Source organism: Pleurodeles waltl, chromosome 9 (assembly GCF_031143425.1).
Source record: "Pleurodeles waltl isolate 20211129_DDA chromosome 9, aPleWal1.hap1.20221129, whole genome shotgun sequence".
In the NCBI taxonomy this organism is placed as follows: Eukaryota; Metazoa; Chordata; class Amphibia; order Caudata; family Salamandridae; genus Pleurodeles; species Pleurodeles waltl.
In genome coordinates, this window is record NC_090448.1 from 1,095,419,870 (window position 1) to 1,095,564,048 (window position 144,179).

Sequence of the window (144,179 nt, forward strand, 5' to 3'; positions counted from 1 at the left end):
TGGACTGATGCCTCTGGTTTTGTGACTGAGAATGCACAAGGCCTGCTAACCAAACCTCAGTGCCAGTGCTCTGACACTTAAAAGTATATGTCTGATTGGCTTATACCCAATTGTTACAAACTTACTTACTTCTAAGTCTCTAATAGGTGGTACCACGGTGTAACCAGGGCCGTAAGTTAAGGTGTCCGCACAAGGCTGCAACATTTATTGTGCCATCTTGAATGTGCAACGTGAAAACATGTGTCCCAGCCTGCCACTGGAAACTGGTAGGGCAGTTTTAAACTGATAACTCAACTTTTCCATTTAAAGTAATGAGAAAGTCCAAACCTCTTTTCTAGGTCAAGCATAGCAGAACGCAACCACTGCTTTTCCGACGTGTTGGTATGTATCTGGGCTTTTAACCATGCCCACCGCACGCCCATCACGAACACTCGTTCTTGGACTTGCCTTTCAAAAATCCTTTGTTCTCATTGGTAACTGCTTTACGTATGTCCCTCCTTAGGGTGGTTTTGTTACCGCCTTGGCCATTGACCCTGTTACATGGATAACTGCACTTTTGCTGATAACACTGACTGCAAGCAAACTTCTTTTTCCTTTTGTCTCTCTTTTCGTGCTCAAGGCGGCACTTTCAATCGTCTCGCTCATGCCAACTGTTTTGCTATTTATTTTCAGTTTGTATGGCAAGGAAGTTCCATTTAGAAATTTACAACACTAAAAGCTCTAACTAAAGCAAACGTGAGACCCATTGCATTGCGAATGCTTGTTTAATGTGCCACCCCTAAAGCAGGCTTATTGAGTACCAAGGGTGCTGTATATTAGAATGTAGGACATATTATTTATGTGCCCTAAAAGTAAAAACCCCAATTTGTTGACTTTAATATGGAAAGGCTAGTAGCAAGTACAGGGTTACATGCTGACAACTCAGTTGTGTTAACCTCTGAACTAAAGTTGAAACTTCTGGATATCAAAATAATCATTACATTAAGCCTGACTTGATGCCCAGCTCTGTTACCCAAGTTTTCCAGTGGCCATTTGCAGATGCTGGTCACAAGTTAGACTTTTACCCTCCTAGGGAGAGGTGTAGACATCTCCCAGGAGAAGAAACAAATGAGGGCTGACATTGGAAGATGTGTTACCTCTCGCTGACAGGAATCCATATGGGGTGTGAGGACAAAAGGGGAGTCTTAAAGGGAAAACTGCTTTTGAAGGCCATATGGTGAACACACACAAGAAGAGCTGCTATTTTGTTCAGGTAGACGGGTTGGCATCGGGGACACAGACCAATTGCTAAACCGTTTTTTCTGTGATTGTGCAGCACTCAAGTAGCCACATCTCTAGGGTAGGCTACCAGTCTCCACACACCAAGAAAAGGGTTCTGCCTTCCTGGGAAAGCTAGATGGCTCATATTATAGGAAGTCATCATCAAGCAAGAAAGGTCATACTAGCCCATTAGCTACTAACCACTGGATCCCTGAGGGTACTTTCTAGGCATAATATGTACTCCTGGAACCAAGACCTCATATTACATCTGGACTGGAGAGAGGACAAAAGAAGGACTGACCTGCTGTTCCCTGGACCTTGCAAGAGAAGCTGCACCAACTGCTGTACTTCACCTGCTGATCCTTGGGCTAGCAAAGATAGTGCTGTGGTGGCTAGCTTGTGGATAATTCACCCTCAATCCCCCAGAGAGGAGGTGAACTCCAAGAGCCAGTTATCTGACTTTGTGTTACAGCACCAGGCACCACAAAAGCCGAAGAAGCCCATCTTGGCTAGTCAGTAGCCACATTTGTCTGATCCCCACTGACCACTGGCGTTCAGCCAGGAAGAACAAGTCCTGATGCTCAAATTTTGCACTGAAGCCTGCTAGACCTTGGAGAGTTACTGGAGCACAGTTTGGTCTCCCAAGACAACCATTAGCCTTCACCAAAAGGAATCGCTGGTTTTGCTGTGACCAGAGACCAGTATTCCAGTGGCAACAGAAATTTGATGTACCAAAGAGGACTTTGAGGAACACATTCCTGTGTGGCCAAAGTCATTCCACCTGGACCATGGACTGAGGAGTAGCCACAGTAAGACCCCATTGTCTGTGCAGCATCCTCCACAGCTTACAGCATCTTTAGCATCTTTAGCATCCTCTGCCCCTTTCATCAGGATCACTCTGTTAAGGCCTATGGTGCTTCGCACATAGAGCCTGGAACTCATCTTGAGAGTGCTTTGGTGGCAAGGTATCTGTCCTACAATTCCATAATGGCCCCTTGACCTCCTCCCTGCTGGAGTGGTCACCCAAAGTGGATTAGAATACCAAAATACAACTTTATAAAAGTTTTATAAAGTTTCCAAACTTTCCAATTACCAATCCTTCTTTGAATTTTACGTTCAAAGCAGTGATTTATTATTTACTTAAAAATCTATGGCCCTCATTATGAACTGGGCGGTCTGGGCCGCCATGCCGTCGGTGGCGGGAAATCCCGCCATCCGGCATGGCGGCCCAGACCGCCACATAATGAATCCAGGGAGGGCCGCCTATGGCGGTGGACGGCATCATTATCCGACAGGGCAGCGCTACTGCCCCTCAGATAATGATCCCATTTCCCCGAGCCAAAACCCGCCAGGGAAAGGCTGGCAGAAGGGGTGCTCCGGGGCCCACCTGGGGGCCTCTGCACTGCGCATGCACTTGGCATGGGCAGTGCAGGGGCCCCTGTGCAGTGCCCCATCGCGCAGGTCACTGCCTGATTTACAGGCAGTGATCTGCGCGACAGGTGCAGCTGCACCCACTGCACAGAGGCATTGACGGCGGCTCCATGTGGAGCCGCTGGCAATGTCCAGAACAGGCATTCTGCTGGGCTGGCGGGAAGAAACAATGTTTCCGCCCGTCGGCCCAGCAGAATGGTTATTATACGGCCGGTAGGGTTCCAGGGGGGCTGGCGGTTTATAGAAAGACCGGCAGCATGAACACGGCGGTGGAAACCACCGTGTTCATAATAAGGGCCTATATCTTCAAAACCCTCACGTTGATTTTGTTTGTTTTGGTTCCTAAAAAGTTGTAAAAATTAGATCTATTTTTTATAATTTGTTGTTGGCTTTATTTTGTGTTGCATTACTTTCTTATTTCCTTGTTTTGGTGCTTCTGAATGCTTTGCACTCCTTTGTTTAAACCTGTTATGGATTGAGCTAAAGCAACAAATGAGCCAGACTGGACCCGAGTCAGTATCGCAAGTGTATTACATGATAAAGTCGCACAACCACACCATGTAATACACCACATTTCTCACAAATCCTGTTTTGGTGCCTTTTTGGTTTTGTCTTAGGCATCCAGTGACCCAAACACCCACTGTAATCGCAGCCACAGAAGTCTTTGGACTCGGGTAGCTCCCTAAAAAACCCCAAAAGAATTATTAATCCGGTCAGTTGTTATGCTCCCTTACTGCTAGACAAAACAACCAAACAATACTAGTAAACAACGTTTTCAATTATTTAGCTCGAACAATAGCTGAAAAGCTCTGAAATATATCTGAGAATCGTGTTCATCTTGTGAGGCAGCAGTGAACAAGAACTGCACAATTAGTCTTGGTGCAGAAACCAAGGCATTGGGACAGAATAACAATATAGAGCTTGTCTAGTGAATAATTGATGCAAGCAACCAAGAAACCAGAGAAGGCATCCAGTGAGTGACCAGGGCCTGAGGACAGACCTGTGACAGAATCATATTTGAGCATCAATATCTAAGCACTAGCAGGTCTCCTAGCTATCGATCCCTAAAGTTAAAAACATTTGCAAAGTCTAGACTGTTCACATGTATTAAATCAGCCTACCTTTAATTCACAAAGGATATCCACACCTTGGTTCCACAAGCAGTTCAGAACACTGGCCACCACAGAGGGATCCTGCGTTGCACTCACCTCACCTCTCTCTCTCTCTCTCTCTCTAACTTTCTTCATCTAACTGGGCAACCTCTCTCCATCGCTCAACGTTCTCTAATTCACCCTCTGTCCCTCTCTTTCAACCTCTGTATAAAACTCACTTCTCGTTCCCTACCTCACTTTTGTCTTTCAACTTCATCTTGATTCTATCATCAAATTATCTCTCTTTCAGTCCTGCACTCCTCTCTCATAATTTTTTGTTTTCCTCAGTACTCTCTTGACCTGACCTGTCTTTCTCTACCACTTCTCATTTTGCCCCTCTCTCTAACTCGCTCACATCTCCCTACCTCGCATCTTTTTATATATATCTCACTACCTTACTACCTATTTACCTTTACCACTCTCAGTCTTCACCTATCTGTAGCTCACCACTCTACTTTACCAAACCCCTTTCTTTCACTACATTTCTTGTCCCTACATATGACACTGTCTTTTCCATAGTGACACCTTACTTAACTATTTTTCTCTCTTTCCCCTACCTGCCTCTTCCTCTTTCTACCTCTATGAATCTTTTCTTCTGGTTGGCACACATTTCTTTCTTGACCTTATATCTCCTCCTACCTCACATGTCTGTCTAGCTCTGCTTGTCAATATCCTGTCTTTTTCCCTTTCTATCGATCCCCTATCTCCCATTCACCTTCCTCTTACTCAGCAGAGTTGGTGGACCCTCTTTAGCCAGAAAAACATACACAGAGGAGAGGAGAGGAGAGGCAAGGTACAGGAAGGAAATTAAGGAAAAATTGCCTGTTTTTACTCTGCGGAAAGGTGAAAAGCCTCTTAGCAGTGCTTTGATTTTGAGCTTTCAGCAGTTTTTGTGCAACCCCGTTTCTGAAGGTTTGAGCAGGGGCAGCTGGGCCGCTAGGGCAGAGGAGTGTCACCCTCCCACTAGCAGCAGAAGCTGTAAAACCTTTAACAAACATAACGATAATAAACCATGTTTATTATTGTTTTGTTGGTTAAAGGGTTAGGGTCTGGGGGGTGGCGAGCAGTGAGGGGGAGTGCACAGCACTCCCTCTCAGAGCACATGTGTGTTTGGCCGGCTATCTCAGGCCGGCCAAACACACATGGGCAGTAGGCTCTCTCCAGCCCAGCAACACAGTTGCCGGGCTGGAGAGAGCCTGAATAGACTCCCAATCTGCCTGGGAGTGCCCTGGCTAGGCGCTCCCATCCAATCCTAACGCTGCTTTGAGCAGCATCAGGATTGGCCACAGGGCAGGCTGGGAGCCTGTGCCTGCAGCCTGGAGCAGCGAGCAAAGAGGGGCGATGGAGGAGGTACGTTTTCAATTAATTATATATTTATTTTTTAAGTAAATGTACCCCCCCCACACACTCCCTCCTGGTGCACCCACCCGCCCCTTCAGCGGGCAGCAAGCTACGACTGGCTTTGAGGTACAGTTTAGTATTGTTTGGCATCACAATTGGTTGAAAAAGAGCAATACATTCAAAGTTCAGGGCAAGGGGGCCAAAAATATGTCTTGCCCTGCACCCCAGAGCTCCTTAAGATGACCCTGTCTCTCTAATCTACCTTGCCCATGTCGAGGTACTGGCTGCACTCCACTTCCTGACCACTGGATCTTTCCAGACAACCAGTGGTATTACAGCTGGCATCTCACGGGTAACAACTGTGACCCACATGACATCATGGTGTTTTAGAAGCAACTTTGCCATCCTAATGTCACTCTTCAGATGTTTTGATCGTACAGGGAGGTGGGTTTGTGAACTCCCATGAAGTAATGTGCAAAACCATTACTGCCTTTCGCTCAATGTTGTTTTGCAATAGAACCTACACACAGACTAACGAATAGCACTTTGACCAATCCAGGTCCCCTAGTTGGCCCACTGACACCAGTTCCCTGGAACTAGTTAAAGCCTTTAGGCCTGGAAAAGCATGGTACTGAACAGACTCACTACAATATTGTGGGTATTACAGATACCTCAGAGGCTGCCAAAACCCTCATCCGCAGCAATGTTTCTTTCACTCCCTTTTTTACCCCCGGCCTCTCCCTACATACTCTTGTTACATTCCAGATCAGAATATACCATTAGGAATGATTGGGACGTACAATGAATTGAATAATTTATCCCCTAGTAGTGCAGTTCTATGCAGCCAGTAGCGAACAATGTGTAAGTACAGAATCAACCATTCTCGAGCCATCCAAAGGAGAGAACAACTTCTACCTGCATCTTGCTTCCGCTCCATCCTGGAATGTCCCCAAACTGAGTAGATGGGTTGAGAAGGCCCTCAACGGCATTAGGAGAAAGAGAAAATATTTGGGCAGTGGGTCCTCAACATGTGTTTTCAGTTGTATGCACAGCCTGAGACCCATATGAGCTGGAGTGCAAGCCTTGCAGTCTGGATGTTCATTGTCAGGAAATGCACTGCAGTGTGGAGGTAGTAAACTCAGCACGCACTGGGAGGATCTCTGCTACTGGTCCAGGATTGAGACCCTGGGAGGAATCACACATGGTACAATGCATGTGGGGAAAAGCACATCAGTGCCAGCTTACTCCTCTTCAAAGGAGGGTTCTGGCAAAAGCGTGTCAAAAGATTGTCATCCAAAAAAATCCTGGACAGCACCACATGCCAGGGAGATCTTCTGGACAGGAGATAAAATGGGGTCCAAGGATCAGGCATCTCAACACCACAGACTGTGCCCATGCTTCCCTCCCTCCACCTACAAGCAGTGCCCACCTATCTTCAGACCAGCAGCCACGCCCAGACACCCCCTGAAACTTCCTGTGTTCTAACTTCATACCAGCAACCACACCCAGACACCCCTGAAACATCCTGTGCTCGCGCTACACATCCCAAAACTACTTGGAGCCAGTCCATGTTGTTGATGCAGATGGTGGAAATAGCAATGGAAAATTGCATCATTCAGGTAGCTGAAAAAGGTTTTCTGTCCTACAGAATGCGATTTCAAGAAAAACTAGAGACCTCAGATGGAACTGAACTCAGTATTTTTAAAAGTGCCACACCCTGCCTGCAGTGCCACAAGTGCCTGTTTGTGGAAGCACCCCATGACCTCAACTGTTCTCCTGTGGGATGAGCTGCACCTACAGTTATGAGGAGGCACTCTAACTCCAAAATGGCATGCAGTACCAAAGGAAGAGGACCTTCCATTGAAGGGCTCTACATTGTCATTGCTACCCGGTCTGTGTGATTGTGGTCAGGCAGTGCAGGCTCTATGGTGGTGTGACCGGTGCCTCCGCACTGGGTGCTGACTCTGTGTGGGGGCACAGTGTTTGCCTCCACCAGTTTTTAGGCAACAATAAATATGTCAAGATAACTCTGTGATTAAAGATCTGCCTGCAGAAAGATCAGCATTTTCTCTAATGCACGTTTTAAGATAGCTGTTGGAAATGGGGTCTCTAGTTGGCAGTCAGTTTATACCCTGTCCAAGTAGGGATCCTCACTCTAGTCAGGATAAGGGAGATACACAGTTCAGATAACCCCTGCTCACCCCCTTGGTAGCTTGACACAAGCAGTCAAGGATTATCTCAGGGGCAATGTGTAAAGTATTTGTGCAAACACACACAGTAACACAGCGAAAACACCACAAAAGGACTCCATACCAGTTTAGAAAAATAGCCAATATTTATCTAAATCAAAAAGACAAAAACCCAAACATACACCAGCAAAGGTACGAATTTTTAAAGAAATACATAGAAATCAATGGATGCGTTGTCTTAGCACAAAGTACCAGGTATGCATCAAAAATAAAGCCGCATGGGCGAGCATGCATTGAAAAAGCAATCAATGTGTTGATTCCTCACTCACAAGTGAGGCTGTGCGTCCATTCTTTCTCTCCAGGGTAAGAGATGCATCGGCTTCCGGACAAGCAGCCTCAGGTCCGTGAGGTGATGTTGAAGATTTTGACACCCAGGTACGATGATTGGAAAATCTGGATGCACAGCAGCAATGAATCCGCCCTGAACTGGTGATGCATCGATTTCATCAGCGCTGCGTCAATTTTTCAGCTGCGGTACAAACGTTGCATCAGTTTTTCTGCCGCTCGGCTCAGGTGAGTGGATTTTCAGTTTGGGTTCACCAGCTTCTCCTTTCAAGGGCTAGGGTCTGGATGTGGCAACACTTGGCAGGGTATGGGTCTCAGCAAGAGAGTCCAGGTGCTGGCAGATTAATTCTTTGATGGCCCTGAGACTTCAGAACAGGGGGCATGCTCAGTCCAAGCCCTTGGAGAAACTTCACAAGCAGGATTTTAGTCCTTTCCTTCTTAAGGCAGAAGCAGCAGGCCAGCACAGCAAAGCAACAGGCAGAGTGGCAGGTCCTCCTCAAGCATCAAGCTCTTCTCCTTGGCAGAGGCTCCTCTTGATCCAGAAGTCATCTAAAGTTGTGGGGTCAGCAGTCCAATACTTATACTCATTTCTGCCTTTGAAGTAGGCAAACTTCAAAGGAAAGTCTTTGTGCACAACACCCTGCCTCTTCCTTGTCCTGCCCCAGACACATTCAAAGGGGTTGGAAACTGTATTGTGTGAGAGCAGGCACAGCCCTTTCAAGTGCAGGCGTGACCTCCTCCCTCTCACTCTAGCCCAGGAAGACTTATCAGGCTATGAAGGACACACCTCAGCTCCCTTTGTACCACTGTCTTGAGTGAATTCACAAACAGCCCAACTGTCGGTCTGACCCAGACGTGCATTCCACAGCCAGACAGAGGCACAGAATCGTTAAGCAATAAAATGCCCACTTCTAAAACACAACTTCATTAAAAGATGTATTTTTCAATTGTGAGTTCAGTGACCCCAAAGTTCATATTTCTATCTGATCCCAATGGGAAACTACACTTAAAAACGATTTAAAGGGAATCCCCTTGCTAACCTATGGGAGAAATAGGCCTTGGTATAGTGAAAAACTAATTTGGCAGTATTTCACTATCAGGACATGTAAACCACACCAACACATGTCCTACCTTTTGAATACACAGCACCCCTCCATGGGGCTACATAGGGCCTACTTTGGGGTGACTTACATATAGTAAAAGGGAAGGTTTGGGCCTGGCAAGTGAGTACACATGCCAGGTCGAACTGGCATTTTAAAACTGCTCACACAGACATTGCAGTGGCAAGTCTGAGACATGTTTACATGGCTATTCGTGGGTGGCACAATCAGTGCTGCAGGACTGCCCACTAGAAGCATGTGATTTACGGGCCCTGGGCACCTCTGGTAAATCAAATGTGCCAATCATGGATAAACCAATCACCAATACAATTTAGACAAGGAGTGTGTGCACTTTAGCACTGGTTAGCAGTGGTAAATTGCCTAGAGTCCTAAGGACAACAAAATCAGGTCAGAAAAAATAGAAGGAAGGAAGTAAAACATTTGGGGATGACCCCGCTAAAAAAGGCCAGGTCCAACAGTAGTGCAGAGGGTTAATATGCCTGCTGTAAAGAATAGCTACCATGCAGGTCACAAAGTGCATATATTGCAAATAGGTCAGTGAGTTACTACTTTTGTAAGAGAGAACCTTTTGCTAGTTGCAGTTTGTAAATTAAAATCCTAATATATGACAGTAAGATATTAACTGTCATCTAAGAGCTTCATGCAAACTGCACAGCATAGATTAGAGTGTTATTTTTCCCCCCAGTCTTTCATTATCCTAATGTTGCAAAGAGGATTCATTTGGGTAGCAAGCAAGTCTTATCATCAAAGAGAACCCCCAACCATGGTGTTACATTTTAAATTCTGAGTTTGTGCTTCTTCAGACCAAGCACTCTAAAACTATACAGCCTACCAGTATGAATGATTTGACTCCTAGATCTTGTAGTCGTCTGTCCTATGTAAAATGTCTTATACACTGATTTACACACTTATGATGTATTGTCTCACTATGTGTGTGGTATGAAAAGTGTTCTAATACCTTACACTGGTATGAGTGAAGCTAGAAAACTAATTAAATGTATTTGAGAGAGTGGTTATGGATAGCTGAGGAGTGCTTTTAAAGGGTGGTAGTGAGGGAATCCGTGGAAAGGTGGTCTTTGTGGGGCGCCAACAATCATTGTCGCACAGGGCGCAGCCAGCCCTAACCCTGGCCCAGTGGTCAGGATTTACTATGACACCAATTGGAATGATGCATAGCGTATGTATGTACTGCATACCATTAAGCCTACAAGATATACATGATGGTATGCAAAATCTAAACACTTAGGGCCAGATTTAAAAGGTCCTAGCACCACCGGAGCGTCACACATAGAAAGAGCAAAAGGCCATGAATGATTGTTCATGTGCAGGAAGGCGTCCCTTCCTGCACATCAATCATTCAAAAAAGTACTTCCTGCAGCAAACATAGAAGTGCCAAATCGCTATTGTAGATTGTTTATGTGCAGTCCTCAACGCAGACACCCTTGAATTATGGTGCAAGGATGCCTGTGTTGGCGCTGGCAGGTAAATATAGCGCCAGTGCAGGGGGAAACACAGTGCAGTATTTTTGTAAATACGAGCCACCCTTGCATTTCAAAAGTGGTGCAGCGCTGCTCTGCAAATTTTGTTGCAGCGCTGCACTGCGCCACTTTTTTTTGTAAATCTGGGCCTTGAATCTGTATGTAGTAGAATTATGTTCGTAGTTTCATACGTACGTCTACACTTGATTTGCAAAGCTACAAGTGAACATTTTGTGGGTTTTCAAATAGATGCACCTCCAGTTTATCAATGTGCTGTGAAAAGAACTCGCTATTTTGTATTTCATATTCCTAAGTGTGAGTACTGTTCCGACCTTCGATTTACCTTTATGAATTTGGCACATTCTGTGAGTCATGTTGTCTTAGTCAACTGTGGTTTATATTACACCATTAAAATGTCACAGAGAACATGTGGTCCTGCTAAAAATGTTCGAACCACGTCCCATTATAGTCTAAGGCTCGTATCAGGTAACATGTTGAATTCTGTGGTTACATAAATACATGTCTCACGTATCAGTCATGGAGCAGTTCCGCCGAACAATAACCAGGTTGTGATGAACGAGTGAGCTGTGAATGAAGTGGCTGCCCACAAGGCAACAAACATTGAAAAGGAGTAATGTGAACTGTTCCAACGCCAAATGCAAACAAAACCTACTGAATTTTTACAATTGTATGTGCACAACAGAAAAAGAAAAAGTCATGTCCAATAAGGTTAAAATAAGTGTGAATAAAATCAATTGAAATACAGGCATTGGTAAAGCCAATAGGGATAGCTGTTTGATAACTGTTTAATAACTTTTAATAGGGTCTGTTTCAATGCTGCCACAGCTGTTCTAGAACGAAAATCCTACAATGAAACAATATATTGGGCTATAATAATATGGCAGCTTGGGATGGAGGCACTTTGCTGAACAGACTGCATCAGCAGCGGTAAGCTGTAACTCTAGGGAAACGTGTTATGAAATGGAATGAGAAATTAGTTTTTTTTATAAATTGTGGATTTACAAGGTAGAGATGGCAACATATCTCACTGGAAACACTTGTTTCAACTGGCACACAATACATCCCCACCTGACATAATGTGTACCAGCTGTGGAAGGAATTGTAAATTGTTGATTTAAAACTGTATGTTGAATATAAGATACCCCAAACAGTAACTAATATAGTGAGGTAGTTAAATGGCATGAGCATAAGGCCCTGTCTCTCTGCTTCTGACATAATGTATGCCCACAGTGGAAGGAATAATGTTTTGTTGATGTTACAATGAATGGTGAATATTTTGTACACAGTGACCAAAAGGTGAGGTAATTAAATGGTATGATCAGGATGGGATGTGCTCTCTGCCTCTGTTACTGATGCTAGGGCAAGAAGGCATTTTAATGCTATGTGCAAGGCTGTGTGTTTAAGGTTTTATTTCTTTTTATTTCAAGACGTTTGCATAGAAAGTGAACTTGCAGGACGCACTAAGGTAGCTTAACAGGAAATGGCTGTGCAGGTTACAGGTGGCAACTGGAATAAAATGTAATTAAACTCCAGTGCAGGTGAAAGCAAACAAAATAGGGATAGGTGAGGAGCAAGGTCACCACCCCTGATTTTCCGCTGTATGATGAGGATAAGAGTAAATCTGGCAAGATTGCAGACTTGCAGTAAAAAGGTTGATGTAGAAGAGTGTGTCACAAACAAATTTATTTCACAGAATTCTACAAGGTTATGTAAATATGTTAAGCAATATTGAGAATCACAAGTGCGTGAACAAAGGTGCTGTTATTTTGTAGACATCTATTAAAGTGGCCAGGTAGCAAAGCAATGTACAGTTCTTATCAGCCAAGGCTAAAGAGTATTTTAGTAGATTGAGCAGTAAACATCGTACCATGTCCGATCATAACCCTAGCGGAAATGGCATGACTGAACAGTTCAATAGAGTACTTGAAGGGGCCACACAGATGGCAGGAATGGAGAATGGTGAGTGGGAGTTGCAAGTTTACAAGGTAGTGTGGATGTAGGGAACCACTCTATGATATTCTCTCACCCTTCTGTTGACTTCTGCTATAAAACTGCACCCAAACTTTTAGAACTGGTGTTTGTAGTAATCACATTATTAAGTTCTGGATCAAAACTACTCAAAGCAGTAGCTTTAGAGATTGCTCTTTTTTCATCTCTGGATTCACTCTCACAATCTTTACACCAGAAAAATGTACTTTTGCTTTTTAATAGTTGTCTAATGTGAAACATCCTGCATGAGAAATGTTTTAATATACTTGACATAGAACTCTGTGAGACCTTAAAAAGACCTTACATCATCCTTATTTTGTGGTGCAGGAGCTAACTGTATTGCTTCCAATAGATCAGGTTTTTGTCTCATACCATTCCCATTTAACACATGTCCCAAATATGGCTTTGATTTTACTGCAAACTTGCACTTAGAATGTTTCACAGTCAGACCCCTTGCTTTCAAAATATCTAATTCATTCTCCAATGTAGGATCATGTTCTTCTTTATCCTTTCCATAAATAAGGATGTCATCCTGAAAACACTGGACATTAGAAACTTTCCCAAACAATTCAGGCATAACACACTGAAACATGGCCGCAGCTGATGCAAACCCAAAAGGCATTCTCTTAAAATGGTAACACCCTTCTGGTGTTATAGAGGCAGTGTAACTTTTACAATTATCATGCAGAACAATCTGGTGATAAGCTGCAGATAGGTCGATAGTAGAAAAAAATATGGCTTTCTTTACCAGAGCCAACATCTCTGAGATTCTAGGCTATGGAAATTGATCAATTATGATGTTGTTATTAAGATGACGAAGATCAATGCATAGTCTGATATTTCCATTCGCATTTCTGGCTACAACAATTGGAGAAACTCATTCTGATGACTACATTTTTCAATTATGTCATCTTCTACTAGTTTATTCAGTTCTTTCTTTACCTTATCATGGACCATGATGGGAATGTTCCCAGCTTTATGCATCTTGGACACACATCTTTTTAAAGAACAATCTCATGTTTGAAACCAGTTAATTTGCAATTTCCTCATTAAATACTTTAAACTAGGATTTTTCAATATAGCATTACTTGTGCCATATTTTTCATCCACAATCATTACTGGTTCAGGACTATTAGGATTAAGCATCATGCCTAGCTTACCTTGATCATACCACCCCAAAACCGAGGGTCTTTTTTTGCCACATAAAGTTTACCACTACATTCACAATATTTAACCTAAAAATCAATGTGCTGTAACCCAACATGTCTATCCTTTCACCTGGATTCCTTTCCGAATTAATGTCAGGCTCTTCTAATGTGCTACCCAACTTGTCTGCAAATTTGAATTTCCATACTTTTTGTTTATAATGGAATAAGGTGAACCTGAATCCACATACATTTGTATTTCAATACCTCCAATTGCCATATTGCAAGAAGGTATTTTCTTAACATCTACACTGTCCATATTAAGTATCTTACTGTCTTTTATATGCATCACAAATTTGTTTTCCCTCTGTGCCTCAAATGCTGAAATTTCCTCCTCACTACCATCACCTTCATCTATGCATTTGATTTTTTGTTTTCTATTCCTGCTGCAGACCTTAGAAAAATGTCCAATTACTCCACAATTGGAACATTTTTGTTTGTGAGCCGGACATGTCTTGCTATATGCAAGATGTGATTTACTATTGTATTGAGAACACCTTAAAATTTCTCTGTTCCCTTCACATTGTTTCTCCTTGCTCCTGTAAGAATATTTTTAACAGTTTTTTTAGATTCTCCTTTTTTGTTTGGAACCTGGTATTGACTTTGTTAACACTCTCACCACATTTTGTATACACGTCTGCTTGCAAAATTGTAGCACTCCTATTAGACAATTCAACCTTCCTGACAGTTGCTAAAATTTGTTGCAAATCCGCACCCCCATTAACCCACAACCTTTCTTGTATTAGAGGATCTGTTACATGCATCACCATTTGCTCCCTAATTAAATATTCATGCAGGGCCCCAAACCTGCAATCTAATGGTAACGTTCTAATGGCCACAACATAATCATCTATGGATTCATCAGTCTCTTGCTTTCTTTGGAAGAATGTATACCTTACTATACCTATACATATTTCAGGTGAAAAATAACAACCACAATCTGCATTAGCACAATCAAACTCAATTCTATGATCCTCGCTCATGCTCCCTAGTCATTTGTTCGAATGCTTTCAAACCTCCTGGGCCTCCAAAATTTAAAAAATACTATTTTTCTGTTTAGCAGACATCTTCACTTGTTCATCAACTGTAGCTCTGTAATTTAATAAATATGCTTTCCACTCTGTCCATTTCCATCAAGGTGCACACCCCGCAGGCCATATAGGTTGTGGGGCAGACAATGACAAATTTTGTTCAAAGAAAGTAGAAGCAAAACATGGAGCTGAGAACAGATTAGGGACCAGTTAACTGTTCATGTTCCTGGATATGACAGTGTCCTTTCTCCACCCTAAGAAAATCTAAAGACAATAGCAAAAAAAAAAAAAGAGAGACTAGTGCACTGAACAGCACACCTAACGTTTGTTCTTCACCCCTGTGTAAATTTTAATCCAATATAATAAATTATTTCAAAATCTACCTTGGAAAAGAAAAAAAAAACACCTTGAACAGAACAGTAATCCAATTTGTTATTATGAACATAGGGCTGAATAAAGATAACACTGCCACTGGACAGATGCATTCAGTAATCACTTCAGAAATTGCTCATTCAGTTGCACAATACAGAATGATGCAAGCGCTACTTCTAAGATGGTTGCACCTCTCACTGAAGTATTTCATGTGGCGTAGTGGCAAATGCTCATGCTCTAGATACCAGCCCTCCTCACACACTGACGTGGTGACAAATACCACGTAGCACAAGCTCACCACATGCCCTGTCCTCTGGAAAGTTTGCTCACGCTGTAGGAATGGTACACGTGTAGCCACTGTGATGAATGCTCACACTCCAGATGCTGCCTCTCCTCACGCGCTGCTACCAGCTTGCACTCCTTGGATCTTCAAATGCACGGTAAGCTTAGCAAAGTAGCAATGAAAGCATCTTAATATAGCGCTTACGAGGACATCAGACCCAATTCTGATGGCCAATATCAAAAAGTAGCTATAATCTGCCAAAAGCCTGGTCACTCTTCACTTGGATTTCGATGTGGAAGGATCACTCTCTTTGTCTCCTGGAAATTTCTTTGGGTTTAATGACTTTGTTTTTGTGAAATTGCTCAAGTTCCAAAACTATTCAATAAGTGTTGTGCCTTTGCTTGGGCTTTAACAGTATTTCTTTGTACTATAATTTGATTTAAAAAATGTATAGGGGTGGGTGGCCCGTAGTTTAAGTCTGGGCCTAGCTATTTATTTTGCATTTCATTCGTTTTTCATCTTTTGTAAAGGACAATTGTTGCACAGCTCAGTACTTTTTCTTTTCTACATGTTTGTAACATTTGCAAAATTATTTTACTACGTGGTCTAGGTTTCCAAAGGGCCATCTAACCAGTAGGTCCACTACTAGTAGTCATCAGTGCATGAAATAAATAGTTCAGTGGTATATGTTTTGAAAACTTTAGTTAGGGCAGGAATGGAATTGGATTAAATTAAAAATGTTGGCTATTGTTTTCATTATGTTGTGTGGTAATATTTGATGGCAAAGGAGGATGTGTAATATTGTTGTGGAATTGTTATAGCTCATTTAATTTCCGTGTTTTACATTGCTGATTTAATGTTAATGTTTTTTTCAGTGTTACTACCATGCCACCTTATGGCCAGTATTTGTGTGTGTATGTGTGTGGTTGTCATCGTCCACCATGTCTCTTTGCTCTCCATGCCGTGTGGCCAGGGGTAATTTTGTGTCCATGGGCTTGCATGTGTTCTTTGTTCTCCATGCCTCCTTGTTCACAATTGTTGTTTGATCAGGTGGCTGGTGGCCATTTTCTGCATCCAGCCAGTGTCCCTTTGTTATAAGCTTGCATGTGTTCTTTGTGTGCCATGTCCCCCTTGCTCCTTGTTGTTGTTTTACCATGTTCTTGACATCCATTTTGAGCATTCAGCCAGTGTGTCTTTTCCATGCCTCCTTGGTTCTTGTTGTTGATGTTTGACCATATGGCTGGCGGCCATTTTGTCCATCCAGCCAGTGTCCCTTTGCCATAGGCTAGCATGTGTTCTTTGTTTGCCAGGCCTCCTTGCTGTTTTTTTACCTTGTGGCTGGCAGCCATGTAGTGCATCCAACCAGTGTGACTTTGCCATCGGCTTGCATGGGTTCTTCTTTGTTCTCCATTCCTCCATGCGCCTTGATATTGGTGTTTGACCATGAGGCTGGAGGCTATTTTGTCCATCCAGCCAGTGTCCCTTTTCCATAAGATTGCATGTGTTCTTTGTTTGCCATGCCTCATTGTTTTTTTCCTGATGTTTTACTATCTGTCTGGCAGCCATTTTGTGCATCAAGTCAGTGTGTCTTTGCCATAGGCTTGCATGGGTTCTTCTTTGTTCCCCATGCTTCCATGCTCTTTGATATTGGTGTTTGACCATGTGGCTGGAGGCCATTTTGTCCATTCAGCCAGTGTCCCTTTTCCATGAGATTGCATGTGTTCTTTGTTTGCCATGCCTCCTTGCTCCTTGTTGTTGCTTTACCATGTGACTGGTAGTCATTTTGTGCACCCAGCCAGGGTGTCTTTGCCATAGACGTTCATAGGTTCTTCTTTGTTCCCCATGCCTCCTTGCTCCTTGTTGATGTTGTTTGAATATGTGGCTGGTGACCATTTTATCCATTCAACCAGTGTCCCTTTGCCATAGGCTTGCGTGTCTTCTTTGTTTGTCAAACTTCCTTCCTATTGTTTTACCATGTGGCTGACAGCCATTTTGTGCATCCAGCCAGTGTATGTTTGCCATAGGCTTACAAACAAACATAGTTAATTATCGATTATTTGTTTATTTTAAGTTTATTTTGTATTTTTTATTTTCATTTTCTATTTTAATGTTTTATTTTATTTTTATTCTAATTTGTAATTACATTTTTTTAATGTAATTTTTTATTTTAAGTTTTTTATTTGGTTTTTTTTAAACTTGTTTTTTTTTATTATTTGTTTACTTCAATTTATTTAATTTAGCATTTTGCCTTGATCCATCCATCCATCCACATCCATTCCTGCATCCATCCACCAAAGGCGCACAGCTGCACTACAGCATTCGGTTTCTTTAGGTGTAAAATAACTCCATTTCCTTCAGGACACCTTGGCTTGATGCACTGCATACAAATCAGCACCATAACTCCTTTGTTAATTATTACTCTATTTCCCCTGGTCCACCTTGCCACCATAGTTTTTTTTTACCACAGATGTCTCCTTTAAAACATCGGCATGTTGTGCTGCCTGATTTGAAATGAAATGTTATCGTGTGATCATGTGGTTCGACTTTAGAATGTTTGAAAAAAATCGTATTTATTAAATATGTAACCAACTGCACTAAAATTGCATTTTTCCTGTACTATTTCAACCTGCAACAGTAGTATGTTTTTCTTGCTTTGTTGTTTTTAAATGCACAAAAGAAGAGACATCACATACCCGTATTACTGCCAAAGAGAAGGACTGAACAGTTAAGTCCTCAAATCTCTTCCACTTGTGTAGCTTAGTGCCACTGCGAACTGAGTGCTTAAGTTGACCCCAAAGACAGTTGCTCTCAAGAAAGTGGTCCGTGAGAAGCCGCAGCTTTCCACCAGTCGTGTGCCGACCGCAACCTTTTTTGAGAGGCTCCGAGGAGGAACCTGGGAGCAGTGCTTCCGTATCTACAACACCACCCCAACCTAAGCCCAAGACCATGACTGTCAGTGAGGCAGCGATTGCAATCATGGCAACACCAACAAGCAGCGATGTTGAATTGGAATTGTCCCTTTAGCAAAGTAGTACCCAATTGTTTCAGGTAACAGAGCAAAGTGGAATGCAGCCTCAGCCAAATCCCAGATCTCCAGCAAGAAAAAGGAAGGGTATTAATCCAATATATTCTACAAGCACCACTTCTGATGACAATAATAGGAACATGGAGTGGACTCCTGCACAGTCTAGGAAAGGCAAGGGAAAAGAAAAGTTCCAGAAAGCCTTAGAATCATGGAAGGGGATGATGATGAGGAAGATGATGATGATGATGATGATGAGTCAATCATTATGGAAGCTGGCACAGAGAAGTCTGACAATACCATCCAACCAGATTGGAATTGGACCATTGTGTAGTGAAGAAGTCTCCACATTCCCTTCAGGTCATTGGAGGCAATGCTGCCTCACTCACATGCCATATGCCTAACCCTTTTTTTACATCACCTACCAGGGCTGCCCCAGAAGGTCATTGTTTGAAAGTCTGCCAGTGTCAATGCCAATGCCAAATTCCAATGTGTTTCCACCATCAAGGAGGAGACAATAGTTTGTATCAACCACTGTGCTTGGACTGGAAGAAGTAAGTACGAACTATTGCACTAATGAGTGGCGAAACATTTAGTGATTGTGAGTGATGATTTCATGATGTATATGGTGGCTGACAGTGAGGGAAGGAGTTCAACTAATTTGTAAACTTGATTTCAATGATTTGAAATGTTTGGGGGCGAATGAGTGATCATTTGTTCCCAAAAGTGATCAGCCTTTCAAACTTAGTGAATTTACCTGCAGGGTCCACTTCTTTTTTCTGGTTCATCAGAGACCAGACCAGTCACTGTAGTTACCAAACACAAATCTATACAAAATAATGCAATTCTCTTTCTCTATTTGTTCTTCAAAAGCAGTGCACTACACAGGTCTACCTCACTCTGTTTGGGACTGGGACGGAGTTACTCTGAATCAGGAGGTGGAGGAGGAGGATAAAAGGACTCAGGCAGGACTATCTCAGCAGCTAGAAGGAGAAAGTTATCGACTTCAAAGAGAAGCTCCATGGACTAGAGAGAGGTGCATTGATTTAGGAAATACTGGTGATTGCGTGTTTACTGCATTGCTGATGCAAATGTGAAAATTCTCTTTATGTTCTTGCTCTGCCTCTGAGTCTTCTTGGTACAGTCCAGACTCCTTAAGAAGCTTACCTTGCTTCCTTTGACCTTCTTCTGTATTCTATAATATTTACTGTTTTTCAATATGCAGACCTTCTCCTAACCCTCTCCTGCACAAACAAAACTGTGTTAAAGCTCAACACTCCAGCTTACCTACTGGACAGGTTCACCAGGCCCCAAAGAGTGTCAGACATTCAAAGAAGAATCAGATACACAGCCCAATTTAGCAATACAGTACCATTTTCCTTTTAACAATCACACTAGGTGCGTTAACTTCAAACCTCTACAATTTGTATTTCTCAAACCTAGAAACCATAACATTTAGAGGTATACTAACTTGGATCTCTCTGGGGTAGAAGGACTGTTTGCAATGCATTTAACTGAACTGTGTCATACTTATCCCTTCATCATTTCCTTCCACAACAAATTGATGATGGTGTGCTGTTCAACCTTGAGATGAATATTCTCATGGTTTTGTTTGTGTAGTGTTTGTCTTTATCACACCTTTCCCAAAATCCCCTTTCCTATATATTCATCGAGCCCCTCACCTTCTTCCCTCGGGCTCTTTGATTTATTGAGGTGTGACTTAATCTTACACCATAAGTGGATCACACTTGCTGGGGCGGATGTGGTGAAAGCGACACCAACTCACTGCATGACCTTCTCTCAGCTGAGTAATATTCCACACCGGTCACATCAACTTCATTATAAAGGCCTTGTGTTGTGTGTTGCGTAAATGCCTGGCCTTGTTCAAGCACTCCTGACTCTGAACCCACTTCTCCTGGCACAAGGATTTCATTTAGTTATTAAATACTAGCTCTCCATTGCTCAGAAGAAGTTGATATTGCTAGATTTTATTAACATATCTCTTCATCTTTGTCGTTTATTAAATACTGTCATTGTGGTAGTCTGGTCTTCCTAAAGTTATGATATAATATATGACCCACTAGCTCTCTGTTTTCTTTCAGTCTAATTGACAGTGATGGATAACCCTTTAATTACTCGTGCAGTTGCAGTCTGCGTAGGTGGGAGTGGCACCTTGGGGGTCATTCCGACCCCGGCGGGCGGCGGGTGCCGCCCGCCGGGCGGAAACCGCCCAAACACCGCACCGCGGTCAAATGACTGCGGCGGTGATCACAACTTTCCCACTGGGCCGGCGGGCGATCTCAAGCAGATCGCCCGCCGGCCCAGCGGGAAAGCCCCAGCAAAGATGAAGCCAGCTCCGAATGGAGCCGCCGGATTTGCTGGGGTGCGACGGGTGCAGTGGCACCCGTCGCGATTTTCAGTGTCTGCTTTGCAGACACTGAAAATGTTAATGGGGCCCTGTTAGGGGGCCCCTGCAGTGCCCATGCCAGTGGCATGGGCACTGCAGGGGCCCCCAGGGGCCCCACGACACCCGTTCCCGCCAGCCTCTTCCTGGCGGTGTAAACCGCCAGGAACAGGCTGGCGGGAAGGGGGTCGGAATCCCCATGGTGGCGCTGCATGCAGCGCCGCCATGGAGGATTCCCTGGGGCAGGGGAAAACCGGCGGGAAAGCACCGGTTCCCCTTTTCTGACCGCGGCTTTACCGCCGCGGTCAGAATTGCCCTGGAAGCACCGCTAGCCTGTTGGCGGTGCTTCCTCTGCCCTCTGCCCTGGCGGTTACAAACCGCCAGGGTCAGAATGAGGGCCCTTGTGTCTTCCCTATTAGCATGCTAACTTGCTACTACTACTTCCACCCTCAACCCCTTAAAATGCCACCTTGGGAAATGGCCTGCAGTAAAAAGACTGAGGTATAAGCAAATGCCTAATCTATTCAGGTAAGAGAAGAACAATGGATTGAAGTGAACTTGTTTAGTTTGTGATTAACCTCTACTGAAGAAGATGTTGTTTGTGTGTATCTGGCAATCATCCCCTAGTGGTCAATAGAGTTACGGAGGGCCTTAGAGCAAGGGTATAAGTAACTGACATACACTTTTTTAGCAGATTTAAAACACAGGCTACACTAAAAGACAGCAGTGCAAACTAAAACACCAAAATAAACATTTGAGGCATACATGAAGTAAAATGACACCTTTTATTTTTAACATATAGAAAACCCACCCTTTCCAACCACAGCAGGCCCACTCCTCTCCCCAAACAAATAGCCCCCTCCCCAAATAGTCCAACAAACATCCAAAGTGAAACCCGGCCCCAAATCCCTCCTCCACCCTCTCCACCCACAAGTCCCGCCCACCAAAACAAAAAAAATAAAAAAGAGCTTAGAAGAGGGCATTGTCTATGTTGGTCTGGAGCTGGTCTAAGCTCTGCTCGATCCTAGCAAGCCAGCTCTTCATATGGGCCATCCGAATTGAAAAATTATAGAAAGATTAAAAAAAACAGGCCAGCACCATGAACAGACCGCAAATCAGGATGTCCGCGCCATGCAAACCTCATGGTGCTGTTTCTGCAAGATTTTGAACGTAAAATGCAATGTGAACGAGCATGAAGGGAAACTCCGCCCACCCACGGAACTCTGCAAAGCACGACAGAGTTTTTTTTGCCCACCTAAGTCCTTGATAGTATGAGAGCATATACTGTTGATCTTAGAAGGGGACAAGATAAGAGTTCTTTCATCTTCTTTGACACATAGAGGTAGAAGTTATCTGCTTTGACCTTTTTGTTGACACGGGGCATCATGGTTAGTTTTGTGTCTCCAGGTATTCCCAGAGAAGAGACACACCAGTGGGGTGGGCTGGAGTGCTGCAGGCAAAATTTAGATGTATTTAGATTATTGATTAAGTGTGTTGTGGAAGATTTCTTCAAAGATGGAGAGAAAAGTATGAATTTGTTTTTTCAGATTTAATGTGAGGTAGTTCTTAAACATTTAAGATTGCATCATCAGTAAGGCGGTTCAATGTTGGTAAATACCCCTAACGAAACAGTTTTTAAGGTAGATTTGACTGTCATCTGCATATTGGTGGATAAACACACTGGTGTCATTTCATGTCTCAGACAAAGGTTCCACGTACAAGATACGGAGAGTGGGAGCTGCGACAAAACCTCGGAGAACCCCACATACAACAGGGGAGGGTTGAGCTATTTTGTTATTATACTTCCCTATTTGTAAGTGTTTCAGACCATACTCCTGATACTAAAGGGTTGGTCAAGTTGAGCGATCAATCAAACATGTTCGATGGTGTTGAAGGCTTCAGGAAGATCAAAAGGAGGGAGACACCATCTAGAATAGAGTGGATATTATCCAGCAGTTTGAATGAGGCTCTTTCAGTACTATGGCCAGCTCTGAATCCTGACTGGAAACTGTAAGTAGGTCAACTTTGTTGTAGTAATTAAGTAGTCATATAAGTACAAAATGTATCTTTTTACAGTTTAAAAGTGGTACAATATGTTTGCATGTTGGTTGCAGTAGGATGAAAATACACTTTTGTAATAGTGTTTATGCAAAAGGCAATATCGTGTGGCTTGTACTAACTGTTATTTAATCATTTTTATTAGCAAGATTTTAATAACAATGTGGCAGTCGAACTTGAACAAAAGTATCAATTTTAAGAATGTATTATGTGGAGTCAGCTCCTTACTATGTTAAATGGTAATAACAGTGGAAAATGCACAAAAGGCCAGTATATTGGCAGCATCTTTAAGGAAGCCTCCGTACATGCATGTCATAACTTTGTGAACAAAAAAAACAAAATTCCAACAAAATGTTATCATGACAAGTAAAACAAATGAATGCATAAGGGTGATTACTTCTTAATTGTGAAAAAAACATAGTTCCAACAAAATATTATCATGACAAGTAAAACAAATGAATCCATAAGGGTGATTACTTCTTAATTGTGAGAAAGTAATTCGTTTAGCCCTGTTCACCCCCATTTTGTGGACTGGTACTGGTGGTAACTGACTCTGACTGTGCCCTGGGCTCTACTAACCAGGCCCAGGCCAGTGCTCTGAATAAAAAGGTATATGGTTATTAGGTATAATTAAAATTGGCAGTGACAGACCCCTGTAAGCCCCTGGTATATAATAAGGCAAGGGGAGTTGAACTACCTATAAGTCCCTAGTACATAACAGGGCAGGGAGGTTTAGATGCCCATTAGATTTCCTGCACTGGAATGTGCACTGCATGTTGCCTGCTGTCATCTTTAAAGGCAGTCCTGCTCTTCAGGCTGTCTTTAAAAGCAAAATATTTGCAAACTCAACTTTGGACTTAAAGGCACTTCCAAAGTGGTGATTTACTTCCATTTTACACATAAATCACCTCTGAGGTCTCCCCTAGATATCTCAGTGGTGAGGCGCCTTGAATGTATAAGCAGGGATGTTATAAAAGATGTTTTATGTGTCCTGGTGAGGGAGAAGCTGCCCATTTTGTTTTTCCACATTGTAGATACCTAGTTCCATACGCTAACTTTAGAATATTTTATTTAAGTATAAATGTTGATAGAAAGTAGCTAGAAAGTTCATTCAAAGACTCAGAAGAGTGGTTATGATAAATTCAACAACTTGCCACTGTTGAATTTATCATAACTAATACTGAAGATGAGTTATAAGACTTTCTTTTCTGTGAGTCAAAGCCCAGCCTTCTAGCAGCCTCTCCTGATTGGTCAGCCTCAACAGGCTTAGCCAAGCTGCTTTGGTGAGGTGATAAGTGGACTGCATAGAGCAGAGGTTGTCTGGTGGGGTAGATCAGCAGATGCAGATCACAGGCCAGCTAGGGGGCTGGGTAAATAAATTTGGGCTTCAAAAAGGACAGGACAGTAAGGAATACCAGCCATGTCTACACTCGCTTCCTGTAACCCCCAGCCAGATGGCAGGCTCAGCAATGGAATTTGCAGAAGGGCTGGAGGGGCAGTGTTAATAGAAATGAGCCAATCAGTAGGTTGCTTTGGCCAGGTCTTGCTCTCCTGGAGAGGAATCCTCCATCTTGAATTTTTTAACTGCAGTGCTTTGTGGGACAAGAATATGCCACACTTTGGAAGAAGCTGTCATGCTTTTGGGTGGCACCCTGTACCTCATTGGATGGGGAGCTCCCCTGTTTGTCCCCTCAGGCCATTGAATAAATATGTGAGAGCTGCATGCCAACTCAGATCCGCTTCCTGAAACTACAAGGAGCGGAAGGACTGCCCTGCTGGAACCCTGGTCTGCACTTCAAAGGACTGCACTCTGAAGGACTGCTCCTGCTGCATACTGGGACCTACATCCCTGAGGACTTTGTCTTGCTTCCAAAATAATTAAGGAGTGGACTCCCTGAAAGCTTAAAAGAGCGTCCATGCACCATCTTCCTCAAGAGGTCCCCAGCCTGAAGTGTGTCCAGTGGACATTTAAGGATTTAGCCAGATGCATTGTGTGAATTGTAGTCCAAAGACCATCTCAGAGCCTCTAGACCCTTAGATTTGTGTTATGGACACTTTGAAACCTCAATGGAAACATGGTCAGCGAAGAAGTTTCAGAAGTTTGGAGAGATTCGGACAACTTTTGGAAAAAGCTCCATGGGTGGATCAACCCGACCCGACGTAGAGAGTCAAGCTGACTACCTTCAACCGCGACCAGGCCTGAATTTCAGGTTTGTCCCACTGAAAGCTCCAGACTTCCAGGGTGTGACTGGGGCCTCGCAGAAAAGCAATCCAATGACGTTGCATCGAAATCGGCTTGCCGGAGGGGACCGCACGATGTCAAGAGAAAAATCCAGATGTTTCCATGGCTGAAGGTAAAACTTTGACTGAGGCCTCCCAATCAGTGTATTTGAGCAGGGCTCCATCGTGGTTGGCTTTGAATTGTGATTTGATCCCGGTCAAGCATGACCAGATGTCCCTGGTTGGTGCTTTTGGTTTTTAGGCACTAGAAAGCACATTTTTTGATTCAGTCTTCAAAAATGTATATCTCTGGTTCTCTTTATTGGATTTTTGCTGTTTTGGTGTCATTTTAAAGATATTTTCTATTTTTATAAATTGGTGTGGGATTTCTGTTGTGTATTGTATCTTACTTATCTACTGTATTGGTGTTTTTAAATGCTCTACATACCTGTCTCCTGAGTTAAGCCTGCCTGCTGGCAGCCAGCTATTAAGGGTTGCGCCAGGGGCTAATATATTGAGACCTTGACGAGACCTAGTGTGGGATTGTGGCCTGTTCTAAGTGTAGGTACCTACCTTCCGTTGCTACTAGTCCACCTTCCAACATTAATGCTGTATTTTTTTATGGCATTCTAAAAAGGCAGTAAATCTCATGCTAGCAAAGTAAATACAACAAGGAAAGCACACTGGTTGGCTATTACAAGCTGAACATCATTTCACACCTGTGGTTTACTTGATGTACCATCACCAAAACGTAAGGAGAACACAAACGGAAGTGCATTTGTGCAACCAATTGTAAACCCAGAAAAACATGTGAAATTCAATGGCTGAAAGACGCTAACCCAAACCCTTAACTCTCTCTTACTTTATTCTCGTACATAAATAATTGGTAATTTAACAGCTAAAACGGGCTGTAGATAGACATAGTGAAGCTCCCTCTGTTATGCATGTTTACTTATTAAACTGTTTACACATTTGACTGATTATTACAAGCTGAGGGTTGGAGTTGAAAGGTGATACTTGTTTGTTTGCTCAGTGCTACTGGGCATTTCCCAAGACACATATGAAATGTGTTTTGTTTTAAAGAATGCTGTCTTTGTGGAAAAAGGAAGATAGAAGCAGATCTGTAGTTATGTAATTTTAGAGAATACGAATGTAGCAAGTCTTTCTGGCTATTTCTTGGAGGCATACTTAAGACGGTGTCATCTGTGACAGGTCATGTGTCAGTTATTTCATGCTTTGTCTAAGCATCACTGTAGCAAGATATGTTTTAAAAATACATACAAATCATGACAACTGCTGCGCCAAGTCTTGTTTCTGAATGGGTTTGAAAGAGACAGATTAAAATGCCAATTGACATAGGTGAAATTGGCCTTTTGATTTGGCGTGTAAACATTTTATGGATGAATGTGTCAGGAGAAATACTACACTTGATCTATAAACCCTAAGGGCCAGGTGTACTAAAGTTTGTTTAGCCATTTCCAATCTGAATCACTATTTGGAAATAGTTTATCCAACAGAACAAAAGTTTTGTTGTCTCACTGTTCAAATCAGTTAGATTAACATTTGCTATTTAGGGATTTTCCTAAATGGGAGTCACAAAAATTAAAATCGGTATTAGGAAATCGCAAGCATTAAAAATCAGTATAGCGAAATTGCAAGTAGGAAAAGTTACTTTTTGGTAGTGTAATGATGACCTGACAATGAGGAAGTCAGTACATTCATCCTTTTCATAGTCTTCTGTAATGCAGAGGAAGATCGTGTTTCTCAGCGGTGATTTTGTGGATTGTTTTGGAGTTTTTGCCTGCAAACAATAGCAACTATGTCAAGGGGAAAAGCTAATAAAGAAGATCTTGCTGCTAGAAAGCACAAGATGTCGTTTTTAGATAAGGAGATGGCTGTCCTAATTGAGGCGTGTGTTGTCTATAATGACAAGCTCTTTGGAAAGAGTTCTTTCAGTGTGCCCGAAACCCAGAAAAATCAACTCTGGTCTGACATTTTCGACAAGATAAATTCAGTTGGTACTATAATGTGTATCATCCCTGAAATTAGGAAAATATGATACGATATAAGATCACGAAACCAAGAGGTGATTGCATGTCTCCTGGCAAAGGATATGCAGGGGAAGGATTATCTCAGCAGCCACTACCAACACCCTTGCAAATTTAGATTAAAGGGAACAATTTAGATTGAGAGTACAGATACTTCAACCGCACCATCTACATACTAAGGTTAGATTTTAAAATAGTTTGCTAATTTCATGAGATTTGTAAACAAAATACATTTTAATTTTTGTAGATTTGAAAAACAATTCCTTTTTAGGGTCGAGCCTGCGCTAGCATGCGCTTGCGCATGCATATTGCTTGCGAGACACTGTAGTAGTTAGAAAAGGGCTCAGAGCCCCGTCCATGTCACATCAGTGTCTTTCATTGGTTCGTGGGCTTGCCTTTTAAAATCTGCTTGCTTTCATTAGTGGAAGGCATGCATACGTCATGCCTTTTCCGGTGGTTAGCCTTCCTCGAGCGCAGCGACCAAGTACTGAAAACATACGAGGCTCGCTGTTTTCCGTCCGGTTTGTGGACTACTTTTTCTCTTTTTTTCACAGCACGATCTCGCTTGGCAGAAGTCGAGCACTTTGCATGACATTGACCCTGTTACATAGTTAATTGCACTTTTGCCGGTTACGTAGATAATTGCACTTTTGCCGATAGGTTTCACTACCAGTGAACTGTAGCAGCGCAATCACGCTCTTTTTTCCATTTAATGAGGCAGGAAAAGTCAGGTTGGGAGTTTACAACTGCTAATAGCTCTAACTTGGAGAAATGCGAGACCCGTTGCATTGCAAATGCTTGTTAATGCTTGTTTTAACTTACTAAGGCACTTGAGACGTCGAGATGCTGAGCCACTGCGCTGAGCTGCTGAGCTGCTGAGCTGCTGAGCAGAGTCATGGAGAGCAGAGAGCGGACAGCAGGACAGGCAGAGTAAGCGAACTGCTGTAGGTGGACTGTGCCGGGAGCCCAGTTGAGGAACATGATGGGAACCTGGGTTGGGGCCCTGTTGAGGCCCTGGGCACCCGAAACACCTGAAACATCTAAAAAAGGTCCATGAGGCACTGACAGAGGCAGTGCTTAATTTATGCTTGTTGTTTCCAGTGCAGAGCACCAGCACTTATTCTTGAGGGCCGGAGCTTCTTCTTCTGCCTCAAGCATTTTCGGCGAGCAAAAGGCACATATGGGAAAGACGGAAGAAGGGAAAAACGAAAAAGCGTCACAAAGGGAGAAAGTGGAAAGCTGTTAGAGTAAACTGAAGAGGCAGGGAGTGGCTTTATATGGATTGAATAGGCCCAAAATGGCTTCAGGATTACGCCGCCTCAGTATTCCATGTTTCCGCATTTAATTGCAGCAGCCACTTGTTTAAGAGGAAGGCTTTGGGCACCGGCATGTTTTTATTTACAAATTAAGCACTGGACAGAGGTAGCTATTCAGTAGGTCAGGTACGTGAAGAGTATGTTTCAAGTTAAACGTGACAAGGTGCAGGCGGTAAGAATGTGGCTTTGTTTGCGGTTTTGTTTGTCTCCCTGCTCCTATCACACATGCTGCTCTTGCCTCACCACGCCTTGTCATGGACCTGCCAAAGACTGGTGATATTTTTGTGACATTTTCAGGCTCTGGTACCAACCCCAGCTAGTGTCTCTGTTCCTGCCGCCCCTGCCGTTAGCCCCTTTGTCTGACTGCTTGCCCACTCTCCAGTGCCTCTTTCTATTCCTTCCCTCCTCATCAGTCTTCTATCTCCTCCAGCCTAGTGCCCCTAGCCTACAGTCTACAGCCTCGAAGCCTGCAGCCTACACTCTCACAGCTTGACAGCCTAGGCACCTTTGCAGATCTGCTCACTTTGTCAGGAGCACACACAAGTAGGCGGCACAAGTGTTATATAAGAAAGGGAAAAGGAATATACTGCTGGTGTTTAATCGACAGCCCCCTCAGAATGTGCAGTGACATAGTGCTCCAGCGCTCTAGCACTCTATGGTGTTCTGCGGTAGAGCAGTTGCGAGTGGTGAGGTATGGCCGCGGTGCCATCGATGTGGCCATAGAGTTGAGCTGGAGAGGGGCGGAGAGGGGCAGAGTTGATGGGACTAGGTTCAGGTGTGGTTTATCTCTTTCCGAGTGTGCCTTGATTTGAGACTTTGTGAATTTGCGACATTCTAACATCTTAACTACCACACTAAGGGCCTCATTTATGAGGAAATGGCGCAGCGTTGTGCTGCGAGCCGTATAGCTGCGCCGAGCTGCATCATTTCCAAAATGCAGGGATGCACTGTATGTACCAGAACACAGTGCATCTGTATTTTCCCCTGTGCTGGCGCTAAATCAGCTGCCTAGCGCAAACGCAGCCACCCTTGCGCCACAGTGCAAGGATGCCTGCGTTGCAGGGTGGATTGTTTATGTGCAGGAAGGGACACCTTCCTGCCCACAAACAATCATTAATGGTGATTTGCTCCTTCTATGTGTGTTGCAGAACGCACCACATATATAAAGAGCAGAAAACGCCACACCTGGGGAGGCTTTAGTTTTTGTAGCTGCCTCAGGTTTACGTTTTGTTGTGAATCTGGGGCAGTGTCAAAAAGCATTGGGTGTTGCGTGGGTATGCCTACAGCAACATCCATTGCCCGCCCCTTTGCCACAGAAAACTGCATCGGGTGGTCCATATTTCCAAGGATACGTTAAGCAACGAAGAGTGGCTTAACGCTGCCTTGTAAATATGGAGCAGGGCATAGCACCACCGGAGCATCAGAAAAAGTGACGCTCAGGTGGCGCAAGGGACTTGTAAATGAGCCCCTAAGCATGGAATAAGGCGTGAAGGAGGAAAGGTGGGAAAGAGAGGAAAAGACTTCCCAACTCATCCCTATTCACACTCACAGTCAATAGCATGTAAAAGGAAGTTGTGTGCAGTATATGTGTGTGTGTGTGTGTGTGTATATATATATATATATATATATATATATATATATATATATATATACAAAACCTAGTGGCGGTCCCCACTAGGTAGTTATAGTTAGGACCTAGCTTTTCGAGAAAGAGACACGAAAAAAGGGGGGTCACCGGTGATCTGCAGATCTGGGAAAATCTTTTTTAAAACAAAGCCCATGCTTGCTAATTCTGAATCCCCCACGTGGGCCAAGTCCAGGGGGCATTCCCTGCCAGCCCCCTGCTGCCCTTGGGACTGCCACCTCCCCAGGGCAAAAAAAAGTATGTGTGTGGGGGGCAAGCCAGCCCCCCTCAGCCCAAGGGACTGGCAACTCCCTGGGGCTTTATACTAATTTACTGTAGGGGGGGTGCGGCCCCATCCGCTGCCCCGGGGAACCCCACTTCCCTGGGGTTTTATACTAATTTGATGCAAGGGCCGTGTGGACTCCCCCACAGCCCCAGGGACCGCCACCTCCCCGGTGCACTCATTTTAAAACATAGGGGGTCCGTTTTAAACCCCCAAGCCCCTGGGACCACCACCACCCCAGGGCTAATAAAGTTGAAGGGTGGCTGCGTGGCCGCCATCAAGGAGACACAGTTGGCCCCACGGCCGGCTCCTGCTATGTCCTGGGGTGCCTACCCCCGGGACATGGCTGTTTGATTTTGTTTGTAGATGTCGAGACGGGGCCACTCACCTGAAAAGCAGGATGTCTGCAGAGGTGATGGTATGCCCCCAACCTCCTGGAACACCTCTTGGCACTTTCTGGTGGACACAGAAACCCCGGCAGGTGTCCCAAAAGAAAAGGGGAAGTAGAACAGAAAGAGACAAAACCCTGCTACGTCTTGCTGGTCCAGCCAGGCACCCTGTATCTTCGGGGGGCAGGTCGTTGTTGACAGAGTGATAGTAGAGTTAGTGCACTCAACTTCCTTGAAACTGAATCTCTCTTTCTGATATGGGCACGGGAGAGGTAGAAGAACACCCGGATGCTCCAGCACTTTTCTTGGATAATAATAACTGTTGGCACAATTACTAACTCTGCAGTACCAAAAACCCAAACTGAGTACCATAACAATAAGTACTGAAACACTAGGGCTGGCTTCACAGAGATTCACTGTTGCACACTACAATTTGCACTGTGGTTGCACTTATCATGCACAAGAAAGACAAACAAGGGCATTAATTATATCACGTATAACTTTCCTGCATGCATAGGGGTAAACTAAAAGGAACCAAAACAATCCAAGTATTACAAATGTCCTCTCTGGGTTTAAACAGTTAGGGTGGCCCAGTTTGGTTTGGTTTCATTGTGTGTGTGAAAAACCCTTCAAAAGCAAATTCCTCAAACCTGAAACACAGGCGTGAATGACACATTTTAAATCCAAGAGTTCTGCTATTAGAGAAAGAAAAGTCACGTAAATGATCTTTTAAAATTGCACTGTCCCTTTTTGTAGTACTTGAGCTCAAACAGATTTCCTGAAGCACATTTAGGCAAGTAACTACAAGAATAATGTAGAATTTTCAGAAATGCATTTGTCTCTTCAAGATAAGCACTCTGCCAAAATATGAGGTCTGAAATACACCAGCTGTTCTAGGAAAGCGCGGCGCTCAAAGAACAAACTCCTTGGAGAATACTGGTCACTTAGCTGCAGTCTTTTCCGGAGTGCTGGCGGAATGCCTGGTATCAGCTGGTACAGGAACGAAGAAAAGAATTTCCTCAAAAGTCCTGAATACGAGGATGACAGCAGGGGCTGGTCTGCCAAGTCAGATGCTGAGATCAGGAAGCAAAACTAAGCTAAGCAGGGAGGCATGCTTCACTCTATTTATAGCCAATCAGGAAAGCAGTTGAGTTTCCACATGTGGATGAGTCACCACACCCAATTAGAAGCACATGTCTACATCACACCCAATTAGAAGAACACGTCTACACCGGCTCACAATAGCAAACAAGCATTGGTAAAACAAGCATTGATAAAACCAATTGTGTAACACAACACATTATGTTTACTTAGAAACATGAAGGTTTAACCAAGAACAGAAATATGACTAACCCTAATCCCTGGGGATGCTGACAGATAACGCAGGAGGCACCATGGGGATTCCTGACAGTTGGGAGCTTTGACAGCTCACACAAGCATAAGCAAACAAAGTCTAATTTCTGACAAAGGGAGCTTTCAAACAGCTCCCCCTGTCAGAAAGTGGAGTTTTCATCTGTTTCCCTGCATGCAAGTATGCATGCAGGGAAACAGATGAAAACATTGCTCCCACAAGCAGGAAGCTGCTATTTAAAGCTTCTGCAAGAGATTGCGGCCCCTACATGATGTGGGGAGCCAGTTAGGAGCGCGGGGTCTTGAGGCTCATCCTGCGGGCCTCTCACTCTCTCTCTCTCTTTCATTCCATAATGGGATTGAAAAGAGAGAGAGAGAGAGAGAGAGAGAGAGAGAGACAGACAGAGAGAGACAGAGAGAGAGAGAGAGAGAGAGAGTGAGACATTGCAATAGTCTCTCCATGAAATGACTTCTAAAAGAAAAAGCACACACAGTAAGAAGTCAACAGTGGCATAATGGTTAAGGTCACAGACCCTCACCCTGAAAGGGTTCTTCTCCAGGTGTGTCTGTGGTCATTTCCCTACTTTAATTTATTTTAAACTTTAAAAGTTTAAGATACATACTGAAAGGTGAGGTGATCTTACTCTTTTAAGTGACAAATATATTTTTATTTTCAAATTGTCCAGAAATATCCCATTCTAAGTATATCATTCACCAAAGTCTAAAACCTATTTCTCTTTCTCTCTTTCTCTCAATTTCTCTTTTTCAATCTCTTTCTCCCACTCACACACCCATTTAGACCCTTACGCAACAAATCACAGACCCACTCAGACACTAAGACACCCACTCACATACCCAATCAGACCCTCGTATACCCACTCACAACCCCACTCACACCCTCACACACCCACTAACAGACCCACTCAGACACTCATGCTCCCACTCACAGACCAACTCAGGCTCTTGCACACCCACTCAGAGACCCACTGAAACCCTCACATACCCACTCACAGACCCACACAAACACTGACGCAGCCACTAAGACACTGATGCACCCTCTCTCACACACGTGCCCTAAAGTAACTATAACTCGCGGTGTCGGCATGCACTGCTAATTACCCCACAAATTATGGAACTCATGACATTTTTGATAACATCATTGATGATATCAAGGTCATATTTGCATGGCGTGAGTTATAGTTACCTTAGGGCATGAGTTACAGTATCCATGTAACTAGAGGCCAATGTATCTAGAGTAGGCATACAGATAGCTACATGATCCAACATGTTACATTAGGACTACAAGGCAAAAAATGAATGAGACAACATTGAGGACCCACAAGGAATTAGTGGAATGGCACAATATGGGCCTGCTGAATCAAGATGAATATCTGTTTCCGAGGAAGGATTACCCCGGAATTCCTGTTTTTTACCATACAAGAAAATACACACAAATTTGAACAGATGACCAGGACACCAGAGAATATCAGCCATAGAGGGGGTATTTGAAAACACATTGAAATATGTAGACTACTTTTTACAGAATTATGTGAAAACACTGCTATCTTCTAAAAAGGACACTGGTGACTTTTTTATATGGATTTATGACATACTATGTGGGTATGATTTCTTAAGGATGACATTAGATGTAACATCTTTCTACCTTAATATACATCATGATGATGGTTCAAGAGCAGATAAGTACTTCCTAAATGCAAGAGTTTTATTTTTATTCAAACATACACAGACGCTGTTCATGGTGTTAAGCAAATATTTTTTTCTATTCAATAAGGAGATGTTTCAACAGTTAACCGGCATGGCTATGGGCACATGTTTTTGCCCAGCTGGGCAAATTTGCATATGGGCTGGTGGGAGGAGCATGTGCTTCATAATCAATTTAACAAGGAGTGGTCACACCATATAGTACTTTGAGTATGGTATATAGATAACCTTTTGTCACCTGGAAGAGGTCTGTGGAAAGTACCAGGAGTTTTGCAAGCAAAGAGGATTGATGACAGCAAGCTGAATTTGAAATTTACAAGTAATAGTAAGTAAAATAGAAGTTAACTTCTTGGATCTGATGATCTATGATAAGGATAATACACTACACTAACAATGTTTAGAAACCCTACTAAAAACATAGTTTTGCACGCTAAGAGTGTTCATCCAAACAGTTTGTAAAGAAACATACCATATGGAGAACATTTATGGGTTGAAAGAAATTTTAGTAAATCTGATGCGCAAGACCTAGCACAAACAGAACTGACAAGTAGATTGGTGCACAGAGGATACTCACAGGAAGTAGTTGAGGCTGCCAGTCAAAGGGCCAACTTCATTAAAAGGGAGATATTCTTTTTGAAGGACAAAACAAAACAAAGATACAGCTTTAGAAAGAAGTATTACAGACTATTGTTCAAAATGGAAAAAAATCTGAAACACAATGAATAAACACTGGCATTTAATAAAAAATTATCCAATGATAGGAAAATTAGTGCCCAGCAACTTAGCGATAACATGTAAAAGATCCAAATTATTGAGAGATATGTTGGTAAAATCTCGCCCTGACGTAATGAACAAAACCCAGAACCTGGAAAACATTTGAGGCCTTATTAAATGTAAAAAGTTCAAGGTGTCAGAGTCACCAGATCCACGGGGTCTGTGCACGTTCCCAACACTTCCACCACAAGACAGCTCCAATACTCTGATTAGAAATGTCACAGAGTCTAAGAGAGTCCAAGTGGGTAAAAGGGGATTAGGAAGGGAACAGCTGGGAAGGAGACCTCTAGGAAGCAAAAAGGTTAAAACACACAATATCAAGATTATATCATATTAATCAGTACTAGGCTATGACTCTAAGCATTGTCATTCTGAAAACATGGACAACCTAAGCATAGATTTAAATAACTAGGCTTCAAGATAACTAGATACCTGTGAGGGAATCAAGAAAGGATTAAATGCAACTTTCAAATTCAAGTATTATCTTTTGCATGAGGATCTGGAAATAATCTGAATGATTTCTAATCCATCATATGAATCGTGCTTGAGGAACTTATTCTGTACATACAACATCACATCTAGAACTCTAGCATTTTTTTAGTTTTCTCAAAATTGCAGGAACATGAATTGCGCACATTACAGATTTTCACAAAGGTTGTAAATACCATGGAATGATTGTCCACCATTAATAACAGTAGTTAGACTCGAGAAATTAATCGCGCGTCTTGCAGACTCGGAGGTCACCAAGGAAATGCCATGAAGTGGTAGCGCATAATGAACACCGTGAATTTAAACACAAGAAATGAATCGCACGTATTGCCGATTCGAGCACCCCCAAGTAAATGCCATGAAATGGTAACGCTCGCTGAATAGCATGAGTTCAACACAAGAAATGAATCGCGCGTTCTGCCGATTCAAATGTCAGCCAATAAATGCCATGAAATGGTAACACACAATGAATATCATGAATTAGACACAAGAAATGAATTGCGCGTCTTGCCGATTCGAAGCCCACCATGTGAATGACAAGGAATGGTGGCGCACATTGAATATCATGAATTAAACACAAGAAAAGGAATTGCGCGACTTGCCGATTCAAAGACTACCATATGAATAACAAGAAATGGTAGCGTACAAGGAATAACATGAATTACACACAAGAATTGAATTGCGCGTCTTGCCGATTCAAATGCCACCATGTAACTGCCAAGAAATGGTAGCGCACAATGAATATCAAGGTTTAAAGCACGAGGAACGAATCGCGCGTCTTGCCGATTCGAATGCCACCATGTAACTGCCAAGAAATGGTAGCGCACAATGAAGATCAAGGGTTAAAGCACGAGGAACAAATCGCGCGTCTTGCTGATTCGAATATTAACAAGTAAATGCCAGAAAAAACCCAGAGCATATTCACACGCACAAGGTAAAATTTCATAACATGTAAACTAGGCCCAAGAGCTCGGATGCCTTCGAAAATGGGATCGGGGGCCCAGCCTGACCTCCGTCTTACCGCACTGATCAAGGAACACCAATGTAAATGAAGGGCAAAGGCCTGGAAGATCAAAGTAGGCCTCCGGAACAGGAGCTTAGGAAGTTGCTGCTGCTCTGCACCGAAACCTCTGAATAGTGAGCATGTGCAGCTGGGCTGGCTCCCTTTTATAGAGTCCTACCCCAGCCCACCAACCTCACCCAGGCATGCTGCAGGGAAAGCTTCTAGAAGGCCCTGGAAGGGGACCACACCCTGACACAGTCTGAAAACCTGCAGCAGTACATTGCATGTGAACAGTATTTATATGCATGCTGAACAAAAGTCTTCAGGATTGAACTCTGTAATGCAAAAGGTTAAACAACATCATATCAGCACAATACATAAATTATGTCAGCTTGAAATTGTTAGGTTTTTGCATTCTAGTCGCCCGTAGAGCGCGCACTGCCCTGATGTTGACACAAAGCCTGCCTATATGATGTGAATAAGATGGAATTCTCCTCACCATTTTGGAATATACCTTTGAAAATATTGGATGTCAACAAATGCAAAACCGAGTTTGCAGTGTATATTTAAACACACCCATGTTCCTTTGTCTGTGCAGGCAATACTATTTGCAGAGAAAATAAGCACATTTAATAGTATGTATGGGACATCAAAAATAAAGATAAAACATACCAGGTAGTACACCACTTCAAAGAAGTACATGCAGGCAATGATAAGCTCTTACAATGTTTTGTAATAAACTCCATACCCAGACCCTATAGAAGAGGGAACAGAGAACAGATATTGAGGAAACTAAAATTAAAATACATCTTAGAGCTACACAATAGGACCCCAAGAGGTCTCAACATGGAAAAGGATACCTTCATTTGAAGATTAACACCTATATGAAAAAGAATTGAGACATATAATTTACAATATTTATGTCCTACATTTTATTTTAATTTTCATAGTGGAATACATTAGACTTTCAAATTGCAGGTTTTACCCACTTGGGAGAGATTGTAGTAGGGCTCAATTGGCACCTATGGGAAATAGAGCAGCAAATAATAGGTAGGTAATTTTATTCTTTGAACCGAGTAGCAGGAAGAGACTATATCAAGCAACAAAGAGTCAATTATATGTCGAATAGGAATTTATCCACTTGGAATTTGACTTAAGATGCATGCATATAGATATATGTGATATTCCCAATGAATCCTTTTTTTCCACTGGAGGAAAAAGAAACATGACACAATGAATTTTACTTAATTTGCACACTATGAGCCTCATTATTAGTATGGCGGTCTTCAAACCACCACACTCGTGGTGGCGGTCTGGACCGCCACACTAAAACCCTGATGTCCAGACCACCAGGGAATCATGAGCCTTGCCAGGATCCATGATCCCGACGTCCTAGCGGAGATCATAATCCCCCAGGGCAGTGGTGGCCTGCGGATTACAACGCTGTTCTCCACCAGCTTTTTCATGGCGTTAACACCACCATGAAAAGGCTGGCAGAGAATAGGTGCAGGGGCCCACAGAGGGGCCCCTGCAGTGCCCATGCACTTGGCATGGGCAGTGCAGGGTCTCCCAGCTCAGCACCGTTGCAAAGTCTACTGTCTGCCTTGCAGACAGTGAACATTGTGGGAGTGCTGGTGCACCCTGCGGGCTACAGCATTGCTGTCGGCTCAGTTACGAGCTGGAGACAATGATGTAGACTGTTTCCCGCTAGGCTGGTGGATGGATTCTGACATAGCGGGTAACTCTTGCTAACTCCGGCATGGTGGTCGCCATGAAGGTGGCGGCCACCCTGTCAGGAGTTTGGGAGAGTGGATCTGTGATGGGAATTATTTAAATGTTGTAGAGACTGCTGTTATTCAAATATGTATGACTAAGGTATAAGTGTGTCATTGTTTATTTTAATTACTGTACTAATCACTTTAATTTCTATTTTATTTTATACAGGCATGTATATGTATGTGTATTCCATATCTATGATTTTCTATGAGCACGTGAGTGCTTAAAAGGAAGTCAAAAATGCAGCATCCTAATGTGTGAGGCAAGGCCATTAACTCAGCCGAAACGTGTTGTGGTAGCCCTCAATAAAGCCTTTTAGAGCTTTCGTTAGGTGTCAGCGCCTGCTTTTCTGAAGTGGGATGTGAGTTTAAGTACATTCATAATTTCTCACAAATGTATCACAACAGATAATGCATGACAGTGAGTAAGATGCCACAACTGAAAGTCCTTGTGATATGGAAGAATCCACAGAAATACCTGCCACCCAAACAGATCAGATCAAGTAGCATCCCAAAGGAGAGTTAAAGTTTTACCATTCCCAGAAATGGAAGATACAGCTGATGAACCACCTGCAGTCAGGGAAACCACCCCAAATCTTTGATAGGCAGACACATGTGTCACAGGGTTTCCAGTGTCGTCATAATGCCACAGCTCCTCATAAAGCTGATCTCCTTGCTATGGATGATGGTTCAGACACATCTCAGTTGTTGAGGTCGCAACCTGTCTGTTCAGCACCTGCAAGCAAGAAATATAAAATCTGTAAATCATCACTTATTCTGTATGAATCCCACTATGTCACATTTGATCGAGGAGTAAGAAAGTTTGCAAAAACAGTTCAGCATGGTCAAACCATAACGAATGCAAACTTTGCAAAACTGTTGAATCTGTGGAAGAACCTGTAGAAACAATGTAAAACCACCATACAACGCAAAGACGAAGGCAAAATCAACACATGTTGCAGTTTGATTATTAAGTAGATGAATTAACTATCTGGCACAGGCTACCACTACTTTATCCCGGTGCACTGTAAATATGCAAACTGAGATGCATTACTGCTGTAGAGACACATTTCTTTTAACTTAAAAGACAAAATATATAAATTTTCCTTAATAAACGATTTTTTCAAAACATTAGTAAGCATGTAATGTGGTATTTCTTTGGCTAAATTTCTTTTCACTTACCTAAAAAATAATTATTAGTAATCTCTGTACAATTTTCCCTGTCCTCAGCAGCATATCAGGCATTCCGCTGCTGTTGTAGTTGTGGTATTCCTTTCTCAGGATCAGGCACAGAGTCAAACTCCACAATTTGAAGAGCCCTCCTCACAGCACTATTATGTAACAATGCACATGTAGCAATACTTTGTAACATTGCATATATAGTCTCAACCACTCTTGTGTAGATACCTGAAGTCTCCTTTGAGTATTTCAAAGGTTCTCTCTATTACAGGACTTGTTGTTTTGTGACCACAGTTGCACCTCTGCTCACTCTTTGTACTTGGGTTTAACTATGGTGTTAAGATCCAAGGTCGTAATGCATATGCACTGGCTCGTTAAAAGATAAGGAAGCTTATATTACTATGGGTTATTAGTTTAGATCGTAACCTAGCTGTAATTACATTTATAATGAGTTTCCACGTAGAAAAACGTTACCAAAATCACCACGAGACAGCCTATGATATAGCCCACTGTGGGGGAACATATATGAATGGTGTGTGCTTCATGAGAATCAGGCTACAAGATCTATTAGGATACAGGAGACATCACCCACAACCTGTATATTGCAGGAGTGACTATTTTTTAATCATTTGCAAATGGTGGACAGGTAGCAATATGCATACCATCAGCACATCCTATTGTAATTTGGAAAATGTGACACATGATAACATTAATGTTTCATCTGCTGTGAGTCCTGCTGTGATGCAGAAAAATAAATATAATAATTCATTTTGTACATCATAATATCAAGAGATTTATAAAAATTTAAAAAAGTACTTTTGGACACTCCCACTATTATTGCTATTACTCTCTGGTAACTAACAGAAGATAAAAGGTTTAGGCAAAACAATACCTGCACATGCTGTGAAATAGCATTGCTTCTGTCTGATAGGGTTTGTAGCAAAGGATGTACGTCTTATGCTATTGAATCCAAAATAACCTGACTACTAAGCCTGTACTTATCAGATATCTCCCCTCAGTTTGCTCAAAAAGAGTAGCCCTAACCCTAAAAACCCACTCCCGATTGCATCTCCGTCTCTGCATACCAGCCAAAATCCTCATTATCCTTGCCAGAACATAAAAAGCCACCACGTGAAAGGACCTTGGGCGTTTACAACCAGTTTATATAGGTTGTTCCAGATTAACACCTGATTCGAATTGTTGGTAATTGCATTTCCTGAAAACTGCATTTTGCGACTAGTAGCAATTAGGAAATGCTTCATGCATTGAATTTGGGATTTACAATTTGTAAAATTCTATTTGTGATTCCTTATTTGTAATACCAAAAATATTGATTACCAAAATGCCATTTCCACATAAGGAAAGTGGAGCTTGCATTTACAAACGGCCCGAAATTCTAAAATCTTATTCTTCTGGCCCTAACTGTTTCAGTCATGTGTAGAGGTTGGAAGGAGGCTTGAACGCTACAAAGGAATATCATTGCCCACCTCTTGCATGTTCCAGTACTGCTGCGTATATATAGTCCAATCTTCCATTAAACGGTGATTATTATCCGCGTATATCATTAAGTTACAGCATAGGGTCTTGGAGCTGACTGGTTCTACTTTAGATTCTGCATTTCAAGCATGATGAAGACGGGAAGCTTTCTAGGTCTTATGGCCACAGCTGTGTAATGATCTTCCATACTCTATCTGCAGATGGATAAACACATTCCATTCCAAAGAGTTTTCAATACATTCTTGTTCTGCTGATCATAGTCTGTATCTACCTACTATGGCCCTAATAGTTTGGTCGATGCCTAGTTCTAAGATGCCATTAGATAATAGTTTTTGCTCACTGCATAAATTATTATAAATTAGTAAATTCTCTTATTTCTGCTTTGGAATGAAAGGACAAAAATCCTCACGTAGGTGGGAAAGCCTCTCTACCCTGCACAATTTCATCTTGGCTTGCCCTTTTATTTTCCACCAGTAAATGTGACCGTCTGTGAGTCCATTGGAGGTGCCCCATGCTTTGTGATGTTTCCCAGGAGACCACAAAGCTCCGTTGAAGAAAGAGCGCCCCACATTGACTGAAGGGTGGCCTCTTCCCTTCATCCATTGCTACCCTGTGTCTTAAGGAATAAGCCTTTAAATCAATATCCGGAGGGGAAGCAACTTCCTGAACCTCTCCTTTAAAATACAATCATCCATCCACCCACGATGCACCTGCAGTATATTAACTGAATCATGTCTGTCAGGATCTGACCAGAGTCAAGATTGTTGGAAACAGCCTTCAGATGATAACTCACTAATCTCCTCCCGAAGAGGATAGGCTAAATAAGTACAGAGTAGAAACTCACACCACAATCTCAAAAGGAGGGAAAGGCGAGTAAGACAGGAGACAGAAAGAAAAGCATCACGTTTGTGGACCCTCATCTGCGAAACATCACCAGCTGGATTGGTCCAGCAAGATGGAACACGCTGTTCAAACAGCAAGGTACAGCCTAGAAATGATAGAATGCAGACTTTGAAGAGTCAATAAAGAGCATTAACGATCGAGCTCTCACCCTGTGCTCCAGGTTGCAGGCCATGACTAACCAGGACGGTACCAGGAGATCCTTGAGCCTCTGAATCACAGGTAGATGTGCTGTAGATAGAACACATGGCAGACAGTTTTAATATCTAACTAAAGAAAACAGAAAGGGCAGGACAAACAAAACGAAGGTGCGGGAATGCCAGCATTGACCGAACTGACTGAGACAGAAAAACAGGAACCGCACAACGAAGCAAGTCGTAACTGCTGCCTTTAAGCCTCTAATTAAAAGTACCTGGAATCACCCACCACAATCTGTGGCCTGGGAGTGTGATTCGGACTGCATGTTATTCTTTCTCAGCCCCAGTCACCACAGACCCATCCTCCACCTTCTCCACACTAGTCCTATTCTGTGTCACTTATGAATTTGGGTTCCTTTTTGTACTAGTACTTTTCCACTCTCCTTGCTCTAACTTCCTCATTCCTGAAAAAAGCGATTTACAACACAAGCGTTCTTACACAGCACAGTGGTTCTCCTTTGGACTTCCTTTGTGGTCGTCTCTACCAAGTGCTGGCATGCAATGGGGATCATCTACAGGCCCTGTTGGCATCTGGACAGTCAGTTTCTGCCTAGCACAATACTTTTTGTTGGCTTTTGGACTCCAGGCACTTTACCACTGCTAATCAGTGCTAAAGTGATTATGATCCCTGTCTAATTGTATTGGTAATTGATTTATCCATGAGTGGCATATTTGATTTACTAGTAAGTCCCTAGTATAGTGCACCAGATGTGCCCAATGCCTGTAAAGCGTGTGGCCTGCAGCACTGATTGTACCACCCACATGAGTAGCCCTGTAAACATGTCTCAGTCCTGTCATTGCATTGTATTTGTGTGCAGTTTTAAACTGCTATGTCAACCTGGCAAGTGCACCCACTTGCCAGGCCCAAACCTTCTCTTTTATTACCTGTAAGTCACCCCTAAGGTAGGCCCAAGGCAGCCCCATGGCCAGTTTACAGTGAATTTAAAAGGTAAGATACCTAAAAGGTAGGATCATGTCCTGATAGTGAAATACTGCTAATTTAGTTTTTCACAATTGCAAGACCTATTTTGTCTATACATTGGGATTGTTTTGAAATATCTTTTAATTGTACCAACCAAACGGTGCACTCATTGTAGCACCCCTTTCCATAAATCGGGCCCTTACAGTTTATAGAGGTACTCATTGCCAGGTCAATTCCGGTACGAGTAAGGCAATCCACAAATGTACAGAGACAATTAGTCCTCTTTTTGAAGAGCTTGCTTTTTTGTAGGTCTGGAGTCTCCACTGTGGCGGCTCCTCCTGCTTTGTTTCAAAAGGTGTTTGTAGGATGTAGAGAAGCAATGTATTTTCCTCCAGAGTTCCGAAAGTGAACAGGGCTCGCCAGGGTGTGTTTACTTCTTTTTTTTAATCATGGATCTGCTTTTGGAATTTCCGAAGCCAAGGTTCACTCTTAAACGATGTACAAGCACTTGAGCTGGGCTATCAGATCTGTGCTAGGAGTAACTGAATTTTAAAACATAATGGTGGTCATTACAACCTCGGCGGTCTTTTCAGAAGACCGCCGAGGGACCGCCGTGCGGAAGACCACCAGTAGTGGCGGTTTGCCGCTCGGCGTATTATGACCGTTGTCAGCCCTCCGTCGTTTTTCCGACGGAGAGCCGCCAACAGCCATACTTGCGGGCGGCGGGGAAGTGGAGATTGCTCCACCTCCACCGCCACCCCAACAGAACACCGCCGAGCTAATCACGTCATGGAAGCACGGCGGTGTTCTGTTGGCGGTGTGGTGTTCGCGGAGCTGCCCCCATGGCTGCCGTCCCCTCCCGGCAGATCGACGGAACAGGTAAGTCGATCGTCCATTAGGGGAGGGGGTGGGTGGGTGTTGTGTGTGGGTGCATGGGGGTGTGCGTCTGTGTATGTAGGGGGGGGTGTGAGTGCGTGTATGCTTGCGGGGTGTTGCATGTTTCGGAAATGTGTGCGTGTCTGTCTTTATGTATGTCTGTATCGATGTGTGCGTGAATGTGTGAATGTGGGTGTACGTGTCTGAGTGTGGATGTAGGCATGTATGTCGGTGTGTGTGCGTGTATGTGTGTTGGTGGTCCCTGCGTGCGTGTTGGGTGTGTATGTGTCAGGTAATGTCGGGGGTCGGGATGGGGAGGGGGGCCCTGCCACCTTTGGGGGGTGGCAGGGGTGGTGGGGGGTGTAGGGGAGGGAGTCGGGTGGGGGTAGGGGGTGGGGGAGACCCCTATCAGTGCCAGGGAAGGAATTCCCTGGCACTGATAGTGCTTACCGCCATGGATTTCATGGCGGTTCCTACCGCTGGAAATCCACGGCGGTAAGCTGGGTCACAATACCAGCAGCGGTATTGTCACGGCCGCCGGGCTGGAGACCCAGGTCTCCAGCCCGGCGGTCGTCTCCGGAACGGGAAAGCGGCGGATGACCATGGCGGTAACCGCCATGGTCATAATACAAAAAAAAAGTCCGCCAGCCTGTTGGCGGTCTTACCGCCGCTTTAACACCGTCCACCAGGGTTGTAATGACCCCCAATATGCCTGCCCATCGTATAAAGGTACCTGTTCCAGATGTCATAATTCATTTCTCAAATGTCATTGTATTCCGGGTACACTTTAGACATGGTGCATGCACACACATAGCTGCAATTGGGCCTCTTACTGTATGTGACACAGTCAACTAGTCCTGATTGTTTAATCCAACAGCACTTGTCGTTTGGGACTTGTAGTTTTGTCTTTATCATAATTTGCATGCAAGTTAATATCACAATATGTATGCAAGCTGCTGTTTGATAAAAGCAAACTCTGCTTGATGGTGTAACACATTACATGATCCCTTTGGGCAATGTTGCAGGCCTCCCCTTCACTGCTTCACGTAGTATATACATGTATAGTGATTGCTCTTGCTGCATTTCTTTTGTGACTGTGGCTTGCATTATAGTGTGATCCCAGTTCTGTACCTACCCCATGTGCAGTTAATGCTGGCAAGTAAAAGCTAGCAAGAAAACTTTATTGTTAAGTTAAAGAAGGTCATTACAATATAAAATTCAGTGATAGATTAAAAAAACACTTAAAACAATAAAATGCATAGCATTTTATCCCGGCTAAAGAATCAAGTCCTGTTTTGTACAAATGAGCAGAAGGGGAGTTAGCATGTCTGAGGGGGTTAACAATTGGCTCCATCTGAGTCTCGAACAGTTCATGTTGTCCACTCTAGAAAGCGCTTTATACAGCAGGAAAAGACATGTGCAGGTGATGATTAAAGAGCAGCGAGTAAAGCAGGGGCTCAGGTCTAATGCAATGATTAGTGAGGGGGGTACTTTGCCCCTATCCCTGGTAGAATACTTTCTTTAATGCCTGGTCAACTCCCTGCAGATATTTTACAGTTCAGGAGATTGCTGGAGAATCCCCAGAGTTTAAGCATGCTAGTATTGCGTGTCTGCAGGAGTGGACGCCAGCCTGATTTCAGAATGCCTGGAACAAGTAGCGGCTCAGATTTAGAGTGGACCTGCAGAGGCAGAAAGTGTGAATTACGTCTTCTTTTGGTTGGCCACCCAGCCTACGTGGAGCTTCTACTTCTGCCTTTAGCCAAGGTGCTGAACGTGATTTGGTAGGGAGGATGCCAAGACGATGTTTTAGGAAGGTTCCCTTAATCCTACTGCTGAGAGATTCACCCAGGTGTGGTTGGGGCCTTTAAATAGCAGTGTGTTGCTGTACACTACCATCCATGGTTGGGGACACTTCTCGAGGGAGGCCTTATTCTCCAGGAATGAGATTAGTCTCAACATTTTACTGGTTGACCTTCGAAAAGACTCAAGCGCAGTGTTGTGGACCACGGTTGAGCTAGTCCAAGCAGGTCAATGGAGTCTTTAAGATATTTCCCGACTGCTGTGTGGGGCTTATTGATCTCCAGGCAGACAGTATGATTTATTAAGTTCCCTTTCGCAGACTGGAAACTGTAGCACATAGTGGTGAATGCTGGTCTTCTAGCTATTGATTGTTTGGCTAGAAGAAATTCTAGCCTGATCTGGGTGGTGGAAGTGAATCTGGGTAGATGGAATGTTTTCCTTTGGATTCTGGTAACAGTGTTGTCCAGAGTGGTTGAAGTCCTCCATAGAAGGGCTTCTCTTCTGTATGCCAGAGTTGGAACTATCTTCGCCATAGCAATTTCTAAACTAGGGGTGTACGATGGCCCATTCAGATTCTTAAATAGTACCCTGAGACCTGCTGCCAGGGCAAGCACTATTCTGTATTATTTCCTCTCTGTCCAGCTTAAAGATTCCTTTGTCATCGAATGTAAGACCAACATATTTGTAATCAGTAACTTTTTCAACCTTTGCGGTGTCACTGGACCCACCGATTTTCCAGCTCATTCTTCTATAACAGTTCATGATTTTGTTTTTTTTATGTTGATTGTCAAGCCATTTCTTATTGTGTATTTGTGGGTGGCATTCAGGAAACGCTGCATCCCCACCTTGTTCAGACTGAGCAACACCAAGTCATCAGCATACAGCAGGTTGGATAGGGAATAGTGCCGAGCTTCGGGGAGTGATAGCTGTCCATAGCCAGTATGGAGGAGAGATCCACCAGGAATAAATTAAAAAAACATCAGATCCAAGATACAACCCTGCTTAAGCCCTGGGGATGTTCAAATGGCCCTGGAAAGGTTAGTCCCTTTGCCCAGCTTTATTCTGACCCAAGTGTGTGTGTAAAGATTTTCAATTGCTCTTTGAAGCACTGGAAGTGCATACCGGTTCTGTAACTTGCTTCAGAGCATATTTCATGAGACACAGTCAAATGCCACTTTGTAATCTATGCAGCATAGATAGATTGATTGTTTGGTAGTTCTTGAAATGTCGAGCAACAGCGTCAGTGTCATGCTATTTGTCAGAGTCCCAGTTTTTTTGGTGAATCCAGTCTGATTGGTATGATAGAGGTGACATTAGCCCAGTCAATTAGCTGTTCCAACAGAACTACTGCATAGTGCTTTGCCTCATTATCGAGAAGGGCTATCAATCTGTCATTTTTGGAATTTGACTTGTCGCACCCTTAAATATTGGGGAGTTGATAGACCCCTGTCTTGTTGCACCAGACAGAGCATGGGAAAATAAAGGGGCCATGTGCCTGGCCCTTTTAACTGGGCTGTCTTATAGATAGCCTGAGGGATTCCATTCGGGTCAGGAGCACCTGCAAGTCTGCCTTTGATTAGCTACCATTTCTCCGTGTCCTCATCTTTAATTCGCTCCTTCTCTGAAACAGTTGTTGAAGTGACTGAAAGAAAGAAGGTCCAGACTTCATCAGGCAGGTTTGATCCTGGGTGTGCCCTGCGTCTTTTAGGGCATTAACAGATCACCAAAAGGCATTTACATTGTGATGCTTTATATCCCAGATGAGCTTAGCCTATAAGCTGTACGCAATTTCCCTATTTTTGACCCATATGGCCCTTTTCAGCTCCTTTTGTTTGCGCCTAAGCTTGAACGTAAGAATTTAATTTTGAAGGAGGCTTTGCAATGCTTTCAGAGCTCTGTTAACCTCCCTTTTCAGTGTTTTGATTTCTCTGCTCACGCATTTATTTCAACCATGTGCTGGGTGGCCTATTGATATTTGCGTTGTGTGTGGGTTGACTTTTGAAGCATGCTGTTGGGAGGAAGATGTTGTGAATGCTTCCCTGTTACTTTTTGGAGAGTTCCTATCTCAGTAAGCCAGCTTTTAATGGTTTTCAGCTTCCTGTTCCAAAGACTCTATGTTGGTTGCTGACCACTTTACCTCCTTAGTTTAGGCTGATAAGTTGATCCAAGGGGATCTAAGGTGGGCGTGTTCTTGATCACTGCAAGGGCAAGTTCCAGCTCCTGAGGCAAGTGGTCGCTCTCCGTTCTTTCCCCCATTTTAAAAGAGTGCACTTGTAATAAGGGCAAGGAGCCGAAGGTTTAGTCAATCAGGGAATTACTCGTGGTGGAGTGAAAAGACATACTGCATAGAGGGACACCTTGTAAGTGGTTATTCAGAGCCTGTAAGCCCAGATGTTCTAGTTTGTCGAGCAAGATGAGGCACCTTTGATCCCTCTTTCCCAGCTCAGCTCTGCATCTACCTGTACTATAAGATATCCCATTGGTATCTTGCGCCTAGTAAACTAGTAGATAGGTGTTGAAATTGTCTGTGACTTTGATCAGGGAGTGCAAATGTGATGCTCCTAGTCTGAGGAGACTCTCACACAGGTTCTGTAACGTGTCTGAAAGCTCTTTGTGGTTTGGTGGTGCATAGAGATTAACTAATGTCACTGTGAGACCTGTGCTAGCTGCTTGCCCTTTCTGCAATGCTAAGTGTAATATTTGGATGTTGGCAGAGTCCGCTGTCTGCTCCTTTGTACTGGCCTTGATTGATGTAGACAGGTAAATTGCAAGACCACATTTACTGTGCCCAGATTTAGATTTTCTGGTTGCCGTGGTTTTGTGATGTGAGAAGCCTGGGATTGAGATTGGTTCTTGGGCCCAGGTCTCCTGTAAGGCAATCACTGACAAGGTTTGAAAGTAAGAGATAAGGTCCTGTTGTTCGAGTTTGCTGGATAACCCGTGGATGTTCCAAGAGCAATTACTAATTCCATGTTATCACCTTGGGCTACCTCTGGTGACCTTGCTGGTTGTAGATTGTGTAGTGATCTTGCAATCCACTTCCACTCCTTGGTCACTACCCTTTACAGTGCTGGCTCATGGAGTAGTGTAAGGAATTTGATACATTTGCTTTTTCCCTGCTTGGTGGGCTTGCCCCTAGGGTGTTTTTCAACAGTAAAAATGTTTTTAGTACCATACTTGCTTTTCCTGGCACATTATCCACTTTCCTCCTAAGTGGGTATGGGTAGCCTGGTTCTACATATTTTTCAAAAATTATGCCCCACGCTAAAAAGTAGTTGCTTTCACGTTTTACCTTATCAGCCATATTGAGTGCTCCAGGTGACCTTTGTGTTATCTCTTTGTAACTTGTGTTTTAGGTTTACTAATTTAACATATTTAATGTCAGCAGAGGTTGCCCCAGCTAGGGCTTGAACCTGTTTGAACAGCATTATGATGTTACCTCGATTAAGGCTGTCATTGCTTCCAGTTGAGTTCTAGAGTGGGTGAAGCAGGGTTACGCTATAGTCTCTTGCTTCAGGTATTCCAAAAGGTGTACTCTTAGGCACCAGCTGGGAATAAGTTGTGGCTGTTAGTCCTATGCTCTTTTGTGCCACCGAGAATCTTGCTGAGTTGACTTGAACAGTTCTTTATAGGACCAAGCTGTCATTTTTTAGGCTTCCCGGGTGGATTTCAAGTGTCATTATTTCAGAGGGAGGGGAGTGACTCACCGGCTGTCTTGCCCTAGATTGCTTTAACTAGCTGGTAGCATTTTCTGGGTGAGGAATGACCCTTTTCTTGGGGTTTGAGCTACTAAAGTGCCACTATGCATCACGACTGGAGTTGCCAACCCACTAATCTTCTCGTTTGCATTTTCTTCTCCTTCGTCTGGGATGGCTGACAGAGGTTAGGGTGAGGAGGGTGGCATTTTACTTATGCCTTGGACCCCTGTTGAATCCTTGCCTTCAGCTGTTGATGCTGTAGGAAAAATTGTATTCCTTGACTTCCTTTGTTATTGTCTTTTTTTAGATCTTGCGCCTGTGACTGCATCACTTGGACTCACCAGTAATATGTTTTGAGGCAATTTATCAGGGCTGGGCTGTCTTAGATCTATCCTGTTGCTGGAGTAGGTGATGGGAATATCTTCTTTTGTTTTCCTATTTATGGAAGTGTCTGCTTCTGTCACTGTGGGCTTTTGGGCAGGACTTAGAAGTGGTAAGGATCCAGGAAATGGTTTGGCAACTGGAAAAGGGCTGAGCATATTTAGGCTAGTCATTATTGTTTCTGGTGATATCGGCACTGGGCTGCTGGTATGCCCACTGTCTCATCTGATGGTAGGCTAGTCCCATTGTCTGTTTGAGGCCACAAGAAAGCATTTAATTTGTCAAACAAATTTGTAAGAGTAGCTGGTAGCGTGCTCAGCATTAGAGAGCATGTGCACCTTGGAGTTACCTCTCTTACATCATTTTGGGTCCTTCTGATGTGATTATTTAAATCAGAAATCTTGCCGTCAATCCCAGCCACATGAATGACTACGGTATTCAATATCTCTGTTTGGACATCCATTTTTGTTGAATGATAATCTATGACATTGACCATGGATTGTATGGTATTCAACATGGAAGTCCAGACTCCTACATCTGAGAGAGAGTTGTTACCTTCTGCGGCAGACTCTGATTTGAGGGTCCCTACTGTTGGACTCACCTTATCTAAATTGGTTTCCCGTTCAATGTCAGTGGCATATGAGGCTATCATCTCGTCCCACTCTTCCTGTGTCAGATAGGGGGTCTCCGTGCACTCTGTGTGTGCCTGTGATATTCCATGTAGTAACCTTTCTTGACCTGAATCCTTTCCATATATTTCTATAGGGATTTGCTTATTGGCTTCATCCGGCAGGAGGGGAGCTAAGGTAAGGTAAACGTTGTGGCTTTGGGTCCCTTTGGAGCAGCTGAAGCCAATGGAGCAAGAAAAGAGATTGCTTGATGAGCAGATGATAAAGATGAGTGTACGTTGTCATTCTCCTCTACTGACATTCTTGCAGCCTTAGGAGCGGAGCTTGAAGTTTTTTATCTGGCCAAAGTAGTCTCCGCCCTGGCTAGTCAGACTGATGATGAAGTTGCCAGATGCCTCCAGGTCACCTGCCCTACTTGCTACACTTGCTGAACTTCCTGTGTTTGCAGAGCTCCCTTCTTTTGCATTTTCTATTTTAGATTGACAGTTCTCGTTTGAAAGTTAGAGGGTAGATGAGCCTGCTGTTAACAAAGCAGGTGCGTGCGTAACCTGACGAGTCAGGCTGATGTTCAGGGTGATGGTTAGATCGATAATATCTTCCGGTTCTATGCTGGGTTTGTTGAACTTGCTGGATGTCTTCCTTTCAGTTTTTCAGGAGTCCCTTGGCCTGCCAGGATGGTTATTTAGGAATTAAGAGTGTCAGTTGAAGTCAGTACATGCAGCGGGGACTGTGGAAGGATGCTCCTCATTTGTACTATAATTGTTGACATTAGAGGAGCTGACGGACTCTTGCCCTCAGATGTCCTGAGAGAATAGCCAGGTTTGCATCTCTCAGAAATAAAATTTTGGAGGTAATTTTCGGTTGGTTGGCAGGGTAGACTACCTGATCTTGAATGATGGTGGATCATTGGGCATGCATCCTCTGCTTGGTTCCTTGCTGCTGTGAGCTTCTGGCCTTTCCGGACCTCATCCTGTTGAAGCCATATTGAGGTTAGGGTGTCTGTCTGTCGCTACTAATTACTACCAGTTACTGCCAATTGCTGCTGAGCTGGACTGGATCACAGAGAGTTAATCTGTGCAGGTTGGCAGTGCTGTGCTGTGATGCACCTTAAAGAAAAAAGCAAAAGGAACAGTTAATGACCAGAATGCGAAAGCAAGCATCCTGGGACCTGTTTTTGAGTATCACCCCTCATCAGCCTGGCTAGCATAAATCCAGTTGTGCAGTGAGCACGGGATGCACGTCTGGGCATACCCTTTCCACTTAGAATGACAAAAGCAAAAAGAACACATGATGGATGGAATGCTGAGCAATGCAAACATTCACACCAGTCACAGAAATCTGGGTTTAATCCATTGTTTTTTTGCACACCACGTCACCCCAGTTTGAACCCAGCCATAAGTACATCAGTCATGACCCTGCTCCCCAGGGTAACAGTCCAACCCAAACTACAAGGCCAGGTCCTCCCTGGACTGGAAACAAGCATCCTTGGAATTGTTTTTGAGTATCACTCCTCATCAGCTAGGCTAGTTGAATCCAGTGGCGTGATGAGCTCGGCACCCACATCTTGGCATACCCTTCCCACTTAGGACGACAAAAGCAAAAAGAACACATGATGGATGGAATGCTGAGCAATGCAAACAACAAACATTCGCCCCCAGTCACAGAGATCTGGGTTTGATCCGTTGTTTTTTACCCATCACATCTGCCAAGACAGGACTTAACTAAATGCAAATCAGTCTTGACCATGCTCCCCATTGGAACAGTCTGGCCCGAATTGCCAGGCCAGGTCTTCCCCGCACCAGAAACAAGCATCCTGGGACCTATTTCCGGCAATCACGCCCCCTCATCAACCAGGCTAGCTTGAATCCAGTGGCACAGTGAGCACAGGTTCCACGTCTGGGCAAACACTTCCCACTTAGGGTGACAAAAATTACAGATATTGGGCGGAATGCAGAACAATGCAGACATTCACCCCCAGTCACAGAGATCTGGGTTTAATCCATCGTTTTTTTGCACACCACGTCACCCCATTTTGGACCCAGCCATATGCATATCAGTCTTAACCCTGCTCTCAATGGGAACATTCAGTCCCTAACTGCCAAGCCAGATCCTCCCTGTACTGGAAACAAGCACCCTTGGACTGGTTTCGGGGTATCACCTCTCATCAGCCAGGCTAGCTTGAATCCTGTGGCGCAGTGAGCACAGGACCCATTTCTGGGCATAACCTTCCCACTTACGGAAAAAAAAGCAAAAAGAACAGATGATGGACTCCTGGCCAAAATAACTGCAGCAAGAGTAGGAGATGAGGGAAACTGCCTGGCCAGATTGGTTTAGGGTAAGCCACACATGCCCACAATTTACAGATAGAAAGTTCGCAGTTTTGGATAAAATATTGAGGGAATTTATTTTCTCCATTTACATACATTCAAGGGGAAGCACTTTCAGGTGCGAGCAAGCAAAGATAAAGCAATTTTTCACTTAAAAAATTGTGAGTCTCCAGCCTGTCTCTTGGCTTATATGTAAAAGCTTTCATATTATCAGCTACTCTTTGAAAGCCCTAAATTCCTGTTGTGCCTCAGCAGCTGCACTATCCGAGCAGAATGAAGAACCTAGAAAGCACAACAAAGGAATGTCCCCTTCAGCCTGTCAGTCAGGACAACGTTATTGCATTTCCATATTGTACTTGAAGCTGGAGTATAAGCAATATGTCATACTGTTTATTATAGATAGACATCCCGGCACTCAAATCTGGAAGTCCAACCAAATTAAATAGTCCATGATACAGGATTCCTTGGTGTGTAGTTCTGGAGTGTAATTTATTCAGTCAAAAGACCTCTGTCGATTCCAGTACATAAATAATACAGCATGTGAATAGAGTAGCAAAGGAAGTTAGTAAGTGGGGATTATAGACCAGATGTAGTCACTGTTTTAGTTTCTGGAGCCTTGAGTTTATTGTAAGCGTTGGGCTGGATTGTTATGTGTTTTTCAACGTGTCATCTACAGTCCTTGGTATTGTGTGGTCTGGTGTTTAATGATATTTTCTTTAATATTTACACGTTTTCAGTGTATTTGCTAAGGCCCTGAGTGTGATAGAATCTATCTATCTATCTATCTATCTATCTATCTATCTATCTATCTATCTATCTATCTATCTATCTATCTATCTATCTATCTATCTATCTATCTATAGGAAATTGGCTCTGTTATACTATCTCAAAGTGAGACATAGGGGGTGATTCTAACCCTGGCGGTCGGTGGTAAAGCGGCGGCCAACCCGCCAACAGGCCGGCGGTCCAAAAAATGAAATTCTGACCCTGGCGGCAACCGCCAACACAGCCCGCCACATTAGCGCTCCGACTGCCACCGCGGTACAGATAAACAGCGCGGCGGTCACCGCCAACAGGCAGGCGGCAGACAATGTACCGCCCACACTATCACAACTCACCAATCCGCCACCTTTTCCGGGGCGGGAGCCCCGCCGATAAAAACACGGCGGAAACAGACTACGGACGGGAAAACGCGCACCAAAACACACTCCACGAGTACGGAGGACAGCATGGAACCCGAATTAAACATCCTACCTGCACTCGTCTACCTGCTCATCTACCACGAGTACGAACTCCGGCGCAGACGACAACGGTGAGTACTGCACCTACGACACAGGGGAGGGGGGAGGAGGAAAGCTTACGGGCACACACATATGCGACCCCCACCCCCCCAAACTATGTACACACCAATGCTGAGCAACAATGCACAGTGACACCACCCAAACCCCCCTGAAAAATGCAAAGACATAATTAAATTGTGAACCAAATCTTTATATAAAAAATAGACTCTGAGATGTATCGGCAACTATGCAAAATATCCCTAACAAAATAATACTATACACACTGCCATGGAGAACCGAGGCAATTAGTCCGCTACATCAAAGTCAAATGGAACAGTCCGTGGGCTACAGTGTAGCGACACAAGGGCAAAGCCCACACAGGAGACCTGAGTCCTTTGGAGAGAACACTGCAGGGGCATCTGATGAAAATACTACAGGCACCTCAGGGGGAAGGGAACGGGGGGGCACCACAGCCACATGAGTCCACGACGCAAGATCCACTAAGGGGCCACCATGCCCACTGTGCCATCCTGGGGAGTGCAAAGCCACAGTCTCTCAAGTCTCTACAGTGGGTGGGTTGCCCACTCTGCCATCCTGGGGAGTGCAAAGCCACAGTCTCTCAAATCTCTACAGTGGGTGGCTTGCCCACTGTGCCATCCTGGGGAGTGCAAAGCCACAGTCTCTCAAGTCTCTACAGTGGGTGGCTTGCCCACTCTGCCATCCTGGGGAGTGCAAAGCCACAGTCTCTCAAGTCTCTACAGTGGGTGGGTTGCCCACTCTGCCATCCTGGGGAGTGCAAAGCCACAGTCTCTCAAGTGGATAACAGTGGGTGGGTTGCCCACTCTGCCATCCTGGGGAGTGCAAAGCCACAGTCTCTCAAGTGGATAACAGTCTCCACTGGTCAAGGAGGAGGCATGGTGGGCACAGTGAACCATAGACAGTGCTTGAGACGGCGGGGCCCAGCGGAGCGGTGCTTGAGACGGCGGGGCCCAGCGGAGCGGTGCTTGAGATGAAGGGGCCCAGCGGAGCGGTGCTTGAGACGGCGGGGCCCAGCGGAGCGGTGCTTGAGACGGCGGGGCCCAGCGGAGCGGTGCTTGAGACGGCGGGGCCCAGCGGAGCGGTGCTTGAGATGAAGGGGCCCAGCGGAGCGGTGCTTGAGACGGCGGGGCCCAGCGGAGCGGTGCTTGAGATGAAGGGGCCCAGCGGAGCGGTGCTTGAGACGGCGGGGCCCAGCAGAGCGGTGCTTGAGACAGCGGGGCCCAGCGGAGCGGTGCTTGAGACGGCGGGGCCCAGCGGAGCGGTGCTTGAGATGAAGGGGCCCAGCGGAGCGGTGCTTGAGACGGCGGGGCCCAGCGGAGCGTGCTTGAGATGAAGGGGCCCAGCGGAGCGGTGCTTGAGACGGCGGGGCCCAGCGGAGCGGTGCTTGAGATGAAGGGGCCCAGCGGAGCGGTGCTTGAGACGGCGGGGCCCAGCGGAGGCGTGCTTGAGACGGCGGGGCCCAGCGGAGCGGTGCTTGAGATGAAGGGGCCCAGCGGAGCGGTGCTTGAGACGGAGGGGCCCAGCGGAGCGGTGCTTGAGACGGCGGGGCCCAGCGGAACGGTGCTTGAGATGAAGGGGCCCAGCGGAGCGGTGCTTGAGACGGCGGGGCCCAGCGGAGCGGTGCTTGAGATGAAGGGGCCCAGCGGAGCGGTGCTTGAGACGGCGGGGCCCAGCGGAGCGGTGCTTGAGATGGCGGGGCCCAGCGGAGCGATGCTTGAGATGAAGGTGCCCAGCGGAGCGGTGCTCGAGATGAAGGGGCCCAGCGGAGCGGTGCTTGAGACGGCGGGGCCCAGTTCAGTGGTGCCTATCTTCACGGCGGGGCCCTGTTCAACGGTGCTCTTCTGCACGGCGGGCCCTGTTCAGCGGTGCCTATCTTCACGGCGGGGCCCTGTTCAGCTGTGCTCTTCTGCACGGCGGGCCCTGTTCAGCGGTGCCTATCTTCACGGCGGGCCCTGTTCAGCGGTACCTATCTTCACGGCGGGGCCCTGTTCAGCGGTGCTCTTCTGCACGGTGGGCCCAGTTCAGCGGTGCCTATCTTCACGGCGGGGCCCTGTTCAGCGGTGCTCTTCTGCACGGCGGGCCCTGTTCAGCGGTGCCTATCTTCACGGCGGGCCCTGTTCAGGGGTACCTATCTTCACGGCGGGGCCCTGTTCAGCGGTGCTCTTCTGCACGGCGGGCCCTGTTCAGCGGTGCTCTTCTTCAATGCACAGTGACACCACCCAAACCCCCCTGAAAAATGCAAAGACATAATTAAATTGTGAACCAAATCTTTATATAAAAAATAGACTCTGAGATGTATCGGCAACTATGCAAAATATCCCTAACAAAATAATACTATACACACTGCCATGGAGAACCGAGGCAATTAGTCCGCTACATCAAAGTCAAATGGAACAGTCCGTGGGCTACAGTGTAGCGACACAAGGGCAAAGCCCACACAGGAGACCTGAGTCCTTTGGAGAGAACACTGCAGGGGCATCTGATGAAAATACTACAGGCACCTCAGGGGGAAGGGAACGGGGGGGCACCACAGCCACATGAGTCCACGACGCAAGATCCACTAAGGGGCCACCATGCCCACTGTGCCATCCTGGGGAGTGCAAAGCCACAGTCTCTCAAGTCTCTACAGTGGGTGGGTTGCCCACTCTGCCATCCTGGGGAGTGCAAAGCCACAGTCTCTCAAATCTCTACAGTGGGTGGCTTGCCCACTGTGCCATCCTGGGGAGTGCAAAGCCACAGTCTCTCAAGTCTCTACAGTGGGTGGCTTGCCCACTCTGCCATCCTGGGGAGTGCAAAGCCACAGTCTCTCAAGTCTCTACAGTGGGTGGGTTGCCCACTCTGCCATCCTGGGGAGTGCAAAGCCACAGTCTCTCAAGTGGATAACAGTGGGTGGGTTGCCCACTCTGCCATCCTGGGGAGTGCAAAGCCACAGTCTCTCAAGTGGATAACAGTCTCCACTGGTCAAGGAGGAGGCATGGTGGGCACAGTGAACCATAGACAGTGCTTGAGACGGCGGGGCCCAGCGGAGCGGTGCTTGAGACGGCGGGGCCCAGCGGAGCGGTGCTTGAGATGAAGGGGCCCAGCGGAGCGGTGCTTGAGACGGCGGGGCCCAGCGGAGCGGTGCTTGAGACGGCGGGGCCCAGCGGAGCGGTGCTTGAGACGGCGGGGCCCAGCGGAGCGGTGCTTGAGATGAAGGGGCCCAGCGGAGCGGTGCTTGAGACGGCGGGGCCCAGCGGAGCGGTGCTTGAGATGAAGGGGCCCAGCGGAGCGGTGCTTGAGACGGCGGGGCCCAGCAGAGCGGTGCTTGAGACAGCGGGGCCCAGCGGAGCGGTGCTTGAGACGGCGGGGCCCAGCGGAGCGGTGCTTGAGATGAAGGGGCCCAGCGGAGCGGTGCTTGAGACGGCGGGGCCCAGCGGAGCGTGCTTGAGATGAAGGGGCCCAGCGGAGCGGTGCTTGAGACGGCGGGGCCCAGCGGAGCGGTGCTTGAGATGAAGGGGCCCAGCGGAGCGGTGCTTGAGACGGCGGGGCCCAGCGGAGGCGTGCTTGAGACGGCGGGGCCCAGCGGAGCGGTGCTTGAGATGAAGGGGCCCAGCGGAGCGGTGCTTGAGACGGAGGGGCCCAGCGGAGCGGTGCTTGAGACGGCGGGGCCCAGCGGAACGGTGCTTGAGATGAAGGGGCCCAGCGGAGCGGTGCTTGAGACGGCGGGGCCCAGCGGAGCGGTGCTTGAGATGAAGGGGCCCAGCGGAGCGGTGCTTGAGACGGCGGGGCCCAGCGGAGCGGTGCTTGAGATGGCGGGGCCCAGCGGAGCGATGCTTGAGATGAAGGTGCCCAGCGGAGCGGTGCTCGAGATGAAGGGGCCCAGCGGAGCGGTGCTTGAGACGGCGGGGCCCAGTTCAGTGGTGCCTATCTTCACGGCGGGGCCCTGTTCAACGGTGCTCTTCTGCACGGCGGGCCCTGTTCAGCGGTGCCTATCTTCACGGCGGGGCCCTGTTCAGCTGTGCTCTTCTGCACGGCGGGCCCTGTTCAGCGGTGCCTATCTTCACGGCGGGCCCTGTTCAGCGGTACCTATCTTCACGGCGGGGCCCTGTTCAGCGGTGCTCTTCTGCACGGTGGGCCCAGTTCAGCGGTGCCTATCTTCACGGCGGGGCCCTGTTCAGCGGTGCTCTTCTGCACGGCGGGCCCTGTTCAGCGGTGCCTATCTTCACGGCGGGCCCTGTTCAGGGGTACCTATCTTCACGGCGGGGCCCTGTTCAGCGGTGCTCTTCTGCACGGCGGGCCCTGTTCAGCGGTGCTCTTCTGCACGGCGGGCCCTGTTCAGCGGTGCCTATCTTCACGGCGGGCCCTGTTCAGCGGTGCTCTTCTGCACGGCGGGCCCTGTTCAGCGGTGCCTATCTTCACGGCGGGCCCTGTTCAGCGGTGCTCTTCTGCACGGTGGGCCCTGTTCAGCGGTGCTCTTCTGCACGGCGGGCCATGTTCAGCGGTGCACATCCAGTGGCTTCAAGGGAGCCAGACCTGGCCTGGACTCCGTGCTCAGATGCCCTCCGGCCGTGATGTTCCTGGGCCCTTCGGTGACGGAGTCCTGGGCCCTTTGGTGTCCTCCTTTACAGCTGGGATGTGGCATGTGGGGCCCACCGCTCCGCGCTCCTGCTGGCTGACGTCTCCGCCCTGCTGCCCTTACGCTCCTTAGATGGGGCTCTCGGGCCCTTGCCTCCCCTAGACGTTGTGGCTGGTGAAGTGGGCGAACTCTGCTCCTTGGGGGCAGCCGTGTCAGTCTTCGCACGGCGGCCCTTGTGTTTCCTGGTCCTCTTGCCGGGGGGGGGCTGGATGTGTCCTTGCTGCTGATGGAGGTGTCACTGCTGGCAAAGGGTGGGCTCCAGAACCCATGCACAACAGTGACACCCGAAGTTGGGCTGGTGATGGCTGTGGTGCTCTTGGGACTCTTTGCAGATGGAGGGGGTAGGTCATCGGAGGGGAAGAGGTCAAGATTAGCCAGGAAAACATTTTTAGGGCCAAGGTAAAAGGTAGGAGGAGTGGAGATGGAAGTGGAGGAAGAGGATGTGGTTGTAGGACAGTCAGGTGTGCTGTCATTGGGTGAAGGTGCAGGTGCTGTAGGCTGTTGTGAGGTGGATGTCTGTTGGGTGGGTGTCTGCCTGCGTTTGTGTGTCTTGGAAGGGGTGGTGACAGACACAGTTGGAGAGGACACAGGGGACGTGTAAATGGCAGTGGGGGTGGTGACTGCACGCGTGCGGACTGTACAGGAGGGTGTGGTGGTGATGGAAGCACTGGCTGATGTTGGTGTGCATGCAGGTGTGAGTGGAGACGTCACAGGGAGGGAGGAGGGAGACGAGGAGGAGGGGGACACAGGGGTGGTAGTGACTGTTGTGATGTCTGCATCTGTGTGTTGCTTGGGTGAGTGTTTGTGGGATCTGTGGTGCTTGTGTCTGGATGAGCTGCCCTTGGGTGTTGAGGTGTGTGCAGGCTGGTCAGATGGTGTGGATGGGATAGGCTGAGGAACAGGAGACAGAGACAGGGTGGAGGCAGTCAGAAGAGGGAGGCTGGAAACAGGGACAATGGCTGCCGTCAGTGCTGAGGCCAGAGCATTGAACGATCGTTGATGGGCAGCCTGACCCGTATGAATGCCCTCCAGGTAGGCATTGCTCCGATGCACCTCCCTTTCTACCCCCTGGATGGCATTCAAAAGGGTAGTCTGCCCAACAATGAGTGTCCTGAGGAGATCAATGACCTCCTCACTGAGGGCAGCAGGGGTAACAGGGGCAGGGGCTGAGGTGCCTGGGGCGAAGGAGACGCCCACCTTCCTGGGTGAGCGGGCACGGAGCGTAGGCTGAGGGGCTGCTGGGAGGGCGGGGCTGGTGCGCTGGGTGGCGGCTGTACCTGTAGAGGCGGGGGGCCCAGATGTTGCTGCCACCGCTAGGGAGCTCCAATCCGAGGACGTGTCGTCGTGGTGCTCCCCTCGCCCTCCGGCTCACTTGGGCCCTCGGTGTCTGTTCCTGTGCCCACCGGGGCCTTGTGGCTTGCAGCTCCCTCGTGCTCCGATGCCAAATCTCCTCCGCCTGATGATGCTAATGCACACATGCACAAGAAGATGAAGAAGAAGGGTGGGGGGAGAAAGAGAAGACCTGGTTGAGTGCATGCAATGTCAACACCGTTGGCGGAGAGGACAGACACAGGAGCCGCATGCACTAAGCCGCGCATTCGGGGCACACTACTCAGTACTTCTGACTCGGACAACAGGTCAGGAGACGACTAACGCGCACATGTGTGAGGCTGGACCATCAATAGCTGGACTTGTCACCCTACGGAGGTGGGGGCCGGGAGCACAGGGCCATGCCTAAGGGAGAGGACTACACTACAGAAAGCGCCCTGGCCTAATGTCACCCCCAACCCTCCTCCCCACCCAGACGCCTCCACTGCGCAGAAAGATAGCTGAATGTGCTGATACTCACCCTCTTGTGTCTGCTGTGATGCTCTCAAGCGCCCATCCAAATCAGGGTATGCCACCACCAGGATCCGGGACATCAGGGGGGTCAGGGTACGACTGGCACCCCTCCTAGGTTGGGAGGCCATCCCCAGCAGTGACTCGGCGGTCTTCCTGGTTCCGCGGCGGATGTCCTCCCACCTCTTGCGGCAGTGGGTGCCCCGTCTGACCTGGACCCCCAGGGCCCGGACTTCCTTGGCGATGGCACGCCAAATCTCTACTTTCTGATGGGCGCTGACCTATGTGACATGTACAGGGTGGGAAGGAAACATTCATCAACTTACTGCATGTTAGATGTGATTGGCCCCCCTCCCCAACCTTGCAATATAGCACATGCTCTCATCTGTCGTGCGTTGCACTCCTCATTCGCCCCCCACACCACCAACTTACATCCACCCCACTCCACACAGGCATCGCCCATTTCATGTGCACCCGGTGTACTCACCTGTTGGTCTGGAGGACCGTAGAGTAAGGCATACTGGGGGAGGACCCCATCCACGAGCTTCTCCAACTCTTCAGACGTGAAGGCAGGGGCCCTTTCCCCAGTCGCAGCAGCCATTGTCACTTCCAGACCGAGTTCACAGCAGCACTTGCAGTATAGGTCCTCTCCTGTGGATGATCAGGTCTCGAGTGATTAAGCAGATAGAAAATGGCGGTCACGCCCGCGGTGGTGCGTACCGCGACCGCCGGCGCACATCGTCATTGGCTCCTGAAACCCATAGGCTTCAATGTTGTCCAATGCGGCTCCGTATAGCGGTCTTCGACCGCCTACCGCCACGGTGTGCCCCGCCAGCGCAGTGACCTCACATCTCATTGTCCCACTTCACAGGTCAGGCAGCCGCCATTTCAAGGGCCCACATGGCATAATCTCTACTGCGACACACAGGCCTAGGCCTGGCATTGCCACACATACACGCCTTTCAATACCTAGATAACCGTGTGCCATGCAAGCAGTGGTGAACGTACCAGTGATTATCTTGACTCTGTGCTCCATGTTGTCCTTCCTAGGCACCGTCCGCTGGGATTTGCGAGGAGAAGGATGAATCCTCGCGTGTACCGACCGCTGGTGGACCTGTCGACAATGGAAGAACGCCACATCATACTACGATACCGACTTGACCGTGCCACTATCCATGAACTGTGTGCCCAGCTGGAGCCAGCCCTGATGTCCCCCATTCGCCAACCCACAGGAATTCCCCCTCTGGTGCAGGTGCTGTCAGTCCTCCATTTTCTTGCAAGTGGCTCATTCCAGACAACAGTGGCCATGTCATCTGGAATGTCTCAGCCAATGTTTTCTAAGGTTTTGTCTAGAGTGTTGTCTGCCCTGACGAAACACATGCGGAGATACATCATATTCCCAGAGGAGGTTGATTTGCCCACTGTGAAGGGTGATTTTTATGCCCTTGGACATATTCCCAACATAATTGGTGCCATTGATGGGACCCATATAGCCTTAGTCCCCCCAAAAGATGATGAGCAGGTGTACAGAAACAGGAAGAGTTACCATTCTATGAACGTCCAGGTGGTCTGTTTGGCTGACCAGTACATCTCCCATGTGAATGCAATGTTCCCTGGTTCAGTGCATGACGCGTATGTGATGCGTAAGAGCAGCATCCCTTATATGATGGAACAGCTACAGAGACACCGTGTGTGGCTAATAGGTGACTCTGGTTACCCCAACCTGCCTTGGCTATTGACCCCAGTGAGGAATCCCCGGACCAGGGCTGAGGAACGGTACAATGAGGCCCATGGGCGAACTAGGAGGATCATAGAAAGGACCTTTGGGGTTCTGAAGGCCAGGTTTAGGTGTCTGCATATGACAGGGGGATCCCTGATGTACTCACCAAAGAAGGTGTGCCAGATCATCGTGGCCTGCTGTATGCTTCACAATCTGGCATTGCGACGTCAGGTGCCTTTCCTGCAGGAGGATGGTCCAGATGGTGGTGTTGAAGCAGCTGTGGAGCCTGCGGAGAGTGAAGAGGAGGAAGACTCAGAGGACGACACAGACAACAGGGACAGAGTTATCCAACAGTATTTTCAGTAGCACAAAGGTAAGAATCAAGCACGCCATTTTACTTTTCCTGCAAGCCTCCTGCTTCTCAGCTTTGTCTATGACCCCCCAGTTCTTTAAAACTGATGTTTGATTTTCCCTTCCCTTTTCAGTGCTGTATGACCCACTCTGTGACTACTGCTTGGTTAGCCCATGGACTAATGCTTATTGATCTCGGTATGTGTTCAGCACAAAGTTAACAGAACATAATTGATCAGTAATGTGTTATACATTTGTAAATAATACAGCCTGACTCCTGTTTGATTTAAGTGCATTGAGTGATTTATTTTTTGTGCTAGATAATGTTACATGATATAAACACGGTGATGGGTGGGGGTGGAGTAATGGCCATGGCAGAGTCCAGTTCTCAGTCTCACAGGTGCATTGTCCATATGCCTGTGGAAGGATGGAGCAGGGGCAGTTCAAGGTTGGACAGGGTGGCAATGTGGGACAGTGGGATGACTTCAGGGGGGGTCTCATGCTGGCGGGGGTCTTGACATCCTACTCTGTCGATTTCTTTGATCTCAGGCTCCTCTTGCGGAGTGGTGGTTCTTCAGCAGGAGGTGGGGTTCTGGTGGCCTGTCGTTGTGGTGGGGCCTCCTGTCCACTAGCGCCGGCGGAGGTGGTAGGCTGTTTCTGGCTAGGGACAGGGGCCCTGTGTGGTGCCACACGCTCCCGCAACGTGTCTTCTACACGGTTGAGGGCCTGGACTATGCTCCCCATAGCGGTAGAGATGTTTATGAGTTGATTGGTGAACCCCAGGTAGCGTTCCTCCTGCTGTGCCTGGATCTCCTGGAACCTGGCCAGTACCGTCGCCATCGTTTCTTGGGAGTGGTGGTAGGCTGCCATGATGGTGGTGAGGGCCTCTTGGAGAGTGGGTTCCCTGGGCCTCTCCTCCCCCCCCCTGTCGCACAGCAGCCCTCCGAGTTGCCCTGTTTCCCTGGGCCTCTGTCCCCTGGACGATGTGCCCACTACCACTGCCCCCAGGTCCCTGTTGTTGTTGGGGTGGTGGGTTAGCCTGGGTGCCCTGTAGTGGCAGACACACCGCTGATTGACCTGTCCTAGAGACAGAGGCATGGGCCCGCTGGGTGGGAGCTGTGCTGTTGTTCCCAGAGGGGGTTGGGTCTGCTGTGGCCTGTGTGTGGGGAACCCACTGTCCAGAGGTCCCCGATGGTCCGGGCTGGTCGTCAGGTTCCAGGTCGACAGAGCTGCTGTCATCGCTGGGTGCCTCTTCCGGGGGGGGGATGGACATTTCTGGACCCTCCTGGCCGGTGTGTTGGCGTTCGGGTCCTGCATGGGGTAAGAGAGTATGGTTATTGTTTCTGTGTGTGCTATTGCGTGCCATTGATTGGTGCCCTTGTCCCCCAGTGCTGCCATTCCCTTGGGGGAGGTGTTGTGGGGGTGTTGGGGGGGGTATGTGCAGTGGTCATGCTTGGGTGATGGGTGTCCATAGTTTGTGGGGGCATGCAGGGGTTGGTGTTGGGTGGGTTGTGCTGGAGAGACATTCTCAGGGAGGATGTGTGATGGGGGGTTGGGGGTGAGGGTGGTGGTGGGGGTTAGCATGCTGGGGGGGGGGAAGTAGTTGAGATTGTACTTACCAGAGTCCATTCCTCCGTGTACTCCAGCGAGGCCATCAGGATGCAGGATGTTTAGTACCTCTTGCTCCCATGCTGTGAATTCGGGAGGAGTGGGTGGGGGTCCCCCGCCAGTCTTCTGCACTGCGATGTTGTGTCGCGAGACCATCGAGCGCACCTTTCCCCTTAAGTCGTTCCAGCGTTTGCGGATGTCGTCTTTATTTCTGGGATGCTGTCCCACCGCGTTGACCCTGTCCACGATCCGCTGCCATAGCTCCGCCTTCCTGGCTATGGTGGTGTGCTGCACCTGTGAGCCGAAGAACTGCGGTTCAACTCTTATGATTTCCTCCACCATGCCCCGGAGTTCTTGGTCCGAAAAGCGTGGGTGCCTTTGGGGTGCCATGGGGTGGTGTGGATGAGGTGTGGGGTGGTATATATGGTGATGAGTGTGTTGGTGTGTGGTGCTTTGTGCTTCTATGTGGTGTGTGATGGTGTAGTGTGCCTCTGTGTGATGTAGCTCTCTATTCTGTGATGTGTCTCTCTCTCCTTCGTCTTTGATCTTCGGTCGTAGGGGTTTGTGGGTGATGTGGGTGTGTGTTTTATACTTGTATGGATGTGTGGGAGTGTTGTTGGTATGTGTGTCAGGTGTGTGTATTTCAAATTGCCCAATGTGGCAATGTTTTGGAGCTGTGTGTGTATTTTGAGCGCGGCGGTGTGTCCCACCAATCCACGCGGCGGTTGAAAGACCGCCGCGTGGATTGGTGGGTCAGAATGGCATGGGCGTGTTTGTGTTGGCGTGGCGGTGGAGGTTTGGTAATCTCCAGTTTTCCGCGGCCAGCTGATGCGGCGGCCTTCCTTGGATGTCGGGTTTTTGGCGGATTCACAGTTGGTGGTCAGAATGACCGTGGCGGTTTACCGCGGACGCGGCGGTAGTATGGCGGAGTTCTGACCGGCGGTATGGCCCTTTTACCGCCAAGGTCAGAATGACCCCCATAGTGTGCACAGAGTCCAAGGGTTCCCCTTAGAGGCTGATAGTGGCAAAATTAGATAATACTTGTCAGGAATCCCCAAGGTGCCTCCTGCGTTATCTGTCAGCATCCCCAGGGATTAGGGTTAAATCATATCTCTGTTCTTGGTTAAAACTTCATGTTTCTAAGTAAACATAATGTGCTGTGTTACACAATTGGTTTTATCAATGTTTGTTTTGTCAATGCTTGTTTGCTAATGTGAGCAGGTGTAGACATGTGCTTCTAATTGGGTGTGGTGTAGACATGTGCTTCTAATTGGGTGTGGTAACCCATCCACATGTGAAAACTCAACTGCTTTCCTGATTGGCTATAAATAGCAGAGTGAAGCATGCCTCCCTGCTTGGCTTTGTTTTAATTCCTGATCTCAGCATCTGATTTGGCAGTCCAGCCCCTGCTGTCATCCTCGTATTCAGGACTTTTGAGGCAATTATTTTCTTCATTCCTGTACCAGCTAACACCAGGCATTCCTTCAGCACCCCGGAAAAGACTGCAGCTAAGTGACAAGTATTCTCCAGGGAGTTTGTTCTTTGAGCACTGCGCTTTCCTAAAACAGCTGGTGTATTTCAGACCTCTTATTTTGGCAGAGTGCTTATCTTGAAGAGACAAAAATGCATTTCTAAACATTTTACATTATTATTGTAGTTACTTGCCTAAATGTGCTTCAGGAAATCTGTTTGAGCTCAAGTACTACAAAAAGTGACAGGACAATTTTAAAAGAGCATTTACGTGACTTTTCTTTCTCTAATAACATAACTCTTGGATTTAAATTGTGTCAATCATGTCTGTGTTTCAGGTTTGAGGAATTTGCTTTTTGAAGGGTTTTTCACACACAGAGTGAAAGCAAACCAAACTGTGCCACCCTAAATGTTTGAACCCAGAGTGGACATTTGGATTTCTTGGACTGTTTTTGTTCCTTTTAGTTTAACCCTATGCATGCAGGAAAGTTATATGCAAAATAATTAATGCCCTTGTTTGTCTTTCTTGTGCATGATAAGTGCAACCACAGTTCTAATTGTAGTGTGCAACAGTGAATCTCTGTGAAGCCAACCCTAGTGTTGCAGTACTTATTGTTATGGTACTCAGTTTGGGTTCTTGGTAATGCAGTGTTAGTAATTGTGCCAACAGTTATTATCCAAGAAAAGTGCTGGAGCATCCCGGTGTTCTTCTACCGCTCCCGTGCCCATATCAGAAACAGAGATTCAGTTTCAAGGAAGTTGAGTGCACTAACTCTACTATCACTCTGTCAACAACGACCTGCCCCCCGAAGATACAGGGTGCCTGGCTGGACCGGCAGGACGTGGCAGTGTTTTGTCTCTTTCTCCTCCACTCCCCCTTTCCTTTTTGGACACCTGCTGTGGTTTCTGTGTCCACCAGGAAGTGCTGAGAGGTGTTCCAGGAGGTTTGGGGGCATACCATCGCCCCTGCAGACATCCTGCTTTTCAGGTGAGTGGCCCGTCTCGACAACACTAATGATCTACTTTGTGGTAGTGTGGTTGAGCAGTAGGCTTATCAGAGGGTAGTGTTTAGCATTTGTTGTACACAACCAGGCAATAAATGATGAACACACACTCTAGACTTAACTACAGACCAATAGTTTTTTATATAGAAAAATATATTTTCCTAATTTATTTTTAGAACCACGAGATTCAAATTTGAGGTAAGTACATAAAATGCAAGGTACTTCACACAGATAAGTATAGAACTTTGATTTAAAACAGTAGTACACACAGTTTTGGTTAAAATGGCAAATAGCTATTTTAAAAGTGGCCACTGCAAAAATCAACAGTTCCTGGGGGAGGTAAGTATTGGTTAGTTTCTCAGGTAAGTAAACACTTACACAGTCAGTCTCCTGGGCTTAGGCAGACCCCCGCTGGGGGTTCAATGCAACCCCAAAGCCACAGCACCAGCAACACAGGGTGGTCAGGTGCACAGGTTAAAAGAGGGCCCAAAATATATAGGCACCCATGGAGAACAGGGGTGCTCTGGTTCCAGTCTGCTAGCAGTACCTGCGTCCTCGGGCAGCAGACCAGAGGTGTTTTGTAGAGAACTGGGGGGGACACACACAAGCACACAAAACACACCCTCAGCGGCACAGGGGCGGCCGGGTGCAGTGTGCAAAGTAGGTTTTGGGTTTGCTGTAGAAATCAATAAAGGGACACAGGGGTCACTCTGGCGATGCAGGCATGGCACAGGGGAACTTCTCGGGCCAGGCACTGACTGGGCTAGGATGAGGGCCGCCTGCGGCCACTCCTGCACTGGTAGGTGGTTCCTCTCGGTCCTGGGGGCTGCGGGTGCAGTGCTTGGTCCAAGCGTCAGGTTCCTTTGTTACCAGGCAGTCGCGGTCAGGGGTAGCCTCTGGATTCTCTATGCAGGCTTCACCTTGGGGGTGCAGGGAAGTTGACTCAGGGTGTCCACATCATTGGAGTTGCCTGGGAGTCCTCTCTGCAGGGTTGGTTTCTCGAAACTCGAGCCAGGGGCATCGGGTGCAGAGTGGGAAGACTCACGCTTCTAGCTGGAAGTGAGAGTCTCTTCAAAGTTGCTTCTTTGTTTCAATTTTGTTGCTGTTTCTGGACAGAGGCGCTGTCCTCGGGAGGTTCTTGGTCCTTTAAGTGCAGGTCAGTCCTCTGAGGCCTCAGAGGTCACTGGTCCCGCTGGATGCGTCACTGTGCAGGTTCTTTGAGTCTGGAGACAGGGTGGTAGGGCTGGGGCCAAGTCAATTGTCGCCTCCGTCGTCTCTGTGGGGCTTTCAGGTCAGCAGTCCTTCTTCTTAGTGTAAGTTGCAGGAATCTGATTTCCTGGGTTCAGGGTCACCCCTAAATACTAAATTTAGGGGGGTGTTTTGGTCTGGGGAGCAGTAGCCAATGGCTCTTGTCCTTGAGGGTGGCTACATCCTCCTTGTGCCTACTCTCTGAGGGGAGGGGGGCACATTACTATTCCTATTGGGGGAATCCTCCTAAACCAAGATGGAGGATTTCTAAAGGCAGGGGTCACCTCAGCTCAGGGCACCTTAGGGGCCGTCCTGACTGGTAGGTGACTCCTCCTTGTTTTTCTCATTGTCTCCTCTGGACTTGCCGCCAAAGGTGGGGGCTTAATCCGGAGGGGCGGGCATCTCCACTAACTGGGATGCCCTGGGGCACTGTAACAACAGGTATGAGCCTTTGAGGTGTTACGGTTCCTGCAGGGGGTGGTGAGAAGCCCCTCCACCCAGTGCAGGCTTTGTTCCTGGCCACAGAGTGACAAAGGCACTCACCCCATTTGGCCAGAAACCCGTCTGGTTGTGGCAGGCTGGCAGGAACTGGTCACTCTAACACTGGCGTTTGGACTGGTATACAGGGGGAATCTCTAAGATGCCCTCTGTGTGCATTTTTCAATAAATCCCACACTGGATTTATTGTGCTGAGAAGTTTGATACCAAACTCCCCAGATGTCAGTGAAGCCATTATGGAACTTTGGAGTTCGTAATTGACAGACTCCCAGACCATATATTCCTTATGGCTACTCTGCACTTACAATGTCTAAGGTTTGGCTTAGACACTGTAGGGACATAGTGCTCATGCAACTATGCCCTCACCTGCGGTATAGTACACCCTGCCTTAGGGCTGTAAGGCCTGCTAGAGGGGTGACTTACCTATGCCACAGGCAGTGGGATGTGGGCATGGCACCTGAGGGGAGTGCCATGTCGACTTAGTCATTTTCTCCCCACCAGCACACACAAGCTGTGAGGCAGTGTGCATGTGCTGAGTGAGGGGTCCCCAGGGTGGCATAATACATGCTGCAGCCCTTAGAAACCTTCCCTTGCCACAGGGCCCTTGGTACCAGGGGTACCAGTTACAAGGGACTTATCTGTGTGCCAGGGCAGTGCCAATTGTGGGAACAAAGGTGCAGATTAGGGAAAGAACACAGGTCCTGGGGCCTGGTTAGCAGGATACCAGCATACTTTCAATCATAACTAGCATCAACAATGGGCAAAACGTTAGGGGGTAACCATGCCAAGGGAGGCCTTTCCTTACACTATCTATCTATCTATCTATCTATCTATCTATCTATCTATCTATCTATCTATCTATTTATCTATCTACAGCCAGTTCCTTAATCATCAGGGCAAGATACTGATTAACAAATGTATGTGTCTGTGCGTGCTTGTGTGTTTGTGTGTCTGTATGGCCCTTGAAAAAAGCTTCTTACAAGCAATCATGAATGTCAAAGGACAGTCCATGCACAAAATAGTAGAACAAAACAAGAAGAAATCACACCTTTGGAAGGAGCAGAAAAGTAGCTTGTTTCATCATCCCTGGCTTCTTCAACATATACTCCTGGAAAAAGAAGACCAAATACTTTAATTTATCTAAGCACCATTACAAAGGATGGCATGAGTGTGTTGGTCCAAGAATCGTAACACCACGGAACATAGTAATAGGAATTTTTAGTTTAGGAAAGCCAATTTGCCAATACCACTAGTGGTGATGGTGTCAAAGATGTGATTGTTCATGAAAGTTGCAGAAAGTCTGGAAGACACAACAAAGTGGCTTGAAGCCTATCTAAATCATAGATTATCTCCATCTCTTGGAGCATGCACTGCTTTATTTAGGACTCTTCTGCAGACAGCTTTGGTGACCTGTTTGTTTCCACTACATTAAAGTGGGCTTTGGTTCAGCCCTTTGCTTGTGGTTGGATGACTTTGTCCATATCACTTTTCTGCTCCTCCTGAATATCTAGCTTTCCCCCCCTCTTCCTGTGCTTGTCCTGCTAAGATGAATTTATGACTCACAGTATTTTGATTGGTTATCAACTGCAGACATCACCCCTTGCATTGCAGTGTATGCAAGGGACCATTTTCCCCCTTTCTCTCTGCTCCCTCTTCTCCGTCTGTTTTCACTGCATGCCTTTTCTTTATTCCCTACACTTTCTGACTATCCGCCCAAGGTTCGCTTGCCACACACATCACTTTTTGTTTATTTTTGGCCCACCAAAATGCTATTTGGCAGGTGGCTATCTTAAAATGTATTTAGACCATTTCAATATATCTGCATGTGTGCATGGGGAGCATCTATCAGTGGTTTTATTTGTAGCAAATGTAATTCATAGTTAGCTGCAGTGAAGGCACGTGCATACATGGTGGCCATCTTTACAATCAAAATTCTTTCAGAAAGGACCACCACACTTTTCATCTGCTCAGTGTATACAGATAATGTCATGATTTTGTTTTGTCGAAATCAGGAAAAACTGTTCAGTAAAGCACTTCAGAATTCTGAGACTGAACAGATATTTCCCATTAATCCAAGCTCATTGCCATGAAGACATTCAAACTCACAGCTGTGAATTAGAGACCAGAAGGCAGATCATGGAGTGGCCATCTCCACGGAGCAGCAGGCAGTAAAAACTGCCTCTCCTGGAATGGAGTGGTCAGGGCGATACTTCCTGTTATCTAGCTACAGATAGTCCAAGGTCTGTAGGTGATTCGGAACAGTAAGAAACTCAGCATAGGCAGATGTGGCGGTCTATGGGCAGATGGACAGCAAAGTGTGATGGTCAGACAGTCTAACATTGGCATGTCAGACTTTTGGCTGAGTATTACAGAGGCTGATGTAAAGGCTGTGTAACTGTATTGGCGCATAGTAATCACACATGAACCGTTTGTTCTATGTACAAGGTGTTTATTTGACGTATTGTGGGTTAAAGGCAGGGTAGTTTTAGGTCTTCCGTCTTTGTGTTTTCCTTCTTCTGGCTTGTTTTGGATGTTTTAGGTATCGGATTATGCTCTTCACACTTCTCCTTTGTCTCCTCGCCTCACAGGTTCCCTGGGAAGAGTATGTGGAGAGAAAGAGAGGAACAGAGGTAAGTGATTTATTTAAGACATTCTGGGGTTTTCCGCCTTCTGTCTCCTTTCTTTTCTTTCCTTCTTTTGGTTCCTCTCCACTTTTGGTATCTTTTCTTCTCTGTATTTGTTTTCTATAACTCTGTTCTATATTCTTAGACTGGGATTCTTCCTAGATCTATTATTTTTCCCTTTCTTCCTTTGTAATGAATTATACCAATCTAGTGTTCTCCTATTAGCCTACTTGGCGGGTTATTCTCTGTGCGCTGTGCCTTGGTGCTGCCTCTCACTGGAATTGCTTCTAGGCTTTGTGCTCGTGGTTTTAGTGATTGCATGCGATAGTGCTCTCCCACTCCTTTGTCCCCTTTGTTCTTTTAGCCTTCGGTTGCCCTTTCACTTTCTTTCCCCCCCTTCTCTCCGCCCGTCCGCTCCCTCAGGGCAGGGTCCTCACGCACCTGGGTGCAGAGTTCCTTCTTCCTGGATTCCTGCTGGTAGGGATCCCGTCTGTGGTGTCCGGTTCCATCTATTGGACCGTTCTTCCGTCTCCAGGCGCCTCTCGCTTTTCCAATCCTCTGTGTCCTTTTCCTCGCCGTCTTCCTCGCCAACTCCGGTTCTCTCTCTGCCTCCGACCTCCTTTCCGTCTCCTCCAACGACTTCTTGCTCTGCTCCTTGGTCTTTTGGCCTCCCGGCTTCCCGCGTTGACAGCACCGTCAGCCAATCACGGGAAGGGAAGCCGGGGAGGTCCGCAACAACACAGGCAGCGCCAGCACCAGTCAGGTCTATGTGCGGGCGATCCACAGCTAACCCATCACAGGCTGTTTTTAAGAAGTGAATGGGATGTCCTCCCTAATAATGGACAGCTCCACATTCCGTCAAAAATGTGTTACTGGAGTCAGATTACATCATAAAAACAGCCAACATTTGTTTTGATGAAGAACTTGCTTCACCAGGGTCATGTTATGTAAATTGGAAGTTATCTAATCTACTAGTATGTTAATTTTCATGAGCTCGCCGTTTCAAGGTAGGGTATCAGTTTAAAAATCCCAATCATTGAACATTAGTTCATAATGAACAAATATTATGGTCAGTCCCATAATAAGAAGTCTTTGTGGAGATATAACAATCGCACCTAAAGAACTTAATGGAGTGGGAGATGTTGTCTGCTTCCTCAATGGATGCTCACCTGGGCACAACACACGACTCCAGAAAAGAGCTTGGAACAAAGATTTGTGCAGTAGGAATGGACATTTGCCTATTGAGGAGGGGTCCTAAGAAACATAATAGATTGGATCACGGAGGCATTGGTGCACGTCTCAGAATAAGAAGAAGGCTTTAATTGCCCCTTTTAATCGCAGGGGTAGGAACTTCGCTCAGTAACAGTAAGTCCACTGTAAAGGGCAGCACACAATCATGTTTCCAGAGTACACAAAATTAGAGCAAAAACAAAAAACATCTTATGACTAAGTGAACCAATAACTTTGAGCAATCCGTCTGAAATACCTGCTACAATTTCTGGCAAAGTTGAAGGTCAAAACCAACTTCTTTGAAACATCACAGCAAGAAAGTGGCTAAGTGGAGAAGTGGTTCACCCCAGCGAAAAGAGGAAGAGATGAAGAGACTCTGGCAGAGTCTCCCTCATTTCAACCATCCCAAAAGAAACAGTGACCTAAATGTGGCAACTAAGACGATGATACAATGATGCAAACACTTCAGGCAGAACAATGGACTCTTATCTATCCCTTGAGTAATCGATAAGATGGAAATCGATTAGGGTGATAAAGATAAATGTGAGACTGACACAGGGAAAGAGTAAAAGAAGAGAAAAACCAGCATGTACATAGAAGCACCAATCCTGCAGATTTCCGGTATATGACAGATTTAATTTGGTTTTAGCTTGGGGGGAGTGGAAACAGAAAAAGGAAAGACTGATAAATGTGAAGTGTAATTGTGGGGTGACTAATGCAGGTCTGCACTTTCATTAGCATCCGGCTAGTCAAACATTTAGCCTTGAACCTCTGGTGAAGGGGGAACGGTTTAGGATAACAACTATGTACAGGGCATACAACTCTACTAAGATGTGTGCATCAAGGTGGAGAAACCGTGAAACTTTTAATGTTGGAATAATTGATACTGATGCACACAACAACACACTCACACATAAGAACAAAGTTACAGCACCATTATTTGATTCCCCTGTCGTGAGCTCTCCGCAAACCCAACAACTAGATATGTGGGCAGACAGGCTCTGAGGCCTAGGCTATTGATTTACAGGTCACAGGTGGGATGACATGTGGTTGCAGACAAATGCAAAACAGGAAAACTCAGATCAAATTCCACAGATAGGCAGCAATACCACAATGGTCTCAGGAAATTGGCCCAATAAAGCACACATGGCCAGAGGGGTGTGTGCATTCCCCAAAACACCATAGAGTTAGTTGCCACATGTAGTCAGGAACACTTAGCCAATCAAAACACAGCACACAGAGCACTCACAGCATCCAAATGCTTGCTGGCCCACATAGTGTCCACGCAAAGTCGAGGCCCACCTGCATTTGTTGTATTTTATGACTCCATGACAACTGTCCGCATTCACAACCAAGAAAGGAATGTTTTTATTACCTTATGGTATTCAAGGAAATGTATAAAAACTCACTGAAGACAAATGAACTTCGAGAGACAGTCCTCAAACCCCTGTTCTGTAACTGTTTTGCCAGACACCTGTTGTCTTTTGTTTTTTAAGGTAAATTTACATTCGAGCAACATTTTGGTGAGCCAGATAGAGTTTGATTGGTTCCACAGACCCGACTGCGACTATAGGAAGGGGACCTTGCCCAGACGGATTCATATTTTCGCATCAAGAAAGGTGAGCAGACGGCACAATTGATTGGAATTTCTGCTGAATCCACGGTGTGGAGGTCTGTCCTGAAGCAGGCTTCAGAACAGTAAGAAGCTACATCAGAGCCTTAGTCCTAGCATGTGGCAAACTAGGAAAAAGCATAACTCACATAAGTCACCTCTTTTGATAGTCAGAGACAGGGAAGGTGAATATTGCTCTCGTTTATTGTTTCGGGTTGCTGGTCGCTTGGACTGCTGGGTGTGACACAGATGGCACACATAGGCCCTGGGTGTGACCTCAATCTTACTAGGCTAAAGTGGTTTTCTCAGTGCTACCAGTTTCTCACTGTTAGTATCTGAAAAAAGTGAGAGGTGTGTTTTCTTCGACCACTGGGCGTGACACAGATGGTACGCAGGAACCAGAAACCACCATTAGGAAATTGCAATTAAGAAATACCATTGCTTTTAAGTCAATGGGCTGGTTTTGGATTTCCAAAATGGCGATTTCTTATTAGGAAATCACTATTTAAGAAAGGCAAAACCAAGGATGGCATTGGGCAAAAGACCCACTGGGTGCACCCCAAAAATAGGTATGCACCTGTAGAGCACACATATGTATAAGGGGCATGTGTGTGCTCTATTGCAATTTTAAAAAAAAACACTTAGGGGTGTTTTTTTAAATTGCACCTGGTTACCATCAACTTCAATTCAATGGTAACTGCATCTCCTAAATACCCAAGTCGCATTTAGGAGATGCATGGTACATCAGAATAGGAATCACAATATTTGCAATTTTCTATTCTTGGAATCGCAAATTGCGATTTCTACAAAGTAGAAATCGAAACTTGTGATTCCTTAATGGGCTTTGTACATGAGAAAACCTGAGTTTGCATTTCTTAATGGCCTGAAATAGCGATTCGCACCATTAAGAAATGCAAAGACGCTTCGTACATCTGGCCCAATATGTTGTACCAGTAAATTTATGTAAGTGTGTTTTGTACTGAGTATTGTATTTTGTTGATGATTTATTGTGTTATGAGGACATTGCTGATTCTCATTAATTGTTATTTGATGCCAAAGTAAGGCTTGCTATTTTGATAACAAATTTCAAACTTTTCCTAGGTTGTGATCCTTCATATGCACTGATATTTCTGTTGTTTAATGTTTATTTTGATGCATCTGTGAATAATATTGAGGTCATTAAATCTAATAAACTCATGTACATACTTTCTTACTACCAGAGTAAAACTAGTAATACCCGTGAACATATTTCCCCGCCACCAGAGTAAAACTTAAAAATCTCTAAAAACAGAAAGGTTAGACGTGTTGTGTAGTCATTATAGATATAGCTCCATCACGTTATTTTAGCACACTAGGCCTGCCGCTGTGCACTTTAACCTAGATATATTTTATTCAGCTTCATTTGTTATCTTAGCAATAACCACATTTGCGGCCTTGTTTTGTTCTCTCTATCTAGCTATTCTTTGACTAGGCCAGCACCAGGTTCTTAAACCAAACATTCTTGTTCACTCTGTGCTTTTCTCAAGGCTGCAGTAAGATAGGTTGCCGGTAAAATGTGGTAACGCTTTGTCTCTGGTATTCATGGAAACATACACATCCTTACGTAGGGTCATTTTCTCAGAACATCAGCTGTTTTAATATAAAAACACTTCCCTGTCTCACACGCGTTTGAGGGAGCTTCCAGCCAGATGACCACAGCTGTATGCTGATTGCTGAGCGCTTCGCTACAGCTGCTTATGCAGACTTCAGGCCTTTGCTCAGGTATGGGGGATGATGTCTTCCCAGGGGAAACTGAAGGGCAGCACTAGAGCTTAACATGCTGTGCTCTAATATAGACTAGGTAGGAATTAGTCTATTGACTCTAGGGGCAATATGATAGTGTTATTTCAATGCTTTACTCTCCTTGTCACAATTTTAATCCTGGCAAGCTTTATCTCCTGGTTATTGCAGTACATGCTTTATTGTCTAAAACGCAGTTGCTTCATTAAAACCTTATTGAAACATATACTGCCTCTGCTTGTCCTTTTATATGTGAGACTAATGTAACTGAGAGAAACGGATGAGATCCGAGTGACCTCGATTTCCCTGAGGAGTCAATTGTGTCATGTTCTCGGCTGCCCAATCATCCCTGCTCTTGGGTAGAGATGAGACACTGCTAGTAAGCCAGAGCAAATCCCGGATTGGGGTGACAGGTGCCACCTGTAGTGGGTTAAGACTCAGTCTCCCACACCGCTGGCGATTCTGCCGCTCAAGTCCAGTAGTCTCATTAGAATAATGAGAGCCTACGCGACAGACGCATATAACTTAATATCCCCTAAAAGCACAAAAGCTAAGAAGAGTAACTATCCCCCAAAAGACTACCCAAATTCATCATGGGGTTACCTCTAAAGCATACTCAAAACAGGCTCCCCCAACAGGCTAAAAAGCTCAGCAAGTTTTGCCACAAGTTGCACACACACAGGTTCCCCTGGCCAAAAGAAGGAACCTACAACACCAACATAATTGAACATATGAGAACAAACAAACGACCAAAAACACACAGAGCAAAAGAAGGACAAAAGAGAAGCATTACAAGAACTATGGGCCACCTTTGAGGAAGCTCAGGCCGACAACACTAACTCGCAATCAGCAAGAAAGGAGTCTGCACCTCCCCCACCATATATAGGTAAAGAGGTGTTTTCCCGGATACCTGCTCTCCCCCCACTAGGCAACCCCAACCTACCGGTCGAGGGAGCACAGAGGGCCCCTACCAAACAACAGGCTGTCAGGTCTAGAAATGACAGACTAACAGGCCCACAATGGCAGGCACTCACAGAGCTACCTCAAACCAGTACCGGAGCTCCCCTACGTTCGCAACTCCTGTCCGTCTTGTTCAGCCCACCAAATCTCAGCGGCACAGAAAGCACACACTTCCATTACTTTATAGTGAATGTATCTGAGTGACAGGGAGATTCATAGCGGTCCTTGACAGTGAGGCAACTAGCATGAGAGGAAAGGGGTCCCTCTCCTCAGGGATATGATGACAAGGGGGGAGCCAAGGGGCCAATCTGGATGGGATTAGAGGAAAGATATGAATTAAGGAGAGAGAGAGAGAGCTTGCACACTGGAAGCCCAACAAGAGAGTAGAGCAACTCACTTGAGGAAAGCAGTGGTAGGTACAGAGCCCCAGTTGTGGAAGAATCTGAGGTAGAATTAGAGGAGAGACTATTGACTGGGGTCCGAGCCTCATCTGAGCGCTCACGAAGGAGAGGGGTTGACCTGGAAATTAGGGATCAAGGTAGCCTGGTGCAGACTCAGCTTAGACACAGGAGAACCAAGATGGCACCCTTGCGAGCCCACAAAGAGAGCAGTGACGCAGACGTCCACCACTCCTCCTGAACCCGCAGGACACATAATCTATCCCAAGGGATATAGTAGCTTGAGAGGAAAGTGAGATCTTTGCATGACTGTTTTATCACCTGTTAACTCACTGGACTGAAGGAAGCGATCAGTATGAAAGACCCTGGCAGGAGAAGGGAATCCTTAAAACCAGAGGATATGGCCATCGCAGAAGGCGACACCCAGAATGGAGGGGAAGATCCCAAATGGAACTTCCCTTACATGCAGGATTGTCTAAGGAGGTGGGAATGCTATGCTGGGGAGAAATCAGTTAAGCTTCCCAAAAGGAGAATATGCCCACTACTGCAGAAAGACACATCAGGAACCCTCTTTGTGCCATGGGTTCAGATGGATAAGGAGGGGCTAAGAGCCAAATTGCTGCCGTTGTTGGATGGGCCAGGGAAATGGATCTTATGCTTTGAGAAGAACGCCACAGAAATAACCCTAGTGATAGGCGATGCTACAAATCTGCTAAGTACCATTATTGGAGAGCAGACTAATAAGCTGTTAGCCCGAGCCCGCACCCCAACACTCATATAGGCTTAAAATATGGACGGCCCTGAGGGAGATGTTCCCTGACAGCCTAGATGTAGGAGGGTTGATGGCAGAAACCATCAAGCCTAGGGAGACCATAACAGACTTAGTAGATAGGATGAGAGAACAGTGGGGAGAGGAGCCAGGACAATCATAGACAGATAGAGGCCCTCAGGTTGTATTCTTTTACAATATCCTCACAAATGCGCTGTCCACCGAAATACAAAGCAGCTTTGACAATGCAGTAGGTCTAGATACGAAACCCTGGTGGGGGAAACAACCACACATGTTGCATTTTCACAAAAAAACAGGAGAAGGACAGAGAAAAAACAGGAGCAAGTCCAGAGAGACATTGCTAAGTTGGTCCAACACAAATTGAGGAAGACCGCCCGCCAGGGGGCAACGTTGGCCGCAAGCATGCAAATGGCACCAGTCCTGAAGGGAGCTCCACTGCATAATCCCAGAGAATTTCAATATGGCTATACCAATAGAAATGAGGGAGGTTGGAAGCAGCCAGATCCCCTAGAATGTAACTATTGCCAAATAATGGACAACATGGCCAACATATACTGGCTATAGTGGAAGTCAATGAACCAGAGCCAGTCCACACAGAATTTCCATCTACAGAACCAATTCCAGGGAAACCTGAATGCACCTTATATTCAGCCACAGGGAAGTCAGTCCACTGCCTCACCACCACAACAGGTGTCAGGCAGTTGGACCAATACATGGCATCAGGCAGGGAACCCAGCCGAACAAGGACCGAGGCCACAACCACAGCAGGGTGGGGAAACTGTTTGGGGAAAAATGCATTGATTCGGACGCAGAACCCAAATGCAAACTTAAGCCTAATCCCCCCAATGCAAACCAGCCATTCTGCACACACCTTAACATTAACTGTACTAAAACCCAAGAGAAGGACCAACTAGACAACATTAAAGATGTATACCTTTACTTGCATGCAGGTGTCCTCACTAGAATATGAGAATCAGGGTTGCTGTGCGGCTATTGATCGGGTGTTCTCAGTAGAATCTGACATTCAGGGTTGCTGTGCAACTGTCATTCCAGTATCCTCACTAGAGTCAGCCAATTAGAGTGCTAGGGAGCCTAGCCCGTGCTCTGCTGCTGATCCCCTAGGGTGGGGTTGGTTGTTCACACCAAAGGGGAGGGCCATCTAATGAAGAAGGGCTGGGCGGCTCCCGGACCAGTACTTAAAAAGCTGGAACCCTGTCAGGGTGACCAGATCCTCGGGGCTTGCGCACGTTCCCAACATGTCCACCTCTTGGCAGCTCCAAATTCCACTAGTTATATAGCACAGAGTTAAAGAATGGCCAAGTGGGGGACTGGGTTTTGGGTAGGGAACAGTGGGGAAGGAGTCCTGTGGAAGCAAGAGTTAAACAACACAATTTCAAGATTAATCACATTGCCACATGAAGTTTTGTTTCAAATAAACACTTATGCTGAAAACATGAATGGCCTAAAACTTCACTATAACTAGGCCTCAGATATCTGGGTACCTGGAAATCAAGAAGGATTATGCAAACTTTCATATGAGCTTTTCTTTTTTAGAATAACCTCTTATGCTCTGAACACTGAATAACACTGTTGAATCTGGGTTTCAAGAATACTATGAACATTGAATAACACTCTGTTGAATCTGGGTTTCAAGAATACAATGAACATTGAATAACACTCTATTGAATCTGTGTTTCAAGAATACGATGAACTTTAAATAACACTCTCCTATTAGTTCTTGGAATAGTCACTGCATTATAACAAAGGTCAAAGAGCACCTGGTTTTCTCTGCATGAAATGAACTGTACTAGAATCATGAATACCACTGCTACATCACTCTGTGATTAAGAGTTTCAAGACTCAAATGCTCAGGGAATATTATGCACCGAAATCAAACTGCACATCTAGATTTCAATGTCTAGAAATGATCGCGCACTCTGCTGATCTGTATTTCCAAAGTTAAACACCAGGAATGAATAGCGCACCCTGTTGTCGATTCGAACATCTAGATTCACATGCAATGAAACAATCGCGTGCACTGCCGATCTGTGATTCAAGAGTTTAATGTCGGGAAAGAATCGCGCACACTGTTGCCGATTCGATTATGAAGAACCAAATGGCATGAAGTGATCGCGCGCACTGCCGATCTGAATGCCAAGAAGTAACTGCCAGGATTGAATCGCACACACTGTTGCCGATTCGGAATTCACAATACAAATGCCATGAAAACAATTGCACACGCGATTTTAAGTTTAGGTCCAAAACTCGAGTGTCACTGGAAAATGGAGTCGGGGCCTAACCCGACCTCCGCCTTACCGCCCTGCTTGAAGATCACCAAATAAACTAGGGCGGGCCTGGAAATGACTTTATAGGCCTCTGGGACATGAGCTCTGGAAAAAGCTGTTGCTCTGCACCGGGGCCTCTGAATAGTGAGCACGTGGAGCTGGGCTGGCTCCCTTATATAGAGCCCCGCCCACTAGCCACACCCAACCATGCTGCAAGAAAGGCTTCTAGAAGGTCTTAGAATAAAGGACCACACCCTGTAGTCCTGCAAATAAGCCTTGCAAATGAACAATGAATTACAAACAGCATTAATGACTTTTCAAGGTAAAAGCTCTGCAATGCAAAAGGTTAACATACTGCAGAGAAACATAATGCATGAAATATGCCTTTGTATAAGGACTGGGTTTTTGCATTTACGTCGCCCGTAGAGTGCGCACTGTCCTGATGTTGACACACCCCAGGTCCACGCATCCAGAAGCAAAATTGGGGTGCGTTCCAATTACTAAGTCAAAAGGCTACCATTCTCGGACACCCAGTTGGAACAAAGTGTACCTTTTGGAATGTAGTCCCAGTAGCAATAGATCCCACACACAGTTAGCAGCCTCCAGCAAAATGGAGGTCCTCTTTTAGTTCCCAAAACAAAGCTGTCCTCCAGTGTCGGGAGCCAGGTTCCTGCACGGTCAGGATAGCGAAGAACCCATAACCCTCACACCATGTGCACAAAAAGTCCAGCAGACTGCGAGGCACCACACAGCATCAAGTCAGTGGAGGAGGCCCAAGAGAATTTCCAGCCGTCCCAGTCCATTCCCATATTGTGGGCACATTTCGGGTATACCAACTGGGAACCACAGGCCTAAATAAGGCATGGTTTGAGGGAAAGTGGGTTGCCTGAGAAAAGGGAATCCAACAGATCCATTATAGCTCTGAGCAGAAGGGAACACAGGGAGATTCACACCTCCACATCAGGCCTAGCAATCGTCTAACAGACGAAGCCTCATACACACTGACTGAAGGAAGCAACAATCCCAATTTTGAATGCAGCAAATCAGAGGTACATGGGAGCCATGGAACAACTCTCCGACCCTCTCCAGTTCATGACAATTTAGATAACAGATTATGTGAAGGGCTGAAGAAGTGCCCAAAGGCCAAATAAAAGAAGCCCCAAAACTAGCCCAAAGGAAGCCTCTATAAAAGGGTGTAGTCAAAACACATGGTGCCACTTGGGAGGGTCACATTGCATACCACATGCTGGGACTAGAGGGGTACACAAGTGTCCTCAGGGCACTTTGCGCTTCCCAACTGTTAGAAATGAGGTCTTTGGTTGGCAGTAAGGTTACCCCCTGTACAAGCAAGGACCCTCACACTAGTCAGGGTAATTCACACACAATCCAAATTATCCTGTGCCCCCCCGCTGGTAGCTTGGCACTGAGCAGTCAGGCTTAACTTAGAAGGCAATGTTTAAAGTATTTGTGTAATTCATCATGCAATAACACAGTATAACACCACAAAAATACACCACACCATGTATAGAGTATTATATAATTTATCTGGTAAGATGCAGATCAAAACATTCAAGATTCAATAAGTATACGTTGAGATATCACTGTAAAAAATAATATAAAGGGGGTCATTCCGACCCCGGCGGGCGGCGGGCGCCACCCGCCGGGCAGAGACCGCCAGAAGACCGCACCGCGGTCAAATGACCGCGGCGGTCATTCTGACTTTCCCGCTGGGCGGGCGACCGCCAAAAGGCCGCCCGCCCGCCCAGCGGGAAAGCCCCAGCAACGATGATGCCGCCTCCGAATGGAGCCGCCGGAGTTGCTGGTGTGCGACGGGTGCAGTGGCACCCGTCGCGATTTTCAGTGTCTGCTAGGCAGACACTGAAAATCATTATGGGGCCCTGTTAGGGGGCCCCTGCACTGCCCATGCCTGTGGCATGGGCAGTGCAGGGGCCCCCAGGGGCCTCACGACACCCGTTCCTGCCATCCTGTTCCTGGCGGTTTTTACCGTTTTTTTCCTCTTCGGGTTGCGGGATTTTCGGACGCCCGGGATGTTGCGTCGAAATCCTGAGCGTGCAGGGTGATGTCACAGAGGCTGCGTCGATCCGGTAGGCAATGCGTGGAAATTTCTGCCGCACGGCAAGCATGGCATTGATTCCTCTCAGAAAGTCGAGCTGCGTCATTCTGGCTCAGCTTTGCGTTGATCCTATGGGCCGTGGGTCGAATTTCCGGTCACAACACTGACGCTGCGGGAAGTCGGGCTGCGTCAATCTGGTTCAGCGTACAGTGATTTTATCACCATGATGCAGTCTGTGTCATTTCTTGCAGGCTGTGCATAGATTTTCACCGCACAAGGAGTCATATTGCAGAAATGAAGTCTTTTTGGTCCTGAGACTTCAGAGAACAGGAGGCAAGCTCTATCCAAACCCTTGGAGAGTACTTCTCAGCCAGAGCCAGAGGACAGCAGGGCTGCAGGGCAACAGCAGGGCAGCAGTCCTTTTCAGAAAAGTAGTCAGGTGAGTCCTTTGGGCAGCCAGGCAGTACGTCTTGGCAGGCTGCAGGTTCTGGTTCAGGGTTTCTTCTCCAGTGGTATCTTGTCCATAAGTGTCTGAGTTGGTAGGGTCAGAGACCCTTCTTAAATACCCAAATGTGCCTTTGAAGAGAGGGAGACTTCAAAGAGTGGCTTAGAAGTGCACCAGGTCCCCTTTCAGTTCCATCCTGTCTGACAGGGTCCCAGTAGGGGGGGTGGCAGTCCTTTGTGTAAGGGCAGGCAACTGTCCTTTTACATGTAAGTTTCAGGCCCTCCACCCTCCCAGCCCAGGAAGACCCATTCAATATGCATGCAAGTGTGACTGAGAATTCTGTGTTTGGGGTTTGTCTGAGTGGAATGCACAAGGGAGCTGTCAACTAACCCAGCCAGACATGGATTGTAAGGCACAGAAGGATTTAAGTGCAGAGAAATGCTCTCTTTCTAAAAGTGTCATTTCTGAAATAGTAGTATTCAATCCAACTTCACCAGGAGTTTGTATTACCATTCTGGCCATACTAAATATGACCTTGTTACTCCTTTCAGACCAGACTCAAACAATATATGAGGGTAGCTCTACAGTAATGTTAGCCAATAAAAGGAGCAGGCCCCACAGCAGTGTAAAGACAAATTTAAGAGTTTTACACTACCAGGACAGATAAACTGCACAGGTACATGTGCTGCATTTTGTCTACATAGTACCCTGCCCTATGGGGTATCCATGGCCTACCTTAGAGGTGACATATGTAGAAAAATGGGGGGGGGGGTAAAGGCTTGGCAAGTACTTTTAAATGCCAAGTTGAGGTGGCAGTGAAACTGCACACACAGGCATAGTTGAGAGTATACTTATGTGGGTGGCACAATCAGTGCTGCAGGCCCATTAGTAGCATTAATTCTACAGGCCCTGGGCACATTTAGTGCACTTTACTGGGGTCTCACAAGTAGATTAAATAAGCCAATTGGGTATGAACCAATGTCACCATGTTTTAAGGGAGAGAGCATATGCACTTTAGCACTGGATAGCAGTGGTAAAGTGTGCAGAGTCCTAAGACCAGCAAAAACAACATCCAAAGAGAGGAGGGAGGCAGGAACAACATTAGGGGTGACTACCCTAAGGCTGTCCGGTCTAACACCAACTAATGTTCAGTGCGACAGGCCTCCTCTAGATACTCCACCTGGATGTAGGTCGAAAACACTGCCTACACCGATGACACCCCCATGACCACACTAGGGTACTGGAACACTGGCAACACCCACAGAGCACTAGTTAATAAACAATATTATTCACATGCATATGAGAATCACCTTTCAAAAACATAGGCGGTGATTCTAACCGCGGCGGGCGGCGGTTGCCGCCCGCCATGCGGTTACCGCCAAATGACCGCACCGCGGTCACAAGACCGCGGCGGCCATTCTGGCTTTCCCGCTGTGCTGGCGGGCGACCGCCAAAAGGCCGCCCGCCAGCACAGCGGGAAAGACCCAGCAACGATGAAGCCGGCTCCGAATGGAGCCAGCGGAGTTGCTGGAGTGCGCCGGGTGCAGTAGCACCCGTCGCGAATTTCAGTGTCTGCTAGGCAGACACTGAAATTCCTTTTGGGGCCCTCTTACGGGGGCCCCTGCAGTGCCCATGCCATTGGCATGGGCACTGCAGGGGCCCCCAGGGGCCCGCAGCACCCCCTACCGCCATCCTGTTCCTGGCGGGAGACCCGCCAGGAACAGGATGGCGGTAGGGGGTGTCAGAATCCCCATGGCGGCGGAGCGCGCTCTGCCGCCATGGGGGATTCTGTAGGGCAGCGGAAAACCGTCGGGAGACCGCCGGTTTTCCTAGTCTGACCGCGGCCGAACCGCCGCGGTCAGAATGCCCTGCGGGGCACCGCCGGTCTGTCGGCGGTGCTCCCGCCGACCCTGGCCCCGGCGGTCTGAGACCGCCGGGGTCAGAATGACCCCCATAGTTGCCACCGTACCCCTAGTCAGGCACTGAGAGCGGGGAAGGCCCAACAACAATAAATTAATATGTCCATTAAACAATAACCAATTTATTTCCTTTCAATTTGTTAAATGTCTGCTAAACAATAATAAATTTTTCCTTTTCAGACTCTTAACGTGTCCATTAACCAATAACACATATTTTTCAGATTAAATCCTAAGAGAAAATTGACAAAGATACAAGCAAGAATGCAATATTTATCTTCTAACAACCAAATCTAGTTTTCATTCAACAGGTCTGCAGTCGAGTCGCTAAGTGCACCACCTCTACACCAGACCATCGCTTTTTCAATGTCCGCACCAGTACCCCTAACAGGATCAAGAGCCACAAAATGCTCTAAGACCTTTTTGACACAAATACCCACAACAGAATTAAAAACTACAACCCGCTCCAAGAACTTTCTACATCAATACCCTCAACAGTATTCTGAACTCCACATTGCTCTAAAGGCTTTTTAACAAACTGTTTACAACCAGTTTACTCCCATCACCAGAAAACCATGGACATCTCTGCTGGAATCATCTCAAGACCTACAATGTTTCACAAGTTCTGTGTTTTTATGCATTTATACACCCTCTGTTTACTAGGGGTGCTACTGCATCCATACATTTCCAAGCACAAGTCTAGTCTAACGGTGCCTATTCAGAAATTGACACAGCGTTTGCATAGAGGCCTCTCCCACATCACCTCTAAATATACTGCACCCAACACTAGCATTCCACAAGTATTACACATGCCCTTTTACACAACACATGGAATCAGCACATGACCGCAGTGGGCTCCAAGACATCAGCCAGGTCATGTTATGTCTGATTCCACATGCAGTAGGCGCAGATAGGCTTTACTTGTCCCAAGAGGTAACCCCTGAAAAAGCAAATAGCTTCTCTATCAACACCTACTTAGGATTAGGGCAAAATACAACCTAATAGAGCCTCATAGGGTAGTAGTAAATCTGACCCACGATGAGACCAATCCTACAGCACTGTACCTTCTCAACAAGCCTAGCAATATCCAAACTGAGCTAGAGAGGATACACAGAAAGGGAACTTTATGGGAGGATATTGTTTGGCCCCGAGATTTTCCAGGAGAAGAGTTTCTTGGAGTTTGCTAAATCACCTAACCAGTGCACAAACACGCCCACTTCTGCTTCCATATGTGGTCCTAGGGTTGCCCTTAGTGATTATTAATAACAAATGGACCCTAGACATTGAGATTCAGTGCAGGGCCATCCACTGCGACGATATGAAGAGAAATGTGTCTCATAGGGGAGGGTTAAAGACTCTCCTGTCTGGAGATGTGGAACACCGAGATAGATAGATATACATGGATAGAAAGGAAGGGGCAACCCCTAATTATAAGGGAACTCACTGTGTATTCCTTGTGTTTCAGAGGTAAAGGAACCATTCTACTAGGTACGAATGAAAACTGTGGAAGAATCCTGCACATTTCAGACATGCAATGAGGCCCACCTCCATGCTGATGGACACCTATTGGCACTGTGGGGAGTTTGCTTACACTCATCGCATCCCTGAATAGCGTGGCCTCTGCTACTTCATCACCATACACACCCCAATCTGGGTCAGAAAAGATCTGTCTGAACTGTACCAACAACCGCTGAGGAATAAAACTACTGTTACATCAGACTTGAGAGAAAAGTACTGCTGACTATTTTGCCTGGGCTCAGTACAGGGACTTTCCTGAGGAATTCAGACTGTTTACTGATGCCTAAATACCAGAAGAAGGGTCCGTACCCTTCTTCACCTAGCAGACAAAAGCCAAAGCCCGCTGGTTGCATATAACCAGGTGGGAGATGCTCAAAATGATGAAGAGCATGGAGCTCTGCCTTAATGCAATCAAGGAAGAACTGAAAGCCATCTGCCTCATGGTGATGCATCATCAATATGTGCTGGACTTGATTACCCTCAATGAAGGGTGGAGTGTACACCAGAATTGGTGCACCCTGCTGTACCTTCATACGTGGATATGACATTGACAATGGAACTCTGACTCATCAACTGCAAAGAGGCATGTGTGAGGAGGAACATACCCCTGAGCAGGAGTGGTTCAGGGACTGGTTTTCCTCTCTTCCCTGGAGGCTAAACACTCTGTTCACACCATTGTTTCCCGTTTTTGTCGTATCACCCTTTTTTGTGGTTTCCTGCAAGTGGGGGATTCCTGCTGTAAAAACACACTCCTCAAACTGGGTAGAATGCAAATAGCTAGGGAAGTAGGGCAACAAGCTCCAAGCAATGTGACTGTCATGACGTATGGGTTTGATGGTGTAGTAGATAATTCAACTAGTGGGGGGGAAGTTAATATTGGAATAACTGATGCCAATGCACACAACACACTTACACATAAGAATGAAGTCACAGCACCAATATTAGATTCCCTTGTTGTAAACTCGCAGTCAACCCCAACAACCAGATATGTGGTCAGGCAGGCTCTGAGACCTAGGCCTGACTGACAGGTCACAGAAGGGATGATATGTAGCCAGCAGACAAATGCACAAACAGGAAAACTTAGATCAAGTCCCACAGATAGGCAGCAACACCACAATGGCCTCAGGAGATTGGCCCAATAAAACGCACATGACCAGAGGGGTGTGTGTATTCCCAAACACACCATAAGGTTAGATGCCACATGTAGTTAGGAACACTTAGCCAATCAGAACACAGCACTCACAGCACCTGCACTGGACATGTTCATGTTGGCCCACATTGTATCCACGCAAGGTCGAGGCCCACCTGCATTTGTTATGCTTCATGACTCCACTGTCTGTATTCTCAACCAAGAAAGGAATGATTTTATTACTTTATTGTCTTCAGAGAAATGTAAAAAAACTCACTGCAAACCGAGACAGTCCTTAGATCCCGGTTCTGTAACTGCTCTCCCGGCCGTAATGTTTCATTAAATGAACTGTTCCTGTTTTTCCAGACTGCCTCTTGTCTTTTGTTTTTTCAGGTAAATTCACATTCCAGCAACAAAAGGTGAGCATATTGTTTGAAGTTTGGAAAAGCTTAATACTCAAGATTTAAGTTGGGTTACTGGAATTAGAGTATATCTTGTATACTCTACCACCTTGAAGGATATTTTTAACTGCACAAGTTTGAGCCAGATAACTCATGTTCAGCATTGTAGGGGGGCGGTATGCTTTAAATTAGGTTGCCAATGTTGGCAGACTGATGATGACATGGCAGTGCATTATTGAGAGGCTTAAGATAATGACACATACTATGCAAACGTTAATAAACAGCTAAATGACATACCAACACCGGGGCAAACCATAAGTGCTCAGCTCACTGTCATGGAGCATGATTGGCCTTCTGAATAAAATAAAATATACAGCTGTCTCAGTCCACAAAACAAATAGGCCCTGACATACCGCTGGTGCGAGAAACACACCTAATGGAGAATAGGTGTGCATTTTTTGGTAGACAGGGCTTTAACCTGGGCTTTCATGTGGGATTCAAGAGTAACTTAAGGAAGGATGGCAATGTTATTTCGTAAATGCTGCAATCTAGAGAGTGACCGGTCATAGATAGATAGGTTGGGATAATATTTAATGGTAAGAGAAAAAACAAGAAAGTATACGGACACGCTTGAATGGATATGCACCACTGCCAGTCTCTACCAACATCATCACACATTGTTTGGAGTGCTTGTAACACTCTTCCAAAGTTATATGATCATTACAGGTACCACACAACCAAATACCTTTACAGCTGCATAGCCACTATGGGATGTCTCATGCACTTGAAATCGCACTGTTAAAGTGAAAAGAATAGCTAACACCAAAGGTAGGTGAAAGTTTTTAATACGACCAATAACAGTAAACGTAAGGCAGCAACTGCCATACTGGAACCTCCATAACCCCTCAATCCAATCACCTTCAAAATTCCCCAAGAAAATTCCATATGTGCAGTCATTTCTACTCAGCACATCAAACCCCCTCCCTACAAAATTACAAAAGACACAATACCAATAAAATGCAAAAAAGAAAAAGGAGGCACAATTACATGAAGAAAGGGAACATGATGAACGGTGACAATATGCTATACACCTTGCACCAAAATTGTAACATAAAATGGGAAACAGGAAACGGTAGGGTAACAATGGAAATCTGTGGTACTGTTAGGATGAAATATATTGAACTTGCATAGTTGAACTCATAAGGTGACAATGAACTGCTGAGGACCGATGGTTCGAGATGTTTCTGTAAATGCATTACATAAACCTTAAACCTATAAGGCAAAGATTTAACCTGCACAGGTTTGGAGTGCCCATTCAAATCTGGTACCGTTTCCCCACCATTGTCAGAACCCACACTCAAGCCATTTTGCACATAATCACACATCCCATTTGGACATCCCATTTTGGGACAAAATTATGCTTTTGTCCCAAATCTTGCCATTCTCTAACACTACGACATGGTCTTTGTTTTCCTTGCATGTGACAGGTGTGAAGAATTTTGGATGACCTTTAGCCACATGATGGGGTTTCTTTGTCCTCACCCTCTTTAACTGGTGGTGTTCTCCACAAACCTTGCACTGTAGAATACTTCCTTTGCACTGCACTTCCTACATCCACCACCCATACAACTTTACTTAAAAACTTGACCTTTCTATCCATCCATTTTTATTCAATTCTAGAACCTGCTATCTTAGCAATAAAAAAGGTGACATTTCAGAGCTAACATGAGGTATACTTCTGATTGCCCATAGCATATCCGAAATTCCTTTCTTCCAACCCAACCCATTCACCAGTGCTAACTGTAACTAGTCCTTAGTGGCACCGTTAAATCATTCCACTAAACCATTACTTCAGGTAGGGCATAACAAAGATCTGATGTGTTTAAATCCTACTGAATCCAACAATTCACCCATTTCTTTAGACACCAACTGAGTCTCGTTGTCCATTACCAATTGTTCTGGATAGCCCTCCCTGACAAACACTTCTTGCAAGAATTCAGTACCTGTTTTGGTGTTCACAGATTCCACAAATTTGACCTCAGGCCATTTTGACATGCAACCTGGGACTTGAGGAACTTGGGAGTTCCATCACAAATGGCTAATGGCCCAGCAATGTCCAGCACTAACTTGCACCATGGTACATTATTGCACTCCACCGGTGTGACAGAACTAGGCACTGTTACCTAATTTTGACACTCACAACACAGGCGTAACACACTCTGGCATGATGGTCATGTCCTTGTCTGCTCCCAGCCACCATTCATGGAATGCATACCCATGTGATCTTCATGGGCTAGATTTAATATTTTCCTGAAAGGCCACAAGGCACTACTAGAAGTTGGGCCACACCTGTGCATCACTCCATTCATTATGGACAAATCTTCAGCAATTCTAGAAAAAGGAAACTAGGACATCTCACATTTTTTAAGATGGGGGCCATTTACCTGACAATAACTTCATATATTCTTGCATTACTTCATCGTCCAAACATGCACTCTTTCATTCATCCTCAGAAAATGCACTGTTCAAAATTGCATCCACTGCAAATCCAAACTCCACATTCTCAAAATCCTGATCAACCTCAGGAGACTGATCGTTTAAAGGCAATCTAGACCAACAGTCAGCAGCAAAGTTAGGTACCCCAGAAACATACTGTAATTTATACTGGAACTCGTGCATGCTGTATTTCCATTTGGCAATGTGAGGAGTTGCTGTGCCATCACATTTAGTTGTGAACAAGTCCACAAGCGGTGCTGATTAATAGGAACCTGCTGTCCCAGATAAAATTCTTGAAGTACTGAACACCCACCACATTACCAAGGTTTCTTTCTCTATGGTGGAATAGGTGTGCTCCGCACCCCCGCGGCTCTTGAGGTAAACGCAAAGATTTTCTCCACCCCTTTGCTTCCCTTTTGTATGAGAACAGCCCCTAAGCCGTGATTACTCGCATCAGTGGCGATGATGCACACCTGTTTCAAAATGCATAAGGGGCCCGGCTGAAACAATCTACTGCTCAATGGATTTAAAAACCTTCTCACATTCACTGTCCCACACAAATCTGGCAATCTTCATCAACAACATCCATGGTTTTTGTAGCAGAATTGTCAACAAACTTGGAGTAGTATTCAATTAACCCCACAAATGACCTCAATTGGTCTTTGTCTTGGGGTGCGGGTACATGTCCTTTCAACTCACAAATCTTAGGCATCCCTCCCTTACTAGATATGTGGGGCCCGAAATAAACTTTCATTTGTCTTTTCTCAATATTAACCCACTCCTTTCCATTACTCTAACACATCTTTAAGCCTCAAATCATGTTCATCCTGATTATTGACAGAAATCAGGATATTGTCCTGAAAATACCTTACACCAGGCACATTCTTGAACACATTTTTCTTCAACATCTGGAAAACAGCTAAGGCAGAAACCAGACTGAATGGCATACACATGTATGAGAAAACTCTTTCAGGTTTTACAAAAAATGATAAATGTCTTGATTCCCTACACAATACTCCCTGATAGTAGCCTGCTGAAATATCTAAGGATATGAAAACTGCAGCTCCTTTGAGAGTGGTCAGCATCTCATTGTTATTGGGAAGAGGTTGCTTAATCCACCTACACGTTGGTGCTGAAGTCTTGTAAGTCCATGCATAACTTCAAGGACTTGTGGGCCTTGCGTCCAAGTACTACAGAGGATACCATTCAGATCCTTCAATCTGCTCGATTATACCCACCACACACAGTTTGTCATGCTCCGCTTTCAAATCTTTCCCCAAAGCCAAAGGGACTTTATGTACATTGCGCACAACCAGGCAAGTATCCTCCTTCACAACAATCCAATGCTGGAACCAGTGGTGGCTGCCAGGTATGGAGAGTGATAGGGTGGGCAAATGGGTGGAGGGCTCAAACACTATAAAATTATGTTAACTACATTCATGACAACATGCATTACATTATTGTTTTAAAGTTAAAATGTTTAACTTTAAAATGGTAATGTAAGGCATGTTGGCAATTGAGGGCATACATGAAAAATATAAACACATATGAAATACATTTATAAAAAAAGAATATAAGAGTAACTTACCTTGCTGCACGTCATTGCTCCGGTCCCAGTGTTCTCTCCTCCAGCCTGGGCATAACCAACTCCCATGACCAATCCTGGCACTGCTCTCATAGCGTGAGAGCAGCACGAGGATTGGATGGAGCAGCTCCCTCAGCCCTCCAAAGGGCACTGGGGGCCTTTGCTAGCTCCCAACCCAGCTGTCTAAGACAGCTGGGTTGAGAGGTTTAAGGTGTGCATGTCTGGCTGACAGTGACAAAACAGCCAGCCAAAGAGACATGCACACTCTACTCAAGTCCACAGGCAGCCCACCACTACACTCTGCTGCTTCCACGTGACTCAGCAGGCCCCTCTCCATCCTGACACTCGACTCAGGACGCAGGTTTGCTGAGTTAATGAAAAGTAAAATGTTAGTAATGTTTATTACCATTTTATTTTTCATTTGGGGGCATTTTCATTAGTGGGTCGACACTCCTCTGCCATAGTGGAGGTGCCGCCCCTGGCTGGTACCCCTTCAACTTTCCCAAGTCATTGGTAAAGACAGCCAGATATTTACATACACTCCTGAAAGGTCCAACACTCTCTTCATAAATGCCCTATTATTTAGAGGGTATCAGCTACCAAGTAGGTGTGGACCCCCTATTTTGACCTCAATATAGGTATATCTATATACAACAAGATATTGGCAAGCCCATATGTCAAATTAATAATCCAAGTCTTCACTTCAAAGTCATATTTCAAGCATGAACTAGAATGCCTGACCCAAGGTTAGTTCGTCTGGGACCAGGGATTTATCCAGTGACACTCCGTAACACAGTTACTCATTTTCTACCTTCAAGATCTTTTGATATGTTTCTTGATCAACATAATATGATAATGAACCTCTCACAAGGACTTACCTATAAGAATTATTGAATGGCCTTGAGAAAGCTCCAGGTTTAAATCTCCACTGGGTTCACATCCAGATATTGACTAACCCACTTGCATTTTCCACCAGACATACATCTTGCCACACATTTGACCCAATTCCTTTGAAAATCCTATATCTGAAAATTACTTGTTCTAGGTGCTAAAGGTAATTTTTCTTTTTAATGCTTTCATTATTTTCTTTTTTAGAACATTTGTAATGTAATCAAAAACATAGCAATCAAGGGCATGGCACTTGTATATATAAATTTGCAGCATTTCATGATATGAGTAAAGTCTCTCAAGCAACACATCCTTCATAGTAGGCTTACAGACTTGAACATCACTATACCGTTTACATTACTCCGATCCCAGGTCATCTGCTTCAGTGGTATCTCTCCCACCCCTCTGAAAGCATTTGAGTTGGCAACTTGGCCCCCCATGCCGTAGTATGACCTCCTTCCCCTCCAAATCTTCTCAAACCTATGTGACCATCACATGCTCTTACGCCAACTTTTTCGGCTGCCATGTATAAGTCCATTCACCTTCTCCATTCATGGATGGTTGGTGGGTCCAATGCTCCCCAGTAGCAAGCTACATCTCGCTTAGCCACTACGAGGCACAATTTACAGAAAATAGGTTGTGGACGGGGAAGGTCAACTTCAGCGTGGATCTTGTTGAAGTGTTGTGTCTGATATACTTGATAGCTCTCCCCTGATCTCAGTCCAGTATGCCTGAATTTTGGGGCACTCCCAGATAGTGTGAATAAAGCTGCCTATTGCATCTGCACATCAGAGGCATGTCGGAGAAGGTGCCCTTCCCATAACATGCAGATTTCAACTGTCAAAGTATATACTATGCAGGATTTTAACTTGTACCAGGTGCAAATGCATCTAAATGACTACTTCACTGGGGTGCATTAGTGCCGCTTCCAAATCCATGTCCTCCATGTCACCTACTTCTCTTTGCCACTTTTTCCCTGGTGTGATCGTGTGTCGGGCATGTTATCATTTATTGTCTCAGAGATTGCCACCTTTGTCCAGCTCATCAAGCAGTACCCCGAGTTATTTATATTTAGTAGGTGTGTGTCCCAGTAGTATCCTTCTATATCTGGCAGGGCCAGACCCCCCATTACATTGATTTCTCTGCAGCTTCTTAAGAGAGATATGCGGGTGTTTCCCATCCAATAAAAGTGTTGTCAGTTCTTTATTGGCCTTAGTGAATATTCGGGTAGTGTTTTGAAAAACATATATTATTTGGGAAAAGTAATAATTTTGTACATGGCTGACCATCCCGCTATGGATAACGGAAGGCCTCTCAATCGCGCGAAATCCGTTTGAAATTCGAGCAATACCCGACTTATGTTCCTGTGTAAACACAGTTCCCTCTGTATTGTCATAAATATTCCTAAATACTGGAACTCCTCTTCTGACCACCAGAGCCCCATAGGTAGCTGCAGGCTACCTGGCAACCTCTGTGGAGTGTATAGTACTGACTTGTCCCAGTTTATTCAGTATCCTGCGTATTTTCCATATTCCTCCAGGACTTGGAATATCGAAGGGATGGTGGTCGTCAGTTTAGCCTTATATATAGTTTAATCATCCGCGTAAAGGGAGCATGTTCCCCGGGTGCACGGAATCTCACTATGTAGACGGATCTTGCATGCCAGCGACTCTATCTTTAATGTAAACACAAGCAGGGAGAGAGGGAGCGGCCCTGTCTTGTTCCCCTGCATATTGGGAAGCCTGTGGACATTTTTCTGTTAATTTTGACTGCCGCTAATGGGCTGCGGTACAGGATCGCAACCCATTTCCGGAATTTAGGGCCAAATCAAAATGTTATCAAAGTCTATTCTAAGAACGGCCAATGCACAGCATCGAATGCCTTCTCAGCACATAATGATAGAAAAAGATGGAGTGCCTGTCATGTGCGTACACTTTAGGTTGAAACCTGTCTATCTTCCGGGCATAACGCCTGATTGATCAAGGTGGATCAACTGTGTAATAATCTGCAACATACGTGTGGCCAGGATTGTGGCAGTATTTTGGTTTCCACAATGATCAAGTAGATAGGACGATGAGAGACACATTTATCTTTGGGTTTCACAACTTTAAGGAGAGCCACTATGGTTGCCCTGAGAAGGTCTGGGGGGGAGTTCTCCCCATTCCCCCAACTCCTGAAGCATGCTTAGCAATTGCGGGGCAAGGAGATGCAGGTATTTCTTATTCTGCTTGTCCTGTAGGGAGTTTTTCAACCACAGCTTGCAACTCCGGGAGTCAGATGTCTTCTTCAAGGGATTCCCTAGCTTCCTCCCTCAAGACCGGGGTGGAGATGGTTTTGAGGTAATGACGTATGGTCTTGACGTCCTGGAGGGGCCTCACTCTGTAGAACTCCCTGAAGTGGAGGGCGAATTCCCTGACTATAAGGTCATCTGTGTCATATTTTTCCCTGTTAGGCCAGTTATGCAATGTACCCAGTGGGCTTCTCGTTCTATATTACTCAACGATGCTAACAGGTGTCCAGCTTTATCCTCTGTCTCGTAGAGGCGGTGTAGGAAAGCCATCATTTGATTTTTGGCCCCTTCCTGTGCTAGGTCCCTATATTCAACTTGGAGGGCTGCTGTTTGTCTTAGGGCCAGAGGATTCGGTGGAGTACCCAGTGTTTCTTCTAGATGTAGGATATGTTCCTCAAGGCGCTCCAGTTCTTTGGTATCGCGCCTTTTTTTCTGTGCAATCCTGTTTTGAGCCTGGTCTAGGAGCACTGTTTTGAATGCCCCCACAATGAAATTTTAGATTGGACCTATTCTTTTTTTTCTTCAAACAAGAGAGTGATGTCTGCCTGGAGCCCCTTGGTAACTCCCTTGTCTTTCAGGTCCCATCCGTTCAATTTCCACAGCCCTCCTTGTGCCCATGCATCCCATCTGAACCAGCAATGGTGAGTGATCTGACAGTCTTCCTGCATTATATTCTGGACTTTACGCCGCCACCCTTACCTTTTGGCACTAGGACGTAGTCGAGCCTTGAATACACTCTATGCGCCCCAGAGAAGTAAGAGTATTGACGTACATCCGGGTGAAGCCCTCACCTTATATCTTGCAGTCCCATCCTCTCTGTGAATTGTGCCAGAGGTGTTGGCTGAGGGCCGATGGAGAAGGCTCTAGTGTGGTCCAGCTTTGGGTCCATTACATCATTGAACTCACCTCCTACTGTATGGATTGTGGAGGTGGAGTCCAGTAGGATATCGGAGACTTGGGTCATGGTGGGGGTTTGCAGCGTCGGAGGGGCATAAATACTTAATAGGGTGATTGTGGTATGGGCTAAAGTGCCCTATGTCCCTGTGTATTGCCCTCAGGGGTCCACTCATGTTTAATTCACTGGGAGGGGGAGGTTTTTCCTAATAAGTATAGCTACCTCCTTGCCTCCTTTTGTAAAGCCGGCATGTGCTACGGTCAAGTAAGCCCCTCTGCCGATGAATTTACAGTGAGTGCCCTGCAGATGTGTTTCCTGGAGAAATACCACATCTGGTGTAAAATGTTTTATGTGTTGCATTACGATGCACAGTTTAATATTATTGCCAAGACCGTTGACGTTCCATGTTAGCATGCACAGTGTGAAACTACCCACTTCTTCGGTTTGTGCCATGTGTGTCTATCAGCAGTGGTAGCAATACTCTACTGTTATTTTCCTGTTCCTTTCCTGTACTTGCCCTGCTCTCAATCCTGTAAAGAGAACTTTGGTTAAACTTAAACAAACTATCCCCCTCCCTTGACCCCCTTTCCCCCCAGCATCTCCCACCAGCGGTAATACTTGACAACCGTGCCATAACAAGCCGTAAGAGAATTTGAGGGGCTTGTAGCCCACCCAACAAATACTTTTTCAAACCACAAATGAAATCCCACACTTGGGCCCTCATTACAACCCTGGCGGTCGGTGATAAAGCGGTGGTAATACCGCCAACAGGCCGGCGGTAAAAAAAAATAGAATAACGTCCATGGCGGAAACCGCCAGCACAGACAGCCACTTTAACATTCCGACTGCCACGGCGGTAGAAACAAACGTTGTGGGCGGTCACCGCCAACAGACAGGCGGAAGACAATGTACCACCCACACTATTACAAGGCATCAATCCGCCAGCTTTTCTGGGGCGGTACCAACGCCATCAAAAGCACAGAGGAAACAGAACACAGAAGGGAAACCACTCACCTCGTGACACTCAACAAACAACCAGGACGCCATAGAGCCCGAGTTACAGGTGCTGCCCATGCTAGTCTACCTCCTCATCTACCAGAACATCAAAGACGGCGGCGACAACGACGGTGAGTACTGCACCTAGCACACAGGGGAGGGAGGAGGAAAAAGAGAGTGACACACACATGCAACACCCCCACCCTCACCCACAACACCATACACACAAACACATGCAACAACATTACATTTACACCCCGTAACCCCCTGGAAGTATGCAAGGACAAAATTAATTGAGTTAACTCATTGATATTATAGAAATAGGCAGCTATACATAACATTTTGAGAAACAGTATTTACAAAAATATACAATATGTACATATGGCCGTGCATTGTCCATGCAAAATGTCCGTGGTCCATTGGTCCCAAAAAGCATGGGCGAAGTCCACACATGACACCTGACTCAAAACGGAGAGAACACTGCAGGGGCATCAGGTTGAAAAAAAACAGGCACCTCAGGGGGAAGGGGAGGGGGCACCTCAGCTGGATGATGGGACGACGCCATTGCTCCTCGAGGGGCCTCCATACCCCCTGCGTCCTCCTGGGGAGTGCAAAACCGCAGTCTCTCAAGTCTCTCAAGTAGGTGGGTTGCCCACTGCTTGGTCCTGGGGAGTGCAAAGCCACAGTCTCTCAAGTGGGTGGGTTGCCCACTGCTTGGTCCTGGGGAGTGCAAAACCACAGTCTCTCAAGTCTCTCAAGTGGGTGGTTTGCCCACTGTTTGTCCTGGGGAGTGCAAAGCTACAGTCTCTCAAGTCTCTCAAGTGGGTGGGTTGCCCACTGCTTGGTCCTGGGGAGTGCAAAGCCACAGTCTCTCAAGTGGGTGGTGTCTTCCATTGGTTCTGGAGTGGGCTTGGTGCCCAGAGTGCTTCATCCTGCCAAGGACTGGGTTAGTGGATGTTTTTCTCCACTGGTTCTGGAGGGAGCTTGGTGCCCAGAGTGCTTCATCCTGCCAAGGACTGGGTTAGTGGATTCTTTTCTCCACTGGTTCTGGAGGGGGCTTGGCGCCCAGAGTGCTTCATCCTGCCAAGGACCGGGTTCGTGGATACTTTTCTCCACTGGTTCTGGAGGGGGCTTGGTGCCCAGTGTTGCAGCACCAGGGGTGTGGCAGTTCCCATTCCCTCACCTGGGAGTCTGAGCCACAAGATTTTCCGGTAACAGGTAGCATGATACTCCATGGAGGCAGAGCCACACTCCACCTTGCGACGACTTAGGCTGGAAACTGCTGGTTCTGCCAGTGCTGGTGGTGGTGCCTCATGTAGTGTGTGCAGGGTCCCGGACGTCTCCTGCAGCCTTGGACGGCTGCCCACTGGGAATGATGCTGATGTCTGCTGTTGTGCCACTCGCTGGGCACGTCACGGGGCAGGTGGTGGTGTCTGCGGCGGTGTCTGCGGCGGAGATGCCCATGGTGCAGGTGTCTGAAGTAGTGGAGGAAGACACCAGGCCGTCTCCTGAAGCCTCGGAAGGCTGCCCACCGGGGATGTTGCTGGTGACTGTAGTTGTGGCAGCTGGCATGCAGGTAGCGGTGCAGATGGCGCTGCAGGTGGTGCTGCAGGTGGCTGTCGTTGCGGCGATGCTCACCGCAGTACAGGTTGCTGGCCTGTCTTAAGAAATGGGGGTCACCAGTCCCTTACCCGGAGGCTCAGTGCCCTGAGGTGACTTTCCTTGGCTCTTGTGTCCCTTCCCCACCTTGGAAGTCGCTGCTGGGACCTTGGCACTGTCCTCTTTGGTTCTGGATGAGGCCTTGCTGGGTGGGTGGTGCGGCTTTTCTCTTCGGCATGCTGGCCCCTTCTTTACATTGGCAGGTGGCAGAATAGGGTGGTCCTTGGCTTCAGTAGGTGGCACACTGGCAGCCCTGAGGGGTGCCCCCTTCGATCCTCCTTGACTTGCAGGGACCACAATGGATGACAATTTGGTGGCTGAGGTACTGGTCTGGGCTCTAGACAACCTGGCCCTAGGGGAAGGACGGGGGGGAGGTTTAGGGAAGAGGTCAATGTTAGTCAGGAAACGTTTTTTAGACACACTGGGACGAGAAGATGGAGGGGGTTTGGGAGTGGAGGAAGAGGCAATGGTTGTAGGAGGTGTACGTCTGCTGAGTTTGGGTGAAGGTGCATGGGTTGGGGGCTGTTGTGAGGTGAATGGCTGTTGAGTGGGTGTGTGTATGCGTTTGTGTACTTTGGGAGGAGGGCTCACAGACACACTGGGAGAAGACACAGGGGATGTGTGAACGGTAATGGGGGTGGTGATTGCACGTGAGCGGTGTGTAGTGATGGGCGTGCTGATGATGGAGGTAGTGGCTGAGGATGTAGTGCATGCAGGTGTGAGTGGAGACGAGACTGGGAGGGAGGTGGACGACGTGGAGGAGGGGGACACAGTGGAGGCAGTGGATGTTGGTGTGTCTGTATGGGTATGGTGCTTGTGTGAGTGCCTGTGTGATGTGTGGTGCTTATGTTTGCCTGAGCCACTTTTGTGTGTTAATGTGTGTGCATGCTGGTCTGATGGTGTGCTTGGGATAGGCTGAGGTAGAGGGGATTAGATCAGGGTAGTGGATGTTGGAGGGGGGAGGCTGGACACAGGGACAATGGCTGCCATCAGTGCTGAGGCCAGAGCCTGAAATGCTCTCTGTTGGGCTGCCACGCCAGAATGAATGCCCTCCATGTATGCATTTGTTTGCTGCAAATGCCTCTCGACACCCTGGATGGCATTAAAAATGGTTGACTGCCCAACAGTTAGGGATCTCAGGAGGTCAATAGCCTCCTCACTGAGGGCAGCAGGGCTTACTGGGGCAGGGTCTGAGGTGCCTGGGGAGAAGGAGATGCCCACCCTCCTGGGTGAGCGGGCACGGGAAACACGCTAAGGGGCTGCTGGGAGGGTGGTGCTGGGAGGGGGGGGGGGGTGTAGGAGGCTGGCCTGGCTTATAGTGGGCACCTGATGGTACTTACAGCTTGTGCTAGGTCCAGTTCTCTCTTATTAGTAGATTAGTAGTGTTCTAGCAGCTTAGACTGATAGAGGTAGCTATAGCAGAGCAGCTTAGGCTGAACTAGGAGACAGGCAAAGCTCCTACTATACCACTTATATCATATAGCACTATATCATAAGAATCACAATACTCAGAGTTACTAAAAATAAAGCTACTTTATTTTAGTGACAATGAGCCAAAAACCATCTCAGAGGATATACTCCCTTAGGAGGTAAGTAAAATACACAAAATATACACGCAAACCAAAATCAGGTAGAAAAGTAGTGCAAACACTGTAGAACACAATAGGATGCAATAGGCCTAGGGGCAACACAAACCCTATACTAACAAAGTGGAATGCAAACCACTTAGGGACCCCAGGCCTAGAGTAGTGTGTAGAGGGTCTCTGGGAGTGTAAGAAAACACTAAGGGTGTCCAAGATACCCCACCCCAAGACCCTGAAAAGTAGGAGTAAAGTTACCCTACTTCCCCAGAAACACACTAAAGGCGTGATAGGAGATTCTACAAAGGCCACAACAGACTGCAAAGCACTGAAGATGGATTCCTGGACCTGAGGACCTGCAAAGGAAGTGGACCAAGTCCAAGAGTCATGAAAGTGTCCAGGGGGGGCAGGAGCCCACTAAACCCTGGTTGAAGGTGCAAAATGGCTGCCTCTGGGTGGAAGAAGCTAAAGATTCTGCAACAACAGAAGATGCCAGGAACTTCTCCTTTGCAAATAAGATGTCGCACGGTGTGCTGGAGGATGCAGAGTTGTTTCCACGCAGAAAGACTGCAAACAAGCCTTGCTACCTGCAAAGGTCATGGTTAAAGAAAATGGGTGCTGTCCAGGCCCAGGAAGGACCAGGAGGTAGACCCTTGGAGGAGGAGACAGAGGGGGCGCTCAGCAGTACAGAGAGTCCAAGCAGAAGCAGGCAGCACTCACAGAAGCACTTGAACAGGCATTCAAGAAATCTGAGCATGGCAGTCATCTCAACACTTCAAAGGAGGGTCCCACGAAGTCGGTGGTCAACTCAACGAGTTGCGCTGTGCAGGACAGAGTGCTGGGGACGTGGGCTATGCTGTGCACAAAGGATTCCTTGCAAAAGTGCACAGAAGCCCTAGCAGCTGCAGTTCATGTAGTACAGAGGATTACTGTCTGGCGTGGGGAGGCAAGTACTTACCTCCACCAAATTTGGACAGAAGAACCACTGGACTTTCGGGGATTACTTGGATCCAGCTCCTGTGTTCCAGGGACCATGCTCGTCGAGATGAGATGGGACCCAGAGGACCGGTGAAGCAGAAGTTTGGTGCCTGCATTAGCAGGGGTAAGATTCCGTCGACCCACAGGAGATTTTTTCTTGGCTTCCAGTGCAGGGTGAAGGCAGACAGCCCTCAGAGCATGCACCACCAGGAAACAGTCGAGAAAGCCGTCAGGATTAGGTGCCTCAATGTTGCTGGTAGTCGTCTTGCTACTTTGTTGTGGTTTTGCAGGCGTCCTGGAGCAGTCAGCAGTCGATCTTTGGCAGAAGTCGAAGAGGGAGATGCAGATGAACTCTGGTGAGCTCTTGCATTCGTTATCTGAAGAGAAACCCACAGGAGAGACCCTAAATAGCCCTCACAGGAGGATTGGCCACCTAACCAGGTAAGCACCTATCAGGAGGGGTCTCTGACGTCACCTGCTGGCACTGGCCACTCTGAGGCCTCCATTGTGCCCTCACACCTCTGCATTCAAGATGGCAGAAGTCTGGGACACACTGGAGGAGCTCTGGGCACCACCCCTGGGGTGTTGATGGACAGGGGAGTTGTCACTCCCCTTTCCTTTGTCCAGTTTCGTGCCAGAGCAGGGGCTGGGGGATCCCTGAACCAGTGTAGACTGGTTTATGCATGGAGGGCACCATCTGTGCCCTTCAAAGTATTCCCAGAGGCCAGGAGAGGCTACTCCTCTCAGGCCCTTAACACCTATTTCCAAAGGGAGAGGGTGTAACACCCTCTCTCAGAGGAAATCATTTGTTCTGCCTTCCTGGGACTGGGCTGCCTAGACCCCAGGAGGGCAGAAGCCTGTCTGTGGGTTGGCAGCAGTGGTAGCTGCAGTGAAAACCCCAGAGAGCTAGTTTGGCAGTACCCGGGGTCCATGCTGGAGCCCCAGGGACGCATGGGATTGGCACCTCAATACCAGATTTGGCATGGGGGGGGCAATTCCATGATCTTAGACATGTTATATGGCCATATTCGGAGTTACTATTGTGAAGCTACATATAGGTATTGACCTATATGTAGTGGAGGCGTGTAATGGTGTCCCCGCACTCACAAAGTCCAGGGAAATTGCCCTGAGCAATGTGGGGGCAACTTGGCTAGTACCAGGGTGCCCTCACACTTAGTAACTTTGCACCTAACCTTCACTAAGTGAGGGTTAGACATATAGGTGACTTATAAGTTACTTAAGTGCAGTGTAAAATGGCTGTGAAATAACGTGGACGTTATTTCACTCAGGCTGCAGTGGCAGTCCTGTGTAAGAATTGTCTGAGCTCCCTATGGGTGGCAAAAGAAATGCTGCAGCCCATAGGGATCTCCTGGAACACCAATAGCCTGGGTACCTAGGTACCATATACTAGGGAATTATAAGGGTGTTCCAGTGTGCCAATCAGAATTGGTGAAAATGGTCACTAGCCTGCAGTGACAATTTTAAAAGCAGAGAGAGCATAAGCACTGAGGTTCTGGTTAGCAGAGCCTCAGTGACACAGTTAGGTACCACACAGGGAACACATTTTAGGCCACAAACTATGAGCACTGGGGTCCTGGCTAGCAGGATCCCAGTGAGACAGGCAAAAACAAACTGACACAGAAGTAAAAATGGGGGTAACATGCCAGGTAAGATGGTACTTTCTGACAGGGGGTGGCGGCTGTACCTGTTGTTGCGGTGGACACAGAGGTGCCTGCCACGGCAAGGGAGCTCCCATCAGAGGAGGAGTCGCTGTCGCTGGTGTCCCTTCCTGTCCCAGTCGTGGAGCTCCCCTCGCCCTCCATCCCATTGGGCCACTGGGCCTTCAGACTCCGTACATTCACCCTCCTGGGCCATGTGGGTTGCAGCTTCCTCCTGCTCCGGTGCCACTGCTCCTCCACCAGATGATGCAAATGCACACCAGGACAGGGTGACAAAACAAAAAGGGGGGGGAGAGACAGAGGAGACACATGGTCAATGCCAGCAACACACAGGGAGCAGCCCTATTCACTAGGCCATGCACTAGCAGTTAATAGTAAAATCACCTGCCCATGGGGGACTATGCCTAAACCCATTTCCGGCACACCTGGAACCCACAGGACCCTGACTAGTTGTAGATGGCCACTACCACTATTGGGGTTGGAGTGCCACAGAGCCTGCCTAACAAGGGACCTACCCTAGCAAGTTCTCCCTGGTCTAGGGGAAGCCACAGCCCACATCCTCCATCCAGACACCTCGTAAAGCAAGAGACTGTACTCTCCCCCTTGTGGCTGCTTTGATGCCCTCAAGTGCCCATCCAGCTTTGGATATGCCACCGCCAGGATCTGGAACATCAGGGGGGTCATGGAGCGACCGGCACCCCTTCCACGTTAGAGGCCAGCCCCAGCTGGGCCTCCACCATCTGCCTGCTCCAGTGGTGCAGGTCCTCCCATCTCTTGCGGCAGTGGGTGCTCCGACTATGATAGACCTCCAGGGTTTGCACTTCCTTGGCAATGGCATGGCAAATACCCTTCTTCTGGTGGGCACTGACCTAGAGGAAAGGTACAGGAGGAAAGGAAATTACTCCTGCGTCCAGTTCGTCATATTCATTGCCCACAACTTCCCACCCATGTCATGACGCACATACACTCACCATCCTCACATGCAGGACTCAGCCCCCACCAACATGTCTCTTCAATCCACACCACTCCATACATTCATGGCCCACGCATCATGCTCACAGTGTACTCATCTGTTTGTCTGGAGGACTGTAGAGTAGCGTGTACTGGGGGAGGACCCCATCCACTAGTCCCTCCAACTCCTCCACAGTGAAGGCAGGGACCCTTTCACCAGGCACTCAAGCCATTGTTGCTTCCAGACTGAGGTCACGGCAGTACTTGCAGTGTAGATCCTCTCCTGTTGAAGGTCAGGTATCAAGTGAGTGAACAGCTAGAAAATGGCAGTCACGTCACCGCCGGCGTAAATTGTCATTGGCTCCTGGAACCCATTGGGCCCAATGATAACAAATGCTGAATTGCGCGGCGGTCTTTGACTACCTACCGCGACGCTGCACAACACCAGCGCAGTTACCTCATTTCCTCTTGTCCCTCCTTACAGGTCAGGCAGCCGCCATTTCAGGGGGGCACATGGCAGGGCACCGAACTGCGTCACAGCACATTTGGGCACAAATGCGGACAGACAACGCCACACATCGATTTATTCACATTTGTGGAAAAACCCTTGTGCAACCTATGTGGTACATGACCCTGTGCTCACCATTCTCCTCCATTGGGTCCATCTGCTGGGGCAGATGATAAGATGGCGTCATCCTCTGGTGTACAGACCCCTGGTGGACCTGTCGGCAATGGAAGAGAGACACATCATTATCCCCTACAGACTTGCTTGTGCCACCATTCAAGAACTGTGTGCCCAATTGGAGCCAGACCTGATGTCAGCTATCCGCCATCCCACAGGTATCCCCCCCTCTAGTGCAGGTCTTGTCAGTGCTCCATTTCCTGGCCAGTGGTTCCTTTAAAAAAATCAGTGGCCATGGCATCAGGGATGTCTCAGCCAATGTTCTCTAACGTGTTGCCCAGAGTGTTATCTGCCTGCTGAAACACATGCGCAGCTACATCGTTTTCTCCCAGGTGGAGGAGTTGCCCACAGTAAAACCTGACTTCTATGCCCTGGGACATATCCCCAACATCTTTGGTGCCATTGATGGTACACATGTGGCATTTGTCCCCCCGAAGGAATGAACAGGTGTACAGAAATCGTAAAAGCTACCATTCCATAAATGTGCAGATGGTGTGTTTGGCAGACCAGTACATCTCTTATGTGAATTCCAAGTATCCTGGCTCTGTGCATGACGCTTACATTTTGAGGAATAGCAGCATCCCTTATGTGATGGGCCAACTCCAGAGGCACCGGGTGTGGCTAATCGGTGAGCCCAAGGTCCCCACACAGTATGAATAGGTGTCTGGGTATGGGTAGTCCCTAAGGGTTGGTGTATGTCTAACAGATATCCCTCGACATTTACAGGTGACTCTGTTTACCCCAACCTCTCATGGCTACTGACCCCAGTGAGGAATGCCAGGACAAGGGCAGAGGAACGCTACAATGAGGCACATGGGCGAACTAGGAGGATTATTGAGCGGACATTCGGCCTCCTGAAGGCCAGATTCCAGTGCCTCCATCTAACAGGTGGCTCCCTATACTCCTTACCCAAGAAGGTGTGCCAGATCATTGTGGCATGCTGTATGTTGCACAACCTGGCTGTGCGATGCAAGGTGCCTTTTCTGCAGGAGGATGGCCCTGATGTTGGTCTTTTGGCAGCTGTTAAGCCTGTGGACAGACAGGAAGAGGAGGCAGAGGAAGAAGATATTGGAAAACAAAACAACATCATCATGCAGTACTTCCAGTGAGACACAGGTAGGATACTGGCACTGCTCATCTCACATCTGACTACTGTGGGACATTGTACAAGTCAGCCTTTTAACCTCTGTGTATGGACCCTGACAGTTCACTTTGGGTTTCCTTTTCACAGATCTGAGTACCACATTCTGCCTTCTGCTATGTTTACTGCTGCCCAACAACTGTCATACTTGGTATGTGCAGATGAACATTTACATTGATATTTGTCTAAGAGGTTGTAATAATACATTGGTGAAAGTACAGACTGACTCCAGATTGTTTTATGATTCAAGGGTGTTTATTTAAGTGCTAATAAGTAGAGGGGGATGTGCAAAGAGCTGGGGTGATGGTGGAGGAATATCCATGGTAGAGTCCAGTCTCTTTGTATCACAGGTGCATTGTCCAAGGGGGCATAGGAAGGGGAGTAATGGCAGTTCAAGGTGGTCAGGGTGACATAGTGGGACAGAAGGGTGACAATCAGGGAAAACTTATTTCCTGGTGGGGTTCTTGGCAATGTTCTCTGTCTTGTGCCTGGATCGCAGGGACAGTTTGCGGGATGGTTCTCCTTCTGCAGGGGGTTGGGTGCTGGTGGCCTGTTGGTCCTGTGACGGGACCTCCTGTCCACAAGCGCCGGTGGACGTGGAAGGCTGTTCATCGTTCGGACTGGTGTCAGGGGCCCGTTGTTGTGCCACTGTCTCCCTCATGGTGTTGGCCATGTCTGCCAGCACTCCTGCAATGGTGACCAGAGTGGTGTTAATGGACTTCAAGTCCTCCCTGAAACCCAGGTACTGTTCCTCCTGCAGTCGCTGGGTCTCCTGAAATTTGGCCAATACAGTGCCCATGGTCTCCTGGGAATGGTGGTATACTCCCATGATGTTTGAGAGTGCCTCATGGAGAGTGGGTTCCCAGGGCCTGTCCTCCCCCTGTCGCACAGCAGTCCTCCCAGTTTCCCTGTTATCCGGGGCCTCTGTCCCCTGAACCATGTGCCCACTGCCACTGACCCCAGGTCCATGAACGGCCTGTGTTAGTGGGGTTGCCTGGGGTCCCTGTAGTGGTGGACACACTGCTGATTGACGTGTCCTGGGGACAGTGGCATGGGCCCGCTGGGTGGGTGAAGGGTTGGTGTTTCCTGAGGGGGGAGGCTCTGTGGTGGTTTGGGACTGTGGCAGGGGAACCGACTGTCCAGAGGTCCTCGATGGGCCGGGCTGGTCATCTTGATCCAGGCATGCAGAGCTGCTGTCGTCACTGTGGGCCTCTTTTGTGGGGGGACTGGATATGGCTGGCCCCTCCTGTCCGGTGACGTTGGGTAGGGGTCCTGTTGGGGTGTGAATGCATTGTTATTGTATCTGTGTGCCATTTTGTGCAATGGGTGTGTTTCCCTCTACTACTGTGCTTGCATTCTCACCTTGGCCCTTGTGTGAGTGGTGATTGTGTGCCCGGGGTGAGTCTCTCGCTTAGACATGCTTTGGTGATGTGTGTCCATGCAGGTCTGTGATGGGTGTCCATGCATTGTTGTCACATGCAGGGCTTGGTATTGGGATGTATGGGTTGTGATAGTGGGGTATCTATGAGGTGTTGGGGTAATGGGTGTGAGGGTAGGGGTAGGAGTTTAAGATGGCATGCAGGTAGGGTGGGGGGGATGAAGTAGTAAAGATTTGCCTTACCAGGATCCAGTCCTCCTGCTACTCCTGCAAGGCCCTCAGGATGCATGATCGCCAAGACTTGCTCCTCCGATGTTGTTAGTTGTGGAGGAGGAGGTGGGAGGTCCACCGCCAGTCCTCTGTACAGTTACCTGGTGTCTGGATACCACAGTGCGCACCTTCCCCCGTAGGTCGTTCAACCTCTTCCTGATGTCATCCCGTGTTCTTGGATGCAGTCCCAGTGCGTTGACCCTGTCGACAATTCTCCACCGTAGCTCCATCTTCCTTGCAATGGATGTCTGCCACACCTGTGATCGGAATAGCTGTGGCTCTACCCGGATGATTTCCTCCACCATGACCCTGAGCTCCTCCTCAGAAAACTGTGGGTGTCTTTGAGGTGCCATGATGTGGTGTGGGTGATGTGTGAGGTGATGTGTGCTGTTCTGTGCATGGTATGGGGTTTGATTAATGCCCGTTCTTTAATTAAACATGCCCTTGAAATTAACAAACTGATTAAGTCAGACAATTTGGATTGTCTCTTTGTTACGGAGACTTGGGCCTGTGAGGACTCTAAACCAGATTTTATAATTGCTTCTCCTCCAGGCTACTCCTTTGTGAGACTAGATAGAATAGGAAAAAGAGGAGGGGGGTTAGCCATTATTTTAAAAAATGAGTTAAGTTGCTCATTAATGGAACATAAGGGCTGCCCCCAGACATGTGAAAGTACTTATTTTAAAATTTAAATTCAGAATATCCAGGTTATAGAAGGTCTGCTTCTATACAGACCACTAGGCCGCAAGAATGCCTTTTTGGCGGCCTGGCCATCAATGTTGGAACCTTTGCTCCTAGTTAAGAATGCTTTGGTACTAGGCGATTTCGATCTTCATTTAGATGATCTCGCTGACCCTAGTATGGTGGACTTCACGAGCTATTTGCAGAGTTTGGATTGGCTCTCTGGAGATAGCGCTCCTTCTCATAGAGCTGGCCATAGGCTAGACACAATCTTTTCAAGACCAGGACTGATCTCCAGGAATGATAATAGGGAGGTAGACTGGTCTGATCACTCTCTACTATCTTTTACTCTTTCCCAGTCACCACCTATATCTAAACCCCTCTTCAATACTGCTCTAAAAAGACCATGGTACAAAATCAATGAGGGCAATTTTTCTCAGGCCTTGAAAGCGGGTTGGGTCCAAGCTAAGCTATTAGGAGGATCCCAACTGGAGATTTTTGAGTGTGGTTTGAAAAGGGCCATTGATGAGCTTGCCCCTCGGGCCAGGATAAATTCTAATGGCCGTCGGGCGCAATCTGTTCCCTGGTTTTCGGAGGAGTTGAAAGATCTTCAAAGAAATTATCGTAGGCAACAGCGAAAATGGCTTTTGAATAAATCCCTTTCAGAAAGAGGAATTCTTAGGGAAGCCCTGAGGAAGTATAAAACAGCCATCAAGCTAGCTAAAACTTCACACTTCTCCTATGTTATTAGAGGAGCCTTGAATTCGCCTAAGGAACTGTTTAATACAGTTCGTTCTTTAACCTCTCCTTCAGCACCAGTCGCCCCATTGGAAAATTCCTCACAATTCTGTCAGTCAGTGGCGGATTTTTTTAATAATAAAATCATCATATTGCTGACTAATTTTAGTCCCCCTCTCCCTGTTTTTCGCAGACTCAATGGATATAGCTTCTTCATGCACGGCAGAACCATTGCAAGTATTGGATAATTTTCAACCTCTCTCTGTTAACAAAATTAGTGATCTTCTTATCGCTCTTAAATCAGGGGCACCCACAGATCTTTGTCCACCCCGTATTATAAAGCTAGCCCCTCAGTTGGTGGCCGAGGCCCTTGAACCGGTGTTTGCGGATATTCTTCAGGAAGGAATCTTCACGGCAGCCTTGAAGCAGGCCACTGTGATCCCGCTTATTAAAAAACCAGGAAAAGAAGTGGCGGACCTCACTAATCTTCGCCCGATTTCTCTACTCCCGGGGTTGGCCAAAATATTAGAAAAACATCTTAACTATGAGTTGTCAGTTTTCCTTCAGGAGAATGGTAAACTGGACCCTTCGCAGCATAGCTTTCGGGTGCTCATAGTACGGAAACCGCACTCATTTCCACGTCAGACAGGATCCGTCGAAGAGGCGATCTGGGAGAGGGTTCGATCTTGGTCCTGTTAGATTTATCAGCAGCTTTTGATACTATTTCTCATACTATTTTATATAACCGTTTGGCCCAAGCTGGAGTGAGAGGGAAGGCCTGGCATCTTCTTAGCTCCTTCCTCATGGACAGAACTATCACGGTGGCATGTGGTGATCACCGGGCTTCTCCCTTCCAACTCCTGTGTGGCGTTCCGCAGGGATCTTCTCTCAGTCCGACACTCTTTAATCTTTATATGGCACTTTTTGCGAACCTGGTACGTTCATTTGGGGCCCAGATTGTCTCTTATGCAGATGATACGCAGATGATTGCACCCATTTCTCACAATTTGGAGGACACGAAGGAAAACTTTCAAAGCTGCATGTTAGCAATTAACAATTGGATGACTTGCAATTGGCTTAAACTCAACGGGGACAAGACAGTGATTATGTGCTTGGGCTGTAACAACTCCCCTTGGGACGATAGCTGGTGGCCTCCCATCTGTGGGGGCGGCCCGTCACCTGTGCCTGCTGCAAAAAATCTAGGCATCATTTTTGATGATTCATTTTCTTTTAAGCTACAGATCAATCATCTGGTCAAGGTCTGTTTTTGGATATTAAAAACACTTAAGAAAATTTTACATCTTTTAGAGGATGACCTATGACGACCGGTTGTACTGGCGTTAGTCACGTCTAGACTGGACTTTTGTAACTCGTTGCTGCTCAATGCTAATAAATCTTCCTTAGTTAAATTGCAGTCAATTCAGAATGCGGCAGCTCATTTAACCATAAATATTCCTTAGTCTATATCTGCCAAGAGATGTGTTATATCCCTACATTGGCTTCCGATTAGGAATAGAATTATTTTCAAAACACTCTGTCTTACGCACAAAGGACTTCAGTCGTTAGGATGCAATTATTTGAAATCCACCTTGTTGTTTTATCAACCACCGAGACACCTGAGATCAACCTCCAAATTTATGATCAAGGTGCCGCGTTGTAAAAAAGCTAGATGGGGAGATTGGGCCTTTACGGTGGAAGCGGCCAGGCTATGGAATGGTCTGCCTCTCTCGCTGCGTCAAATATCGACTCATTTCTCTTTTAGGAAAAGTCTTAAAACCTGGCTCTTTGCTAATTAGATATTTGGGGTAGCTTGTGTTAGTTTTCTGTATCTCTGGTCTGAACAGCCCTTCAATGCTTTTGCCGGAATGCGTTCTACAAATAACTCAATACTCAATACTCAATACTCAATGTGTGGGGTGATGTGTTTGGGGTGTGTGGTGTGATGTGCGTGGATGGTGTATGAGTGATGGTGTTGTGTGCCTCTGGATGCTGGTGTTGTATTAGCTTTTCTGTCTCTCTGCTTCTTCCAAAAATGTTGAGGTAAAGGGTTGTCGGTAATGTGGGTATGTGTTTTATAGTGGTGTGGGTGTGTGGATGTGGTGTGTGGATGTGTATCAGGTGTGTGTATTTTGAACTGTCCAATGTGGTTGTGTTTTGTAAATGTGTGTGTATTTTGAGCGTGGCGGTGTGTACCGCCAATGGTTTACCACGGTTGAATGACTGGTACGTTGATTCGTGGGTCGTGATAGTGTGGGCACATTCCTGGTGGCGTAACGTTGTGGGTTTTGGTACCACCAGTTTAACACTGATCTTTGGTGTGGCGGACTTGTGTGGGTGTCTGTATAGTGGAGGATTTCTAAGTGTGGGTCATAATACCCGTAACGGATTTCCATCGCGGACACAGTATATTGGTGGCCGTCAGCACGGCGGTCAGCGGGATTTACCACCAGGGTTGTAATGAGGGCCCAGCACCAGGAACCCTTGCCCTCCAGACACCCATAGGTACTCCACCGCAGATCTTCGAGCTTTGGACCCCAGATGCCCCAACATCTGCTGTCTCACATCTCCTCACTCCATAGCAGAAGCGTTCACCTGCCACTGCTGCTGCTCCACCTGTAACCTAGGACCACCTGACCTCACAGAAACCAGTGCCATGCCCACCCCACTGACTGACACCACCCTGGAACCTGCTCGATGCCCCCTGATCAGTGCCAGATCACTCTACAAACACACCACTGAAGTCTGGGACACCATCTCCAACCTTGCCACTGACGTAACCTTCATGACAGAGACCTGGCTTAACCCCTTCCTTCACACCGACATCACCACTGTGACGTCCAAGTGCAAAAAAATGACACACTGGAACCGCACAAACAAATACAGAGGTGACATTGGCACCATCCACAAAGAATCTATCCGCTGCACCACCACCAAAGATGACACCACACCACTCATGGAGCACCTCAATTTCCAACTCCACATGACAACAAAACAACCATCAGAGGCAACCTCACCCACAGAACCCCAGGACCACGCACAGACTTCTGCAACGCCATTGCAGACTTCATTACTCCACTCACAATTGAATTCAAGCACTGCATCTTCCAGGGAGACCTCAACTTCCACCTGGATGACTCCAAAGATGCGAACTCCACCAAAATGAATAGACAACATCATCTTCACTCAGCTGGTTACAGACCCCACAGTCACAGAGAATGACACACACTGGACCCGATTTTCACATCCAGAAAAATAGTAAAACACAGCCATAGCACTGAACTTACCTGGAGCAACCACTATATCATCCAATTCACCATCGTAGGATCATCGAGAACCACCCCTACCCTCCCATCACCTCCTTGCGAAGCTGTGGCAAAGGGACACAGACCCAAAGGACGAACTGCCCCAAAACCACCTAGACTGACACCTCTACCAACCTGAAACAGGCAGCCGAGAACTCCAGTTCCTGTATCAACAACACTGCCAACCAATGTGCCCCATCAAACCAGCAAAAACCTGCAGATGCACCAAACAAGACTGCAGGTACAAACTGGAACTCACCAAAATGAAACGCAGCTGCAAACAACTGGAGAGAAGATGGTGCACCAGCAGAGACGATGCAGTCCGAGCCACCTTCAAGAAAACCCTCAACAAATACCACCAATGACTCAAAAACACTAAAAAGGACACCCTTGCACACTGCATCGAGGCCAGTTCCAACCACACCAAGGAACTCTTCACCATTGTTAGAGAGTTATCCCTCCCATCAGCCACCTAGAACACAGACCCATGCTCACATGAACTGTGTGACGCACTGCGAATCACTTCAACAACAAGCTAGCCACCATCTACAGGAACCTTAAGCCCCAACCCACCCACCTTCTCAGCCTCTGCACTCCAACTGAAGCTTCCCCTGACCAACATCTCATGGCATGAGAACAGCTCACCATGCCAGACACAACAGCCGTCATGAACTCGATCTGCTTGGGAGCACCTGCTGAACCCTGCCCCCACCACCTCTTCAACCTAGGAAGCAAGAAGATCAGCCACTAACTCACTATTATCCTCAACGTATCCATCTCCAAAGCCATCTTCCCCAATGCATGGATACACGCAGTGGTCAGACCTCTCCTCAAGAAACTCCCTGCAGACCCCAGTAAACTCCAGAACTCCCATCCCATTCCTTCTGCTTCCGTCTCCCCCCAAAGTGCTGGAGAAGGCCATCAACCTACACTTTAAGAGAAACAACTTGCTAGACACCTCCCAATCTGGTTTCTGAGCCAACCACAGCACCGAGACCTGATTTCCATCACGGATGACATCTGCACCCTACTCAACAGAGGAGACTCGGCTGCCTGGAGCCTTCTTGCCCCCTCAGCGGCCTTTCACACTGTTTCCCACTGCATACTCATCAAGAGACTGCACCAGATTGGAATCAAAGGAGACTTACTCAGATGGATTGCATCATTTCTCACAGGACACTCACAGAAAATCCAACTACCCCTTTCACCTTGGAACCCACAAGCACCATCTGTGGTGTCCCTCAAGGATCATCCATCAGTCCCACCCTCTTTAACACCTACATGACAACCCTAGCCGATATCGTCAGAACCCATGATATCAACATCGTATCCTACGTTGACAACACCCAGCTTATCCTCTCGCTCTCAGCAGCCCTCGCGACCACCAAGACCAACTTCCACAACTGCATAAAGAATGTTGCAGCCTCGTTGAAGAAGAACTGCCACAGGTTGAATATAATGGATGAGCTTTAGATTGATCAGTACTCTAAGTTGTTCATTGAATTTGGTTTAAGCCTGGCCAAGAGAGACATCAATCAAGCCTGGAGCGTGGAAGGTGCTCTGAGCTTGAATAAATTGAAAGCGGGATCGGAGCCATCATCCATAAAAAGTCACTCTGCCTCACTATCAACGTCGATATCAAGACCCATGTAGCCAAACGTCTGCAAATTCAGATCCAGACCAATTCTAACACCACCCTCCGCGAAACGCTCATCTACAGACTTCCTGACCCCACTCACCATTCTGCAAAGCACTGACTGACTTCATCGCCCCCATGCCCTTAACTCAGCAGACTACATACTCCTTGGCAACCTCAACTTTCACCTCGACAACCACAGTGACCCGAACACCTCTACCCTCATGGAGAACCTCAGGGCTCCTCCCTAAGCCCCACCCTCTTCAACATCTACATCACCCCACTCACTGAGATCATTAGACACCACATGCTCAACATCATCTCATAATCCCTCGACACACAGCTCATTTTCTCCCTCACCGATGAACCATCTACAGCCAAAACAAACTTTCACAACGGAATGAAGGCAGTCACCGACTGGATATGGGACAGCTGCCTTAATCTCAACTCAGAAAAGATGGAGATCCTTATCCTGGGGCCCGCCACTTCCACCTGGGGCATCTCCTGGTGGCCTAGTAGCCTCAGAACTGCTACATTCTGACCGACCACACTTGTTACCTCTGCATCACTCCAGACTCATCAACGGCAAGTCAACTCCGTCTCCTCATTATGCTTCCACACCCTTCGCCTGCTCCGGAAGATTTTCAAGTGGATCCCCATCGACACAAGGAGAACAGTCACCCAGGCACTCGTCAACAACAAACTCGACTATGGGAACGCACTTTATGCCGGAATCAACAAAAAACTCAAAGCAAGGATACAGAAAATACAGAACTCCACAGCGAGATTGATCTGGATGTCCCCTGCCACAGCCACATCTCCACCCACCTGAGAGACCTACACTGGCTCCCCATTAACAACTGCATCACCTTCAAACTCCTGACCCATGCATACAAGGCCCTCCACAATGTTAGACCTGCCTACCTCAACCACCACCTCCCATTTTACACCCCTTCCAGGCAACTTCGCTTAGCACAACTGGCCCTTGCTCCCATCCCCAGGATCCGAAAGAACAGGCCTGGAGGAAGATCCTTCTCATACCTCGCTGTGCAGACCTGGAAGATGATGCCACTCCACCTCAGGTAGTCCCCTTCACTGGTTCAGTTCAGGAAGGACCTGGCTCTTTGAATTACCTGCATCCCCCAGCTAGCCCCTTGAGACCCCATGAGGGATAAGCTTCACTTTATAAATGTTGATTGATTTATTCATTGATTGAGCATTGAAGGGTGTTGGTGTATGAAGACTGAGGTGCCTCCCAGAAACATGAGTGGTTTTGGACGAATTGACTTACTTATTATGGTGTTGCAGAGTCGGACAGTGGAGTGGGTTAAGCGCCACTTTGATTATTCAGTCATTTCTTGATTGCCCATATTGCACCTTACCTTATTGTATTTGAATCTGAAAAATGGAATGCAAAGTTGTGTTCTTATAAAAAAATCAAATAAAGATTTCTAGAACAAAGAGTGGAAGATACATCTTGAAAGACAGCTAAACCAGCAGTCCCTATTGCTGGCTCCATTTTCTTGACATAATCATTGACAGACAAATTAATAACTGCAGTCATGTCCCCCTAAGCCCTCAGAATCTGGAACCATCAAAGTACTCATTGTGTGCTCTGCTGAAAATAAGAAAGCTAAGCTTTGGGATGGCACTGAAAGCCAAAACAGTCACATAACACAGAAGCACAGGCATGTATGGAAAGGAAACCAAAGTAAAATACAAGTTTGAGTTGCAGTTTCTTCAGCCTAGTTATCCTCAGGTCCCTAAACAGTGTGTACAAGGCAGCCTAGCTTCACATGCAGATGTGAGGAGGCTACCAAGGTCTAATACTCCATAAATATCTGTATGAGCAATTGCAGCCTTGGCCAGGGATATCACCCTTAGTCCTTCATGTCCTTCATGTTCAGGCAGCACACTTTGACTGAAGTCAACTCTAGCACTGGAAAAAACAATCAATTTTCAAGGCTATGTTCAGCCAGTAAACGACAAGCAAATCCATCAAGTGATCAATTCACACAGTAGGAAAATGGTCAACATTTTGGGATTGAACATCCTCATACTTTCTCTGCTGAAAGAAGAGGATACCACAGATTATGTATATATTGTATTTATCTGAAGTGGAAGATACCAACAAGATGTATTCCTCCAATGTCAATTTGTCAGTGTTGGACAGGACTATGATAACCTTCCTCACAATTGCACTGACAGAAATTGTTGAGTCAGGCTTTGTCTATATATGCATTGTTATCACCGGCCACCTTCAAGGCTCTTGACTCGAGAGCAATCATCTCCTGTGCTGTCAATGAAGCAATTTACTGACGTGCAACCGTCACACTGCTTGATGTAGAGAAGGAACATACAAAAGTATTGGTAATATGTTAAGTTAAGAAAAAAGATTTTTATTTAAAAGAAACATACAACTTATTATACAGTTGAAGTGCAAGGTAAAAAGAATCTCATGTCAGCCCACAATATACTCCATCTTGTTCACATTCTTTAACCTCTTAGCTGCTGGGCCTTTCCCCCCCCCCCAAGTGCTGAGCCCTTGTTTGGCTATTTGGGGTAGTTTGCACTTAGGCCTTCATAACTTTTTGTCCACATAAGCTATCCACGCCAAATTTGCATACTTTTTCCCCAACATCCTAGGGATTCTAATGGTACCCAGAGTTTGTGGTTTCCCTTGGAGGAGACCAAGAAATTAGCCAAAATACAGTGAACATTTCATTTTTTTCAAAAACATTGGAAAAAAGGGCTTCCGAAGAAGGCTTGTGGTTTTTTCCCTGAAAATGGCATCAACAAAGGGTTTCTGGTGCTAAAATCACCATCTTCCCACCTTTCAGGAACAGGCAGACTTGAATCAGAAAACCACATTTTTCGACACAATTTTGGCATTTTACTGGGACATACCCCATTTTTACTATTTTTGGTGCTTTCAGCCTCCTTCCATTTAATGACAGGAATGGGTATGAAACCAGTGCTGGATCCTGGAAAGCTAAACATTTCTGAAAAGTAGACAAAATTCTGAATTCAGCAAGGGGTCATTTGTGTAGATCCTACAAGGTTTTCCTACAGAAAATAACAGCTGAAATAAAAAAATATTGAAAGTGAGCTGAAAAAAACCAGCCATTTTTCTCCACGTTTTACTCTGTAACTTTTTCCTGCAATGTCAGATTTTTTAAAGCAATATAACATTACGTGTGCTGGACTCTTCCAGTTGCCAGGATATATAGGACTTGTAGGTTCACCAAGATCCCTAGGTACCCAGAGCCAATAAATGAGGTGCACCTTGCAATGGGTTTTCATTCTAGACCTGGTATACAGCAATTCATTTGCTGAAATATAAAGAGTGAAAAATAGGTATCAAGCAAACCTTTGTATTTCCAAAATGGCCATAAGATAAGGTGTTGAGAAGCAGTGGTTATTCGCACATCTCTGAATTCCGGGGTGCCTATACTAGCATGTGAATTACAGGCCATTTCTCAAATAGTCGTCTTTTTTACACACTGTCTTACATTTGGAAGGAAAAAATGTAGAGAAAGACAAGGGGCAATAACACTTGTTTTGCTATTCTGTGTTCCCCCAAGTCTCCCGATAAAAATGGTACCTCACTTGCGTGGGTAGGCCTAATGCTCGCGACAGGAAACGCAACATGGACATATCATATTTTTACATTGAAATCTGACGTGTTTTTTGCAAAGTGCCTAGCTGTAGATTTTGGCCTCTAGCTCAGCCGGCACCTAGGGAAATCAAGCAAACCTTGGAATTTTTTAAAACTAGACGAGTAGGGGAATCCAAGATGAGGTGACTTGTGGTGCTCTGACCAGGTTCTGTTACCCAGAATCATTTGCAAACCTCAATATTTGGCTAAAAAAACACATTTTCCTCACATATCGGTGACAGAAAGTTCTGGAATCGGAGAGGAGCCACAAATTTCCTTCCACCCAGCGTTCCCCCAAGTCTCCCAATAAAATTGATACCTCACTTGAGTGGGTAGGCCTAGCGCCCACAAATGGAAATGCCCCAAAACACAACGTGGACACATCCCATTTTTTGACAGAAAACAGAGGTGTTTTTTGCAGAGTGCCTACCTGTAGATTTTGGCCTCTAGCTCAGCCGGCACCTAGGGAAACCTACCAAACCTGTGTGTTTTTGAAAACTAGAGACCTAAGGGAATCCAAGATGGGGTGACTTGTGGGGCTCTGACCAGGTTCTGTTACTCAGAATCCTTAGCAAACCTCAAAATTTGGCCAAAAAAACACTTTTCCTCACATTTCGGCGACAGAATGTTCTGGAATCTGAGAGGAGCCACAAATTTCCTTCCACTCAGCGTTACCCTAAGTCTCCCGATAAAAATGGTACCTCACTTGCGTGGGTAGGCCTAGCGCCCACGAATGTAAATGGCCCAAAGCACAACGTGGACACATCACATTTTTTCACAGAAAACAGAGGTGTTTTTTACAAAGTGCCTACCTGTGGATTTAGGCCTCGAGCTCATCCGGCACCTGGGGAAACCCAGCAAACCAGCGCTTTTTTTAAAACTAGAGACCTGGGGAATCCAAGATGGGGTGACTTGTGGGGCTCTGACCAGGTTCTGTTACCCAGAATCCTTTGCAAACCTCAAAATTTGGCTCAAAAAACACATTTTCCTCACATTTCGGTGATAGAAAGTTCTGGAATCTGAGAGGAGCCACAAATTTCCTTCCACCCAGCGTTCCCCCAAGTCTCCCAATAAAAATGGTACCTCACTTGTGTGGGTAGGCCTGGTGCCCGCAACAGGAATAGATCACACAACGGTCAATGTTGGTCCTTACATGAGGCAGCTGTTGACCCTGGGGTGATCCATTCCTGACGCAGGCACTAGGTGTAGGCACTCAAGTGGGGTGGTGTTTTTATCAGGACAGGCGAAGAATCACTGGGTGGTAGGAATTTTGTGGATCCCAGCATATTCCTGTAGTTTGTGTGACAGAAATGCGAGAAAAATAGAGTTTTTATTCAACATTTCAGTTTTGCAGAGTATTCTGGGTAAGAAAACTTTGGGGAATCCACACAAGTCACACCTCTGTGGACTCCCCCGAATGTCTAGTTTCCAGAAATGTTTGGGTTTAGTGTGTTTCTCTATATGGCCGCCGAACCCAGGACCAAAAACACAGGTGCCTGCCTTAGAAAACCAGTTTGTTTTGCGATAGATAATTTTGATGTCTCCACAATACGATTTGGGCGGTGGAATTTGGGGCTGAACTAAATTGGGGAGCTCCCAAGAGAGCACTCTCTCTCTCTGCTTGCCGCCGCATTCACCTGCTCTCTGGGTTGGGCTAACCCACTATTACCCCGTTGGACTGACTGTGCTTGCGAAGGGACAGCAGGACTGTCCTCATCACCTCCCTCATAATTTACTGGAAGGAGTTATCGAATGGGCCTCCTCCGACTGAAAAATCCCTCCCAGAGTCTGTGCCGTTGTCCTATCCCTCAGATGCTGTCTCAGTATCTGATGTCTCAGTCTCTGATCCTATGTCAGAGCTGTCCTCTATAACCCGAGTGACGGCAGCAGTCATCCATCAAGATGCCATCTCTGCTATTGTCTAAACTGTTGCTCTAAAACACTAGCCTACGTAGACAGTCACAAAATCGATGGTGTGTGTGAGATACATGCAACAGTAGAGGCCACCTTACCTGCGCTTCTTCCCTCAATCAGCACGTTCTTTCAAGACACTCAAAAACACCTTGTCACATACCATTTGTCACAGTCTTTAGCACCTCGTGCGCTCAGTCCAACAATCATTATTGGTGCTCCCACTCCCTCCTCCTCGGATTCCCTCATTACCACCCAGCAAAAGTGCCCTTCATCTCGCAATAGCCGCCCTCCACCCCACACATACATTTCATTTGTATTACAGCGCAGGTAATGGCTGACTTTACTAATGTACTCAGCTTTTACATAAAATACAGATTTGCTCTTTGCAGTAGGCATATAAACCTTCTGCGCTTCTTTATGGCACTAAAACTGCCCCTAGACAAGTCTGACCCTTTTGTAGCAGAAACATAATCACAATACTTACTTGACTTTTTTATTGCTGCCTAAAAGCTACAGTTGAAAAGCGTCAGTTGAAGTATGTGCATTGCTTTGAAGACGCAAGCTGCAACTGCAAGACAACTGGTGGCAAATTAATATATATATATATATATATATATATGTATATATATATATATATATATATATATATATATAATCACTTTTATATGTGAGTCTGGTTTTCATGGGGGCCGATCGCAGCCCCCAGGGGAACCACACACGTATTGACAAAAGTGATCTATATATATATATATATATATATATATATATATATATATATATATATATATATATATATCAAAAACAAAGTTGTCCTCATGTGAAAGCGCACTCCCAACAGGTTAATTAAGCGGGAAGAAAAAGCAAAGCCAGCAACTCACAGTGAATTTCTTTAAGCTGTTTCATTATTCCAGGCCTTTGGTTATAAAATCATCTCTGGACACGTGTTTCTAGGTGAATCCTTTCTTCAGCAGAGAAAAATATAGAAGTGTTTCACCCTCGTAGGTGCAGCCAGTGCTGGAAGTGTTCCAGGCATTTCTTTCTTGTTGAAAAGACCGACATGGCTTCAGCTTGTCTAATTGCAGGCACCTGATTAGTCTCTTTAAATAAGTCTTTTCAACAAGATGATGACGGTGGCCTCCTGGGCAGCGGGGATGATGGCGGTGGCGTCCTGGGCAGCGGGGCTGATGGCGGTCTCCTCCCCCGTGCTGCTCTTCCCAGAGTTTCCTGGTTTCTTGTGGCCCTTCCCCACCTTGGAAGGTGTCACAGCTGACTCCACACTCCCACCGGGACCCCTGGGAGCGGCTTTGGTGGCTGGAGTCTTCCCCCTCTCCTGCTGGGCACTGGCCAACTTTTGATGCTTCACAGGTGGGGGACTGTCTGTGCTGTGGCTCCGTGCCACACTGGCTGCCCTGGTGGCCGGTGCACTCCAGATTCCGGTGACTACAGGCACCACTGGTCCCGGAGATGTTGTGGTTGAGGTGCTAGTTCAGGACCTAGGAGACGGACGTGGTGGGGGAGGTGTGGGAAAGAGCTCGAGGTTGGACAGGAAAAGTTTTTTGGAGACACTGGGATGGGTAGCTGGAGGGGGTTTGGGAGTGGAGGAAGAGGTTGTGGTTGTAGGAGGTGTTCGTTTGCTGACTTTGGGTGAAGGTGCATGGGCTGGAGGCTGTCGTGAGATGGATGGCTGTTAGGTGGGTGTGTGCCTGCGTTTGTGTATCTTGGGAGGTGGCGTCACAGACACACTGGGAGAGGACACAGGGGACGTGTGGATGGTAGTGGGGGTAGTGACTGCACGTGAGCGGGGTGTGGTGGTGTGTGTGCTGGTGATGGCAGTAGTGGCTGTAGATGTGGTGCATGCAGGTGTGATGTAGACGAGACTGGGAGGGAGGAGGGAGACGAAGAGGAGGGGGACACAGTGGAGGCAGTGGATGTTGGTGTGTCTGCATGTGTGTGATGCTTGCGTGAGTGCCTGTGGGATGTGTGGTGCTTATGTTTGCCAGAGCTTCCCTTGTGTGTTGACGTGTGTGCATGCTGGTCTGTAGGTGTGCTTGTGATAGGCTGGGGTACAGGGGATTGGATCTGGGTGGAGGAAGTTGGAGGGGGGAGGCTAGAGATAGGGACAATGGCTGCCATCAGTGCTGAGGCCAAAAAGTCTGAAAAGCTCGCTGAAGGGCCGCCTGACCAGAATGAATGCCTTCCAGGAATGCATTTGTTTGTTGCAACTGCCTTTCTACACCCTGGATGGCATTCAAAATGGTAGACTACCCAACAGCGAGGGACCTGAGGAGGTCAATGGCCTCCTCACTGAGGGCAGCAGGGGTGAGTGGGGCAGGGCCTGAATGCCTGGGGCGAAGGTGATGCCCAACCTCCCGGGTGAGCGGGCACGGGGGTAAAGGCTGAGGGGCTGCTGGGAGGGCGGTGCTGGTAGGGGGGGAGGCAGCTGTACCTGTAGATGGGGGGGGGCACAGATGTTGCCGCCACCACAAGGGAGCTCCCATCAGAGGACGAGTCCGTGTCGCTGGTCTCAGCTCCTGTCCCCGCTGTGGAGCTCCCCTCGCCCTCCTTCCCACTGGTGAAGTCCGAGTCCGTAGGGTGGCCCTCCATGGCCATGTGGGATGCAGCCCCCTCGTGCTCTGGTGCCACTGCTCCCCTGCCTGATAATGCTAATGCACACAAGAACAGGGAGACCACAAAAAGGGGGGACGACAGAAGAAAGACATGTTGAGTGCATGCATTACCGCTACCGTTGGCGGACACGACAGACACAGAAGCTCCCTGCACTATGCCGCGCTCTTGGGCTCCACTGTTCAATCCCTGGGAAATGGCCTACTAGGCTATGGACAACATCTGCACACATGGATGACACAGGGGCATGACTAGGTGTAGTTGGCACTCTACAGAGGTGGGGTGGGGTGCCACATGGCCTGCCTTATGGAGTGACCTGGCCTACGAAACTCGCCCAGGCCTAGGGAAACCCACAGCCCCCCCCAGACACCTCTACTGCGCGCAAAATCAGCAGGATGAGAGTGTACTCACCCCCTTGTGGCTGCTGTGATGCCCTCAAGTGCCCATCCAACTCTGGGTACGCCACCGCCAGGATCCTGAACATCAGATGGGTCATGGTGCGACGGGCACACCTCCCACGTTGGGAGGCCATCCCCAGCTGAGCCTCCGCCGTCTTCTTGCTCCAGCGGCGAATGTCCTCCCATCTTTTCCGGCAGTAGGTGCTCCGTCTGTGGTAGACCCCCAGGGTCCGGACATCCTTGTTGATGGCACGCCAAGTATCTTTTTTCTGGTGGGTGCTGACCTACATGAGTTGTACAGGGGGAAGAGAAACTTATTACCAACTGCATCGTCACAGTCATTGGCCCCCATCCCTACCCTTGCCATGTGGCACATGCACTCACCGTCGTTTCATGCACGCCGCAATCTCCCCCCCCCTTCTTACATCCACCCCACTCCATACAGGCATAGCCCATACAGCATGCTCCCAGTGTACTTACCTGTTTGTCTGGAGGACCGTAGAGTAGCGTGTACTGGGGGAGGACCCTGTCCACGAGTTTCTCCAACTCCTCCGATGTGAAGGCAGGGGCCCTTTCCCCAGACACTCGAGCCATTGTCTATTCCAGACCGAGGTCACAGCAGCACTTGCAGTGTAGGTCCTCTCCTATCGAAGATCAGGTATCGAGTGATTGAACAGATAGAAAATGGCGGTCACGTCCGCGGCGGTGCATACCGTCACCGCCGGCGTACATCGTCATTGGCTCATGGGACCCATAGGGTCCAATGTTAACCAATGCAGTACTGCGCTGCGGTCTTCGACCGCCTACCGCAACGGTGTACAACGCCAGCGCAGTTACCTCACATCCCACTGTCCCACTTTAGAGGTCAGGCAGCCGCCATTTCAGGGGCCCACATGGCTTCATTTTTAACTGCGTCACACATACCTAGGCCTAGACTCAACAAACATACAGGCCACTTTTTTGATTATGATTCGTGTTCTGTGTAAGCTGTGGGTACGTACCTCTGAGTTGGTTGACTCTGTGCTCGCTGTTGTACTTCATAGGCACCGTCCGCTGGGACATGTGAGGAGATGGCGACATCCTCCGGTGTACCGACCGTTGGTGGACCTGTCGACAATGGAGGAAAGACATGTGATCATCACCTACCGGCTTGACCGTGCCACAATCCAGGAACTGTGTACCCAGCTGGAGCCAAACCTGATGTCAGCTATCCGCCATCCCACAGGGATCCCCCCTCAAGTGCAGGTGCTGTCAGTGCTCCATTTCCTTGCAAGTGGGTCATTTCAAACAACTGTGGCCATAGCATCAGGGATGTCCCAGCCTATGTTTTCCAACGTATTGTCCAGAGTGTTGTCTGCCCTGCTGAAACACATGCGGAGCTACATCGTTTTCCCTCAGGTGGAGGATTTGCCTACAGTGAAAGGTGATTTCTATGCCCTGGGACATATCCCCAACATCATAGGTGCCATTGATGGGACCCATGTGGCTTTGGTCCCCCTGCAGGAGTAAACAGGTGGACAGAAACCGGAAGAGTTACCATTCCATGAATGTACAGATGGTATGTTTGGCAGACCAGTACATCTCCCATTTTAATGCCAAGTTCCCTGGCTCAGTGCATGACGCCTACATCCTGCGGAATAGCAGCATCCCTTATGTGATGGGTCAACTCCAGAGGCACCGTGGGTTGCTATTAGGTGAGCACCTGAAAGCAAGACAGTGGGAATGGTTGTCTGGGTCTGTGGATGTCCCTATGAGTTAGTGTGTTTCTAACAGTTGTCCTTCACCATTTGCAGGTGACTCTGGTTACCCAATCCTGTCATGGCTTCTGACCCCAGTGAGGAATCCCAGGACAAGGGCAGAGGAACGCTACAATGAGGCCCATGGGCGTACACGGCGGAAAATCGAGCGAACCTTCGGCCTCCTGAAGGCCAGGTTCCGGTGCCTCCATATGACAGGTGGATCCCTATTCTACTCACCAAAGAAGGTGTGCCAGATCATCGTGGCCTGCTGTATGCTTCACTACTTAGCTTTGCGACGACAGGTGCCTTTTCTGCAGGAGGATGGTCCAGATGGCGGTGTTGTTGCAGCTGTGGAGCCTGTGGACAGTGAAGACGAGGAAGCAGAAGAAGAAAACATGAACAACAGGGACTCAGTGATCCAGCAATATTTCCAGTGAAACACAGGTAAGAATACAAACCTGCCTACTACATGTACTTTAACACTACTTCCTCTCTACTGTCTGTCGTTTTCACCCAGTTTATGGTCACTGAGTTGTCACTTTCCCTTACGATTTCACAGATGTGGGTCTCACAGTGTGACATCTGCTTTGATTCCTCATGGACTAGAGCTGTGTGACATAGGTAGGTTGATATTACAAATAAAAGAGCTTTTTGACACTGTAATTGCTAATACACTATTCCAAAATCACAGACTGACTCTAGATTGTTTTGTGCTTTAAGGGTCTTTATTATAGTGCTCAATATTGGAGGGGGTAGCAATATGGTGAGGGGTGATGGTGGAGGAGTGTCCATGGCAGAGTCCAGTCTATTAGTCTCACAGGTGCATTGCCCAAATGGGCATAGGAAGTGGAGCTGGGGCAGTTTAAGGATGGACAGGGTGACAAAGTGGGACAGAAGGATGTCATTCAGGGTGGTCTCATTTCTTGGCGGGGTCTTGGAATCGTTCTCTGTCTTTGTCCTGGATCTCAGGGACCGTTTGCGAGGTGGTTCTCCCTCTGCAGGGGGTGGGGTGCTGGTGTGTTGGTCCTGTGGCGGTGCCTCCTGTCCACTAGCGCCAGTGGAGGTGGTGGGCGGTTCATCGTCCAGGCTAGGGTCAGGGGCCCCTTGTAGTGCCACAGTGTCCCTCCTGGTGTTGAGTACTTCCTTCAGCCCAGGGTGGAATTGATGGCTCTGAGTTCCTCCCTGAGTTCCTCCCTGAAGCCCATATACTGTTCCTCCTGCATGTGCTGGGTCTCCTGAAACTTGGCCAGTACCATTGCCATCGTCTCCTGGGAGTGGTGGTAGGCTCCCATGATGTTGGAGAGGGCCTCGTGGAGAGTGGGTTCCCTTGGCCTGTCCTCCCCCCGTCGCACAGCAGCCCTCCCAGTTCCCCTGTGTTCCTGGGCCTCCGTCCCCTGGACGTGTGCCCATTGCCACTGCCCCCAGATCCCTGTTGTTGTTGGGGTGGTGGGTTATCCTGGGTTCCCTGTAGTGGTGGACACACTGCAGATTGACGTGTCCTTGAGACGGCGGTATGGGCCCGCTGGGTGGGTGCTGTGCTGGTGTTTCCAGATGGGGGAAGCTCTGTAGTGGCCTGTGACTGTGTGATGGGAACCGACTGTCCAGAGGTCCCCGATGGGCCGGGCTGGTCATCTAGATCCATTTAGAAAGAGCTGCTGTCATCACTGTGGGCCTCTTCTGTTGTTGTGTGGACCCTCCTGTCCGGTGACGTTGGGTAGGGGTCCTGTAGGGGTATAAAAGGATGTTTATTACATCTGTGTGTGCCATGGTGTGCAATGGGTGGGTGACCGTGTACCCCAGTGCTTGCATTCCTGTGTGGGACCTTGTGTGATGATGGTTTAGGGGGGTGTATGGGTATGTGCAGTGGACATGCTTTAGTGATGGGTGTCCATGCTTTGTTGTTGCATGCAGGGCTTGGTGTTAGGATGTGTGGTTTTGCGATGTTGGGACATTTGTGAGGAGTTAGAGTGATGGGGGTGAGGGTGGGGGTATGTGATGGCATGCAGGTAGGGTGGGGGATGTAATAGTTAAGATTTGACTTACCAGAGTCCATTCCTCCACCTAGTCCTGCAAGGCCCTCAGGATGCAGAATCGCCAAGACCTGCTCCTCCCATGTTGTTAGTTGTGGGGGCGGAGGTGGGGGTCCGCCGCCAGTCAACTGAACCGCAAGGTAGTGTCTTGAGACCACGGAACGCACCTTCCCCCGTAGGTTGTTCCACCTCTTCCTGATGTCATCCCAATTTCTTGGGTGCTGCCCCACTGCATTGACCCTGTCCACTATTCTTCGCCATAGCTCCATCTTCCTTGCAATGGAGGTGTGCTGCACCTGTGATCCGAATAGCTGTGGCTCTACCCAGACGATTTCCTCCACCATGACCCTGAGCTCCTCCTCCGAGAACCTGGGGTGTCTTTGCCATACCATGGGTGGTGTGAGTGATGTGTGGGGTGGTGTGTGGGGTGATAAGTGTGCTGATATGTAGTGGGGTGTTGTGTGAGGTGCGTGGAAGTTATGTGGGTGATGGTGTTGTGTGCCTGTGGATGCTAGTATTGTTGATGGTGGTGTCTCTCTCTGTGCTTCTTTCTCAATTGTGGTCGTAGGGGTTTGCGGGTGATGTGGGTGTGTGTTTTATATTGTATTGGGTGTGTGGGAGTGGTGTGTGTATGTGTATCAGGTGTGTGTATTTCGAATTGTCCAATGTGGCTGTGTTTTGTAAGTGTGTGTGTATTTTGAGTGCGGCGGTGTGTACCACCAATGGAATACCGTGGTTGAAAGACCGCCGCATGGATTCGCGGGTAGTGATAGTGTGGGCGTATTTCTGTTGGCGTGACGGTGGAGGTTTTGTTTTCGCCAGTTTATCACTGACCTTTGGTGTCAGTGATAAACTGGCGAAAACAAAACCTCCACCGTCACCTTTGGTGTGGCGGCCTTGTGTGGGTGTCTGAATATTGACGGATTCCGTGTTGTGGGTCATAATAGCTGTGGTGGAATTCCGCGGCCGCAGCGGTGTGTTGGCGGTCTTCTGCATGGCGGTAAGCGGCTTTTACCGCCAATGTTGTAATGACCGCCTTAGTATTCAATATGGATATTAATCCTACTTTGGTACCATCTACAAGTACATATAGCGCGAGCTCTCCAAGCCTAGCCTCATCATCCAGCATCACAGTAGAGGCTATGTTAAATCAGATCCTCAGGGAACTACGGGACTTGAAAGTTTCCTATGAGGAAGCATATAGAAAGGCCAATGATCATCTTCTAATATCACGCATCTGACCCTATGGGTCTCTCAGGTGGAACAAAAGGTCTTGGACCTAGAGGATGCTCAAAATACCAGCGGATCTTTGAGCACCTAGATCCAGTCTGAGCTTGAGGAAATTCAATATAAGTTAGAGGATTTTGAAAATAGATCCCAACGCTCCAACCTATGCTTCGTTGGAATTCCGGAAGAGATCGAAGCAGCATCATCGGTTTTGATAGTAGTTACAGATATAATTTATAAATGCATTCTTCCGGATAAGGCTGCAGCATATCCAGACCTCTCCATCATGTGGGCCCATAGAATCCCCTCAAGGAAACCTTCCAATTCCAAATATCCACGTACAATTTTGGTGAATTTTGGGGACTTCAGGATTAAGGAGCAAATCCTATCACAAGCTATAGAAAGAAAAACGTTTAACCTAGAGGGAGAGTTCTCCTTCCAGGTCTTTGACAGCAGCACATCAACGTCATTATTTATCGACGATTTCAAAAGACTAGGGGCCCCAGCGGGCATTTTCCAGCATGCCAAACTTAAAGTCTGTCATAAGAGCCAGGCACACATCTTTCAGAGTGTCAAGCAGGCAAGGGAGGTATTGGACTCCCTCAAGAAAAAGTAGGATGGTTGCTATGAAGCACTAAGTGAATGCCAAGACTATAAATAATGTTTTGTTTTGCTTTTAGCTTTTCCCTCTTTCTTTTAAGTTTGATCTCATTAATTCTCACATTATTATATGGTTATGATTGTAATTCCACCGGCCTACACTTGATGTCTGTCCTGGTTATAGATTCTTTGGGTGCCATGTTAGCACACTTGCATCTGGGGTGTGGGGGATTAAGGGGCTTGGGCACAAGTGTGGGAGGGATCTCAGGGGTGCGGGTCTTGCTTGGAAGCAGTGGGAGGTGAACACATTTGGGGACAATTTTAGGTGGGGGGTCTACCATACAGGGAAGGGCAAAAAGGCAGGTGATCAATTACATGGTACATATATAAATATCTGTATGATCATCTTCTTGAGCAAAAAAGAGCCATCAAGGGCAAGGCTATGGCTCCCTAACCCTTTACTCTTTCACAACTAAAGGGAATGGCAGGGAATAGCTAAAAAATTGTTGCCTGCAACTTGAATGGGGCCAATAACAATGTGAATTTTCAAGCGATACTCAATTGGCTGAAGGCATAACAATCTCAGATATTCCTTCTTCAGAAAAGTTATCTGAAACTCCAGGTAAAGCTGCACAATCTTCCTAATTTTATCGCTCAGTCCTTTTTAGCGTCAGCCAATGCAACAGTTCGGGGGTGGCCATCTTAGTCACCCTGGACTTTCCTGGGGTGATAAAGCAGGTCTTTAGGGATCCAAAGGCAAGATGGATAATAGTCAGTACATCAATATCAGGCAAGATTATTCCATTTTTGAGCTTTTCTGGTGCTATCAAAGATGATACAAGCTCTTTGTGGGCTTTATATGATCACCTATCTATACTTCCTGTTTTTTTCATTATAGGAGGAGATTTAATATTATACCTAATATACAGATGGATACTTCACACAGGAATAAAAATCTGAAGAAACCGAGAGCATCTTGATTGCTTACCAAGATGGTTTCTGATTTGGCAGCGGTAGATGCTTCGAGGGCAGACCAGGGGAGGGAATTTACCTGCTTTTCTAAAAAAGGTATAATACAGCCTCGATGATTGATTTTATTTTAGTCTCATTCTCTTTGGCGAGACATGATTCAGTCAGCCTAACACTTTTTCAGATCATTCTGTTCCTCAGGTTAGCATTAATATGACAAACAAGCAGATGAGTCGTCCACGTTGGAGCTTTGATAAGTCCCTTTTTAGGAGATGAAGGTTGGGTTACAACCCACAAAGCATCATTAATAAAGGCTCGGCCTCCCTTTTTAATATTTGGGAAGCCTCCAAAGTCCACATACGAGGCGAAGTTGTATCCTTTAAAGCCTACATGGATAAAGCAGCCAAAGAGAAAAAGTTTAAACTTCAACAAGAACTTGATCAAGCATCAAGGAGTCATCATATATTACTCAATCTTGAGACAGCATGCAGACTTGAAAGAGCTCTCATTAGTCTGAGATATTATTATAGGGCCCCTAGCAATAGCAGTAGTGGTGAGAAGACTAATACTGCTAATAGGCAATCCAAGGGTGTTGCAGGGCTAACTCTGGGAAGTGTAGTTGGGGCTGGTTTAGTTAGGGAAACCCCTGAGACTGTTTTAGTCTCTGATGGTGGCAATGACCTTGCCACTCTTGTTGCCTGTCTCCTTAATATGGATAAGTACAAGCAACAACCCCTAATCAGTGGTGTTCAAGTTGAGGCCTACAGGGACACAGGTACCAGTGTCACCATAGTGACTGAAAAACTGGTGTTGTAGTGTCCACAGACCTACCAGTAGAGTGTCTACTAGGGAACGACTTGGAGAGTTCAGCTTGGGCTGCAGTACAGTTGAAGGCCTATGCAGCCATGCTGGGCATTGCTGGGCATATCTTTGCTTTGACCAGGGCTCAGGCCAAGAAGCAAAGAGAACAGGGGAACTTAGATCCTGAAACTATGGACCAAGAGCTTCCCAAAAGCAGGGGTAGAAAGGGTAAGAAAATAGCCCCTATCCCTCCCTCCACTGATGATTCCCCCTTTGAGGAGGAGGAATCTACTTCTTGGACAGAGCCTACACCTGAAGAACTCCAGGCTGACACAACTGAGCTCTTAGGTGCAGGGGGGCCTGACAGGGAGGAGTTAAGTGGGCTCAAAAGACTTGTCCCACACTTGAGGGTTTGAGACCGCAAGCTGTCAAACAGGAAGCAGGGGATGTCAGGGGCACCCAGAAGGTGTACTGGGAAGACAACCTCCTGTATTCAGAACCTAGGGAACCCAAACCTGGTGCCACCAGGAGATTGGTAGTACCTCTGCAATACAGAGAGTTTTTGTTGACCTTAGCCCATGACATTCCCCTAGCTGATCACCCTGGTCAAACCAAAACTTGGGACAGACTTGTCCCTCACTTTCACTGGCCCTATATGTCAGAAGATACAAAGGAATTTTGTTGCTCTTATGTCTCCTGTCAAGCCAGTGGCAAGAGTGGTGTCACTCCAAAGGCCCCCTTAATTCCACTTCCAGTGCTTGGGGTACCCTTTGAAGGGGTAGGTGTTGACATTGTTGGCCCCCTAGACCCCCAAAGCTTCTGGAAACAGATTATATATATATCCAGAAGCCATACCTAGCCTAGGACCACTACAGTTCCTGCAGTGGCCAAGGCCCTTCTGGGAATCTTTTCCAGGGTGGGTTTCCCAAAATAGGTAGTATCATACAGAAGTAGCAACTTCATATGTGCATACTTAAAAGCTAAGTGGAAACAGTGTGGTGTAACATATAAATTCACCACACCTTACCATCCCCAAACAAATGGGTCTTTTGAGCATTTTAAAAAAACACTCAAAGGCATGATTGTGGGACTCTCTGAAAAACCCAGGAGGAGATGGGATGTCCTATTACCATGCCTCCTCTTCGCCAACAAGAAGGTACCCCAGAAAGGAGTGGGCTACTGCCCCTTTGAACTCCTCCTTGGTCACCCTGTTAGGGTCCCCTTGCTTTTGTGAAGGAGGGATGGGAACAACCTTTGCCCTCCTAAACAAGACATAGTGGATTATGTACCTGGCCGCATATCAAGGATGGCTGAGTGCATGAAGAAGGCCAGTAAAAACTTTCAGGCCAGCCAATAATTGCAAAAGCAATGGCATGACCAGAAGGCTGTCCTAACTGTGTACCAACCAGGACAGAAAGTGTGGGTCCTGGAGCCTGCGGTTCCTATGGCACTCCAAAACAAGTGGAGTGGACCACACATAATTGTGGGAAAAAGGGGTGAGGCCACTTACTTAGTAGACCTTGGCTCTCCAAGAAGTCCCCTCAGGGTACTTCCTGTGAACCGCCTAAAGTTCTACTATGACCGGGCTGACTTCACCCTACTCATGTCCACTGATGAGGGACAGGAAGAAGAGAGTGACCCTCTTCCTGACCTCTTCTCCAATTCTGCAGCTGAAGGCTCTGTTAAGAGGGTAGTCTTAGCAGATTTCGTTTTTGAGCCTCAAAAAGAAGACTGCAGAAATCTCTTAGGGCAAAACTGTTTTCCCTTACACCTGGACAAACCACATGGTGTGAACACACCATTGATACAGGGGACAGCCAACCTGTTAACAGTAAAATCTACAGACAGTTTGACGATGTAAGGGACTGCATCAAAGCAGAGATGCAAAAGATGGTGGACCTACGAGTCCGTCATTGAGCACTCTGATAGCCCCTGGGCTAGCCCAGGGGTTATGGTCCCAAAAGCCCACTCTCAGAATGGGAAAAGAGAGATGAGGTTTTGTGTTGACTATAGAGGGGTCAATACAGTAACCAAAACTGATGCTCATCCTATCCTCAGGGCAGATGAGCTCATAGATACACTGGAATCTGCCAAGTATCTTAGCACTTTTGCTGACTAGATTAAGTTGTCAGAAGATGCTAAACCTAAACTGCATTTTCAACCATTGGAGAGAACTACCAATTCACAGTAATGCCCTTTGGTCTGAAAAATGCACCTGCCACTTTTCAGAAGCTTGTGAACACAGTCCTCTAAAGTCTGGAAGCCTATAGGGCAGCAAATCTAGATGATATAGCTGTCTTTAGCTTCACCTGGGATGATCACCTGGTCTACCTCTGGAATGTTTTGGAGGCTCTGCAAAAAGCAGACCTCAGTATCAAGGCGTCAAAGTGCCAGATAGGGCAGGGGAATGTGGTTTATCTGGGACACCTAGTAGGTGGGAACAGATTCCAGCCACTACAGGGGAAGATCCAAACCATTTTGGATTGGACTCCCCCTACTGCACAAACTCAGTCCAGAGCCTTCTTAGGCCTCACTGGGTATTACAGGAGGTTCATTAAGAACTATGACTCTATTTTTGCCTGTCTCAATGACCTCACATCTAAGAAATTGCCTAAAAAGGTATTGTGGACTGCCAAACGTCAAAAAGCTTTTGAGGAACTCAAACAGGCCATGTGCCCTGCACCTGTTCTAACAAGTCCTAACTACTCCAAGACGTTCTTAGTGCAAACTGATGCTTCAGAGGTAGGGGTTGGGGCAGTTCTCTCTCAACTTAATTCAGAGGGCCAGAATCAACCAGTAGCTTTCATTAGCAGAAGGTTGACCCCCCCCAGAAAAAAGAGTTGGTCAGTCATAGAGAGGGAGGCCTTTGCTGTGGTCTGGGCTTTAAGGAAATTGATATCATACCTCTTTGGTATTCACTTCATTGTTCAGGCAGACCACAACCCTCTGTTATGGCTTAAACAGATGAAAAGAGAAAACCCCAAATTGTTAAGGTGGTCCATTTCCCTACAGGGGATAGACTTTACAGTGGAACAGAGACCTGGGAGTAACCACTCCAATGCTGATGGACTCTCCAGATATTTCCACTTATACAAGGAAGACTCATTTGGGCAAGGTTACCCTTCTTGTAGTTCGTTTGGGGGGTGGGTGTAGGAAAGTACCCTCTTTATTGGTATGGTTACCCTCTTTTTTCTGCTTGATGTCAGACTGTTTGACTGTGTTCACTGGGATCCTGCTAGCCAGGACCCCAGTGATTATGCTCTCTCTCCCAAAACTCTGTAGTTCATCCCACAATTGGCACACTGGTGCCCCATTATAAGTCCCTAGTATCTGGTACCTAGGTGCCACCTTTCACTACACCAGGTCACGTATACGTCACCCCTATGGCAGGCCTTCTAGCCCAGAGGGCAGGGTGCAAAGTACCTGTGTGTGAGGGCACCGCTGCACTAACAGAGGTACCCCCATGAACTCCAGGCCCATTTTACCGGACTTCGTGAGTGCAGGGATGCCATTTTACACGTGTACTGAACATAGGTCAATACCTATGTCCAGCTACATAATGGTAACTCCGAACATAGGCATGTTTGGTATCAAATATGTTGGAATCATACCCCAGGGCCTTTGCAAGCACTGATTGTATGATTCCATGCAGTCTGGGGGCTCTTTAGAGGACCCCCAGTATTGCCATTACACCATAAGGGTTTCTAGGCAGCCCAAGCTGCTGCCACCTCACAGACAGGTTTCTTCCCTCCTATTGCTTGAGAAGCTCAAGCCCAGGAAAGCAGAATAAAGGATTTCCTTTGAGAGAGGGGTATTACACCCTCTCCCTTTGGAAATGGGTGTTACAGGCTTGTGAGGGATAGCCTCCCCAAGCTACTGGTAATGCTTTGAAGGGTACATTTGGTGCCCTCCTTGCATAAACAAGTCTACACCAGTTAGACACTCCTAGTCCCTGCTCTAGCATGACACTGGACAAAGGAGAGGGGACTGACCAATCTCCTGTCCATCACCACCCCAGGGGTGGTGCTCAGAGCTCTTCCAGAGTGTCCCTGGGTTTTGCCATCTTGGATTCAAAGTTGAAAGGTGTAGGAAAGTACCATCTTGCCTGGCATGTTACCCCCATATTTCACTGTATATATGTTGTTTTAGTTGTATGTGTCACTGGGACCCTGCCAGCCAGGGCCCCAGTGCTCATACGTGTGCCCTATATGTGTTCCCTGTGTGATGACTAACTGTCTCACTGAGGCTCTGCTAACCAGAACCTCAGTGGTTATGCTCTCTCTTTGCTTTCCAAATTGTCACTAACAGGCTAGTGACCAATTTCACAAATTTACATTGGCATACTGGAACACCCTTATATTACCCTAGTATATGGTACTGAGGTACCCAGGGTATTGGGGTTCCAGGAGATCCCTATGGGCTGCAGCATTTCTTTTGCCACCCATAGGGAGCTCTGACAATTCTTACACAGGCCTGCCACTGCAGCCTGAGTGAAATAACGTCCACGTTATTTCACAGCCATTTACCACTGCACTTAAGTAACTTATAAGTCACCTATATGTCTAACCTTTACCTGGTAAAGGTTGGGTGCTAAGTTACTTAGTGTGTGGGCACCCTGGCACTAGCCGAGGTGCTCCCACATTGTTCAGGGCAAATTCCCCGGACTTTGTGAGTGCGGGGACACCATTACCCACATGCACTATACATATGTCACGACATATGTATAGCGTCACAATGGTAACTCCGAACATGGCCATGTAACATGTCTAAGATCATGGAATTGTCACCCCAATGCCATTCTGGCATTGGGGAGACAATTCCATGATCCCCCGAGTCTCTAGCACAGAACCGGGTACTGCCAAACTACCTTTCCCGGGGTTTCACTGCAGCTGCTGCTGCTGCCAACCCCTCAGACAGGTTTCTGCCCTCCTGGGGTCCAGCCAGGCTTGGCCCAGGAAGGCAGAACAAAGGACTGCCTCAGAGAGAGGGTGTTACACCCTCTCCCTTTGTAAAAAGGTGTCAGGGCTGGGGAGGAGAAGCCTCCCCCAGCCTCTGGAAATGCTTTGATGGCCACAGATGGTGCCCATCTCTGCATAAGCCAGTGTACACCGGTTCAGGGATCCTCCAGCCCTGCTCTGGTGCGAAACTGGACAAAGGAAAGGGGAGTGACCACTCCCCTGACCTGCACCTCTCCTGGGAGGTGCCCAGAGCTCCTCCAGTGTGCTCCAGACCTCTGCAATCTTGGAAACAGAGGTGCTGCTGGCACACTGGACTCTCTGAGTGGCCAGGGCCAGCAGGTGACGTCAGAGACTCCTTCTGATAGGCTCTTACCTGTGTTGCTAGCCTCTCCTCCTTCCTAAGTAGCCAAACCTCCTTTTCTGGCTACTTAGGGTCTCTGCTTTGGGGAATTCTTTAGATAACGAATGCAAGAGCTCATCAGAGTTCCTCTGCATCTCTCTCTTCACCTTCTGCCAAGGAATAGACCGCTGACTGCTCTGGACGCCTGCAAAACTGCAACAAAGTAGCAAAGACGACTACTGCGACCTTGTAACGCTGATCCGGCCGCCTTCTCAACTGTTTTCCTGGTGGTGCATGCTGTGGGGGTAGTCTGCCTCCTCTCTGCACTAGAAGCTCCGAAGAAATCTCCCGTGGGTCGACGGAATCTTCCCCCTGCAACCACAGGCACCAAAAGACTGCATCACCGGTCCTCTGGGTCCCCTCTCAGCACAACGAGCGTGGTCCCTGGAACTCAGCAACTCTGTCCAAGTGACTCCCACAGTCCAGTGACTCTTCAGTCCAAGTTTGGTGGAGGTAAGTCCTTGCCTTCTCACGCTAGACTGCATTGCTGGGTACCATGTGATTTGCAGCTGCTCCGGCTCCTGTGTACTCTTCCAGGATTTCCTTTGTGCACAGCCAAGCCTGGGTCCCCGACACTCTAACCTGCAGTGCACGACCTCCTGAGTTGTCCTCCGGCGTCGTGGGACCTTCTTTTGTGACTTCGGGTGAGCTCCGGTTCACTCTTCTTTGTAGTGCCTGTTCCGGCACCTCTGCGGGTGCTGCTTGCTTCTGAGTGGGCTCTTTGTCTTGCTGGATGCCTCCTCTGTATTCTCACGCAATTGGTGACATCCTGGTCCCTCCTGGGCCACAGCAGCATCCAAAAACTCTAACCGCGACCCTTGCCGATAGCAAGGCTTGTTTGCGGTCTTTCTGCACAGAAACACCTCTGCAAGCTTCTTTTCGAAGTGGGACATCCATCCTCCAAAGGGGAAGTTTCTGGCCCTCTTCGTTCTTGCAGAATCCACAGCTTCTACCATCCGGTGGCAGCTTCTTTGCACCCACAGCTGGCATTTCCTGGGCATCTGCCCACTCCCGACTTGATCGTGACTCTTGGACTTGGTCCCCTTGTTCCACAGGTACTCTCGTCCAGAAATCCATCGTTGTTGCATTGCTGGTGTTGGTCTTCCTTGCAGAATTCGCCTATCACGACTTCTGTGCTCTCTGGGGAACTTAGGTGCACTTTGCACCCACTTTTCAGGGTCTTGGGGTGGGCTATTTTTCTAACCCTCACTGTTTTCTTACAGTCCCAGCGACCCTCTACAAGCTCACATAGGTTTGGGGTCCATTCGTGGTTCGCGTTCCACTTCTGGAGTATATGGTTTGTGTTGCCCCTATACCTATGTGCTCCCATTGCAATCTATTGTGACTGTACATTGCTTGCACTGTTTTCTATTGCTATTACTGCATAATTTTGGTATTGTGTACATATATCTTGTGTATATTTGCTATCCTCATACTGAGGGTACTCACTGAGATACTTTGGCATATTGTCATAAAAATAAAGTACCTTTATTTTTAGTATATCAGTGTATTGTGTTTTCTTATGATATTGTGCATATGACACCAGTGGTATAGTAGGAGCTTCACACGTCTCCTAGTTCAGCCTAAGCTGCTCTGCTAAGCTACCTTTTCTATCAGCCTAAGCTGCTAGACACCTCTTCTACACTAATAAGGGATAACTGGACCTGGTGCAGAGTGTAAGTACCCCTTGGTACCACTACAAACCAGGCCAGCCTCCTACAATAGGGAACTCTGGGAGCATCTGAGTGGCCAGTGCCAGCAGGTGTCGTCAGAGCCCCCTCCTTATAGGTGGTCACCCAGCTAGGTGACCAATCCCCCTTTCAAGGCTATTTAGAGTCTCTCTCTTGGGTTGTTCCTCAGATCCAGTTTACAAGACTCCAGCAGGATTCCCATGCAACCTCCACTTCGACTTCTGACCGAAGAAACTGCATCTGGACGTTCCAAGACCCGACAAGCTGCAACAAAGAAGTAAGACACCTCCTGCAACATTGTATCCAGGAGTCCTTCCAGCAACTGCAACATTTCCCCAGTCGTGCATTCTCTGAGGACAGACAATCTTCAGCCTGCACCAGAAAGATGAAGAAATCCTCCTTGGGGTGAAGGAGTCACTCCCCTGCTTCTGCAGGCACCAACTGCAAAAACGACTGGCTGTGTGGATCCTCTCTCCTGCTAAACTGCGTAGATCCTGCATCATGGGTCATAGACTGAAATGGTCCAGACAGTCCTCTATTCTAGCTTTCCAACTTGGGTGGAGGTAAGCCCTTGCTTGCCCATGCAGGACAGTACATTCGTGCACTGCGTCCTTTGCAGCTGCCAAGACATCCTTTCCAAGGGATCTTCAGGCATCTTGAAGCTCCAGCACTCAGCACTCCATCCTGTGACGCACAGCTCCCTGAGTGGTTCTCCGGTGGCGTGAGAGCCCTTTTTGTAGTACTGCATGGGCTCCTTCTTTGACTTTTGTGTCCTCATCCTGTGGGACTCCTGTGGGTGCTGCCTGTGCTTCTTTGGGCTCTCTGTGTTGCTGAGGGCCCCCTCTGTCTCCCCCTCCTGGGTAGAGTCCACCTGGTCCTTCCTGGTCCTGGGCAGCTCCACTTTCTGCTAACGGCTAGTTTTGCATGTACCAAGGCTTGTTGGTGGAATCCAAAGAAGCAAACCTGACTGAGATCCTCCTTCCGGCATAGGATATCACTTGCATCATCCAGGAACTCGACTTCATCTTCTTAGGTGCAGTGCAGTGCTGACTTGCCTTCATCACCGTCGACTCATCTCTTGCACCTTCAGTCTGGTGGGTAGGAGCTTCTGCCCTTCCTGGACTCTGCTATGCTTGATGGACTTGGTCCACTTCTTCCACAGGTCCTCTTGTCCAGGAATACACTCTTGGTGTCTTGCAGTCTCTTCTGGGCTTTGCATTATTCTTCTTTTCTTCCAAGTGGGTGTCTTTACAGTGATTTACTCCTGCTTTCCTGGTCGTTGGGGTGGGTTTTGGTACTTGCCTTTGGGCATTCCTAGTACTCCCAGCTCACCCTACACACTCCACTTACCTAGGTGGGGGACCAACTCTCACATTCCATTTTTCTAGTAATGGTTTGTGCTGCCCCTAGGGCCAAATGTATCTATTGTGATTTTCACTAATTGCACTGTTTTCAATTGTATTTCTGCCTATTTCTGCCTACTAGTGCATATAATGTGTGTATTACTTACCTCCTAAGGTATCCTCTATGGTATTTTGGTATTTGTGTCACCAAAAGAAAGTACCTTTAATTTGTAACACTGAGGCCCTCATTTCGACACTGGCGGTAAAAACCGCCTTCTGCCGCGGTGACAGCTGCCAAAAGACCATCGCCGCCGCTACCAGCCGTCTGCTGTATTATAACCATAGCTGGTTTTCCACCACAAGAAGGGCGGTAAGGTGGCGCTGCTGCCACCAGCAGCGCCACGCAAGTAGACCGCCCCCAGCCGTATTATTAGATATAACACGGCCTGGCGGTGTTCTGCTGGATGGCGCTGCTGACGATAGCAGTGCCCCGTCTCTTGCCGGAGGACCCCCTGAATACAGGTACACCGTGTCTCCGACAGGGGAGGAGGGTGGGGGGTGTTGTGTGTGTGTGTGGGGGGGTGTGAATGTTTGTGTGTGTATGGATGCGGTGTATGTTGCGTGTTGTATGCGTGTGTGCATGTATGGAGGTGTGAGTGCGTGTATGTTGTGGTATGCAAATGCATGTCTGCGTGTATGTTTGAAAGTGTGTGCGGATGTATGCATGTGTGGAAGCATGTTGTAGTAAGTGTGTGTATGCGTGTGTGTGTGTGAAGGGGGGAGGAGTTTGGAGAGATGGGGGTGTCAGGGGGTACCTGGAGAGGAAGGGGGGAGACCCCTATCAGTGACAGGGAAGGAATTCCCTGTCACTGATATGGCCTACTGCCATGGTTTTCGTGGCGTTACGAACTCTACAGAAACCACGGCAGTAGGTGGTGTCATAATCCCGCAGGCGGAACAATGACGGGCGTAGGGCTGGAGATGATTGTTATCGCCGTGGCGGTCGGAGTGGTACATTGACGTGTTGGCTTCAGCCAACCCACCAATGTCATAATATAGTGGTAAGTATAGCCAGCCTGTTGGTGGTACTTACCACTATATTAATGCCGACCACTGGGGTCGTAATGACCCCCTGAGTGTTTTCTTTCATGTGTGTAAATACCGTGTGTGACTATAGTGGTATGGCATGAGCTTTGCATGTCTCCTAGATAAGCCTTGGCAGCTCATCTACAGCTACCTCTAGAGAGCCTGGCTTCTTGTCACTGACTACACTACACTAATAAGGGATAACTGGAACTGGTGTAAGGTGTAAGTGCCTTGGGTACCCACCACACACCAGGTCGGCCTCCTACACAAGACTATCCTACAATCATAATTCAAGCAAATAAAGAAAAAAGAATAAAAAAACACAATGAAGAGAGGCGCAAAGAGAAGGGTGAGGAACCAAAATACTAACAGGTGGGAGTGGTGAATCATCTGGGGACAGTAAGGAAAGTCATGTCCTTCATGAAATTGTTGGCAATGGCCCTCTGCAGAGTCACCCCCAAACATTTTGCCTTTTTCCCTCTACTTTTTGCTGAATTTGTTTTGTTGACCTTAGGACTCTGCACGCTTTACCACTGCTAACCATTGCTAAAGTGCTCGCTCCCTAAAACAGGGTGATTGGTATATTCCTAATTGGCATATTTAATTTACTTATAAGTCCCTATTAAAGTACACTACAGGTATCCAGGGCCTGTAACGTAAATGCCAATAGTGGGCCTGCAGCACTGCTGTGCCACCCACTTAAATAGCACTTTAAAATATGTCTCAGGCCTGTCATTGCAGCCTGAATGCAGTGTTATACTGCCATGCTGATGTGGCATTTAAACCTCTTGCCAAACCTTAAACTTCCCTTTTATTCCATATGTCACCCCTAAGGTAGATCCTAGGTAGCCCATAGAGCAGGGTGCTATGTAACTAAAAGGAAGGACTTGTGCTTTTAAGTTTTACATGTCCTGGCAGTGAAAAACTCCCAGATTCGTTTTTCACTACTGTGAGGCCTAGATCTCTCATATGTTATCATTGGGGATTCCTTACTACATTTAATAAGCTGTAATTTCTAATTGAGAAGTAGTACCTATGGAATTGTAATAATAAATCCTCTTTCATGGGAAAGACAGATTTATTGTTACAATTTTAAAAATGACACTTTTAGAAAGTTGTAATTTTCTTGCTCTTAGCCTGTGTGCCTGAAATCTGCCTCCAATACACATCTGGGCTGGGTGACACCTGGACGTTGTGCATTTCCCCTAGACAGCCACACACAAATGAGCTTAGGTGTGACGAATGGGCCATCAACAACCTGATGGGCCATTTTGAGCAGAATGGGAGGAAGGAGCTCACACTTACACTTGAATATGCAGTGTCCTAATTCAACACAAAGAGCTGCATAATCTGTATTGAGTATGAAGCCAGGGCAGAAATAAAGGACCTATGTGCACTTCAAAGATCCTTACTTGAAGTCAAAGCCACTTCAAAAGCACAACTGAGTGTAACTGCTGGACCTCTGACCCTTCCAACTGAGTACACTGATGGACCTGTGACAAACTCTTCCAGGAAGAAGGACTGCTGTGATACTACAAGGACTGCTACTCTGGCCTGCTGCTCTGGAAGAACTGATTTTCTGCTGTGCTGCCCTACTGCCTGTTGCTTGCTGCCCTGCTGGCGAAGGACTGGACCCATCTCCATTGACCCCAGAGTGACTCCAAGGTCTTGCTGACATGCCTCCTGTTCTTTTGACGTTCCAGGGACAGAAAAGACTTTGGCTCATTATCACCTCCAGCACCTGGACTTTGCTGCAGGTCTTACCCAGACAAGTGATCTCAATCTAGTCCTGGGCCCTTGGAAGTGGGTATAAAGTGCTGCACTTGCGAGAATCCACGTATCTTCATCGGAACTGGTGCATCTTCACCTTTGTGTGGATCGTAACCAGAGCATCCTTGTCATTGCGGGGATAGGACCCAGCACATCACACTTGGGAACAGCACATTGCCATCAGAACCACTGCATCGGAACCACCACATTGCCGCCACTATATGGAGGTGATTGACACATCTCCTTGGCTGCATGGAGAAACCCACTTCATCAGCCTTGAAACCAGCGCATCTCAGAACCGGTGCTTCATCTTTGGAACTGATGCAGCGCTCATTGCCTGGAGAAAATTGACGCATCACCTCAACTGCGGGATCGACACCTACTCATCACTCCACTGCACCCCACATCTCTCTGCTGTGACCAGGATCAAGGTGCTTTTGTTCAGCGAGCCTTGACCACTGTATTCAACCCTCGCTACATTGCCGTTGGCCTAAAATCTTGGGTTTAACCCAGTCTAGTGTGACCATATGGCCCCGGTTGGTTTTTAATGCTTTTAAGCACTACATTTCAATTTATTCTTTATAAATTCATACCCCAACTTCTGCTTACTGGATTTCTGTTGTTTTGGTCTTGTGTGTTTGTATAATAATTCGTTTTTCAAAACTGGTGTAGAGTCCTTTTGTGGTGTTTTCACTGTGTTACTGTTTGAAGTGTTGCACAAATACTTTAGACATTGCCTCTTACATTAAGCCTGCCTGTTCTGTGCCAAGCTACCAGAGGATGAGCACTGGTTAATTTATGGATGGATCTGATTTACCCTGACTAGGACTGTGGCTCCTGTTTCGACAGGGTCCATAACCCTGCCAACCAGAAACCACATTTCTAACAGAAATGATAAACGAAAAAATTAAAAAGTAATATCCTCATTTTAGTAGTGGAAGAATACAACTCATCAGTTGAAAAGGATGGTAAAAAATGCAAAGCAGTCATGTGACAAAAGCATTAATTTGAATGAAAACGACTGAATCAAGAGCTGGGAACTGTGATGGACTTGAAAGCTATCCAATCACAATCAAGGTCCTGGTTCAAACACTCCATCTATAGTATTATTCACAAAATGTATTCCAGAGTAGACTGCTAGAGCTGACTTTTGGCAAAACCTAACAGGCAGGAAGAAATGTGGATTTAAACCTCTGTCATATCTTTCATAAAATAATGTGAGGGACTGCAGATGTACATACATTTTTGGAGCTGAGAAAAAGTGAGAGTTGAAAAGCAAAGAGCTTTAATTAGAGCACCCGGCAAAGAAAACATTTGTCACAGCTAAAGATCGTAACATACCACAGCTACATCTCTACCACATTGTGTGACACATATCGGTCTAAAATAATGATACCGAGCTTGCCCTAAATTGACACTTCTTACGCTCATTTTATGTAACTCATCTACCAAAGTACAGTTAGTGGTTTTTTGAAGACCTTCAGAATTTTTCCTGAATACCAAACTCCTTAGTATTTATACCAGACCTAGACATGCAGAATTCTAGTCCGATCATAATATTCCCCATATACGGGAGCCGAGAGCCAGGGTAGGCAAGGGCATGTGCAGACTCCGCTAGATTTATGAGCTGGATTGTGTTTTTGGCAGTTTTTGTTAAGAAGTGTCCTTGGGCTACCCTGGTCTTGGGTTTCATTTCAGACCCTTGTTTGCAATTTTTTGGGGAATGTACAGAGGAGCGGCAGTGAAGACATACTTTACAGGAGCCTCTGAGCTAAAGATGATATGAGCGTGATGTATCCATTGTCTGTGTCAGCGTCAGGAGTTAGGCTATTGTGTTGCAGAGCTTTTAAATGGAATTTGATCTGTGTGAGAAAGAGAAATAGGTAATCTGTGGAGAAAGGATAGTGTGATCGGTGATTCTCTTTTATGCTGGCTAGCTGGTAATATTAAGGATTAGAAAAGGAATCATTGACCTTGTCTTTAAAGAGGGAATTTAGTAAGTTATTGTATTTATCATTAGTTAGGGACTGAGTATTGTTGGTTTCTTTGTCCTTACTTGTGAAGGCTAGAAAGATGAGCCTTAAAACTAGCGTCAGTTGTGGTGCCTTGCGTAGCTGTCAAGAATAAACTGAAGAACAGGGAGGCTTTTTCATAATTGTATCTTTGTGCATAAGATGATCTGGTGGATTCATCATTGTTTGCATGCATATGTGCATGGAAAGGATAGGGAATTGACCAAAACTGGGGGTAGGGGGTATGGTTGTACTTTACACATTGGAAAAACTTCTGACAAGCGTTAGAACAAGTGAGTGTCTCTTACATTTGGCAGATTAATACACAGTGAGGGGAACATGGTTCATATTGTTGTGTCTTTTAGAATTAAGGAGTATATTCCACCACTAGTGGTCTACAAAATTTGGCGCACCCACAGCTGGTGCATGTGGCAGAGGTCAAGTATCTCTGTAAATAATTCAAACCAATATAATTTTATGATTGCAAAATTCCACACTGCACTCCAGGGAGTAATTTGCCTTCTCATTAATTATTTATTAGGCCAACCTGTAAAAACCAACTCCTTTCGACTTAACAAAGTCTTGATCACAGTTGCTTAGTCCTACTACTACTTCCCAGAAATACCTCTACCCAGCATCCACCTCTAATGCGGCATTCCGGGAATGGTGGTGTTAAATCATCTACACATAATATAATGTTAAAATTCAATACTCCAACCCTCCACTCAGAGTTATCTCAAGTAAATATAACTTGCGCCCTAATGTAACTATAACTCGCGCCCCGCCATGCACAGTTTTTTTGTCAAAAATGTAACTGCAAATATTACATTGATATTATCAGTGATGTTATCAAAGATGTCATAAGTGCTGTAATTTTTGGGGTAATTAGCAGTGCATGACGAGGATGCAAGTTATAGTTACCTTAGGGAACGAGTTATAGTTACTTGAGATAACTCTATCTATAACTAGTGAATTTCTATGGTTTCGTACATTTAAAATTAAGCCTAGCTATAACATCCCTGTAACCTCTGGTTTGTTAAGTGAATTTCTTTGGCTTTTTAATTTTATTTCCTAACTGTAACGTTCCTGTAACCTTTGTTTTTTTCAGTGAATTTCTGTGATTTATCTAACGCAAAGTAATTTTCATGACTATACATCAATCCAATCACTGCAGCCAGACCCTGCGGCCAACCCCCTAAACCACCCAAATCACCCTTCCCCACGATGCACACAGCCCTTGACCATGCATGGCAGGAGTTGGCATGGCCTCTCACTCTGGGTGTGAGAATAGGTGTGAGAGGGCATATCTGGGGGTGAGAGTGGCTGTGAGAGCATCTGTCTAGGTGTGAGAGTGGGTGCATCAGTGTTTTAATGGGTGCATCAGTTTCTGTGTTTGTCTGTGAGTGGGTGTGTGAGGGTTTCAGTGGGTCTGTGAGTGGGTGTGTGAGACTGAGTGGGTTTGTGAGTAGGTGCTTGAGTGGCTGAATGTGAGAGTGGGTACATCAGTGTCTTAGTGGGTGCATCAGTGTCTGTGTGGGTCTGTGAGTGGGTGTGTGAGAGTCTGAGTGGGTCTGTGAGTGAGTGCGTGAGTGTCTGTGAGTGGGTGCGTAAGGGTCTGACTGGGTGAGTGAGTGGGAGAAAGAGATTGAAAAAGAGAAATTGAGAGAGAGCGAGAGAGAGAAAGAGAGAGAGAGAGAGACAGAGAAAAAGAGTGAGAGGGGGAGAGGTAGAGAGTTTTTTAGGCAGATGAAAACTCCACTTTCTGCAAGGGAGAGATGTTTGACAGGGGTCAGCCATGGCACAGCAGTGCTGATTTCAGCGCCGCAGGCTGATTACAAGTCCTCTTTCTGCCTGCCTTTTCATAGCAGGGACCCTGTAGCAGCCATGAAAAGGTTGGCAGGAAGCCGCTGCGGGGGGCAACAGGCGGTCACTGCCCATGACCATGTTGTGGGGAGTCTCAGGGCCCCCCTGCCCAGCACCCTCAGAATGCACATTGTCTGCTACAGCAGACCGTGATTATTCCAAGGGTGCTGGGAGCACCCTCTGTGCAATGGCTTTGGGCTCAGCTCTATCAGGATCCGATGCCTATGCCGCTGCACTGTCTCCATTGGGCTGACTAGTGGAACATCTGATTTCAGAGATTTCCGCTGTTCAGCTCAGTGGAAACACCATAATAGGGCTCGTTGGCAGCCAGCCAGCT